This window comes from Helianthus annuus, chromosome 11, assembly GCF_002127325.2.
Source record: "Helianthus annuus cultivar XRQ/B chromosome 11, HanXRQr2.0-SUNRISE, whole genome shotgun sequence".
In the NCBI taxonomy this organism is placed as follows: domain Eukaryota; kingdom Viridiplantae; phylum Streptophyta; class Magnoliopsida; order Asterales; family Asteraceae; genus Helianthus; species Helianthus annuus.
Genome location: NC_035443.2, coordinates 148,826,565 through 148,970,743, shown reverse-complemented (window position 1 = coordinate 148,970,743; position 144,179 = coordinate 148,826,565). Strand labels below are relative to the sequence as shown.

At 38.4% G+C, this 144,179-nt stretch overlaps 4 protein-coding genes, 1 long non-coding RNA gene and 2 other non-coding genes across 9 annotated transcripts; 4 read left to right on the top strand and 3 right to left on the bottom strand.

Annotated features, from left to right (window-relative positions):
• The first annotated feature begins 43,634 nt into the window (after positions 1-43,634).
• LOC110890785 (SUN domain-containing protein 3) lies at positions 43,635-50,065 on the top strand. Its single transcript, XM_022138427.2, has 5 exons — positions 43,635-43,889; positions 44,530-44,759; positions 47,864-49,107; positions 49,542-49,627; positions 49,797-50,065. Exons 2-5 carry the CDS (start codon positions 44,600-44,602, stop codon positions 50,029-50,031), a joined length of 1,725 nt encoding a protein of 574 aa, XP_021994119.1. The 5' UTR covers positions 43,635-43,889; positions 44,530-44,599; the 3' UTR covers positions 50,032-50,065.
• Positions 50,066-52,643: 2,578 nt separating this feature from the next.
• LOC110890784 (PHD finger-like domain-containing protein 5A) lies at positions 52,644-57,717 on the top strand. Of its 2 annotated transcripts, XM_035979187.1 has the most exons (3): positions 52,644-52,797; positions 53,881-54,050; positions 57,186-57,717. In XM_035979187.1, exon 3 carries the CDS (start codon positions 57,204-57,206, stop codon positions 57,534-57,536), a length of 333 nt encoding a protein of 110 aa, XP_035835080.1. In that variant the 5' UTR covers positions 52,644-52,797; positions 53,881-54,050; positions 57,186-57,203; the 3' UTR covers positions 57,537-57,717. The 2 variants fall into 2 exon arrangements, with proteins under 2 accessions (XP_035835080.1, XP_021994118.1); XM_022138426.2 differs by lacking the exon at positions 53,881-54,050 and having other exon boundaries at positions 52,645-52,797.
• A 2,369-nt stretch (positions 57,718-60,086) lies between these two features.
• On the top strand, positions 60,087-71,163 carry LOC110890783 (translation factor GUF1 homolog, chloroplastic). Of its 2 annotated transcripts, none has more exons than XM_022138425.2 (22): positions 60,087-60,465; positions 61,999-62,175; positions 63,175-63,261; positions 63,679-63,735; positions 64,314-64,379; positions 64,542-64,604; positions 64,932-64,976; positions 65,182-65,282; positions 65,446-65,542; positions 66,180-66,251; positions 66,350-66,504; positions 66,608-66,665; positions 66,781-66,861; positions 66,947-67,033; positions 67,582-67,653; positions 67,737-67,871; positions 68,016-68,089; positions 68,321-68,408; positions 68,532-68,609; positions 70,550-70,625; positions 70,702-70,742; positions 70,859-71,163. In XM_022138425.2, exons 1-22 carry the CDS (start codon positions 60,091-60,093, stop codon positions 70,952-70,954), a joined length of 2,181 nt encoding a protein of 726 aa, XP_021994117.1. In that variant the 5' UTR covers positions 60,087-60,090; the 3' UTR covers positions 70,955-71,163. The 2 variants fall into 2 exon arrangements, 1 of the variants encoding a protein (XP_021994117.1); XR_002564773.2 differs by having other exon boundaries at positions 60,088-60,465; positions 68,485-68,609.
• Positions 71,164-72,950: 1,787 nt separating this feature from the next.
• TRNAV-CAC lies at positions 72,951-73,024 on the bottom strand. Its single transcript has one exon. It is a non-coding gene; the product is annotated as a tRNA-Val (tRNA).
• A 3,763-nt stretch (positions 73,025-76,787) lies between these two features.
• On the bottom strand, positions 76,788-79,150 carry LOC110887208. The gene is made up of 5 exons (XR_002563145.2): positions 78,835-79,150; positions 78,327-78,529; positions 77,888-77,945; positions 77,320-77,691; positions 76,788-77,148 (listed from the first exon to the last, which is right to left on the bottom strand). It is a non-coding gene; the product is annotated as an uncharacterized LOC110887208 (long non-coding RNA).
• Positions 79,151-80,250: 1,100 nt separating this feature from the next.
• On the top strand, positions 80,251-81,233 carry LOC118483695 (heterogeneous nuclear ribonucleoprotein D-like). Its single transcript, XM_035979186.1, has 2 exons — positions 80,251-80,784; positions 81,039-81,233. The coding sequence occupies exons 1-2, from the start codon at positions 80,262-80,264 to the stop codon at positions 81,074-81,076; spliced, it is 561 nt and encodes a 186-aa protein (XP_035835079.1). The 5' UTR covers positions 80,251-80,261; the 3' UTR covers positions 81,077-81,233.
• Positions 81,234-84,749: 3,516 nt separating this feature from the next.
• Positions 84,750-84,823, bottom strand: TRNAV-CAC. Its single transcript has one exon. It is a non-coding gene; the product is annotated as a tRNA-Val (tRNA).
• Between the last annotated feature and the right edge of the window lie 59,356 nt (positions 84,824-144,179).

The following is a 144,179-nucleotide window of genomic DNA, read 5'->3' as shown; positions in this document are numbered from 1 at the left end:
AACCCGTAATAATAATAATATATGTTTTATAAATAGGTTTACCCAATATCGTAGAACTCATGATTATTATTTTTAAAATCAAGTATGTTTACTATAAGATTTTATAATAGGGTATTTTAAATCATAAAAGTAAAATAATAAATGTTTATTCTAATATCAAGCATACTTAAATATTGGGTTGCGTAAATGATATTTGATATTTTAATATGTATATATTATAAAAGAATATTTCTATAAGTATTTAATAGTTGTGAAATATTAATTAAGATGATCATATGTTTTGTTCATGAATGCTTAGACAATTATTTAGATAATTTTGTTCGTCCCTTTAATTATTTTTATGAAAATATATTTTCTCTTTACAGTACGAAGTATATATATATTTCTATATAATATAAAAATATTTTTACATGTAATTGAAATTTACTAACTAAGTATGATGACTTAATTTATATATAGTAAATAGTTATTATCATGGTTGGATATTGGTTAGTGCTGCCTTGTTTAAGCATAGGTGATCAGTCCATGCCTAACTAAGGCTAGGCTATCCAATACCCGTCTTTGACAATAACCCTAGTATTTTTAAAATAATACTAACACTATCACTATTAATATTATTACTAATAATAAAATTAATATGAATTACCAATAATAAATAACTAAATAAAATTGAAATGAGAGTATACCTCAAACATAATTTTATATGTAAAATATAAATTCTGCACCTCAATGGTTTTAACAAGAATTTTAAATATAGTAATACTATATTATAAATTAGGTAATTACTTATGTAAGTTTCCAAAAATTTATATTTTTAAATTTATATAATGTTTTTCGATCAATGATGATAATAAATATCACGAAAGGCTCGATTGATGCTGTAAGAACTATTTAAGAGATACACGGAAATAGGACATGAAATGGGGTATCCTTATCTTAGCACATAATTGTGTTAAGATTGTTTGTATAGAATAAATCAACAAAGCGGATTCAAAATAAGTAAATAACTAAATAATTAATCCGAGATTAGCGCAAGCTTCAGATTTTGTGAAAACGTCACCACAAGGTGATCGTGATTTAAAGAAAATGATTCAATGAAGTTGAAGACCAACAAGCATGTTATAGTTCAAGAAAATTGAAGTGCTTGTTGGGATTATTTTGAATATGATGGTTGCAGTTCATCATATGGGACTTTGAATGGAATATGTATTGCGAGCAAGTTAACTGATTTTGAATAAACCGAGTTTGAATAAGAAAGTTCGACATGATCACAACAAAACCATGTATACTTTTCAAAAGAAACTCGAGGTTTTTTTTTTCGAGAGACTCATTGCTTCGATATTAGAGAGTTATTGCTTTGTAAAAACGCGGTTTACAATGCAAAGATCAAGTATAGTGAAATGATATTTGAACTTTTGATAAAACAACAAATTGGAATGTTGCCCTCCTATGGTTTTCATAACTCAAATGAACCATATGCGCAACAAACAGTGCATGTGTAACGTGTGGATTTACCAAGAAATGAAATGGATCAATATTTGCTGCTATGAAAGAAATCTTCATGGTATGATTACCATTAAAAGAAGTGGAAAACACGAAAGTCGACTCTTTATAGGCAGAAGTCAGAATTGCAACGAAAGAAATATAAGAACTTCTTATCTGGAATTTCGTGTGATAACTATTGTTAAATGACATTATCAGAGAATGCCGAATGAAGTGAAATGAAATAGGGAATTTGCAAAACTATATGACTTCTTTTGTAGTGCTAATAATTATGACTCAGGTTAGACTATGCACCAATGTTTGTGAAATATTGTATCTCAGCAAGATTTTGATTGTTTTGTAAGATCATGTGGCAAAATACCACTTTTTTTTATTAGTAGTACTTTTACCGATGGAATTAATATTGGTGTCATTGTGCCTAATTTATGTTTTTCAAAGGTCTTGCCTTGGAAGTTGTGTGTGATAAACTTTGACGTCTATGGTTGTATAATTTTAAGTTTCATGTATTTTCTTGTGCATTAGCACAACTTGACATGCTTCTTACTTGCGTTCACAATTTATGGCGTTAATAATTTATGGTAACGTTTTGGTAATTCTTATATTTTTGATGGTGTCCCAACTTAATGGGTTTCCATTTATTATTGTTGCTCGAGTTACGAGGTAGATGATCAAACAAAATAATGTTTGATATCGATATAGGTAAGAGATTTTTGATAAAGGAATTATTGACACATATACTTGTGCTTTTATCCTTAATTATCAATTGTTATGGCTTTTGAAATTTCTTATAGATATACATATCTATATAATCATATATTTCACATGCTGTAATATACATATCCTCTATAAAATCAAATGTATTTATCAAATTCATATTTCCAAGGACCAGTCAGAAATCTGGTTAAGATATTATTTAGGGAAATCTTGTCACTTGTTTGACATATCATATACCCCGTCTTACCCGGTACTCGCCGGAGAGGTAACTTCAGTATATCCGGACAAGCTGGAGAGTCTGCTACTCTATACCCAGTTTTGCCGGAGAAAATTTTCTATTTCCCATAAATAGTATCTTTTCAAGATTTTAAAAGTGCCTCTTTTATTAGGACTTTTATCCAGAATCAAAGAAATTTGTATTCTCATAATATCTCTTATTCTAGACCAAATAATATCAATAAGCAAGAATAAATAACAATTAAGTGCTATTGCCTGCTAACCGTCATTCTTATGACATACCAGTATCCATTACATTATACTTATATAAGTAATTTACCTTAAAGTTTATTTTAAGGCAAAATTCTTAAGTTCAAGTCTAAATATCATTCAGAATGTTATCAGATAATATTAAGTTTCTAATTTTCTGTTTAAGCTTAGGTATTATTATAACACCTATTTGCGTAAACAAGTGGCTTAGCTTATACTAAGGCATCTTTTCTTATGTGCAAGTCTAAATTCTATCAGATGTGCTACCAGTTAATAGCAATCTCCTAACTCTTTTATTTAAGTATTGTTATCACAACACTTATAGGCTTAAAGCAGTGGCTTAGCTCTGATACCACCTTCTGTCACGACCCCCGACCCCATCTTGGCCGGAATCGGTGCCGTGAGCAGTCCAGTGGTACCGGTGATTATTTTGAAAAACATTGCAGCGGAAATTTCATCAGGACCGTGAGTTAGGAAAAATATCAGAGTTTAGAAACACCGGATTTTATTTAAATGGATGGAATAAATTCCAAGTTTTACAAAGGTAGCTTTTAATAAAACAATATTTCTTAATTGGAAAATAAGCCACTTCTTGAAGTCCTTCAGTGTCGGATCCAATCCTTACTCCAATCTATTGTAATCACCTGAAACGTGTTTTAAAAAGGTTTTGTCAGCGGGAAATACTGAGTGAGTTCATTCATTTTACTGAAAATGACATATTTGTTATAATTCACAGTATTAAGAGTTTTTACATATGTTTATTATAAACCAACATTTCAAGAATAGGTATTTGTCACAGACCAGCTCTGTGACTGTGGTCATATCACCATTGGCTGGCCCAATGAGTGACGTATGTCACAATTAGGCTCGCCCACCTAATGTGAAGGAAACAATGATAACAATACTGTGCACAATACCCCACATACCGGCTGTAATTTGGTGATTACATAAACTTAATCACTGTAATTATAACTCTGAAAAATGATTTGGAGTATTGTAAAACAATTGATAAAAAGAGAATGACTCACAATTCAGCATGCAGGATTGAGTTAACAAACTTCTTGATTCTACTTCTTTCGATAATTAGGCATGTACTTTTATTATTCTGGATCTTCTGATGATTTAATAGTTTGTTTGATTGTAAGGGTGTAGTTGGGAGTGTTTTTGGTGGTTTAACAGAATAGAATATGTATTGGTGTAAAACCCAAATCAAACCTTAACGGTAGTCATGAGATTCGAACCTTAATGAATTTCACAAAAACCGGGTTAATGATCAATACAGCAGTTACGATAATTTCCCGAGATCAAATTCTCACAATGAATGACCAAGTGCAATACTTCAACTCATTTATCAAAATGACAAACGACAAAGTATAGTACTTCAACTCATTATCGAATTATCGACAACGACAAAGTACAATGCTTCAACTCATTTATCGGATTACCGACAAACGACAAAGCATAACCCAATGTGGGCGGCACTTAGGCATTCCTTGGATATATTGATCACTCGGAAAATGAATCGTAATAGCGATCGAGTAATTACCCCGATTGCGGCAGAATTTCGAGATTATGTGGGTTTTTGTGGTATTTCGACGATATCTGGGTGTAGGAATCGAATTTTACCGTCGAACCAACGCAGGAAATCAAGTGCCAAACTCCTCTATTTATACTGGAAAAACGGAGCGCTCGCGTGTCACGACAGGGAAACCTGGTCCTGGCGCGTGGCGCGAGAGGTCACTTTTAATATGAGGTAGCCACGTGTCCCAGTAGCTTGGGTGAGTCGACGGTTCGAGAAAATTCGATTTCTATCGAAAACTGTTTAGATAATACTAACTAGGAAATACCCCCCCTGAGTTTTAGGGGCCTTGATCCTGATTCCGATTGTTCTGAAAATTTTAGGGTTCATGCAGTATCACTTGGGGGTCTCAATTAGGGTTTCCTATTGGACAAAATATAATAAGAAATAATAGTTTTGGTGAGAGTTGTTACAAAGAGACTTAGGCAAACATGGCCTTGATTGTCAAGAACTCTTACTATCAATCTTGGATCCCGAGACGACTCACACACTCTATGATGGACAATGGATGATGGTGGTGGATGATGGTGTTATGGTGGTGGTGGGTGGTGGATGAAGTGTGAGAGAGGTGGTGTGCCAAGGGATGAGATGGAATGAAACCAAGCACCCCTATTTATAGGCTGAACAGAAGGCTGGGCACGGCCCCGTGTCCGCTGGACACGCCCCCGTGCCCGTCTGACACTCTCTCTTTTCATTAATTGTAATTCGCAATTACAATTAATGCGCCTGCTGTACTTTCACCACGCCCCCGTGCCCGCTGGACACGGCCCCGTGGTGGGCAATGGAAGCTTCTACAAGTTTGTCTTTTCTGCTGCTTCTTGGGCACGGCCCCGTGTCCGCTGGACACGGGGCGTGTTCAGTCTTCTGCTTTCTCCTCTTTGCTTTGGGGGGTGCCGTTGAGGGTCCGGGCAGTCTACTTTTATTCCTTTTCTTGTATTTATGCTAGAATTGGTTGTCTTTTTGCTTCTTTTGTGAATTTGAGCTCATTTCATCCCGAAAATACAAAAGAAAGACAAAAACACTCTTTTTCCAACATTAGTACTTAAAAAGAGTTAGTTTTATGCCTTAATTGATGTGATTTATATGTTGCATTTTACACACATCAAATACCCCCACACTTGAACTTTTGCTTGTCCTCAAGCAAAACTCTTTAAATGTGGCTTACACTCCCAAATGGAATAGGTAGAAGAGAAAGTTTTTGGCTTGTCCTAGAGTGTCGGGAATCCAAGATCTTTGTAAGTTTTATTTTTATTTATTTACAATCCTATTCGTTATGATTTATTTTGAACGTTTCATAAGATAAATTACTTATTCGGGCATAGCATGCCTTATTAAAATTCCATTTATATACAAGTTCACATACCTCGCGGGAGATCACTCAACACTCGGCCGAAGGTGTAATTTTTAGTGAATCACTCGAGAGCGGCATGGAACTTACGCCTTCCATAGGCTTGCCAAGCAATCAATCCTCCTCCTTTTTAACTTTTTACCTTTGTAAATATCAAGAGGACTTTTTGGGTGAAGGGTTAGGCTTGGGTTAAAGGTGGGTGGTTGGGTTAGTTAGTAAAAGGGCGAAAATCGTCAAAAGCGTCGGTTTTCGTGACATACCTTGTTTTTAGTGACTTTTTATTTTGAAGTATTTCTCCAAAAAAGCTTTTATCTAGCTTTTGTTTGTTTTTGACTTCATCATCATTTTTTTTTTAGAGTCACATAAAATGGCGAGCTTATGAAAAACCGAGCTTGTCACTAAAATAAAGGGTGAAAAATAAAAAAGGGTTTTTGGTGGGTAAAAAGGGTTTTGGGGTAATGAAATGAAAGGTTTAGGCTCAAAGGGGCTAACTAGGGGGATTTTGGGTAGGTGGCAAAAAAAATGAAAAATAATGGTTTAGAAAGAAAAATATGGTTAGTCCTAATGCCTCCATCACTTACTTACTTGGGTTTAAGTTGGTAAGGACCGGGGATGTATCGTCGTGGCAAGTTCTAGAGTTGTAAGAACCAAGCGGCTATTCACACAAGAAACGAAAAATGAGCATTTAGTCTAAAGATGTATATTTGTATGCTCAATAAAGGCTCAAAACTCACTTTTGTGGGAATGGGTTTTTAATGTGATCAAGTATATATAATCGAATTTTTAACTAGACTTGTTATGCCGTTTCGTAATTTTCTTATGTTGGTTCTTTGTTATCACGAAGCTATCGGTTGTAAATTTGTAAAAATATAACCTTTTTAGAACTTGTTATTCCCAAATTAAACTAAGACAAGTAAATAAAAAAAACGAAAAAGTTTTTGAAAAAATTTGGGGTGTTTAGCGGTTCCAATAGAGTTTTGTGTAAGGCTTGTATTTAGGATTTGCAAAATTCAAGGTTTTAGCATCCCCCCCACACTTAAATTACACATTGTCCTCAATGTGTCCAAAAATAAGATTTTCGGTTGATTAGAATGTGTAAAAGTGGGTAAAAAAAGCAAAGATTTATGTTACTGGCAGTCTGAACACGGCCCCGTGTCCACTAGACACGGCCCCGTGGTGAACTGCCAGTAATGAAAACTTACAGAAGATGAACACGGGGGCGTGTCGGTTGGACACGGCCTCGTGTCTGGCAAATAATTGCAGGTCAGTAACCAAACAGCAGGTCTGGGAGATGAACACGGGGGCGTGTCGGCTGGACACGTCCCCGTGTGGACAGTCTGTGAGCCTGAAAAACAGGTTTTGTCTCCCGGTTTCTCCATTTTGGGGCTGCAAGTGCTAATGTTTAGCACTCTAACCCTTGCATTGTACCTGTTTAATCACTCAATACCACACCAAACAAACATAAACCATCCTAATTTACCAACGTTAATTGTCTCCAAGCATAAAGTGAAAATAAAACGAAAATAAAAAACAGTTAAAGAAAGTAAATTGTTCAACAAGCGGCACGCAGGCCGTAAATTGTTTGATAGAGAAGGGTACTTAAACCTGTGGGCTCATCACCAACCTGCCCCTTGTTCCTTCAAACCTCCTACTCCATGTCTTCATCGCTACCATCACCTCCACCCCCATGCCCCGCCATGTACTCCCGGATGCTACCGATATCATCTTGTATATCGTTAATGTTGCGCTCGATAGCTCCAACCCGGTGGTATGTGTTGTTGGCGAGATTGTAGGTGTTCCTGGTGCACATGAGGTTTTCCTGCAAAAGATCATGTAAACTTTGAAAGTTAGGAAAACCGCCTCCTTGTGAGGAGGATTGACCCGGATCGCCATGGGGTTGGTACTGATAATGGGGAGGTGGTGCATGAAGAACTAGAGCCTCCTGTGGGTTCCATGCATAGCCTTGCATCCTTTGAAAGCTTACCGTCCCGTCTTCCGCCTCATAAAGCAAGTTCATGGCTCGGAAAATGTGGTAATCGACTCGTCCCGACCATGGACTTCTTTGAAAGGACCTTGGGATGTTCGTGAAGTGCTTGAAAATACGGTACACCCATCCCCCAAAGAAGATAGGTGTTGGAGCTCTAGCAAGGCGGTTGAGATGCATGTTTCGCAGTAGGAGATATGGAACATCGAGAGGCTTTTGGTTGTGGATGCAGTGAAGGACAACCAAATCTTTCAACCCTACAACGCCACTACTGTCGTGACGTTGGTTCAGCGAGTAAGTGAGGAGCCTGTGAATGTAGCGGTATAGCGGGTCCCTCAGTTTGGTGCTTTTGGTGCTGCTAGGGTTGTAGATTCCTTCACCTATTTGAGCCCATGCGGCTTGGCGTTCGGTTTCATCCAAGTCTCGTAGCCCCCCAGTATTCTCTTCATTCCCCGATTCCTCTTCACCATATAGCCCTATGATAGATCCAAACTGTGCCATGGAGATTGAGTACATTGTCCCTCCACATCGAAATGTGACCCCCTCATTGTCAAACGGGTCACACCTCGAGTTGAAAATGAAAGTACTGTAAAACTCCATTGTGCATTGATGCACCGACCGAAGCCGGGTGTTCAATGCAACTGCCAGCGGACCTCTCACGATATTGTTGAATCGGTCAAGTGGATTCACCATGGTCAACAAGTCGGTACATGCCCGCCTAGGGTACTCCTCCGGTCTTGTTTGTAGTATCTCATACCGTGCCCTAGCGTCAAGTTCGCTTGCGTTGAACCTCGTGAATTTTGACATCTGAAAGAATACATTAAAAGTTAGTAAGAAACAAAGATATTTGGAGTGAAACCGCAAACAGTGGGCTGGACACGGCCCCGTGTTCAGCGGACACGGCCCCGTGTCCAGGCGTCTGTAACCCAAAAACTTCATTTTTCGTCCCGGTTTCGAAAACCTAAAAATTTTTAGCCCAATAGTAGCAGTTTCCCCCGAAAATGAAACCCTAAGTGTCGTTTTTCCCAAAACAAACCGTTTACCCTTTCAATTTCGTGTTTTTCGGTTCAAGAACAAGGGTTTGGGGTTTTAGTTGGAAATCGAACGAATCTATCAACAATACATGTTTATTTACTTCCTACTACACTAATCTAAACTACTACTAACAGATTTCATCAAAAATTTTGAGTTCGATCCGGATGAACATGAAGAACCCTAGATTTTTCCCCAATTTTTGATGTTTTAACTACATGCAAGTAACTAATCTAACTACTAAAGATGATAGAATCATACCTTGATGTTGTTAAACTCGGTAGTGACGTCGGAAATCTGCGGAAAATCGCCTGGAACCAGAGCGTTTTCGGCTATACGGGGCGTGTGGAATGAGGTAACTGATAGGAAAAGAGGGTTTTATCCCGACAGTTGCCTCGACACGGCCCCGTGTCCATCGGACACGGCCCCGTGCCGAGCAAAGTTTTTGAAAATATTATTATTATTATTATTATTTTTTTTTGTGCTCGTGTGCATGCCCCTTATGTCCGAAAATGGCTAGAAGACTTACCGGTTTTTAAACGTACACTTACCTGTCCGCGACATGTCGGGTATGAATTTATTCGTCAACCGTTTGAAGTGAGATCTCCTCTTGCTCATCCTCAATGGATCCTCGGTAGAGTTTTAGCCGTTGGCCATTGACTTTAAATGGTATCCCATTTCGAGTTTTAATTTCTACTGCACCGTGTGGAAAAACATGGGTGACGGAAAAAGGTCCTGACCACCTAGATTTTAGCTTACCAGGAAATAATCGAAGTCGTGAATTAAACAATAGAACCTGATCTCCTACCCGAAATTCATTATATTTAATATATTTATCGTGTAAATTTTTCATTCTTTCTTTATAAATTTCGGAGTTAGAATATGCATAATTCCTTAGCTCGTCTAATTCATTTATTTGACAAAATCGATTTTTACCGGTGGTTTCTAAATCTAAGTTTACGTTTTTTATTGCCCAGTAGGCTTTGTGAGCTATTTCTACTGGCAAGTGACAACTTTTTCCATAGACAAGTTTATATGGGGTTGTGCCTATAGTGGTTTTATAAGCAGTTCGAAAAGCCCATAAAGCATCGTCTAATTTGTCGGCCCATTCTTTTTTATTTATTCCTACGGTTTTTTCAAGTATTCGTTTTAAACCTCGATTAGTCACTTCGGCTTGCCCATTTGTTTGAGGGTGATATGCTGTTGAGATCCGGTGATAGACCCCATACCTTGTTAATATTTTTTCGAGTTGATGATTGCAAAAATGGGTACCTCTATCACTTATTAAAGCCTTTGGTGTCCCGAAGCGAGAAAACAGTTTTTTCAAAAATTTTACCACTACTCTTCCATCATTTGTTGGAAGAGCTTCGGCCTCCGCCCATTTAGACAAGTAATCGACTGCCACAAGTATATATTTGTTTCCCTTTGAAGGTGGGAAAGGTCCCATGAAATCGAGCCCCCACACATCAAAGATTTCACAAACGAGAATGCCATTTTGAGGCATTTCGTGTTTGGAAGAAATATTACCTGATCTCTGGCAGGCATCACATGTCTTTACAAGGTCTTTTGCATCCTTGTAAATGGTTGGCCAGTAAAATCCTGATTCAAATACCTTTCTTGCGGTACTTGCGGCACCATGATGTCCTCCGTATGGACCTTCATGACAATGACGGAGAATTCTTCGTGCTTCATTACCATGGACACACCTTCGGATGAGCTGGTCGGCACACATTTTGAAAAGATAGGGATCTTCCCAAAAGTAATGCTTTACATCAGCAAAGAATTTCTTTCTTTGATGATGTGGCCATCCTTTGGTGACTATACCGCTAGCTAGGAAATTAGCGTAGTCGGCATACCATGGCTCTTGTCTACTCTCCATCATTTCCAAGGATTCTGTGGGAAATTTCTCGTTGATTTGCTCGTCTCTGGTTGTTTCCAAAGCTGGGTCTTCTAAGCGTGAGAGATGATCTGCAGCAGTGTTTTCTGCTCCTCTTTTGTCCTTGATTTCGATGTCGAATTCTTGGAGGAGTAGAATCCATCTGATTAAACGAGGTTTTGCGTCTTGTTTCTTGAAGAGGTACCTGATGGCTGCATGGTCTGTATAGACTATAGTTTTAGAAAGAACAAGATAAGAACGAAATTTATCAAAAGCAAATACCACTGCTAGTAATTCTTTTTCTGTAGTTGTATAATTTTCTTGTGCATCATTAAGAGTTTTACTAGCATAATAAATTGGGTGGAAATGCTTTTCTTTTCTTTGTCCCGAGACTGCTCCAACAGCAAAGTCACTTGCATCACACATGATTTCGAAAGGAAATTTCCAATCTGGCGCTATCATGATAGGTGCGTTGACTAGCATTTCTTTGAGGGTTAGAAATGCTTGATTGCATTCCTTGTCAAAGATGAAGGGTGCATCTTTTTCAAGTAATTTTGTTAGAGGCCTTGAAATTTTTGAAAAGTCCTTGATAAACCTTCTATAAAATCCGGCATGCCCTAGGAAACTTCTGATTGCTCTTACGGAGGATGGAGGAGGTAATCGAGAAATAGTTTCTATTTTTGCTCGATCAACTTCCATTCCTTCGCTTGAGATTTTGTGACCGAGTACTATTCCCTCTGTTACCATGAAATGGCATTTTTCCCAGTTAAGGGCGAGGTTAGTTTCCTCACATCGGGATAGCATTCGTTCAAGATTATCGAGGCATTGGTCATATGAGTCTCCAAAGATGGAAAAGTCGTCCATGAAGACTTCCATTGTCTTTTCTATCATATCATGGAAAATGGCCACCATACAACGTTGGAATGTTGCAGGGGCATTACATAGACCAAATGGCATGCGTCGATATGCGAAAGTTCCGTAGGGACATGTGAAAGTTGTTTTCTCTTGGTCTTCTGGTGCTATCGGTATTTGAAAGTAACCTGAAAAACCATCTAAGAAACAATAAAATTTATGACCGGATAATCGTTCTAACATTTGATCAATGAAGGGTAAAGGAAAGTGGTCTTTCCTTGTTGCTTCATTTAATCGCCTATAATCTATACAAACTCTCCATCCTGTGACGGTTCTTGTTGGTATTAATTCATTTTTCTCATTAGTTATTACCGTCATACCTCCTTTCTTTGGGACTACTTGAACGGGACTTACCCACGGACTATCGGAGATAGGGTAGATTAGTCCGGCGTCAAGCAGCTTGATGACTTCATTCTTAACCACTTCTTGAACATTGGGGTTCACTCTTCGTTGTGGTTGAATTTCCGTTTTGTAGTCATCATTCATTAAAATTTTGTGCGTGCACATGGAAGGGCTTATTCCTTTAATATCTACAAGCTTCCAAGCGATCGCGTTTTTGTGTTTTTTAAGTAGGTTAACTAATTTCTCTTTTTCTACGTTACTTAATTTAGATGAAATAATTACAGGTAAACTACCATCTTTGCCTAGAAAAGCATATTCCAAACCTTTAGGAAGTTCTTTGAGCTCAATGGTTGGGTCTTTAGAAGACACCTTATTTTGTGGCTCATCTAGATTAAGAACCTTAAAGGTTTGTTCTATGGCTATCTCTTCTTCGACAAAGTGGTCTTCTTCGCTAGTCGTATCGGGTGGTTCAGTTTCATCTTCAATTAGGGGGTCATTATTGCCAAAAGGATATTTCATTGAACGCTCAAGGTCTATGCTCCTTTTGAATGCCCCTAACTGAAGAGGTAGATTGTTGAATTTCTGGTTTTTCAAAGCTTTATGAGTTTGTACAAAAGGTTTTCCCAAGACTAGTGGGGCGTCATCAAGGATGACAAAGTCGGTTGGGATCACCAATTGATTTGTTTGAACCAAAACATCTTCAACTACACCGATTGATTTTATCATTTTTCGATCGGATAGAAAAATGGGAATTTGAAGTGGAGTAAAATCACTAATACTTAATTTTTCAAAAATGTAGTTAGGCATTATGTTAACACAAAGATCTTTATCAATGGTGATATTACTAATAAATGAATTTTGAAAAAAAAACATGGAACCGGTGTAATGTTAATTTCAAAAGGGTCTTCTTTTATTAGCGAGGTTTGATCATTTGTTAACTTAACACTTACCATTTCTTTGATTTTAGCACTAGTGTTTAACTCTTTTAAAAACTTAGCATGAGGGGTTACTAAACAATGATTTTCAAAATTAGGTGACAAGAGATTAATTTCTTCAAAATTAGACTCTTCATGAATTTTAACATTATCGGACTCACCTTTTTCATTGTTTAACTCATGTGTCGGTTTTTCACTTTCTTGTTCTTCCGTTTTTACATTTTCAACTATCTCTACGTTATTATTACCATTTAATTCTTCTCTTGCGCGGGATTCCTCTTCCCTTGCGCGAGATTCTTTCATGTAACGTTCGATAGTTTTAATGTGTTCTAATATCCTATTGGTCACTTCGGTGAGAGAAAAAGAATTTGGATCCTCAAAGCTTGAATCCGGTTGTTCGATCATTGGCTCCTCATAATACTCATATGAAGTAGATGGTTCACACCATTGTTCTTCATTGTAAGTATATGATGGATAAGGGTCGAAACTTTGTTCTTCATAGTACTCATATGAGGTGGGTTGTTCACACCATGGTTCCTCATAATAAGAGTATGAAGGTGGTGGCTCATATCTTGAGTCTTCAAAGTATGAGTATGAAGGCTCATACCTTGGTTCATCAAAATATGAGTATGAGGGAGGAGGTTCATACCTTTGGTCTTCATAGGATGTGTATGAAGTTGATGGCTCGTACCTGGGCTCCTCATAGTAGTTGTATGAATTGGATGGTTGATATGAGTTATTACATTGAACCGAGCATGCGTTACGACAACTAGTGCAATAATTACCCCTATAATCATCCTCATCATAGGTGTAGTTGTAACCTCTTGAGTATTGATCCATAAGGATCACTCAACAGACCACAACTGAGTCTCGGGACCAGAAAACAAAAATAAAGACGGAAACAGAAGCTGGACACGGCCCCGTGTTGAGTGAACACGGCCCCGTGTTCAGGGTCTGTATCTGGGCGTTTTAATTAAATTTACTGGTCACGTTGGACACGGGGGCGTGTTCAGTGAGCACGGCCCCGTGTTCAGACTCTGTATCTGGGTATCTAACTAAAAATATGCAGCACGGGGGCGTGTTCAGCGAGCACGGCCCCGTGTTCAGACTACTGTAAATGCAAACTAAACTAAAATGCAGAAAAATGTGCGCGCGTTTTGAAAAGGTTTTGAAAAACTGATTAGGCCGTCGATTTTAAGCTTTCTTAAAATCCTTGTGTCCCCGGCAACGGCGCCAAAAACTTGATGTGCGTGAAGTGTGTTATAATTTAGATGTATATTTAAGCCCTTTTTACACTTTTAGCCAAGTTTTAAATTTATAAAACACGATATTTACTAACACTAAACACATATGGGCAAGTGCACCCATCGTGGACGTAGTATAGTGTTGGTAAGATACCGAGGTCGTCCAAGGACACAAGAGCTTTTAATACCGGTTTATCCTCAACGTCTAATCAAATCAAAAAGTGAGAAAAATGTTTTAAACTAAGAAAAATAAAAACTAACTAAATGCTGAAAAATAAAATAAAATAAAAACAGATAGACAAGATGAATCACTTGGATCCGACACGTGTATTAGTATAACCTTTGATTATTTTCGCACTTTTGCACTTGTTTAAGAGATTATCTTAGTTATTGTAGTAGGCCCCTCTTTTGAAGGCGACGTTACCCTCAACCCAGTAGTTTGAGTCAGCAAGGATACAATCCTAAAGGGTCGGATTATTGAAAGATAATGAATTAAGTTAATAATGCAAATTGTGGTAGGCCCCGCTTTCGGCGGTGACGTTACCCTCGGCTAAGTAGTCTGAGTCAGCAGGGATACAGTCCTAAATAGCCGGGTTATAGTATTAATAGTAGTTAACTTATGAGGGGGTCAAAGAGTTTGGATCCCCGCCATCCAATACCTATGGGCATTGAAGGAGATCCTACTAAAATTGACCCAGGTCCCAAGCAGGACCTCTAAACGCTGAACAAGGGCAAGACCCTTACCAAACCGTTCCCTTAACCCCCGACCAGGTAGCCAACATACCTCCATATAGACCGTGGAGATATGAATGGTGAAAATCTTTTATTTTATATAGACAGTAAAATAACGCCAAGACACCACGGACAAACGATAAGGAAAGATCACCTTCAACATAAGTAACTAGTTATTAAAGTCATTAATACAAAACCAAATAAAAAGTGCAAAAGATTAAAAATAAAAAGTATTATACTAAACACTTGTCTTCACCAAGTGATGTAAGAGACTTAGGCAAACATGGCCTTGATTGTCAAGAACTCTTACTATCAATCTTGGATCCCGAGACGACTCACACACTCTATGATGGACAATGGATGATGGTGGTGGATGATGGTGTTATGGTGGTGGTGGGTGGTGGATGAAGTGTGAGAGAGGTGGTGTGCCAAGGGATGAGATGGAATGAAACCAAGCACCCCTATTTATAGGCTGAACAGAAGGCTGGGCACGGCCCCGTGTCCGCTGGACACGCCCCCGTGCCCGTCTGACACTCTCTCTCTTCATTAATTGTAATTCGCAATTACAATTAATGCGCCTGCTGTACTTTCATCACGCCCCCGTGCCCGCTGGACACGGCCCCGTGGTGGGCAATGGAAGCTTCTACAAGTTTGTCTTTTCTGCTGCTTCTTGGGCACGGCCCCGTGTCCGCTGGACACGGGGCGTGTTCAGTCTTCTGCTTTCTCCTCTTTGCTTTGGGGGTGCCGTTGAGGGTCCGGGCAGTCTACTTTTATTCCTTTTCTTGTATTTATGCTAGAATTGGTTGTCTTTTTGCTTCTTTTGTGAATTTGAGCTCATTTCATCCTGAAAATACAAAAGAAAGACAAAAACACTCTTTTTCCAACATTAGTACTTAAAAAGGGTTAGTTTTATGCCTTAATTGATGTGATTTATATGTTGCATTTTACACACATCAGGGTTCAATCCCAACAATCTCCCCCTGGAATAGATAATGCCAAAACTCTTCATTATTGTGGAACTTTATTGCCTCATCAACAGTTCCCTTATCTGACCTTTAAATTGTAGTTCAAAGTCAAGGGCATCTGTGTCTTCATCATCCCTGCTAAGTGGAAGATCAAGGAGATCCTGCAAATCTTCAAGACTTAGGCCAAGAGCTTGTTCCCTTGATATTTTCTCCACTTCTCCATCAGACCTGAGCAAGGTCAATACGCAGGTCTGTTTGTCAGTTTCCCACTTTTGTATTTTTGAGCCTGGTGGGTTTCTTGGGAGATGTTTATTTGCAGAGGTATTTGGTGAGGTTGGCCTATTCATTACTGACTGAGCAGTATTTGCAGTTTGACCCAAGCCAAGAGATTCTATGAACATTTTCTTTATGCCTTCTTTTACAAGGTCATCTCCTTTTATCATCTCTTGGATGGTTTCATCTCTCAACTGTTTGTGTATCCTTCTTTTATAGATGGCATTACCAGTTGGAGCAGTGGCACTCCTGATTTGCAGCTTTGATGGTCCTTTAGAAACCTCTGCTTCAGGATAGTCAGGTTTTTGAGGAACTTTTGGATCTTTCTTTCTTAATTCCTCCAACCTTTTGTAGGTTGTCCTGACCACATCTTCTTTCCATCTTGCAACTTGTCTTTTGTTACCATATTCAGTAGTAACCAGTTCTTCTCTCATTCTTTTCAGTTCTACCTGTTTGTCAGGTACATTCCTTTTATACTTTGCCCAGTCAGGAGGAGTGTGAGTGACTTTCCTTTTTATCATGTCTTGAATTCTTGCTGCTTCATCTTCAAGCTCAGGAACAGTCCACTCTTTGTACATGTATCTCTCTCCTTTGTACTTCTTGTGAGCCATGATGCTTTCAATGTAGTCTTTCTTCAAAGTTTCAGCTGCTCTTTCTGAAATTTGTTGACTGACATTTTTTGCAAATCGCTCAAGGGAGCTGACTTGTGTGAGCAGATATTGATAGTTTCTAGAAATTTCTTTGTCAGATTTCCCTTGAGTGTTTTTCTTTGAGATATCCTCTGCTTGCTTGGCCTTGATTTTCAAGTACTCATCAACATTTTTAGGCCAGGGATATCCTTTTATTGATGGCAAACTCCTTTTGGCAGGGTCATCCTCATAATAGAAAGATTTTATTTCTTCTCTAACAGCTTCAAGTTCAAGAGGAAATTGAACACCTGCAGGAGGTAAGGGCTTGTGCATTGGAACTGAAGAAAGAGGAACTGGTTTTGGTATTGTGACAAGAGCTAAAGGTTTTGAAGATGTTTGGGATGGTGAAGTGACATCATCTTTAAGAATTAGCCTTCTCCTCTTTATTTGAGGAGAGACTGATGATGTTTTGGACGGAACAATGGATGTAGTGGCAGTGGTTTGTGATAGACTAACAGTTGTTGAACCAACTAGTGTTCCAACCACTGTTGTCTTTACAGCAGATGTTGTAACAACTGTTGTCTTCTGCCTTTTGGCAGGAGGTGATTTTGTTTTTGGTGGTAATGGTGGTAAGGCAGTGGATGTAGTGTGTGTTGAGGTGGTGTGTGTTGAAGTGGGAACAGATGTTGAAACCACTGAAGCACCAACAGCAGTGGATACAACAGAAGTTACAACAGCTGTTTTAGGTGGTGGTTTTTGAACAGACTTTGAACGTCTGGTTGGAATGGATTTGGGTAGCCTTACTCTTCTTGTAGGCTTCTTCTTTTCATCAATAATATTTTCATCATCTTTTGACCCTGAAGTACCCTGATCCGGATAATCCACCCTGGCTTTTCTTTTGGCCTCTCTATCCCTTTTTACACTTGCAACTGCCTCTGCCAGTGCATTTGTGGTCACATCAATTTTCTTGCTTCCATCTGGCAGAGGGATCTGTTTGGTCATATTTGAGTTTTCTGGTGCAATGTAGAGACCATCCTCTATTCCCTTCCTTCTCCATTCATGAATTTTCTCCCCCTTTTTGGCATTATCTTCGGGAAGTTGATCAATGAAGAAGACTGGTGGAGGAGCAGTGCCAGTGGTGTGCAGGATCTGAGTTTTGAGAGCCTTTAGATCAGCTTGAGTGTTCTTGAACCTTGACTCCATTGCATTTCTCAGCTGTTTAGCATGTTTTTCATGTTGCTGATGTGCTAGTTGTGCTTGATGATGGAGAAAAGGTTGAAATAGATTCCAGAGCTCATTTGTAGCAGGTGCCTGTTGTAGAGCAGATGCTTGAGGTGGAACAGCAGTGGATTGTACCTTTTGAACTTGTAACAACTGTTGTAGCATATCTTTGAGTTCTGCAACAGAGTTATCAAGTTTTTCAACGCGTGCCGTCAATTTCTGGTACTTTAAACCATCACCCAATTTAATGGGATCATCTGATTTCCCACTAGCAGTGGTTTTATCAGTGGTAGAGGTAGGGAGTTTACTCCAAACATCAACCATTGATGCCCCTTTTTCTCGGTACTAGGGTCTTCTCCCTTCAACACTTGACAACCTTTTGATGTTTCCAGTAGAATAAATAAATCCATTGGTGGTTGACAGAGGTGCTATAAAAGGAATTGCCTCCAAGGAAGTCTTATTGATGTAACCACTGTCCAACTGAGAACCAGTGGGTTCAACAGTTGTAGTGGCTGCTTCACTTGGATTACCACCAAGAGTTACTTGTAACTCAAGGGGTTTAACCTCTTCAGGTTGTGTTGGTGGGTTAGCAAAGAATGATACATCAGGCTCAGTCATTTGTTGAGGCATATTCTCATTAACAGGTGATTGAGAAGGACTGGGTAATGCCTGGTTCAGATCAATTGCATCCAACAGAAGTTGTGTTTTTGGTGGAATTGTGGATGTGATGGTGGGTGCAGAAAGAGGAGTTGCCCCGGGCATTGAGCTGTGGATGATGGAAACGAGTGTATCCAGAGCATCATAATGTGGTGGCCCTTTGTGTACAACCTTTTCTTTTTGTGAAGAAGCAGGAGGAGTTATGGTTATTGGTTGAGATATTTGGACCAACTGCTGTGAGGAAGTAGCAGCAGTGGTTTCTTGTGACATTTGTGTTGTCACAGGCAGTAGCTCTGGTATCTCATCCTCTAGAGTTGCCGTTTTGGTTGGTTTGGGGGGTTTTTGATTTTTCTTTTTGTTTGGCTTTTTGGGATTTGTAGGTGTGGGTTTCAAAACAGTTGGTCTGCTGCTTTGATCACCTAGAGAAGTAGGCTCAGCAGCAGATACCTGAGGAGCAGTGGTGGCTGCTAAATTCTGCTCAGGCACCTCTGCTTGTGTTTTACAAGGTGCTAACATTCTTGAAAAAGTTTCAGTTGTTAAGCAGTTTATTTGAGTAGTCTCACCTTGGTTTATTATAGCTAAATCATCCTTACTGAATTTCTTTGCAAAATAATAACTTAAGAACCTTGGAAACAGTAAGAATGATTTTGTTTCAACATTATTAACCAAATCTTTAAAGATTTCCCGAGAATAGTTAAAATTTTCTTCTTGAAGAATTGCATATCCCAGATTTTGAATCTTTAAAGGGATTTCATTGAAAGAAGTGGTTTTGTTTGAAGCACATAGTAGGAGGGTATGAAATAAAAATCTGGTTGCTGACGGAAAATAACGTTTTTGTAAGGTAAGTTTCTTCATCATTGTGGCTTCATACCCTCTTTCAATGAAGTCAGTTTGTAACTCGTTTTTAGTGAAAGAAGTTTTACCTTCCTGGTCATCGAGTTAAAAGACCTCTGAAATGGATTGTGGTGTGATTTGGACTTCTTTCCCTTTTATAGAAGAGTGTATGGAGGTTGCAGTGTCTCCTTGTTTGTCAAGGGTTGCATTTTTCCAGAACTCCCTTTGCGTCTCCAAATAGATGAGTGCATCGGCGGTGAACAAAGTTTTGTACTTTGATTTTGCCATGATGTTGATGATGGAATCGAAAACATCGGTGGTTCCTGGTTTTGTTAGAAGACCTAGGAGATTGTGAGATGATTTGTATGGAATTTCAGTGGAAGTTGCCTTTTGAGAGGCTGTTTTCGATGATGATTTGGATGAGGGTTTTTGCAGATGGCTTCGATTTTGTCATTTTTGAGATGAATGATCGAAGAAATTTGTGAGAAGTGAGAAGAAAAAACTGCTTTGAGAAGAGAATTTTTAAGAATTCAATTCGACAGTAAAACCCTGTTTTGGTGGTGAGTGGAGGATTTTATAAGGGAAGAGAGTGAATGCTGACGTGGCAGCCGTTACAAAAGGTCTGACTACTATGTACTGCCCGCGTGACAAACCCTGGTGAAAGTGGAGGACAGTACTTTGATGAAAATGACTGATGAAGGCAGTGGTAATGAAGCAGTGGATGATTTTTACTATCAGTGGATAGCATATCAGTGGATAAGACACTGCTTTTGAACAACAGAGTTTATCAAAGGAATGAGAGAACAGGGGTTGACTTTCAGCAGTGGACAGACTTTTGAAGTAGAGCAGACTTTTGAACAATCAGTGGTTATGGCAGACTTTTAAGGACTATAATGAAAATTTCATTTTTAGCTATTTTTAAGGATGAGTTTTTGATTTTCTGAAAACATTTTGTTGCTTTTATTCAAAGAAAAACAAGATGTTGCTTGTTATTCCATGTTCAGCATCCCAATCCTAGAGACCAAGCTTTCAAAAGTGGTTGTATCAAGTGCTTTTGTGAGCACATCTGCCAGCTGGTCTTTAGTTGGGACATGATGCAGAGAAATCAAACCTTTTTCATAGCAATCCCTCACAAAGTGATGTCTGATGTCGATGTGTTTGGTGGTAGAGTGGGAAACTGGATTTTTGATGATATTTTCTGCTGCCTGGCTGTCCAACATGAGTGGTGTTTTTAAGGCAGTGATACCAAAATCCAGTAACTGATTCTGAAGCCACAGGAGTTGGGCTGTACAGCTTGCAGCAGCAATGTATTCAGCCTCAGCAGTGGATGTTGAAACTGCTGCTTGCTTTTTGCTTTGCCAAGAGACTAAGCAATCACCTAGAAACTGGCACCCTCCTGAAGTGGACTTCCTTGTGGTGTGACATCCAGCAAAGTCACTGTCTGAGAAACCTGAAAGCTTGATATTCCCATTAGCTGGATACCAGATACCAAGTGTGGGAGCACCTTTTATGTATCTGAGAATCCTTTTTACAGCAATGAGATTTGATTTTCTGGGAGCTGGTTGACTTCTTGCACAGACACATGTTGCAAACATGATGTCTGGTCTAGATGCAGTTAGGTACAATAAAGACCCAATCATGCTTCTATAAAGTGTTTGGTCAATCAGCTCATCCTTTTCATCAGACATGACCAGCTTATTTGTTGCCATGGGTGTGTTGCATGGTGTACAATCATTCATATCAAATTTGGTTAAAAGTTCTTTAGCATATTTGCTTTGATGAATGAAAGTTCCATTTTGCAATTGCTGTACTTGGAGACCAAGAAAGCATTGCAGCTCACCCATTGCACTCATTTCAAACTCAGCTGTCATGAGTTCTCTAAATTCTTCACACGTTTTGTTACATGTGCTTCCAAAAATAATGTCATCCACATAAATTTGGACAATCATTAAATCCTTCCCTCTCCATTTAAGAAACAGTGTTTTATCAATGGTACCTCTTTTGAAACCATTTGATAGTAGGAAGTTGGAGAGAGTTTCATACCAGGCCCTAGGTGCTTGCTTCAGGCCATACAGAGCTTTGTTTAGCCTGTAGACATGATCTGGATAGAATGGATCCTCAAAACCTGGAGGTTGACATACATACACCTCTTCTTGAAGTGTACCTTAGAGGAAAGCACTTTTGATATCCATTTGAAACACCTTCATGTTGTGGTTGACAGCAAAGGCCAGGAACAGTCTAATAGCTTCCAATCTTGCAACAGGGGCGAATGTTTCATCATAATCAATCCCCTCTTCCTGTCTGTAACCTTGAACCACAAGCCTGGCTTTGTTCTTGACAACAATGCCCCTTTCATCCGTTTTGTTCTTGAAGACCCACTTTGTGCCAATGGGACTAACCTCTGCTGGCAGTAGTACAAGCTCCCATACTTGTTGTCATTTAAACTGTTGGAGCTCCTCTTGCATGGCTTCTACCCAGCTGTTGTCTTTTAGTGCCTCTTGGTACTTGACTGGCTGATGGAGTGATAGAAAACCAGCAAAAAGACAAATGTTTTGGGTTTGGCTTCTTGTGAGCACCCCTTCATTGATGTTGCCAATGATTTGATCAGGTGGATGAGATCTCAAGAAGATTAAATCTCCTTGGTATGGTATGATGGAATTAGTTGGTGAAGGCTGCAAATGTGTGTCATCTGAGCTAACCACTGCTGGTGACTTTGATGACTCAGCAGTGGCTTCAAAAGGTGGTGGAATAGGAGGTAATGAAGTGGACAACTGCTGACTTTTATCCACTGTTTGAGGACTTTTGTCAGTAGCGTTTGAGGATGTGGAAGCAGTGGTGAATGGGCTACTTTGGTCAACAACTGTTGATGTAGCAGTGGTTGAGCTTTGACAGCTGTTTTGAACAACTGATGCCTTTCCCTTTGTGGCAGACCTTTGAGGGACGATGATTTCATACCCATAGTCTGGTGTTGTATCCTCTGTTGGACCTGCACTGTTAGTCTTGACAGCAGTATTTTCAAAAGTAAACTTTTCAAGATCAAACAGATCAGCAGGATTTGCTGGGATTTTCATTGAGGAAAGTTCATTGAACTTTACATTCAAAGTCTCCTCCACCGCCTTGGTCCGTGTATTGAACACTTTGTAGGCCTTGGCAGTGGCTGAGTATCCCAGATGATAACCACAATCAATTTTGGCTGCAAATTTTGAAATGGAATCTTTTAAGCTCAAAATAAAGCATGGGCAGACAAACACCTTGAAGTATGAGATCAGTGGTTTGATATTATACAGAATTTCATAAGCAGTCTTTTTGTGCCTGGGGTTTATTAAAACTCTGTTCTGGACATAGCAAGCAGTGTTTACTGCTTCTGCCCAGAAAGTCAATGGCAAACCTGAATCTGCAAGCATAGTTCTGGCAGCCTCAATCAGAGTTCTGTTTTTTCTTTCAACAACCCCATTTTGCTCTGGTGTTCTAGGGATGTTGTACTGCCTTACAATCCCTTTCTTCACACAGAAGGCATCTAACTCCTTATTTTTAAATTATGTGCCATTGTCACTCCTGAAGCTTTTCACTGGAAGGTCAAATTGCTTTTCAACCTGTGTCACAAAGTATTGCAAAATGCTTGCAGTCTCATCTTTAGAGTGTAAAAAGAAAGTCCATGTAAACCTAGAAAAGTCATCAACAATAACCAAACAATATCTTTTCTTCTTAAGGCTCATGACTTGAACTGGGCCAAACAAATCCATGTGCAGCATTTGCAAACATTGGGTTGTTTTGGACTCTTCAATGGACTTATAAGAACTTTTATGTTGTTTTCCTTTTAAACAGGAAATGCAATGTTCAGAACATGAAAACAATTTTTGTGGTAGGCCTCTTACCAAACCATTTTTTGAAATTTTTGTGATTGTCTTAAGATTTGTGTGCCCCAGCCTTCTGTGCCAAAGTTCTGTCTCTTTGTTAGAGGCAGCTGAGAACAGACAGGCATCAGCTCTGGGACACTCTTTTGACATGTCAACAACATAAACATTGCCACTTCTTTGAGCAACAAGTTTAGTTTGACCAGTTTTGATTATTGCTTCAATCTTTCTGACCATTTCTGGTCCAACAATCCTACAACAATCTTTTGTGAAGAATGACCCAAACCCTTTGTCACTCATTTGAGATACACTCAGAAGGTTGAATTTCAGATTGTCTATTAGATTGACATTTTCAAATTTTACATTTCCAGATTGCACTGTACCAGACCCCAGAACTTTCCCTTTACTATTATTCCCAAAGGATATATCACCCCCACCATGGATTTTAAAGTCTTTTAGGGGGGCTTTACATCCTGTCATGTGCCTGGAGCCTCCACTATCTACATACCAAAGACTATCAAAGCATGCAGAAGCTCCCTGCACATGAAGTAAAAGGATTAGTTCATTAAGGTCTCCAAAGCCAGCAGGGCTTTGGATGGGGTGTCAACAGTGACTGGTGTGGATGCAGAGTGAAGGACAGTAGTTAGATCAGGGGTTTGAACAGTTTTAGTACTGTTTCTTGCTAACCGCTGTTGGGGGTCTTGACCAGTCACCTGCTGATAACCAAAAGGATGCCTATTCACTCTGGGTTTAGAGGGCTTTTTGTAGACCTCATAAACGTGTGGAATCCATTGGTAAGACTGTTTTTCCTTGCCTTTTCTGAATTGGTTGGCAGGAGGTGCATCAGTAACCTGAACATCTCTTTTGACAGATGTTTGGTTCAGCTGTTTTGTGACAGCTGTTTGAACTGGCACTGAATTTGACAGATGGTGATGATGCTGATGAACTCAAGGATGTTTTAGCAATGTACTCATTCTTTTTCACATCAAAGTTTTTGAGGTACACACATGCTTGAGTTTTATGGTTTGTTTTACCACAAACACTGCAACTTTCAGCTGAAGCAATGACACTTGTTTTGTTTAAATCATAAGCTTTTAAGTGGAAGCAGTCTTTTATTAGATGATTCCTTTTCTCACAGAATTCACAAAACAAATTATCAATTTTTTCTTTCTTCTTTCTCTTTTCAGACTCCTTTGCAGCAGAGGTTTTAACCACTGCTGGGATGTCTTTGAGAGGTATGACTTTAGCTTTTGGAGCTTTAACACCATCAGTTGATGTAAAGTCCATTGGCTTGAAATTTTCAAGAATATCACACTCATCAGACCATTTTGGTTTAAACTGATGATTCTCAATCTCCTCAAAAACAGAGGGGCCCATTGGTCTGTCAAGTGTGATTTTGTTACCAAGTTTGTCAGTGATTTTCACTTCTTGGCCATTCTTGTTTGTGGGGATGAACTCGGCAGTTTCATCAGTGGTTGAAACAGATTTTCCAAAAGCAGTGTTTTCATCATCATGTTTTCTATAACCAACCCCAAATTTCACATTGCTTTTTATCTGTTTTTCAAGCATAACCTCATACCCTTTGCAGGATTCCACCCATCTCTCACATGTGATCTGGGTGGACTCTAACTCCTTTTTACAAACTTGGTATTTTTCTACCAAGGTTTGGAGTTGGGTTTTGGTTATGCTTTGCTCTTCTTTCATGCTGCTAATCTCTTTTTCTTTTTCAGTCAAATTGTTTTTAAGTTCTTTTAGAGATCTTTCAAATTTGACTTCATCAGATAAGATTTTATCACGAAGGTTTTCATTCACCTATTTGATGTTAGCAAAAGCAATAATGCAATTGTCAGAACACAGTTTTTCAAGAACTTGAGGTGATACCTTGGCAGCAGCCATCATTGCACAATCACATTGAGGATTTTCTTCATCTTCGGCTCTTTCTTCTTTCTCACCTGCCTTTTCTTCTTTGTTCTCTTCGGACCATGGATCTGTCAGTGGTTCAATCAGGGTGCCTGAACTTTCTCCCAACGGTACTTCATTAGCCACAGCAATAACCACTGCTTCAATCACCTCATCCACTGCTTCGGAACCCAGCTGTTCCTCTTCAGATTCAACACCCTCCTGTATTGATTCTAATGCCATCAAACAAAATTCATCATGAGAAGAAACATTGGAAGCATAGAGTGTAAAATTTTCATCACTAAGGTCTTCAGGCATACTGCTCCAATCAACAAACCCTTGAGTGAAAAAACTTTGTTGATCTGGTTGCACTGCTGCTGGAGCAGTGGTTTGAGGTGTAGGTTGCACCTGTGCCTGGGGGACAGGGGTTTGAACAAATTGAATCTGTGGAACAGTGGTTTGGACATAGTGCACTGGCACAGGGGTAGCAGCATAATAAGCAGTGTTCACTTGAGCTGCTGGGGCATATTGGGCATAGTGCACAGTGTTTTGATTTTGAGGTCTAGGATTTGAGCTAGGATGTGTGATTATGGGACCAGTAGTTTGACTCCTACACTCCCTAGCAAAGTGTCCCAGCCTATTACACTTGTAGCATTTTATTTTCGATTTATCCAACCCAACCCTTAGATTCCCATGCAACCCTGGGAATTTTCGCCATGTTCTTTTATAAAACTTGCTAGTTCTAATACTTAGCAAGGCCAGTTGATGCAGGATGTCCATTTCCTCTAAATCAGTGGGGTCAAAATGCTGTAGATCATTTAGTTCAAAGCTTAGATTGTCTGACATCTGGTTTTCGTTTGCAGTGAATGCATAACTTGTAGAGTGAGGATCAGAGTTATTAAAATTTGCACCAGCAGTTATGTCAATGAAGTGATCATAACCCTGATCCTTACCACTACTCCCAGATTCTTCTTGACCCAAAAGAGCAGTGTTACCGAATGTATAATCATCAACAGTTTTTCCTGACTCTTGTAACTTCCTTTTCTGGTTCAACTCCCTTTCGTAGGTCAGGAGTCGACCATGGAGTTGGGTCAAGGTCAGATCCTTGAACTCGGGTGAATTTCGGGTGACAAAAGCTATGGTGTCCCATTTTTCTGGCAGTAACCTGAGGAACCTGCTATTTTGAGTTGAGTTTGTAAAAGTGGTTTTAACAAGCCTCAGTTCACTGATGAGACAACTGAAACGCTCAAATTGTTGCGTCAGTGATTCACCTTTAACATGACAAAATGTTTCATACTGTTGGTTCAGGATTTCCCTATTGTTTTCTATGACTTCTTCGGTACCCCCAAACTGTTCCTTAAGCGTGTCCCACAATTCTTTGGCACTGTTACAGTGTAACAGTCCAGCATATATTTCATTGGGCAGCGCTGATGCTATGATGGTAAACGCTTTAGCATCTAGTTCAATCCTTTGAAAATCGGTTTCGGTATAATTTTCAATAGGTTTTGGAACGGATTGTTTAGCATCTTCAGCGCTTGGCACTGTAGGAACATGGGGACCAAAGACGACAGACCTCCAACAACCTGTGCTTTGTTGAGCGAGGATGTGACCCATCCTCCTCTGCCAGATGTTGTACTCATTTCTTTTTAGCATTGGTGGTTTAAAAAGCGAGCTGGTGTTGTTTTTATCATCCATAGATTGTGACGCCATTCTTGTTGTTTTACAGATACTGATAAATCAACTTTAATGGTGATTAATCAACACTCTGTTTTTCAACAAACGAACAAACGATCAGTATCAACTATTATGAGCTGAACTTTTTACGTCAAAATGATTGTTAAATCAAATTTGACTGTCCTAGCTCTGATACCAATTGTTGGATCTGAGTTTGATTTTGATTGTATTTTGTGTTTGTAATTAAGATGAAAGTGGATGAGTGTGCAGCGGAATTAAGATGAAAACAAACTTTGCATACAATCAAACGAGAGTAATACTTTGATCAAACATCTTTACACAATGAACCGAAAGATTGAATTTATTTCAACAACGATTACAATGATTGATGAATGAATGCAAACTCCCCCTCAGCCAGAGCTCAGTTGTTTGTTCGTGCAAAGAAGACGAATGATGCAAAAGAGCTAATAGAACAGTACAAAGTACTGAGCTATTTATAAGCACTTGCAAACAACTGAGCATCTTAACTGACGTCACCATGAAAGTGACATCTAACCTCCTAACAAACTCTAACCTCTGATCTATACAAATACTGTTGTGTTTAACTACTGCTATTTCATTACATTACAAAGCAAACTATTGATCAGCTGCTGCAACCTTCTACTGCTGTGAACCCAGCAGCACTTGTCCGGATCAGCAGTGCTTGACTCAAAGCAGTAGATTGAATCAGCAGGACTTTAGTCTTTCATCAGATCTTGTTTTGAGCAGCAGTTGTAGGTCAGCAGATAGCAAGATCAGCAGATAGGAGGTCATCAGTTGTTGTAATCACTTTCAAGGGGAGAGACTTGTATGTAAACATCTGCTTATTCTGGATCCACTGCCCTGATCCAGTTTTGGCTTTAATTATCTGTTCCTTTGATAGGGTTCAATCCCAACACCGGCCCAGACCCGGAACAACTTCACCATCAACCACAAACTGCACATCCTTGGAATCTCCCTGAAGCAACCTCCACAAAGTCAACTCTGCAAAAGAAAGGCACTAAAGATGACTACACAGATACAAAGAAACAAAATAAGCAAATGCAAATCCGAGACGAAAAAATACCTTTTTTACCAAAGAGAGCCTTGGGTCGAACAAGATAGGAGGGACTCAAACCCCCCATAGCCAAATGATACGCGCAAAATGCAACATATAAATTATATCAATTGTGGCATAAAACTAACCCTTTTTTAGTACTAATGTTGGAAAAAGTGTGTTTTTGTCTTCCTTTTGTATTTTCAGGATTAAATGAGCTCAAATTAACAAAAGAAGCAAAAAGACAGCAAAATCTAACATAAATACAAGAAAAGGGACAAAAGTGGATTGCCCGACCCCTCGACAGCATCCTCCCAAGCAAAACAGAGAAGGCAGAAGACTGAACACGCCTCGTGCTAAGCGAGCACGGGGCCGTGCCCAAGAAGCAGCAGAAAAGACAAACTAATAGAAGCTTCTATTGCCCACCACGGGGCCGTGCCCAGCGGACACGGGGGCGTGGTCAGAGTACTGCAGGCGCATTTATTGTAATTGCGAATTACAATTAATGAAAAAAGAGAGTGTCAGACGGCCACGGGGCCGTGCCCAGGCTTCTGTTCAGCCTATAAATTGGAGTGCTTGGAGCCATTTCAACTCATCCCTTGGCACACCACCTCTCTCACACTTCACCCACCACCTACCACCACCATAACACCATCATCCACCACCATCATCCATTGTCCATCATAGAGTGTGTGAGTCGTCTCGGGATCCAAGATTGATCGTAAGAGTTCTTGACAATCAAATGCCATGTTTGCCTAAGTCTCTTACATCACTTGGTGAAGACAAGTGTCTAGTGTAATACTTTTTATTTTTAATCTTTTGCACTTTTTATTTGGTTTTGTATTAATGACTTTAATAACTAGTTTCTTATGTTGAAGGTGATTCTTCCTTATCGTTTGTCCGTGGTGTCTTTACATTATTTTACTGTCTATATAAAATAAAAGATTTTCACCATTCATATCTCCACGGTCTATATGGAGGTATGTTGGCTACCTGGTCGGGGGTTAAGGGAACGGTTTGGTAAGAGTCTTGCCCTTGTTCAGCGTTTAGAGGTCCTGCAAGGGACCTGGGTCAAATTTAGTAGGATCTCCTTCAATACCCAAAGGTATTGGATGGCGGGGATCCAAACTCTTTGACCCCTTCATAAGTTAAACTACTATTAATACTATAACCCGGCTATTTAGGACTGTATCCCTGCTGACTCAGACTACTTAGTCGAGGGTAACGTCACCTTCAAAAGAGGGGCCTACCATAATTTGCATTAATAACTTAATTAATTATCTTTCAATAATCCGACCCTTTAGGATTGTATCCTTGCTGACTCAAACTACTGGGTTGAGGGTAACGTCACCTTCAAAAGAGGGGCCTACTACAATAACTAAGATAATCTCTTAAATAAGTACAAAAGTGCGAAAATAATCAAAGGTTACACTATACACGAGTCGGATCCAAGTGATTCATCTTGTCTATCTGTTTTATTTTTATTTTTCAGCATTTAGTTTTATTTTCTTAGTTTTTAAAAAATCTTTTCTAACATTTTGATTTGGTTAGACGTTGAGGATAAACCGGTACTAAAAGCTCTTGTGTCCTTGCACGACCTCGGTATCTTACCAACACTATACTACGTCCACGATGGGTGGACTTGCCCATATGTGTGTGTAGTGTTAGTAAATATCGTGTCTTATAGATTTAAAACTTGGCTAAAAAGTGTAAAAATGGGCTTAAAATATATACCTAAAACATATACACACTAGCACGCATCACCAAAATACCCTCGGAAAAAGTGAAAGCCCTGGTAGGATTCTCGTACATACGTTTCCACTGAACGGTTTCATTCACCGATAGGGTGGGAACAGTATCTTCAATGGGGGTATCAACATCTCTAGGCAAAGGGTGGGAACAGCATCTTAAGAAAGTTAGGAATCAACGGCCTAATCATTTTTTTATTTTCTTTTTATTTTTTTAGGATTTTTCTAGTTTTTCAGCTTCTGCAGAGCTCAGCACGGGTCGTGCCCGCTGAACACGCCTCGTGCCCAATCATTGGAACTGGCAATCTTGTTTTAAGTCTGACAGTAAGCTGAACACAGGGCCGTGCTCACTCAACACGCTCCCGTGCCCAAGATTCAGTTACTGAAAACAGAACAGTTAGATCCCGGCGGTTGGTAATTTCTGACACAAACATGAGTGATGGTAATTCTTTTTACTTTCGGCACTCTTATGGTACATGGTGTCGATTATGTGGCGGCAACCATAAAGAATTAGAATGTTATTTTCTAAATTATAAGCCCCACTATTTAGACCCATCATCTCCCTATAACCTTAAGAGGGGCGAAAGTAAAAATTATCACTATCTCTCCCTCGAATGCGCCCAACCAGATATTCTAGGAGAAATGCTCCTTGACGAGTTAATTCAATTAGAAAATCTAATTCTTAATTGGTTAAAAGAGCTTAGGAAGGATTTCATTGATTCATCCCAAGACGATAACCAAGAAGAAGTGTTGGGATTGCATGAAAACAACCTCGTTGTTTCCAATCTTACATTCATTTCTAGCAAAGACATGGACGATAGTCGTCCTGTGCCGATTGTGCCGTGAAGGACTCTCCATCGACTTCGTTCGGTGCATACATAGACCTGAGCGATTCGGCATACACCTTCTTTAACGAGAGCCCGGGAAAGGGTTGGACTTGTCCACCTAAAATAAACATAGGAATTACCCTCACCGACAACCTCTTGCGTTCTCGTCTTAGTCTAGAGAAATTAAGGTATCTTAGGCACTTTGGGGTTGTTCCAACTAGTAAGGAACCACCTGATATAAATAAGTTCCTTAGAAAATGGAGAAACTCCATAAGACAGCTTCAAGACACGGGGCCGTGTCCAGGTCAGCACGCCCCCGTGTCCACCTAAAAGATTCTCTTCTGATTTTGTCAGAATACGGACAAAATATGTCAGGATTTTAACTGCACACGGGGCCGTGTCCAACGCGCTGTCGTTTTCTTTAAATGCAGCCTGAATCCTGCTCATTTTTTACCACTTTAAAAGACAGAGATTCCTGGGATCTTCACTCATACTATCCTAGGTAAGTTTTAAAAGAAGGTTCCAAATAACCCTCTTGTCTTTTCCACTTTTATTCATTGCCTTCTCTTTCAATTTTTCAACCATTTCCTCCATTAAAGCTTGGAAACTCCATGATTCCAACCTTTAGTGTGAAGTTTGTAAGGTTATTATTCAAGGGATCTTACTCAAAGTAAGTTGTGTAACTTCGTTTTAAATTATCTGTGCTTAAAACTCGACTAAAAATCATGAAAATAATTTAAAACTCCAAGATTCCTTGATCTAAAAACTTGCAGACAACTGGACACGGGGCCGTGCTCAGCGAGCACGGGGCCGTGTCCGATGTACTGTTTCGTAAAAATTGAGCCCTTTTCGGTCTATTTCCCCAGAAATGGCGAGCAGGACAAGCGGAACGTCTTCATCAAGAAATAACCGACAGGGGAGGAGATCGTCAACGGCGGAAGACTCTCTTGTAAACTATGTTTACGCCCTAAGAGAGGCTATTGATGAAATGACGGGGGTGGAAGAAGCATTGGTCGACCGTATCAACCATCTAACGGTGGGACTGGAAGGGTGTCTCCGAGAAGTAAACCTCTTGCACCAGAGGTTAAACCTTCTCGCCTCTCCTCCTTTGGTACCTATAATAACCCAAAGGGCATGGAACGTGGTTCCCGAAGTCATCATACCCGCCGAATTGTACGCTATACACCCAGAGCCTCCGCAAGGGATAGTACAAGGAGTCCCGGTAGGTGTTCCCCCTCCTCCGCGAGATGTTGAGGAAAATGAAGCCGCCTTCTTCCTTCCAAGGGAGATAGAAGAATGGCTTTAACAACATCTAGGAAGAAAAACATCAGCCAAGAGTCCTACTACATCGGGAAACTATTCCCGAAATTTTCCCAACAAAGAAGTAGAACTCTTTATGATAACTTTGTGTACCTCCTGACCTATTTTAGTTAAGATTTTTCGTTTTTATTTCTTTTTACTTTTCTAGGAACATTGGGTAGCTCTCTCTATGGTTTTTAATGAAATGATGGTTTTAAGATGGTGTTATAAGGAATAAAACACACTCTGGATGGTGAAGGATAACAAGGGAAACAAGAAACATGGCTCATGCATGAAAACAGCGCCATCCGACAACAATTTTTTCATTACAGTAAGCTCAGCACGGGCCGTGTCCAGCCAACACGGCCCCGTGCTGAACATCCTGCAGAAAATCGCCCAGTTCAGGTAACTGGACACGGGCCGTGTTCACTGAACACGCCCCCGTGTCCAGGCTTCTGTTTCTTTTCTTTAATTTTTGTTACTAGCACCTGAACATGGGGCCGTGCCCGGTCACCACGAGGCCGTGTCCAGACTGCCAGTAACATAAAATTATGCTTTTAACACCATTTTACACATTCAATCAACCTAAAAACTTATTTTTGGGACACATTGAGGACAATGTGTAATTTAAGTGTGGGGGGATGCTAAAACCTTGAATTTTGCAAGTCCTAATAACAAGCCTTACACAAAACTCTATTTGGATCGCTAATCACCCCAAATTTTTTCCAAAAATTTACATTTTTTTACTTGTCTAAGTTTAAGTTGGGAATTCTAATTCTAACAAGGTTATATTTTTACAAATTTACAACCGATAGCGTCGTGATAAAAAGAACCAACATAAGAAAATTATGAAACGACATGACAAACTTAGTTAAAATTTGATTATATATACTTGATCACGTAAAAACCCATTCCCACAAAAGTGAGTTTTGAGCCTTTAAAGAGCATACAAATACATATCTTTACACTAAATGCTCATTTTTCGTTTCTTGTGTGAATAGCCGCTTGGTTCTTACGACTCTAGAACTTGCCACGAAAATTCATTCCCGGTCCTTACCAACTTAAACCCAAGTAAGTAAATGATGGAGGCATTAGGACTAACCCTTTTTCTTTCAACGCCATTATTTTCATTTTTCTTTTTACCTACCCAAAAAATTTCCCCTAGTTAACCCCTTTAAGCCTAAACCTTTTCATTTCTTAACCCAAAACTTTTTTTTACCCACCAAAATCCCTTTTTCATTTTTTTTTACCCCTTATTTTAGTAACAAAGCTTGGTTTTCATGTGACTCTTGAAAAAAAAAGAATGATGATGAAGTTGAAAATAAACAAACAAAGCTCCTCAAACAAAAGCTTGTTTGAATAAATACTTCATTGAAAATAAAAAGTCACAAAAACAAAATGTTTTACGAAAACCAACGCTTTTTACGCCTTTCGCCCTTTTCAACTAACCACTAACCCAACCACCCACCTTTAACCCAAGCCTAACCCTTCACCCAAAAAGTCCTCTTGATATTTACAAAGGTAAAAAAGTTAAAAATGAGGAGGATTGATTGTTTGGCAAGCTTATGGTAGAAATAAGTTCCACGCCGCTCTCGAGTGATTCACTAAAAATACACCTTCGGCCGAGTGTGAGTGATTTCCCCCGTGAGGTATGTGAACTTGTATATAAATGGAATTTTAAAAAAGGTGTGTTATGCCTTAATAAATAATTTATCTTATGAAATGTTTTTAATAAATCATGACGAATAGGATTGTAAATAAATAAAAATAAAACCTAAACGATCTTGGAAAATCCCGACACTCTATGACAAGCCCAGAAAACTTCTCTTCTACCCATTCCATTTGGGAATGAATAAAGCCACATTATAAAGAGTTTAGCTTGAGGACAAGCAAAGATTCAAGTGTGGGGGTATTTGATACGCGCAAAATGCAACATATAAATTATATCAATTGTGGCATAAAACTAACCCTTTTTAGTACTAATGTGGGAAAAAGTGTGTTTTTGTCTTCCTTTTGTATTTTCAGGATTAAATGAGCTCAAATTAACAAAAGAAGCAAAAAGACAGCAAAATCTAACATAAATACAAGAAAAGGGACAAAAGTGGATTGCCCGACCCCTCGACAGCATCCTCCCAAGCAAAACAGAGAAGGCAGAAGACTGAACACGCCCCGTGCTCAGCGAGCACGGGGCCGTGCCCAAGAAGCAGCAGAAAAGACAAACTAATAGAAGCTTCTATTGCCCACCATGGGGCCGTGCCCAGCGGACACGGGGGGCGTGGTCAGAGTACTGCAGGCGCATTTATTGTAATTGCGAATTACAATTAATGAAGAAAGAGAGTGTCAGACGGCCACGGGGCCGTGCCCAGGCTTCTGTTCAGCCTATAAATAGGAGTTCTTGGAGCCATTTCAACTCATTCCTTGGCACACCACCTCTCTCACACTTCACCCACCATCCACCACCACCATAACACCATCATCCACCACCATCATCCATTGTCCATCATAGAGTGTGTGAGTCGTCTCGGGATCCAAGATTGCTCGTAAGAGTTCTTGACAATCAAAGGCCATGTTTGCCTAAGTCTCTTACATCACTTGGTGAAGACAAGTGTCTAGTGTAATACTTTTTATTTTTAATCTTTTGCACTTTTTATTTGGTTTTGTATTAATGACTTTAATAACTAGTTTCTTATGTTGAAGGTGATTCTTCCTTATCGTTTGTCCGTGGTGTCTTGACATTATTTTACTGTCTATATAAAATAAAAGATTTTCAACATTCATATCTCCACGGTCTATATGGAGGTATGTTGGCTACCTGGTCGGGGGTTAAGGGAACGGTTTGGTAAGAGTCTTGCCCTTGTTCAGCGTTTAGAGGTCCTGCAAGGGACCTCGGTCAAATTTAGTAGGATCTCCTTCAATACCAAAGGTATTGGATGGCGGGGATCCAAACTCTTTGACCCCCTCATAAGTTAAACTACTATTAATACTATAACCCGGCTATTTAGGACTGTATCCCTGCTGACTCAGACTACTTAGTCGAGGGTAACGTCACCTTCAAAGAGGGGCCTACCATAATTTGCATTAATAACTTAATTAATTATCTTTCAATAATCCGACCCTTTAGGATTGTATCCTTGCTGACTCAAACTACTGGGTTGAGGGTAACGTCACCTTCAAAAGAGGGGCTTACTACAATAACTAAGATAATCTCTTAAATAAGTGCAAAAGTGCGAAAATAATCAAAGGTTACGCTATACACGAGTCGGATCCAAGTGATTCATCTTGTCTATCTGTTTTATTTTTATTTTTATTTTTCAGCATTTAGTTTTATTTTCTTAGTTTTAAAAAAATCTTTTCTAACATTTTGATTTGGTTAGACGTTGAGGATAAACCGGTACTAAAAGCTCTTGTGTCCTTGGACGACCTCGGTATCTTACCAACACTATACTACGTCCACGATGGGTGGACTTGCCCATATGTGTGTGTAGTGTTAGTAAATATCTTGTCTTATAAATTTAAAACTTGGCTAAAAAGTGTAAAAAGGGCTTAAATTATATACCTAAAACATATACACACTAGCACGCATCACCAAAATACCCTCGGAAAAAGTGAAAGCCCTGGTAGGATTCTCGTACATACGTTTCCACTGAACGGTTTCATTCGCCGATAGGGTGGGAACAGCATCTTCAATGGGGTATCAACATCTCTAGGCAAAGGGGATTCGGACATCATAACAGCAGAGACAAAGATGAACCTACTTTTCCAATCTTTCGGATAAGTAGAAGTCGGCATGAAGGAGTAACAGGGTTTTGATACATTGTTCTGTCTCTTGGCAAAGGTAAACCAATCTCCGTCAGAGATCAGCTTGTAAAACATACAGAATAGAGGAATGGAAGGTTCACCGGAAATAGCGACACATGACAGTTCGAAGTGCACCACTCTCATCCACCCAAGGGGATGCAACTGGGAAAAGTGAACCCCAAAATGACGAAGCAGATCGACCTTAAAAGACGAAAGAGGATATCGAACCCCGCAAGAGGAAAAAGCTAAGGTATAAAGAGGGATCACGTCCGGCGTGAACACCGCCGGTTCATTAGGACCCGGCAAAGACGGAGAAAACTGTTCAGGGATGTTAAATGTCTCGACAAAGGATTTCAAATCCTTTGTCGTCAGGACTGACCTTATCGTTGCACGGCCTGAACGGCTCATGACAAATGCAGAAGTAACAATCGGAGAGACGTTAAAAGAAATAAGGAAGGAAAGATGATGGTGGAAAACAGAGCGAGAAATCAAAGAGGCAAGGAGTGCATTTAAAGAGATGACTAGTGATCATAACCGTCACGTCAAAGTCCTTTCAAAATTCAAAAAAGAACACGTGCATCAAGGGGATTACACCCCGCCATTAATACTCGACAGGTTAGTAGACGGTTAATGATAACCACTAGGGGTCAGGGCCCACATTTTTTAGGGCAGAAAAACTACCTTCTGAAAATACAGGTATGGCTCAGCCCTAGATCATGAGTCTCGGGTCTCAGAAACAGGGACTAAAGATGACTTGACGACGGGCCAATGGGAAGCCCCATTTACCCACTTTGGGCTGTCATCATGCGGGCCCAACAAGAAAAGCCCAACAAGAGTTTGCCTTGCCCACTAAGGTTACCGTTATGAGCGGGAAAAAGGACCAGAGAAGACAGGCAACATTTAATGCTTGATTAAAAGAGGATCTCTTGCTAGAAACGTACCTCATCGCCGGAAACATTAAATAAGACTATGATCTTACCGTTGGGGGTCAGACACGTGTCTGAGCCCCCCGAAGACCATCAGGATCCGTTGGATTATCTCATCAAAATATCTCACGTGAAGGTTAAGGCTTGGTGGATATATAAGAGTGAGAAACGATGATCACAGGAGAGGCATGAGGTATCTCGTTTACTACACTCACATTTACTACTCTCACATTAACTTCCGACCAATATTCCCACATATTTATCACACATACCACATTTATTAGATTCACACCTTAGAGGAAGCATCCCGGTGATCATACTCATCGGGATAAACTCCTCAACTCTTCCGGCAAGTTTACTTATTCTCACGCCGGAGCTTGGTCACGGATCCCCCCTCCGGGGCCCTCCGTGGCGAGGCTAACGGTTTGTTCTTTTGCAGTGACGAAGGTAAAGACTCTTGACGTCAGCGAAGATCCATCTAACGTCATCCGGGATTTGGGTATTCGACAAATGTGAATGTAATAAAACGCTAATAACAAAATCTTTTTTTTTTCATCATTTATGAGATATAACAATCACGCTTTAGAAGGATTTTTTTTTTCATTGAGGCATTCCTGTACATGATAGGAATTATAAATTTTCGGTCTATTCTAACACTATGTATTGTGGGTTAACTAAACACATTGCTACATCATCGCCACGTCACTATCACATAAGAACTTGACCGTTAACTAAATACTCGTTAACAATGTGTTGTGGATTAACAAAACACCCAATACCAATAACCAAGAAAAAAAAAGATGGCATGTTATTGGTTAGAACATCCATGAGCCCCACCACCAAACCATTCTTCCTCCGTTAACACATTAACTAGCCCCATTAACCTCCCGTGCGGTGTTCCCTTTGTTAACAGCTTACATAGCACTGTTAACGGTGCCTTAGTTTTTTTTTAACAGATAACGATGCCTTAGTTAACCTACAACACCCCGCGTAACTTAGCGTGTTAATAATTATATATGTTAAAGATATAGACTATATATACACATATTGGTCTATATAAAAGGGAATTTGATTATTATTTTAAGGCAATTTAATTATTATTTTAACTATTAATCATATATGTAAATATGTAGTATTAGGGGACCGCTAAAATGAAAACCACCTCCAGTTGTAATAACCGCGAGAACCAGTTCCTACCCACTAGATCTTCAAGATCAATGGATGAGACTAAAAGTAGTTAATACTAATATTAAATAGTTTTTGTCTTATTATGTCTTTAATATTTTAATCTAAAAGGTTAATTTAGTAAAATTACTTTTTTTGTCTTTTAGTCTTTATTATTTTTTTATTACTTTTTTGTTTTATTTTATTATATTACTTTTTATTTTTTAAACAGAATTTTTTTATTAAAAACCATTTTTAAATTCAAATTTTTTAACAAAACAATTTATTTTGCGCTCCGGTTTTTGCATGCCTTTTTACGCCCGGCTTTTTTACGCGTCGTTTTTAGCGTGTAGTTTTTTCACGCCGTTTTTTACGCTCGGCTTTTTCAAGCGGCGTTTTTTTAAAAAGCGCCGTTTTTTACATCCCGTTTTAACGCATCGTTAAAATTTTACGTTTTGCGCTAAACTTTTTACGTTTTACGTTTTACGTTTTTACGTTAAAAAAGTTTACGTTTTTACGTTTTACGTTAAACTTTTTATATTTTACGTTTAACGTTAAAAAGTTTACGTTTTACGTTAAAAAGTTTACGGTTTGACTTTTTTTTTACAAAAACTTTTTTACGCAACACGAACGCACCCAGAAAATGCAAACTCGGTAGGTGTCTCAGATAGATTGTTATCGTCATCGACTAGGGAAAAAAATATAAGAAACCAACAACATCAAAACAAAGTGTATCTGGAAAAAAAACGGGGTTTGGCTCAAATTTTCCGATAATCAAAAAGGCTGCAAAGTGGGGTTGCAGGTTCAAAAACCTACCCTCCACCATCGTTGCCGCGACATCGTCATCAAAATGTAGTTTTTTTTTTTTTTTGCATCATCGCCACCCAAATCCAACAGATCAAAACCCACATTGTTCAGTGATCAAAAATCACCAGCAAAATCAAAAAACATGCCAAAAAATCAGCAGAAAATCAAAAAATCACTAGAAAAGCAAAGAACATAGTTCACTGATCAATAAATCAAACAGATCAAACCCACAAAGTTCATCAGATTCTTGTCCGTGACCCACAGATCAAACCTACAGATCAAAAATCATCAGATCAAACCCACATATCAAAAATCAACAGATCAAATCCACTGAATATGCAACTTACTCGAACAAAGAATCTGATGAACTAGTCTTGAACCAACAAAACCCATAACCTCCAAAGTCGACCCGAGCAACAACTCTGAGCTGAACATCATCATCTTCTACATTCACAACTCGTCGGGAGACTAGGACCATCGCTGCTCACGGCGGCGCTACCGTCAGCCCGTCGCCGACGGTGCAGTCTTTCTCTCTCTCTCTTCGTGTTCCACTGCCACTGAAGAACTGAACCACCGGCATCACGCACCGCCACCATAGTTGGTGGTTGCCCGATTACTGTATAGACGGGGGGAGGTGTTTGGCTGGTGATTGTCATCAGACAGAGGGGAACCGACGGGTATGGGTGGGTTGTAGGTAAGTATCGCCGGAGAGCCAACCGCCTAGGGGTCCGCCACCGCCACCAACCCCACCCCTAACGCCACCACCACCAAACACCAGTCGCAAGGGGGCGGCAGAGATGAAAGGGAGGATGAAAATGCCGCCGTCAGCCCCTCTCCACCAGCCACCATTCACCGTCGCTCCTCTCCACCAGCCACCAACACCGTCACCTCCTCTCCACCAGCCACCATTCACCGTCGCTCCTCACCATCGTTCAACAGCCTCCCCACCACCACAACTGCCTTTCACCGCCGGAGGTCTGTGAATCAAGATGAGGGAAGATGGGTGTTGAACAACTTTGAGAGAGAGAGAGAAATTAGTGGGATTTAAAATTTTTTGGGTGTGTGATAGTTTGAGAGAGAAGGTCTGTGAATCAGACTTAAAAGAAGACAGACATGATTTGATAGATTTAGAAAATGACTATATTACCCTTCAGCTTTTAAATTAATAGTGCATATGTGTCATTATTTGATTGGTGGAGACTGGTTCTCACGGTTCTTACAACTGGGGGTGGTTTTCATTTTAGCGGCTCCCTGTAGTATTAAGTTCAAAATATGACATTTTAATAATAGGAACAGTTTATATCTAAAGATAAGAGATTATGTACATGCTCAGCCATTGATCTCTTAAGATCAATGGCTCAAAGCTAGAAGGGGACATTTTTGTAAATATCATATTCAAACAATTGAAGAAATAAATAGAGAAAGGGTATTCTGGTCCTTTCTCACTTTAACTCTCCTACCTTGATTTTCAAACGACTATAACCTTTTCATACGTTAATATTTTTCAAAAAAAAAAATACAACGTATTAACGAGCATTTATTTCTCTTTAATTCGAGCAACCTATTACTATAGTTTTCTTAAAAAAATTACATGATTTTGAATAACCATTACGTGATTTTAAATACCCAGCACATGACTACGTGATTTCAAATACCCTTACATGATTACGTGATTTCATTATAGTATGTGAAACGCAGTAAGTGATTACGTAATTACGTAACAATAGTTGACTATGTATTTATTACCTGACTGCATGAATTTGAATACTCATTTCGTGATTACATGATTTCATTAAAGTATATTTTATGTGAAACCACATTGAGTGATTACGTTATAAGCATAATTGTAATAACATTAGTTATAACAAATCATATTAAATATGTAACCATGTAATGGATTTATATTGAATGTGTAATTACATAATGGTTTATGTTGAATATGTAATCACATAATGAGTATTCATAATCACGTAGTCATATGCTGGATATTCAAAATCACGTAATGAACTAATGTGTATTCAAAATCATGTAAAAATTTCTAAGAAAACTATAGCAATAGGCAGCTCGAATTAAAGAGAATGAAATGCTCGTTAATACGGTGTAATTTAAAAAAAAATAAAGTACGAAAAAGTTATTAGCGTTTAAAAATCAAGCGAGGAAGTTGTTTAAATGAATAAGGACTAAATTACCCTCAAGCTAAGAATACTTGTCCTTCTCTAATTCTCATGTACACTTCATATGAAATTATTGTGTTATACTTAGACCACCCGTAGTAGTGTGTTGATTGGGTGTTTTCCTGATTTGCACCCCCCCCCCAACGCCCATTAAACCGCCCTCGGGTCGTTTTTCAAAAAAAAAAATCAAAAGCGTTGTTTAAAAAACGCTATCCCCATTTTGTGTTGGCCAATGACTGTGTATTCTTTTTTGTTTGGCCAATAACAATTTTTGATGGTTTTTTTATTTAAATTCTATTACACTCCTTTTAACATAATGCTCACATCCCTACTACACCCATTTTAGAAAAATGTCCCATAATGCCCCATTGCTGACTCGACTGACACATGACGCAAAACGCCCAAGAGTGGGGTGTCTTTCATTACACATGGTCTTAGGGTGGAGGGAGTGGTCAATCACTATTAGGGTGTTTGAGTTATTTTCTAGCCAATAATATCATGCCATGTCAAGTCCCCACTCCACTCCCCATTTTGCACTCAATCACTGGCAATGGTCAAACACATGGAGAGTGGTAAACAATTTTAAAAAAAAACGAAGATAAATTTGTGATTGGTTGAAAGGGGTTGAGATCCACCATTAATTCCCTCACCCTCCCACCTCTCTCCTCTTCAAACCTTCGGTGAATACTCACCGATAGAGTCCCTCACCATTCATGGAAGAGATGTCACCGAAGGGGTGGCAATCGTTCCCCGTGCGGCAACCAGGGCCCGGCAAACCCATGCCGACGCCTGAGGCCCAAAATTTCAAAGGGCTCGAAAAGTCTTTATATGCTTGTATATATTTATTAAAGTATATATTTAGTATATTCATCCGTTTAGTATGCAAAAAAATATTGGTGGTGTAGTGGCAAAAACCATCTCAAAATAATGTAAAGGTCTCAAGTTCGAGTCTTTGCTCCATCACTAAGTTTTTATTTTTTAATTCATTTACCCTTAACCATAATTTTGGACCCAATTTTTTTCGTCGCCCGAGGCCTAATTTTTTTTAAAAGTTTTTCGGGACGGCTCTGGCGGCAACCCAAGTCCCCGATTCCCCTTCCCGCTATGACTCCCCCCCCCCCATATCTAATACCAGCCACTAACACTTGAAAAACACAACTGTGTTATTTTTATAGAACAATAATATTTTATTTGGGGATGGTTTAAATTAAAATCACTTTTATTGTGAAAACTCGAAAACTAACTAAAAAAGCCTAAAAAACACACCAATTTTTTTTTCATTTTTTTATAAAAAATCGCAGGTTTTTATATATAAAAAAAACTTTTTTATAAAAAAAAAATTGTAGTACACATGTGTAGTATTACATATGTGCACTATAAATTTTTTTTTATATATATAAAAAACCTGTAAAAATTGGTATGCAAAAAAAAATGGTATGTTTTTTGGCTTTTTTAATTAATTTTCAAGTTTTCAGAATAACTAATGGTTTTCATTTGAACCTTTCCCTATTTTATTAATGTTTGAAAAAAACAATTGTGTTATTTTTATAGAACAATAATGTTTTATTAATTTAACATTTGAAAATTTGAAACACAGAAGTCCCCCATATTTTCCAGCTCAGTGCCGACAGATTGGGGATTTGAGTCCTGCCACACGTTGTATTTTTATTGGGAGGTATGTGCTGGCACCAATAAAAACACGTTGTATACGCTCTTCTATTTTTAACTTCTCTTTTCATATTTGGTAAAGATATTATATTTTTTAAATAACTAAATAAATAATTAATGTATTTCAGTTTTAGTAAACGTTTTTTGTTTTGTCATTAATGAACAACCTGAACCGCCAAGTAATATATTCATCAAGATTTATTAAATAAATTTATTTTAAAAATAATATTTATTTTTTTTCTTAAAGCTCTATCATCAATTTTGTTAAATAAATTTCTTTTCAAAATAATATTTATCTTTTTTCTTAAAGCTCTATCATCATTTTTGTTAAATAAATTTCTTTTCAAAATAATCTTTTTTTTTTCTTAAAGCTCTATCATCAATTTTAAACAAAATATATATAAGGCTATAGGGTGTGGTTATGATTCTTATGATCTCCATGACCCTCCACATTAGTGCCATGTCACTTACTTTTAATCCATCATTCAAAACCACCACCCTAAGGGTGTGGTCATGACCCAAACCAATAATCTCTTATTTTAATTTATTTGTAAAAAAGGAAAAAGGGATATTAAAAAAGGAAAGAAGGGTCATGGTTGTCATGGTTTAATCCATGCCAACCATGGTGGATGAAGTAAGAGGATGGTGTAGCAATTTATTAATGATCCTATATGACAATTAATGACCCAACCATGTCCCCTACACCCTTTAGCCTAAAAGCTATCCAATCAGGAATACGCGTTATACAATTAGGAATACACCATTCTCATTGATATAATAAAGGATAGTTAATTATATTCTAATTACCGATTCATGTATTGCAATTAAAATAAGTGCATCCGTGATGGACAATTTTAGATTTTTCCGACCAATATCCCACAAAACCAAAAATCCGTATAGTAGGGATGAGATCGTATCGTACCAAAAGCCTATGATTATCTCTTATCCATGATTTGAATTTGCATAATATTCAAATCCTTAAATAGTTACATTACAACTTAGAGATAAACCTAAACAAAAAATAACTAAAACAAGAGATAAACAAGCAATTAAAAAAAAAGAATTAACAGATAAACAATATTCAAATTCAAATCATGGATAAAAAGATAATATACCGAAAACGTACCAACTCCAAAAACGAGTAAAAATATAAACTGATACCGTACCAATTCAAAAAACAAGTAAAATATAAACCGATATCGTATCGGTTATGACAGTACGATACCAATAGCGTAAAAATACCAAAAACCACCGAAACCAACTAGCATTAAAACCGAAACCATAAAAAATTAGAAAAAAATAAATAAACACCAATACCGATTTCGTTACGCGATATCGGTTAAATATAGTAATTCCATAAGCCATCACTTATGACATAATAAAGCCTTGTTTTTTACTCATAAATTTATAATTATAATTTAATCAACCGTCTTAACTTTAAATTCTAGTAATACCCAATTTGAGATAGAATTGAGTAGAAAAATCGAAAACCCAAATTATTTCTTGAAATCATACGAGTGGGGGGATAACGGCAACACAGACAGATCATCGATCAACCAATAAAAACCCCCAATTTTCTTATTCAAATCACCCACCACACTGCAAATTCAACAACTTTTTCAAATCTTCTCGATTGATTCACAGTATGAGCAATTCAAGACTCTAAAGATCACCACTTTAACAACAATCTCAAGAAACAGAGATATTCAGGTGCTGTCAATTTGAATTTTTTATAGTTTAATTACTTTAAGATCTTATTAGTGGCTGCCGGCTGCCCCATATGCTTTTTTCTTCTTTTTATGTAATTATTATTATTATTGTTCTAGATCCCTGTCGATTTATTTGATTAATTCTTCATATGGGTGTTTGATGTTTAATGGGTTTTGTAATTTGTGAAAGTTATGATTGAAAAAGAAGGAAGATCAACGTGTTTACTGAGGCAGTTGTGTCTTGCACGTCAAGTGTTTGTTGTTATGTGTCAATGGGATTCTTTACGCCTGTCTTCATCAATTGGGTATTGGTTATAATGGAGAATTACTTGTAACCAAAGTGTAAAAAAGTATATGTTTCTAGCTGTTTGTTTTGATCTGTTGTTGGGTATTTTACCTTCTTGGAACTCTGTGTTCATTGACCGTTATTGTTCGATCTAGGTGATGATTGTTTACGCCCGTTGTACATTGTGTTTCGTTTGATGCAGGGATAATTTTTATCATTTATTTGAATTTTAATTTTAATTTCCTAGTTTATCTTTTTGTTTTCTAATTGAATTATGTTTTAGTTTGATTATTATTAATTGTGAACTGTTATGTTGAATGAATTATAACCAAATTTTGTTATTATTTGGTTGCAGGATTTCTTGTTCTAAATCTTGTTTTTTGAGTTCGTCTGCGGTGGTTAATAGTGAACGAAATTGATGTACAATGCAGAGATCACGTAAAGCTCTTCTTTCCAGAAGAGCTTTGGGAAAGCCTACCCTTTGGATAAATCACTTTTATAAGGTTTCGTTGTCTCTCGTCGTCTTTATTTGGGGGCTTCTGTTTTTGTTGAATTTATGGATCGGCCATGGCGATGGTTATAGAGGTCAGTTACAGTTACAGTTATACTTTTGTTAACCGTTTTTCGTACACCCAATTTGGACTTGTGTAGAATAAACTACAGAGCTAATTCATATGCAGATATTACATTCATTCTATATGTGTTTAGTACTTGAAGTTTGTTACGATTACATGTTGCAATTTCGGGCCGTTTACTTTGGGTGGGTCAGTGTCGGTTGTCTTTGATCTCAAATGGGTCAAATAAATTAGCCAAAAATGGATCGGGTTAAACGTGTTGAAAGCGTAGTTATCGGTTGCAAATAGCGGACGATAGCGACAGGTTACCTATACGCTAAGTAGCGACAGCGATGAATTAGCGGGCGCTATTTCATGTTTAGTGATACACTAGAAGAAAATTATAGAAATGTCTTATATGTATATTTTATCAAAATACGCTGTTTTTTTTCATCTAAATACGCAATTTATATTAAATAGTTATATTAATACAAAAAAGAAGCCTAAAATCCTGCTATTTATGTTAAAATATAAAAAACCTATAATCCCGCTATGGAGTCGCTAACAATCAGATTGCGAGATAGGGTCGCTCCTCTATGAAGCACGCTATAGCGAACACTACCTCCTAGATCTTTTAATGTAACATGTAGATTATTATTGTAAGATTACTAGGTTAGAACCCCGTGTATTACACGGGTTGAATAAATATAATTTTATATACTAAGCAATAAAATAGTTACATCTTTTAAAAGCTCGTGTATTGCACGATTTGAGTAAACACATGTCTTACACGTTAATGTAATCTGTTAAAACATTTAGTCATCAAGATGTGTTTTCTAACAAAAGAAACTTTGAGATACTATTTACTTATTGTAACAACTCACTTTATTTTTTATTAGGTTAGAGAGTTGTGTATTACATGGTTTATAACATTTTACTTTGTTTTTTTATTTATTATTAGGTTAGAAACTTACGTATTACCTGATGTTGGATAATCAACAGAAAAAAAGAAAAGAAATATTTTAGTAAAAAATATTAAATATACAAGAGATAAGCTGGATATTATGATTTAATATTATTATTTCATTGGAGTGTAAAACGGGATAATGAGATCCTTTATTAGAAATATGATTCTAAATATACCATGTATAAAAAAAATATATATGTTTTACATGTATTGAATAAATCCTTTTAATGAAACAGTTGATTAAAATAAATATTTTTATTTTAATATGTGATTATCAGTTATTCTTATCCTTATCATCAAAATATAAAAATAATTACAACTACCAATTAGATAAAATCTTTATCTTTATAAATATTTAAAACGCAAATATATTTTTTTAGATTTTAATAATTAATTATAATAATTAATATATTATTATCAGTTATCTTTGTCTTTATTATTAAAATCTCTTCTACAAATTTTAAATTTAATATTATCAATAATTGATTTTCCATAATAAATATTTAGAAAATATAATTAAGACTGACTCATAAAACGCCACGTGTCCCTAACATGGTTTCTTTTATTATATGTATAGATGCGTTGTAGTCCATGTTTATGTTTTCTTTTTTTTCTTTTTTTTAATAAATTGATTTTTGACTCTAACAAGAAAAAAACATCTTATCTTTTGCAATTTAACCTTTTTGATATTTTACCTTTAACCCAAAATTTTTCATTCTTTGTAATTTAACCACAACATTTCTTTACTTTCAACTTTGGTTCTCCATACTTTTCATCTTTCGCAAGTTTTTCCGTTTTATGTTTTATTCTAAATTTTGTATGTTAACACACCACAACATACGTGTGGAGTTTAACGTTCCGCAACGCGGGGGCTTAATACTAGTTTCGTATACAAAATCATATTTATTCAACCCGTGTAATACACGAGAGTTTTTAAAGATATAATTTTTTATTATTATTTGGTTAACAATATTACATTTATTCAATTCTTGTAATACACATGGTTTTAATGATATAACTTTTTTATTATTTGGTATATAAAATTACATTTATTCAACCCATACAATACATATGGTTCTTATAGATATAACTTTTTATTATTTAATATATAAAATTACATTTATTTAACGCGTAAATGAGGTTTTTAAAGATATATTGTTTTATTATTTAGTATATAAAATTTATTTATTCAACCCTGTAACATATGGAATTATAACTTAGTATATGTATATATAAAATTATTTCGTGCATTTACTCTATGTTTGCACATATTAGAATGCACAAACCTAGCCGTCTTTTTTGTTAATTCATGCATCAATATTTAGGTACTAGTTTAAGTTCCCGTGTGTTACACGGGTTACTCAAAGTAATCTATATTATTTAAGAGTGTTTGTTGGTCTTAATAATATCATTTACAAAATGTCTTCCTTTGATCTGATCAGAGGCTTATCACTTTAGCTTCACTCCATGTATGCGTTGCCTATTAATTATGATACACCGTAAAGGTTAGAATAATCATGCATATAAACATGTCTTAATAAAAAATTAAACATCTATTGGAAATCCTTAGTCGGCGTTCGTAAGAATTTGCGTACAGCTAACCGACCCTCGTCGGTCTCATGTAACCTACTAACAAATATTTATTCTACTAACAAATATTTATTCTTAGCTAACTTTTTGTTTAAAATTATTTATAGAAAAATAAATATTTTTATTCTTATCTAATATTTTGTTTAAAATTATTACTATTTAATATGAGAGATAAATAGAAAAATAATTCTTATCTAATATTTTGTTTAAAATTATTATTATTTAATAGAGAGATAAATAAGAAAATAAGATGAGAAAACACCAGAAAATGACACGTGTCCAAAAAAGATTTTCATTTATTAGTATAGGAAGATTATTTTGTAATTATAGGACAGAAAAGTGTTTGCGAGTCAACTCAACCCCACCAGACCCGTACAAAAAGCCAGTTGCCACCTCTAGTTATCGATTGTTATGGTCATTTTATTTGATTATAACCAAAGTTTATGTTCAATGTTCCACAGAAGAACAAGAAGATTTTAATATTAAATCAAATGTATGAGATTATTGTTACTTACAAACTTTGGAAATTACTATGCATGTAGATCTTCTGATACGAAGTTGTTTATTGTGTTTCATAGATGGCCCGGAATATCATCCAAAAGGATTAAGAACATGGGACGATCTAAAACTTGAGCCCGACAGAGGATCATATTGCTCGTTATCTCCATACGAATGTCCCGTAGAGCTAGACTTCGGAAACCTTCTCAAAAGTCGTTTAATTTATTATCGTGAAAACAAGGAGGAGATCGTCAGTCAACAACTCGAAGTTGACCGAAAAGAACCATACCCTCTTTCTGCCGCTAAACCAGAACCAAAGGGATCGTTCAAAACCGAACGATCAAGATCCGTGCCTCTGGGTCTTGATGAATTCAAGAACAAAGCTTTTAACGCAAAAACCCGACTTTCAAACGGTAACGTGGGAAGTATAATTCACAGACTTGAACCCGGTGGTGAAGATTACAATTATGCTTCTGCCGCAAAAGGCGCAAAGGTTTTGGCGTGTAATAAAGAAGCAAAAGGTGCATCGAACATCTTGACGGTAGATAAAGATAAGTATCTACGAAACCCGTGTTCGGCTGAAGAAAAGTTTGTGGTTGTAAAGCTTTCGGAAGAAACGTTAGTTGACACCATAACGATTGCGAATTTCGAACACCACTCGTCAAATCTTAAAGATTTCGAACTTATCGGGAGTTTGGTTTATCCTACGGAAACTTGGGTGAAACTCGGAAACTTTACCGCTGGAAACGTAAAACACGAACAAAGATTCGTTCTACAGGAGCCAAAATGGGTGAGGTATATAAAACTGAATCTTTTAAGTCATTACGGAACCGGGTTTTATTGTACGTTAAGTTTCGTGCAAGTTTACGGGGTTGATGCTGTTGAAATGATGCTAGAGGATTTGGTCTCCGTGCAAGAAACGAAGTTTGCATCGAAAGAAGCTGAAACGGATCCAAAACGAGAGGAGTTTAAAGCAAAACGTGATTTATATGATCAAAGTGCTGTTGATGATGTGGAACACGAGCAAAGTTTTGATGAATTTGAGGGTATCCGTGCGGCTATATCGATCGATGTGCCGGACCCACTTGCGGAAGCACGACAACAAGCAGGAAGGTCGCCTGGTGACAGTGTTATCAAGATTTTGATGCAAAAAGTTAGGCTTTTAGATGTTAATTTATCGTTGTTGGAGAGATATCTCGATGAGTTAAACTCGAAATACGGGTACATTTTCCAAGAAATCGATTCGGAAATTGGAGAACGAGATGTCATCATGGAGGAAGTCAAACGAGACTTGAGAAGTTTTCTTGAGAGTAGTGAGGCCTTGGTACGTCTTATTATTATTATTAACTAGTAAAATTACCCGCGTGTTGCGTTGGGAGTTTGGTCGACATCTGTTCGGCTCATTACGGTATCGATACGATACAGACACCCGGTATGACAACCGAAAGAGAAAAGCATAAAACAAAGTCGAAAGAAGAGTTTATTGACGTTTAGGGGTTGTTTGATACCCGATATAACAACCGAAAGAGAAAAACATAAAAATAAAATCGAAATAAAAGTTTATTGAAGTTTAGAGGTTGTTTGATAACTTTATTATAGTTTAGGGGCTAACAAGTAAACTGAGTAAACTACATGGGGTGTAAGTGTTGAAGGTGTTGATATTATTCATCAATCCACACCTTTAATATATGCTTAATTAAATTTATTTGTAAATTCTTCTAGATTGATGTAATATCTTGCATTTAACTGTTATTGCAGACTAAACGGGTTGATGATCTAGAGTCGTGGAAAACATCCGTGTCTAGTCAGCTTGACGATATCACAAAGAGCAATGCTTTCCTCAGGTTAAAACCCTTAATCTATCATTGTTTTTCAAGGGTATTTTAGACAATTAACCACCTTTACGACGTTCTTAAAAAGGAAAGTTTATAAAGAAACAATGTTGTTTTATGGTTCGGTTCTTTTACAAATGTTCTGTTTTTTGCGTCTGAATATGTGCGAATGTGGATGCAGATCGGAGGTGGCAAAAGTGAGGGAGAATCAAGTACATATGGAGAATAAAGGGATTGTTATATTTCTTGTTTCGTTAACTTTTGGATTGCTAGCCGTTGCCAGATTATTTCTGGATAAAGTTTTGTTCGTTTTATATAGTAAACATAGATCAGAAAAGACAAGTAAGACGGGGGATCATTCTTGGATTTTCCTGCTTTTAAGTTGTACGATTGTCATCGTCATCCTTTCGTTATAAATCATGTTTTTATGTGTCTCTTTTTCGGGTTAAATGCAAAGAGGAATATCGCGTATATGACCTTTTTTCGATAGTCATGAGTTTGTCTTGAGGTTTTGAAATGTTGTCGCAATTTTGAAGCTAAAGTATGCATTTTTAAATGATGAAAGTGTTTGAAATGATTGAAGAGAGACTTTAGTGAGGCCTTTTGGTTGCATAATTATTGATGTAATCAATGAACTTGATAGGGAATTTGTTTGATTTTGATGATGAGGCTTGGTAAAAACATTTTGATTTTGAATTTGTTTTAAAATTATCATTTTACTCGACATGGCATTAAAAACAATAAATATGATATAAAATCCTATAACATATGATATGAGAAACAAGCATGAGCTAATTTGCTTGTGTATTAATCATCTCCAAACTTATAATATAATTATTTTGTCACGAGAAAACAAATATTAATTCTTAATAAACTTTGTTTGTCCTAGAATTATAACCTTGTAACTAGCACATGTAGCTCATTTGTTTCATATAATTGATACAAACCTTGATATATGTCTTACTCATTTTCCTTCAAACTCATGATATTTTTTTTACTAGATAATCCTAAAACATGATAAGTTAAGTGTGTATAAAGATTAAATTATTAAGTCGAAACAATGTTATTATATAGGTTAGTCACATCCTGTCCATGGCTTTATAGCCTAGTGGCATCTTGGGGGTGGGATAAGACTTTGGGACCAATAGGTCCTAGGTTCGATTCCCACAAGGGGGTTTTCTCATGTTTATTGGGTTTCCTCGTGAATTGGTGTATAGGCATTATGGCTAGTGGAGATGGATATGATCGGGTGGTTCCGCTGGTGGCACGATGATACTCCAATGGTCCGTCAGTGATCCAAATTTGCCGTTAAAAAAAATATATATATAACTATAAAATCAACTCATGTTTTAAATGTGAGTTAATACCATAATAAACAAACATATTTTATCATTTTTCATAAAAATATTTTATCTCAACACAATTTTGGCGTACTTAAGTTCTAAACATGTGAAAACACATACGAAAAAAAGTCTCCTAAGTGATTTTACCATATCAAAGTCACCACATCTGTCAATAATAAGTATTTAAAATAATAACCCGTTACATTATAAACTAGTGTGTAACCCCCGTGTTGCGGGTGTGTGGTTCGTCAAACCGCGTCAAGTATTAAGCAGACAACAATCAAACCGGGAAATCATAAAACAAAAACGCAAATACAAACTTATACCGCAACCTGACGTAAACGTAAAATAACTTGAATTTATACCCAAAAAGTTTAACTTTAACCATAAAATAGGCAAAACTTGAATGATGAAAAGTTAAACATATAAACCCAAGAATACTTAACTACAAAAAAAAAAAAAAAAAAAAAAAAAAAAAAAAAAAAAACCACTTTCCCTAACATTTATATATACTATTTATATATATTATTAGTTTGGAACATTTGTATGTTTTTTTGGTTGAAATTTGTGCTAAAATAGTTGTACCTTATTTATACTATTAATTTGAAGAATTTAATTTGGAATATTTGTATGCTTTTTTGGTTGTAATTTGTGCTAAAGTGGTTGTACCTTACTTATACTATTAATTTGGAAAATTTGTATGCATGTTTGGTTGTAATTTGTGCTTAAGTGGTTATACCTTAATCAAATAATGGTTTCATTACCTTACCAAATTCAATATGTTTTGTATGCATGTATGGTTGTAAATTATGCTTAAGTGATTGTACCCTAATTAAATAATGGTTTTATTATCTTACCATATTCAATCAGTTTGATCCATTGAAAGTTGAGTTGTTTTATTTGTAAATTATTATTATTTATAATAATATAATTAATTTAGCCAAAATCTTGTATAAATATAATTTGCAACATATTGACGCAATGGTTGTAATGTATGGATTATGGTTTGTATAGTGGTAATGATATATATATTATATATAGATTACGATGGCCCTGTCAAACGGGAAAAAATAGACGTGGGTTCATCGTAACGCACGAGTCCTAAATCAACTTAGTTATTTTATTGTATGTTTTACGTTTCGGTTTAATTTATTTGCATTAACACGCCGCAACTTCAGTGTCATGGTCGCTGGCAGTAGTGTGACATTAGTGCTCGGCCCGCTGCAACACGTGGGTGCTCAATACTAGTTCTATCTAAATTGTATATATACACCAATTTGTCAAAATTTGTGTAAGTGACAAACAACGCTGGTTAGCCCAAGCCCAAAAACCGAGTACGTATTTTCCCTTTTTTTAACGACCAACGAATACAAGCCTAGCTACTCGGGTAACCCAATGACAAAAGACGACCTCATACGTCCCGTAGTTGCAAACAACGCTGGTTAGCCCAAGCCCAAAAACCGAGTACATATTTTTCCCTTTTTTTTAACGACCAACAAATACAAGCCTAGCTACTCGGGTTACCCAATGACAAAAAATGACCCCATACGTCCTGTAATTGCAAACAACGCTGGTTAGCCCAAGCCCAAAAAAACGAGTGACGGAACAAACAAACGGGTTACTTGGATCAATCTACCGCGAGCCATTTATAAAACGGGTTAACCATACCCAACACGTAACCCTAATCAATTTATATTCGATTTGAACTTTGAAATAGCATTTGAGCCAAATTGTGATTCCCACTTTCTCCACAACCTCCCAGAAGCCTCCAGGATTCGCTCTATAACTCACTGCGTCATCTCCAAAAACCCCAAAATTCGCGCTCTCGCGCTTTATCAGGTTAGATTTTCGTAAAATCCACTTGTTCTTCTTGATATCTGTTAATTTATACGGTATATCTGCTTCATTCATGTGTTGTTGTATAGTTTTGTTTGGATTTTGTGTAAGTTAGAGTTTATAGACGGTCGAATGTTGTGTTATTTGTTAAAAGTTGGCGAGGACTGTCGTAATTAGCGATGAAACCCTAGAAACTTGTTAATTTTTTTTGATGAGTGTGTATTGGTGAGATTTGAAATTTAGTGTTTGTTGCCTCGGTGACTAGCAATTAATATTGATTAATCAGATTGGAATTTTTTATATGTGATTTTCCAAACTTTTATATATCATACAGAATTATATATATAGATTTGCAAACTTATTAATTGGATTGGACTAATAAGTATCAAACACTTTACCGGTTTTGACCAATTTTGAATGCCTTTGACTGATTGCTGATTTTAGGTCTGACTAGGTGAAATGTAATCAGCAAACTAACGATTGATCGCTTTTTTTACAACAGTGTTAGGACACATAGGCATTCATTATTCATTTTGGAAGAGCTATCGAATACTGATAAGCTCTTTGCTATATGACTTATGAAAGCTAGATAGTTGTTAGGTTTTTGTTATAGGGGGAAATGTGCTTTTAAGAAGGTCTTTTTTTACAGGGAGAAATGTGCTTTTAAGAATCATGAATTAAGTTGTTTGTTAGGATTGATAGTCTGAAATTACTCTTGAAAGATACAACCTAGTTGTCATGAGTCGCACGGTCACGATGCCTCTTGCCTCTGGCTGTGAACGACTTCTTGGTGGAAGAACAGGGGCGGATTTACACTTCGTTAGGGGGTTCCCAGGAACCCGTTTGGCTCGTAATTTATAGCGTTAAGTTATGTACAAAATTCTGAAGGAACCCCTCTTTAATATTTTGTAGAGGAACCTCAAAAACAAAATTGTAGGTTGTTGTAGTGGTAATTATGCGCTTATTAATATGAGGTCACGTGTTCGAGTCCCCTTATCCCCGATTATTTTTAGCGTTTTTTTTAATTCAAAATCAATTAGATCTAGGGTTTTAACTTTAGCTCACCACCCATGCCCATTTCTTCAGAAAACACACGACAGAAACAGAAACACGCTCCACAGCCACAGCCACAGTCTTCAGCCTTGTCTCCACTCTCCAGCCACTGTCGCCACGGTGGCACAGCCCTCACCGGACGCCGGAGTCACTTCAGCCTCCTCAGTCTCACTCAATCACTCTCTAGTCTCTTAATAATTCAGGTTCGTTTGGTAATATAAACTCTATTAATGTCGAATTAGATCTAGTTTGTATTGGAAATTTTTAAACCCTATTAATGTCGAACTAGATCTCGTTTGTACTTAAAATTTGATGTGTTTGGAGCAATGCATTGTTTGTACTTGAAAATTGATGGGATTGCTAGTTTCTAACATTAATTTTTCGCTGAAATTATGGATTTTTCTAGATTTATAGAGTACATCTCAAAAACACTAAAAGTGCATAGCAGTTATAATGTATTACTCTTCTTTAATAGTTTTCATATTTGATCTTGGCCTTTATATGGTGTTTGGGAGCATGAAGTTTAGTTGTTCACTTGTTTGCAAATTGACCTGGTTGTTGTTGGGATCATAGTCACCTAATTCGCGGTTCGCTCCGGTTCGGGTACGCGGTTCGGGTTCGCGATTCGCTAGTGGGGACGAATTCGGTTCGGAGGGGGGTAGGTTCATTTCGGTACGATTTGGTTCGGTATACACAAATTAAAACAAAAATTACTAAATTCACAAATCAAAGAAGCACATTTGTTAATGAAATAAGAAAAAATTTTAAACAATTAAAAAATGTTTTAGGTTAAAGTTGAAAAAGGTAAAAATATTGAGGTCGAAGGATGAAATATGTAACCTAATAAAAAAGCTTTAGGTTAAAATTTATAATAACACAAACATAAAGGATGAAATATGTAAATAAAAGAGGTTTTAGGTTAAAACACATGGAAAGAAACGCAGCGTACAGCCTCCATCTCCATCTTCTCCTCCATTTTCACTAGGGCTCATCATCATCACACAGGTAAGGTTTAATTTTTCATCTTCATCACTTTTCGCTGAATTGATGAACATGATGCGCTGAATTGAAGAACAAGATACGCGAATTGGCACCGTATTATACGCATACGAATTCCGTATGGTACGAAACGTACCAAAACGAAATTCGCATCTTTTTGAGCGAATTAGTTGACTATGGTTGGGATATTGGATATTGTTTTAATATTAAAACTCTATTAATTTGATGTAGTTTGCAAGTCATTCTTGCAATTGTTGATTTTAACATTTAATTTGATGTAAATTTGTAATCTTTTGAAACTTTTTGAACTGGCCAGAATCGTCGATCCGAGTATCCGACCCCTTTTTATGTCCGGACATATGATATTGGAACATTTAAAAAAGGTAACCTTTGGAAAAATTCCTAGATCCGCCACCGTGTAGTGGATGTGACCATAGTTATCAATAGCGCCATTGTACTGAAGAATAAATCTTAACTTACTGAAGTTAATAACCTGGGTTTGAGATAGCGTTCGCTATCACACGCTTTGTAGCGAAGTGCCAATGTCTCACAATCTGTTAAGTAGCGACTGAATAGCGTGAATATTGCGGATTTCCACGACGAATTCTGGCTAGAAACCTGCAATTTCTGCCGAAAACTTGCTGGAAAATAGGAGAAAGAAGAGCGGCTGCGTTTTCTTGCATTTTAGTCTTTTTAGGGTCAAATAACTTTATGGATTTTAACATTTAACCCCTCTAGCTTTCATTAGTTTAGATTTAGTCCATAAAACTTCTAAAAAATTACATAAAAGTGTATAATTAGTTTGTGTATTTTTAACATTCAACCCCCCTATTTTCACCAGCTTACATTTGGTCCTGAAACTTTTAAATTTATATACAAAAAGGTATAAAATTAACATTATATGTGTGTATAAAATTTACAGATAGTTATTTTTATTTCTTAAATTTTTAACTACCTTATCGCTAAACACGAAATAGCGGCACTATTTCATTGCTATCGCTACGTAGCATATAGGTACCTTGTCGCTATTTGTCGCCATTCGCTATCGATAACTATGGATGCGACTGTTGTGGGTGGTAGAGATGTGGCTGGCTGGAGAAGGCAATAGCCAAAGATGTAGTTTGCGACAATGGTGGGTGGAGAAAACACTTTCCGTACGCGGGGCACAAGGTGCTTGTGTTAGTAGTTTTATATCTCGTAGGTTTTTAACATCCCCGACCAAAAATTTAGCTATATATAAACTTTATATATGATTTAATATATAAGCTACCTACATGTACTACCTAAAAAGACTGCTGTTCAACATCCTGATACACAAAAACTTCCAATGTACAAGAGGCGCACGCCTAACCTGTGCCTCAAGCTTTATTTCAGCGCCTTAGGCAGTCAAAAGTGAAGCAGCTTTTAAAACCAAAGGCTTACAAAGATTATCGGTTTAGTTTATTGAAAGGTGGGATCCGCTTGTACAACCTCATACAGTGAATAACAAAATTGATGTTGATAAGACAATCAGGGAAAACTCAGAAAGCGTATTACAAGCTGGTCAAGGAAGTGTTATCGAGTTCTCACAGCTGCTAGTGCTACTGCTACTATAAACTCTTAAATTGGATGAGCTTTTTATAGTATGGAGCGTCTATATCTTAAAAATAATTATAGATGATCAATGCATTAATTATGATCAGTGTTGTAGGGATCGCTAGGCGCTAGTAGGTCGGTGGGGTACCGACTAGCGATTAATCGGGATTAATTGGATTGGGATTCTTATATGTAATTGTTAGTTATATATACACACACTCACACATTTTTATATGTAGTTTATTATAGGTAACATATTTTAACCCCTCATTGACCCATTTTTTAAGCAATTGGCGGGAGTTTTTAAGGTTTGGTCGAAATTTGGCGGGAATTTGGCCAAAATCTGGCCAGAATAGGACCACCATTGACGCCTAGCGATTAATCGGTGAACCACCGATTAGTGATTGATCGGTGACTAATCAAAGACTAGTCGGGATTTTTACAACCATGATTATGATTACATAAACGGCATATTAGTTTATCATGATAAGTCTATTTAGAAGGTTGTAAGCGTTAGACTGTACAACTTCTAACTCATTGACCCGTCCCTTTTTAATTACAACTTTTTCATTGACTAATATGACCAGTTTTGACTTTTGAGATAAATCACGACCCAATTTGAAACCGTCACCTTGAGTATAAATGCACAGAGACCTTGAGCATGCTTGCAGGGGTTCATTCTTAGTGACCACTTTTACTTTCAGTTATTAACTGCCTCTTAGTTCAAGATCATTCTGATAAAACTGTATTACTGTTGATCGCAGGGTAGTTGAGGAAAAATCATGGCGAAACATCATCCCGATTTGATCATGTGCAGGAAGCAGCCAGGAATTGCAATTGGACGGCTTTGTGAAAAATGTGATGGCAAATGCGTAATTTGTGACTCTTATGTGCGTCCATGCACACTCGTGCGGGTCTGTGACGAGTGCAACTATGGCTCTTTCCAAGGTCGTTGTGTCATATGTGGAGGTGTTGGTATTTCTGATGCGTATTACTGCAAAGAGTGCACACAGCAGGAGAAAGATAGGGACGGGTGTCCGAAGATCGTTAATCTGGGAAGTGCTAAAACGGACCTGTTTTACGAACGGAAAAAATACGGTTTCAAGAAACGTTGATGAACAACTTTGTTTAATGATTGTAACCAAGCATGAGATGAAGTATCCTCTCATTTATCCAATATAATATGCTTGTATTAGAGTGCTTTTGGTTGTATTTTGGATTCATGAGACAAATTGCAGGTCATACAACACTGTTGAGTTAGAATTTGTGGATTTGATGATGTTTTTTTGTTCTTTACATATCTTTTCTGATTGGTAATATTTAGGGGTGTTCGTAAACCGTTGAAACCCATCTAGCCTTCTGAACTAAAGCAAGCTGGCCGGGAGATACGGTTTGGTTTTGCGTTTCCTGAAACCGTAGTTAGTGTTTTGTGTAGATTCTTTTTAGAACTGGCTGAAGCAATTTGTGAACACCCCTAGTCGTTAGTTGTACTATATTTTTCGGTTGGCACAAGTACTTATTTTGTACTATTAGTTCGATCCCATAATTTGTGGGTCGGATCTTTGATGACCTAGCAATCATGAAAAATGGACCGGGTCCATAGAATAGATTGAAAGATGAACGAAACATATCAAGAGATGTATCTATATGTGGTGAGTTTTCGGTTTGAACTGATACTTTCTTATCTGTATGTTTAAATTGTGGACGAGGGATTCCTACACTATATGTGGCGAGTTTTTGGTTGGTATTGGTATGATTCGTTACAATATTGACACCAGAAGAGAAAACCCAAAAGATTAAGTTGTGATACACTCGAAAGGGTACCTAAACGTGTGTTTAATCAGTTAGCGATCAGAAAAATGAATACCAAGACCATTGTTCGGTCGGAATCGGTTCGGTTCGTCATGATTTCGATAAGGTACCATAAGTACGTTTAGATCACGATATCGAATAACACTATATTGAATGCAAATTTATACCAAAATGTTTAGAGCAAGAATTAAACAAAGCTCCATTAATTTTTTTTTATTCAACAAACTCGGTCTTGATTAAAGTTTATATTGAGTTGTAAACAAATATAAGTATGTCGAAACAACACACTTAGAATTTTTATATCGAATAATGAAATGATCACGGCGGTTACTTCATACAAAAAAAGAGTAAATGGCGTCACTTTATATAAAAAAGCTAATCCTTGAGGCTAGGGGTGTACATAAGCCAGAGGCTCGAGAGCTACTCGTTATCGGCTTGGTTAAAAGCTCGAACGAGCCGAGATTTAACGAGCCCGAGCTCGAGATAGAGCTCGTCTAGTTATCGAGCCCGAGCTCGAGCCTCGAATGCAAAGCTCACTTAGGCTCGCGAGCCTAAACGAGCCCAAACAAAATTTTATTTTTTATATAAAATATAGTAATAATAATGATAACATTGGCAAACCGAGCTCGGGTTGAACTTTGGCTTGTTTAAGCAATACTGAAGCGAGCTCGAGCCGAGCTTTTAGCTTGTTTTAGGTTGTACTCTCGAACCGAGCTCGAGCTTTGGGCTTTACTCGCCAGCCGAGCTTGTACTCAAATAAGTAGGCTCGAACCGAGCCGAGCTCGAGCTTCATATAAACATGACTGGTCGAGCTCGGGCTTGGCCCGACTCGTCTACACCCCTACTTCAGGCAACTTTCATAAGATGTACCTTTATACTTTGATCATTTGTACATTATTTTTTTTTATCACTATTCGTAACCAGGGTGATCACTAAAGAAAATACAGGTATGTAATAGTGGTTATTATGAGTTTGGAAAACTCATCTCATCGCCAATGGGAGGGGCAATTACCCCACTTTCATGTGAACTAGCATGCATTTTTCCAAACTCATTGCCATTTGGATCAACAATCACCATGACTCATCGCCAATACAATAGCAATGGCTATGAGTCCTTTCATGCATTTATACAAACTTGGCCTCCACACCTATATCTTGTTAATGACCGCCATTCAGATTGCCGATAAACCCATTGTGAATGGTGACAAAAAAACAATCCCTTGTGATGATTGTTTCATTTTAGCCTCCCAAATGAAAAAAAAAGAAAAAATCTTGTCCCTTCGACGAACAAATATTTTTAGTGCCCAACTTCTAAACAAATCGAAATGGAATCATTCTTCGGCAGACTTAAATTAATGAAAAATACAAGTTCATTCTTCAATGTTTTTACATTTCAATTATATAATATCTATATGATTTGTTAAGACTCTTGAATAATGCCAGCCTTGGTTGATTGGTTAGAGGGAACGGTGAGTAATTAACAAGTCCTGCTTCACATCCATATCACGTTTTGCTTCACATCCATGCTAGTTGTTTTTATAAATCCACAGACCCACAATCTCACTCAAATTAAGTGGAATGAATGATTTCAGTTTTGTTTCAAAATTTAAATCCGTTTCGACAAATTATATAAATACTATATAACAACTAAAAACCACTCTAACGCTATAAATATTTTACCTTTTTCTATGTATTTTTTAAAATTTCAGTCGCACCCTTATACTTTAAAATTTAAATACTTTGTGTTTGTTAATTATACCGGTACACGATATTGTACAGATAACAAAACATACCAGACCGGTACCGACCGAACAAAGGTATCCATATTTGTTTCTATTATTCAATTCGGGTAATCGGATGCAAAAAGATAACGGGCAATGTCCTGATGTCCAAAACCTGTGGTTTACAAACAGCAAACTATCGCAACCAACCACCACCGCCATGACAATGGCGACGACGAGCCTCAAACTCTTATCCTCACAACCACCACCGCACGGCAACCACCACCACCACCGCACCACAACCACCACTATCCTCAGCCACAACCGCCTTCCAATTCCGCTTTCTAACCGAACATTTTACAGTCTACAACCTCTTCACTCTTCCAACAATAATTACAGTAGAACTCACCGGAGGAGGTATCGCGTGTGCTGTAAGGCCGTAGATGTTAAACCTAAAGACGCTTCTGACTTCGAAGCAACTGCTATTGCCGGCCGAGATCGTCTGTTGAAGGTATGATTAATGCGAATATACCGTTGAGCTTACGAGTTACGTTAGTTAATTCCGTGATTATCTCGTTTTGGTGAATAGATTAACGGCTGGTGTATGTTTAGAGGATTGAATTATTGAATTGTGTGGAGATTGTACTCGATTGGATAATTATGTAGGTTTGTGAAGGAGGTTGAGTTTGAATTAGGTGAGTTTAAGTTTTTAACATCAAATTGGATATGATAAGTTGATAACTAACAGTTTTCTATCGAAAGTAATGTCGATTAAGTTTGCACTCGTTTGTTTTAGCAGTAGGCTCTGTAGCTTGACGGTTAGGTTACAGTTCCGTTAAATCCGCGAGTTTCTCGTTTTGATGAATGAATTTATGGCTAGGTTAGGGTTGAATTATTGAATTGTGTTGCTATTGTACTCGATTGGCTATTTATGCTAGTTTGTGAAGGAGGTTGAGTTTGAATTAGGTGATTTTAACATCGAATTTTATATGAAAATATGATAACTAACAATTGTGTAACGAAACTAGTGTCGATTAAGTTTAGACTCGTTTGTTTCAGTTGTATGCTCTGTAGTTTGACTGTTAGATTGTGAGTTCTGTTAAATCCATGATTTTCTCCTTTTGATGTACAAATTCACGGCTTGTAGAGGTTTAGAGGATTGAATTGTATTACGACTGTACTCGATTGGCTATTGACGATTTGATGCTAGTTTGTGAAGGAGGTTGAGTTTGAATTAGGTGATTTAAGTTTTAACGTCAAATTTGATATGGTAAGTTGATAACTAACAGTTTTGTAATGAAACTAATGTGAATTAAGTTTACGCTCGTTTGTTTTAGTCAAATGCTCTGTAATTTGACCTTTAGATGTGTCATTACTTGTATGAACTTCAAAACTGATATTGATTTTGGAATATAGATGGTAGCTACTTGTAACTATGTAGTGGATGCTATGAATCTAAAAACTTCTTGCTTAAGTTCTTGACAAAATTTTATATAGCCTTTTTGAGATTGAAAGGAATTAGGTTTGACCTGAAAAGTTAATATGTATAGTTTTAAGAATAGAGTGTTGCATTGTTGATCAGTTAGAGAGTGTCATGACGTGTTTCTACGTTAAAAGGATAACGCAAACGAGACAAAATAGAAAACTAGGGTGTTAAATTTGTAGAATCTCTACTTAATATTTGAAATTTGAGGGGCATTCGACTTGATAATGAAGGTAGAAATATATGATTGTCTCCCGCTCTTTCTGGAACTGATGGGTTGCTACCTAAACAGAAACACCTATTTGGCAGTAGTATGCTGCATAGTGAAACATACATTTTCTGAACAAGTTAACCAACATAGTGAAGACTTTGTATCGTAGTTAATTAAATTTTTCAGGTCCCAACTTTAATGCTTAGTGTTCTCAGTCATGCCAGAGAACAATTTATATGTTTATGTAGTTATTTTGTGTGGGTCACATTCTTGCAGGTATTCTTTCTTTGATACAGGTAAGGTTCTAATTATATGTGCTTTTTGAACATGTGATTTTTAATGAATTGCAGGTTCCCACAGAAAAAATTAGGAATTTCTCTATCATTGCACATATTGATCATGGGAAATCGACATTAGCAGATAAGTTGCTGCAAGTGACGGGTACAGTGCAAACACGTGAAATGAAGGAGCAGTTTTTGGATAACATGGATCTTGAGAGGGAAAGGGGAATCACTATCAAATTACAGGTGCATATTCTTAAGTCATACCCTTGTAGATGTTGTGCATTTCTACATGAAAAGGATGTTAAAAGGAATAACATTTTAAAAAGGTTTCATCTTAGTATTCTGCTATAGGACATACCACTTGGCTTATTACTGTTGTGAGCAGGTTGATACTCTTTATATTATTGAAACGAGTTATGGTTTCTTCGTGGCCGACGTACCTACATGTTATGTCATTTGAGATGACCATCTTTCCCTATTCAGTTGTAGATTATGTAAGTTCAGCTTTAGATGATTCAGACAAACTACTTAACAAAACCTTTACATAAACGATCCCCGAAAGTCAATAATTCCACAGATGTATCTGTTAAAAAAGATGTATAGCTAATAGCGGTACGTTAAATATTGGGGGCAGCGGGCTGTTTGGAGTTTTATAGACTTACAGTGTGAAGCCGGGGTTTTCTTTTGGTATATATTGCTATACTGCAGAATCAGGCTCGTCATTTATTTTGTATATAATCAAGATATATTAATTTGGCAAATTAATTGCGGTTTGGAGTTTTGGGTTGAGCCATTACGCCATGTTATACCTAATAGTCATTAGTCAATATGGTTAAACATGGTAATAAATAATTGATGAGAGGTGTAAAAGCAGAAGCAACATGATACTACTTTTATGTGGTTCCCTTCTTTGCTAGTTTAACCATCACAAGTGGCCTAGTGGTGGAGTGACTTGGGTTCTCCAATGGAGACCCAAGTTCAATTCCCATTAGTGTCACTTTGGTGGCCACCGACACCCGCTTTAAAGCCGGACCGAGGACACTCGAGGTCTCGGGTTCGAAACATGTTTCTTACCCCTCTTTGATGGCTATGGGTATTTGCCGCCAGGGATCCTTGTCGGGTGGTGAACTGGGAAGGGAGATCCCTTCCGCGGTCAGGGGTACCGTGCAACTACCCTTTTCTTTGCTAGTTTGCCATTCATGTATATCCTGCTAAATGATTTTTTGCTATTTTTTCTTCCAGGCTGCTAGAATGCGTTTTGTGCAAGACGGTGAACCTTATTGCCTTAATCTTATTGATACTCCAGGGCATGTTGATTTTTCTTATGAGGTATGACTTACACACTTGACACTTACACTGTCGTATTAAACAGATTGCATGTTAGTATTAGGTTCAATTAGCATGTGCAACTTGCAAGAAGCTGAGGGCACGAGTGCCTCAGCAGGTATATTTAGGCATGTTTCTTCACTTACCCAAACCCAAACACACATACATGTATCTTGTTCAAATGTAAAACCCTAAGTAGTCAAAGTGGAATCCAGTGATACATACTCATTAGTGCATCCTTGCGATTTCGTAGCAATAACTACCCAGATTTGGGAGCAAATACATGTGGCACACACTGTTGTTGAGTGGAGTTTTATTTGGCGAATTTCTGCTTGTTTATGAAATACCTAGCAGTTGTCATATTTTTATGTTTGTTTAGTATAATGATGAGTCTTTCATTGCCTGTCTTCTCAATTGCAGGTTTCGCGATCCCTTGCTGCATGTGAGGGGGCTCTTCTTGTTGTTGACGCCTCACAGGTATGTCTTTGACTTTCACATTTTTATACAGCTGGATTTTTTTAGCTGAATTACCTGTGTGATCATGATCTGTATTAAAAGTGCTCTCCTTGTTGGTTATCGTTGATAATTGAGGTCTATTTCTCTTAGTCAAATAACCTACTAGCAGACAAGTAGTTAAGTAGATGACGAGAACATATGAGAAACCTACCACAAGGACATTGTGTAATTAATCTTTTCATTTAACCAATATATAAAGGCTTCCTTCTTCCCAAATCCTTACTGACCTGGGAAAAAACACGTTAGCTAGAAATAAAACCAAGAATCATTGTGGAATTCATGATGAACAAATTTCTATCTATGATATTAGTATTTGCTACAATTACAACATATATGACCTTAAGTCTTGACAAGATCCCATTGCACACACCCATAGCCAAAGAATGCTGGTCTACCTATTTCAAGCTCTACTAGAAGACTTGCCACATCATCCATGATAATCATCACTCTCAAAACAAATTTGAGTTTTTGTTACATATCTTGTACTTCTACCACTGGTGACAAATTGAATTTATTGTGAGTTCAACCTTGTATTGTAGGGAGTGGAAGCTCAAACGTTAGCTAATGTTTATTTAGCCTTGGAAAATAACCTTGAAGTGATTCCTGTAAGTTGATCATAACATATTTCCTGTTTTTTGTCATCATCATAATTCATAAAGTTTCATTAAAACGTCCTGCAAGTTTTATTCTTTTGTATGTAGCGAATTGTTAACAATGCATTATGCCATGATCTTTAACTTTATCTGACATTTCACTTACCACCACAGGTGTTGAATAAGATAGATCTTCCAGGTGCCGAACCAAGTCGTGTTGTTCAAGAGATTGAAGAGGTTAGTTTGCAGAGGCAATTATTATTCTTTTTATAGTTGATTCATTTTGCTCTAGGCCTCTAGGATAGATTATTTATTAATCTCTCCTAATAAATATTCGATGTGAACTTCTTTATATAATTAACATGTCTGAAAACCTTTGGGTTGAATAAAGTTCCAATATTTCGCTAGTTCCTTAATTCCCCGTGTATGGTGTGAAAACCTTTGGGTTGAATAACATGTGTGAAAACCTTTGGGTTGAATAACATGTGTGAAAACCTTTGGGTTATTGGTTCATTGGAGCTACTTCTGCTACTTACTTTCTAATTCATTGTATTACTTTAATAGGTCATCGGTTTGGATTGCAGCAATGCTATTTACTGCTCAGCAAAGGTACGTTGGTATATATATCCTGTGTATTCTTTGACATCCTTTAGTTTTGTAGAATGCATATGATCAATAGTAAAATAAGTTAAGCATGTTCTACAATGTGCTCCTTTTTTACTCGGTCAAGAAAACAAAGTTACTTAACTTCTTTTTCTCAACATGACAACCCTACAGTTCATGTACTTAAAGTCATATTGTCTGTTTGTTACAGGAGGGAATTGGTATAAATGAAATACTGACTGCAATTGTTCAAAGGATTCCTCCACCGCCTGATTCAGCTGGAAGACCTTTGAGAGCTCTTATATTTGATAGGTATTGAATCATATAGCACATTCTTACAGGAGTCTAGATATTATTGTTGTTGTTGTTGTTTTTCTTCTTAAGATATGATATTTTTCTACTATCGTAGTTTAATGGGCTTCGTATTAACAGGAATAATTGTGCTAGTAACTGTTAATATCTATGAATTTTGCAGTTACTATGATGCGTACAGGGGTGTTATTGTATATTTTCGTGTTATTGATGGAACTGTAAAGAAAGGTGACAGAATTCTTTTTATGGCTAGTGGGAAGGTAAAACAACATTCTTCAACTTCGCAATTTCGTAAATTTGTTATGTTGTTTTATGTTTAATGCAATATGTGCATTAAGGCTGTTTAATCTAATTTGGTGAAACCTGCAATGTTCACATTGCTTAATTTTTAAAAGAGTAAAATAAAATGCCATTTTCGTCCCTGAGGTTTGGCCAGTTTTGTGACTTTCGTCCAGAGGTTTGTTTTTCCGCGTTTGGATCCAAAAGGTTTGAAATCTTGCCATTTTCATCCTGACTCGTTAACTCCATCCATTTTTCTCGTTAAGGCAGGGGTATTTCCGTCTTTATTTGTTAACTTAAAGGGCAATTCAGTCATTTTCAGGGGTATTTGTTTTTTTACATAAAGTGGAAAAGACCGAATTGCCCTTTAAGTTAACAAACAAGACAGAAATACCCCTGACTTAACAGAGAAAAATGGATGAAGTTATCGAGCTGGATGAAAATGGCAAGATTTCAAACCTCTTGGATCCAGATGCGGAAAAACAAACCTTTGGACGAAAGTCCCAAAACTGGCCAAACCTCTGGGACGAAAAGGGCATTTTACTCTTCTTAAAAAGACGTATTTAGCTGACAATAGGTTTATTTTTTCTTTCATCTTTAACAATTGGCATGATGCAGGATTATTATGCCGATGAAATCGGAGTTCTATCTCCTAATCAGCAGCAGGTTGATGAACTATATGCTGGTGAGGTAAGCATACGTTTCAATGATACACTCCTCGTATTCTGTATACTTGTAAGTTAATGACACAATTACTAAAAGCTTATGTCATAACTTTATTGTTTCAGGTGGGCTACATGTCAGCATCAATAAGGTCAGTAGCAGATGCTCGGGTGGGTGACACAATAACCCACTATGGTAGAAAAGCAGAGGAATCTCTTCCTGGATATAAAGAGGCCACTCCAATGGTGTTTTGTGGCTTGTTTCCTGTAGATGCTGACCAGTACGCCTCTTCTCTTTCTTACATTCCCATCATCCCATGTCATATTCTTTTTAATTCTTCTTTACACCACATGTGGTACTGATTCACGTCATTGGCTGTTCAGATTTCCTGATTTACGTGATGCCCTGGAGAAACTACAGCTTAATGATGCTGCATTGAAGGTTTTGTGTTGATCACCTCATCTCTGTATAATATAATTCGTTGACACACATCTGTGCTGGATGTATTTGTTACTCACCTAGGAAATTGTTTGTTTCTTTGTAAACAATGTTTCAGTTTGAGCCAGAGACATCAAGTGCTATGGGCTTTGGTTTTAGATGTGGGTTTTTGGGTCTTCTTCATATGGAAATTGTTCAGGTATGTGATGTCATTCATCCATGGTTATGATTATTACATTATGATAGTTTTTGTCTTCATGGATATGATAGTTTTTATTGCACAGGAAAGACTTGAACGCGAATACAATCTAACTTTGATAACTACTGCACCAAGTGTTGTATACAGAGTGCACTGTGTTGGTGGTGAAATTGTAAGTTCTAAAAATATATCTTCTTTTTTATCCATATTATGTATTGAATTTTTTTCTAGGGTTTAGGGTTTATGATTTAATTTTTAGAGGTTAGGGTTTAGCTTTAGCATTTAGACGTTAGCCTTTAGGTTTTAGGGTTTAAGGTTTAGCTTTTTGGGGATTAGGGTTTAGAATTTAGGGTTTAGTAACGGTTAGATAGAGTTTCCTTGAGTTTTCTCACAAAGAGGAGTTTTCTCATGATCCCTTACCTACATATATAGTGAAAGTTTTAAATACAAAAGGGTCTTAATGTGCGACGGTGCAGGAGTGAACAATAACATGCGTAATTATGTATTATAACGTGCGTATTTTAAAAATGAACATGCTTAATTCACTTCGCACCATCGCACGTTAAGGGACTATTGTACATTAACCTCCGTGTGTGTGTGTATATATATATATATAAGGATACTGCGGTTATCTAGGAAGGGGATAATACTGTTCTTATGGCAAATTGGCAATATGTTTTAACAAAATTCAATGAACTCTCTTTGTCTTCACTTATTTAGGTTGAATGTTCAAATCCATCAGCACTTCCTGAACAAGGTAAGAGGAAGTCGATTGAAGAGCCAATGGTGAAGGTTTGTTTCCCTCTTATGATATTGTAATATCTTGCACAACTTATGGTCCATTTAAATCTTGATGGTTTATATCCTTTCTGCAGATTGAAATGCTAACCCCAAAAGACTACATTGGTTCACTTATGGAACTTTCTCAAGATAGACGCGGAGATTTTAAAGGAATGAAATTTATCACAGAGACCAGAGCTTCACTCACCTATGAGATGCCACTAGCTGAGGTTATTCCACGACTTATATTTAAGAACCTCTTGTTCGAAAGATGAGATATTTCATACTATTTATTTAAAGCGGTCATACCATTTATTATTGTGTCTTTCCTTATATATTCTCTAAAAAAACAAGTGTGACGTATCCTTTTACAGATGGTAGGGGATTTCTTCGATCAGCTAAAATCAAGGAGTAAGGGCTATGCTAGCATGGAGTATTCTTTTATTGGGTAAACCTTTCATGTAATCAATCTACTTTCTAACGAATGCAGCTTTAAGAAACTTGATATGCATCTATCATGTAACAAGGAAGTACATTTAAAAAATCATTTAAAGAATGAAAATTTGCTTTTGAGTTTTTAGAGCCTCATACAAGAAAAAATCATTTAAAAATGACGGGAGTCCTATATAATATGCACCCATCTAGTGTCTTTCAGTGTGTGATCTATTTGTGACTGCAGGTACAAGGAAAGTGATTTGATAAAGCTAGATGTGTTGATAAACGGTGATGGTGTGGAGCCTTTGTCTACAATCGTACACAAAGATAAGGTATTTAGTAATGTCTCCTTCAAATTGGACCTCATAATATAAAAAAGGATTTAAAAACTTTTGTTTCTCATGACAGGTTATTGACAGGTTATAATGTTATCAACTTACTTTCTCTCTGTATAGGCATATTCTGTGGGAAGGGCTTTGACTCAGAAGCTAAAGGAACTTATACCTAGGCAAATGTTTAAAGTGCCCATCCAAGTAAGCCTATTATTTTGCAACAGATATATAATTAAACGAACTTTGCGTTTAGCTACTTCCATTTATCAACTTTTAGCGCCTTCAAAAGTTAATTCACTAGTTTTATTGCATCTACAGTTTCATTATTATTAAACGCTAATATATTTTTAACCATATTGGGTACCTAGGCCTGTAAATGAACCGATTGAACGCGAACGAACACATGCATGTTTATGTTCGTTCATTTAACTTTAACCGAACACGAACATATAATCGAACACATTTTTTTTGTTCATGCTCGTTTATTCAGAAAATGAGCATGTTCGTGTTTGTTTATGTTCGTTCATTTAGAACCTAAACGAACCGTTCACGAACGTAAACGGACATAAACAAACAAACTTAAACGAAAATTAAACAAACAATAAACAACACAATTGATTGAACAAATATAAATGAACAAAAATGAACTTAATTAATTGAACATAAAGTAATTTTTTTATATATATTAGTGATTAATTACGATTAATTTCATTGGAAAACCCATTTTTATTACTAGAAAGCCAATAAGTAGTTGAAAATTCCTTTTATGTTTAATATTTATACAAATATAACTACTTATGTATTTAAACTACAAATATAAATGAGCGAACATAAACGGACTTTCTTGAACATAAATGAACGAACAAAACGTGTGTTCATGTTTGTTCGTTTAGTTAAATGAACAAAGAATTGTGTTCATGTTCGTTCATTTATTTAATTTCATCCCTCTGAACAAGTTCATTTACAGGCCTATGGGTACCCGACAACTATGGAACGTGGTTTTACAATCGGGTATGGGACTGGGATTACCAAAACCCGGCCCATTTCCATCCCTAGTAGAATTGCATCTAGAGTTTCATTATTATTAAAAACATAGTTGTCAATAGCGATCGCTACGCTCGCTATAGTGAATAGCGTAGCGTATAGGTCTAGTCTCGCTATAGCCTATGTACCGATAGATAGCTATGGTAGTGACCTTTAGTTTTTCCTTTTCTGTTTATTTTTAATATAAATAGCACTGAAATATAGCTATGAAATAGCTGGAATTTAGGTTTTTGTTAAATATACATGTAAAATAGGGTATATATCAGGGTAGGGTAAGGATAGTGTAAAAAGGGCCTAAAGTGTGAGAAGTGTATTATAACACTATATATAATACTATATAACACCATATAAACACCGTATAACAATATGTAACACCATATAATACCATATAACACTATGTAACACTATATAACATTATATAACAAATATAACACTATACATCTATCATAGACATGCTATCAGACAAACTATAGTGTTATATTTGTTATATAATGATATATAGTGTTACATAGTGTTATATGGTATTATATGGTGTTACATATTGTTATATGGTGTTTATATGGTGTTATATAGTATTATATATAGTGTTATAATACACTTCTCACACTTTGAGCACTTTTTACAGGATCCTCTACCTATCAGGGTATTTGATATAATATACATATAAATTTAAAAAAAAAAAATCTAGTATATCGCAACCAATTAAATAGCGCCCGCCATTTATCGCTATTTGCTATGTAGCATATAGGTACCTTATCGCTATTTGTCGCTATTCACCATTAACAACTAATGATTAGAAGTTAATATATTTTTTTCCACGATCAAATACCTCTGAAAATTGGGATTAACTATGTCTATGTTGATCATCAAAAGAGTGGGCATTATTAAACCATTACTCGGAGAGTTGCCTATTTCTCGAGTACATGGTGACATCTTGTTTGTCATATCGTTTATTGTTATTTCTCGATTACATGGTGGCATCAGTGTTTTTTAGTTTGTTGGCCATGGCCCACATATGTAAACTGTAATGAAATATCTCTTTATGAACATAAGTAAAGCTTTTTATGAATCGTGTACTTGTTAACCTGTTAAACCAGGCATGCATAGGCACAAAGGTGATTGCGAGTGAAAGTTTATCTGCAATTAGGAAAGACGTCCTTGCCAAATGCTACGGTCAGTACGCATTTAAATTATTCCTTTACGGATTGATTTTTCTCTCTCTACATAACATTACTTAATATCTCTGTAGGTGGTGACATCTCGAGAAAGAAAAAGTTGCTAAAGAAACAGGTAATTTGTTATTATTAATATGTTTTTTATTTGCTTTCTCAGAAGGCCATGTTTGAGTGTATGATATCTCCGGGTTACGAATATTAAATCTTGTACTATACGGTTATCATTTATAGGCTGCTGGAAAGAAAAGAATGAAAGCGATCGGAAAAGTAGATGTGCCTCAAGAAGCATTCATGGCGGTTTTGAAACTCGAAAAAGAGGTGCTATAATCAGTCACACAATGCCTATGTGACAGCATGCTGCAACACATGCACATTGTATCTATATCACATGTACAGTGTATCTACCAAGGTAGAAAGCAAAATTTTTTAAATGGGCAATCAACTTCCTTGATGTCATCGGGATTTAGTGATTAGAGACTACACATACCATTGTGGGTTTTTAATACAGCTGCTTCTGAAAGGAAAAGAATGCTGAATTCCTCGTCGTTTCTTCGCGCTTATGAGACAGTTTTGTGGCATGCATCGGCTTCAAGCTAACGCGTCCAAAGCAGATAAGTGTTAAAAGTAGCTTTTGTTGCCATATGTGTATCTGTCATAATAGATATTTTGATGTACGAACAAGAGTTTATTCATGGAAGATAGGCAGTACTCGAGAGTATATTTGTGCCCATTTCATCTTGAAATTTTATTAAGAGCCGAGAGGTGATTTTTGGACATGCATCTCGAAATCATCTTGTAATCACCTCATAATTCTGAATAAAATTTCAAGATGAAACGGGTACTAAAAATACTCTCATGAGTACCGCTTATCACCCTCAACTTTCGTCTGCCAACACCTCCATGAATAAAATCTCGTTCGTTCATCAAAATATCTATTACAATCGATGCAGCAAGATGACAGATAATGGCATGATCTTCATCTATAGATTTGGTATTCCCGAAAGCAATAACAAAGTTACCGTATATCATCAAAATAATAGCATAGGGACTGAATTGTAGTGCATCAAACTATCAAAGTAAGGAGAGTAGAGTGTTCTATGATAGGTTGCAACCAACTTAACTCTGTGTAGTGGATTTAAGGAGGACAACCTAGCCATCAAATTTGAAAACAACAAATTCTGAATGATAGAGAAGTAGAGAACACAGTCGAGCCATGGGAAGATGCCGAACCAAAAATCGAAACAATACACAAATGGCAACAAAAGCTACTTTGAACACTTATGTTACACCCTTACAACTAAATTTATAGCATTTGAGAGAGGAGCACAATTTCAACATCTTGATACCATTGGGCTAAATGCTCTTTGGACTTCATTTTTTTAGAACGCCCAACATAATCAATTCCGAGCACTCTCGGGTCAACTCCCAATTGATACTCAAACGAACATAAAGTTATGGCTAACCCCACAATATTATTAGATCAAGAAAACCACACAAAAACTTGATTACAAATCCCTTCCCAATACGCGGTATATATGGCTAACCTAACGTGTTAGACTATAACTAGGATTGTTCACATAATTATCTTAAATACATCTAAACCTAACTCGTTTGGGATACTAGATAATTATCTAATCAATTAACTAGGACATGATAATTACGACTAATTATTAAATCATAATTACATTTAATAATCTATTATTATTCACTCCTTAAAACCCTCCTTGAGCCTTGCATGCCAAGTCGGTTATGTAACTCAAAATTCCCAACATCGGGGCACCCACCGGACCGAACGGAGTACTCCGAGAGTAACCCGAGTCCACCACCAATTCCGGGGAAAACCCGGTAACCCACCCGCCTGTAGGCCCAACGGTGAAATTACATGTAAAACCTGTTTTGGCTCAAGGATCGAACCCAAGTTTCTCTGGGTCTCCTATCATTGCCTTAATCTACACCAAGTGGGAGTTGAACCAACATCTCCCAAAAGAAATGCAAGCATTCCACCACTTGATGTAGAGATCATTGGCAAGTTTGGTGATTATTACAATGAAATTAAAATGACACCACTCTTTCCATTCCAACATGTTGCATTTGGCCCGATTCTTCAACCATACATAGGCATTCATTCGCTTTGATCCTCTCAATAATTCGTGTGGGGTAATCTGTTGTTGAAGATAAAATGGTTTTCAAAGATTAAAAAAAAGGACAAAATATGAATAAAGGTAATAATGTTTTCGTTGAACAGATGATGTGTATTTTAGTTAATAGAAAATTTTTGTTAATCATTTAAAATAAAAGGGGTTTGAACCGGCGGGTTTAAAAATGTCTGAGCCCGGGTTCGAACCGGGGACCTCTAGTGTGTGAGACTAGCGTGATAACCAACTACACCACCCAGACAATTGTGAGTTATTTTGTTTAATGAACTTAATATCCAAACGTTTGTTTCACTTTACAATATAAATCAAATATAATTATAATTCCCATGAGAAATTTACAATCACAATGGTTCATGCATGCAGAATAGACGTATAAATACAAAATAAAGTAGATTATAAATACAAAAATAAAAATAAAGTAGATTATAAATACAAAAATAAAAATAAAGTAGATTATAAATACAAAAATAAAAATAAAAGAAATTGGTTGGAGTATAAGTTTTCTGAGTGTTTCATTAACCATTTAGCGTTTTTTTTTCTTTTTATAATGTATATACGTGTGGGCCCTTCAGGGCAAAAGTGAAAGTGCACTATTTTTAACGTTATTTTACTAATTTCGTGAAAATAACGTTAAAAATGGGGGACGGCTAATCATGCATCATGTGGTAGCGTTGATAGCCGAAAGACAAGGGGGCACGTACATTAATCGGACTTTGTCCCAATTGTTGAGTGTTATGTATCTTATGTCCAAGGCTTGATGCAATACAATCGAGTAGGCGGTGTCACTGGAAGCAGCCTCTCTATTCCTACAAGATAGGGGTAAGGTTGTCTACATCTTACCCTCCTCAGACCTTTATTGGTAGGATTTACTGGGTATGCTGATGATAGTTTTTATAAACAAAACCACTCAACTTTCATCGAGTGTTCTATGACCGTACGCAAGGTGTTGTGCATTGTCTACATGTTATACCAAGCATGGGTAGGCACGAACAGTAGTAGGGTTAATTTACAAAGTCACATGACTGGGTTAATTTACAATGTGACATGATAGGGTTAATTTACAATGTCACTAGTGTCATGACTAAAGCATATAACTAATATGTGGTTTTACGAGAATAAAATACTTGATTTCATATTATAATTTTGAGTAAATTACTTTTTGAGTCTCTGTGTTTTAGTGGTTTTAACCACTTGAGTCCAAAATCAAAAAGTTTAACGCCCTGAGTCCCTAGCCATTTATTTTATAACGTTTTGAGTCCAATTTTGTTTATTTTATAACGATTTGAGTCCAAAAAATTGGACTCAAAAGATTAAAATTTGGACTTAAAAGGACTCAAATGGTTAATGAAAATGCTTATAGAGACTCGGATCGTTAAACTTTTTGCTTTTGGACTCAACTAGTTAAAACCAATAAAACACAGGGACTCAAAAAGTAATTTACCCTATAATTTTATTTTATTACTATAAATAAGCAACAAATTTAGGCTAAAGAGTTGTACACCAAGCATTGGATGTATTTCAAAAAAAATTGATTTTCCATTTTAAATTTAAAGGTTTTCATCTTTTACATTAAAACCCTTTTGATTTTTTCACTTTTAACCTAAAAGTTTTTATCTTTTTCAATTTAACCTTTACATTTTCTATTTTCAACTTTGTTCCTCCATACTTTTCACCTTTTGCAACTTTTTCGTTCTATGTTTTGCGAGTTAACACCTCGGAACGTGTGTGTGGGGTTCAACGTTTTTTCGTTTATTTTTCACGTTTGACAAACCTATCGCAACGCGTCTATTTTTCCATGTATGACAAGTTCGTCGCAACGTGGCGGTCCTAGATCAAAAACGCCAAGCCCCCACCCCCTTCGGCGTGATTCGGCGTTGTTTTCCAAAAAAAAACCCCGAAGCGTGTTTTGAATCACGCCAAAATGGCAAATTGTTGGTCAATCACATGAATCTTTTTTTTTCTTGGCCAATCCCCTTTTTTGGTTAGTTTTTTTATTTAATTCTTTACACCCTTTTTAACATAATACCCACATCCCCACTACACCCAATTTAGAAAAACATCCAATAATGCCCCTTGCTGACTAGACTATCACATGGCGAAAAACGCCCAAGGGTGGGAGCATTATTCACCCTTACCACTACGCATGGTCTTACATTAAGAATCTTGAAAGTCTCAAAAACTCTACGTATAGGATATACCACTCCTACCGTAATCAAAATTGCTAACAAACTTAGGTGGTCAAATTTTCGATTAAATATCACCATCTCCCAAAAATATGAATTAGGAAATTGATATCAAGTTTCATATTCCTACTTTTCAATTTTCCTGACTAGTTATAATTTAAAAGGTAATAACAGTGAAGTATACAAAAGGTGTCACCCATAGTGAAACCATACAAGAAATCGATAAATGTCGCTTTTCCTTGTCTGCTATTTTTCCTGGTTAATTATAAGTTTTACAAACTAGGAAAACTTATGAGAAATCATAGGTTCGAACAAGTGATCAAGTTTAATTTACTCGTTGACAGGTTTAAGAGTGGCCTTAGTAAAAGATAGCGACTCGGCATAGTGTAATACTGTGCACTAGATATGACTCGAGACACGACATGAAAATAACAAGGTTTTTGGGTTGTCATATCTGACATGTTTAATAAGTGTGTCATGTTCGGGTTTATATGTTAAAACCGTTTAACTAAATAGGTCAACCAGCTAACCTGTTTAGCCCACTTTTTTCACAACCCACCAACCCGATTAATATGTTTACAATTTGATTACTACTCACCAACCCGTTTGACAAGCTTAGATAAGTGGGGTTGATGGATTGTGTTCATGTTACATGATTTTAAACGTGTACTGCTTACAATTGATGTTTTTGACGCGAATAAAAATATGAGTTGCGTCTAGGATAAATAACTCTGCGCTAACCCGACATGATTAATTAACACCCTATTAGGATAAATAACTCTGCGCTAACCCGACATGATTAATTAACACCCTATCAAATACATTTAACCCACTTTTTTTATAACTCACTCACCCGATTAACACATTTACAACTTGATTATCACTTGCCAACTCGTTTGATATGTTTAGATAAATTGGTTAGACACTACATGATTTTAAGTGTGTGCTAATTATAATTGATTTTTTTTAACACGAATGAAAATGTGAGTCGTGTTTTGGTCGAACAATTCAATACTCCAACCCGATATAATTAACACCCTATTAAATACATTTAACCTACTTTTTTTACATGCCATAACCCGATTAACATGTTTACAACATGATTACTACTCGTTAACCGGTTGACACATTTAAATAAATAGATTAAATAAATCATGTTCAGGTTAGCTGATTTTAAGTAATTTAAGTGTGTGGTGATTACAATTGTTTTTAATACGAGTCGTGTTCGGGTAACACAAATCAACACTCCAACCCAACATGATTAACAACACAGTCATTGTGAAAGAACACCACAAACCCCATTGCTATCTACCTTATAAAACTATGCATAAATGTATTATACTGATAAACCCGCGCGTTGCGGCGGAGTCGATAATAAGGGGCTAGAATATAATTCAAACCTTAAAACGACAAAAACCATAAGGAAAGCCTGACCAATGGGAGCTTCTTACCATTCAAAATAGATAAATAATGATTAAGGTTGCTACGATGGAGGTACCGCCACCTGATAGTGACGCAGGTGACACTATTTTTAAAGGAAAGATCAAAATATCATAAGCAGATAGTGACCTCGCTCAACCTGACCCAACCCATTACCCGATCTGCTGGCATGACCAGTTTTCCACCTCGACTAATGCATTATATGAACAAATCAAACATTTATTGTTGAAACAAACCTTTGACTGAATTGTTGCGGAATACTTCCAAAATTTTCATAACATATTTCTAAGACCACGAGATATGGGTTCAATATAGCTAAAGCTATACATTCGAATCAAGCAGACAATAAAAATAAAATTATGTACGAAATTGTATGTTTGAATTTTGATACTCAACAAATAAATAAACCAGACATAATTAAAAAAAGGTATGTTTGGCAGTAATATGATAATATATGCATCCTTATACATTGAAAGTAGACTATTTTATACAACTGAAACTGATGTTTATAAATTTGTGGGGATCGCGAATATCAGCTCAATAGAGCTCTAATCAATGCCCAGACATTAACGACAGGTTCCTTCAGGCCCCGATTTAAGTCGTGTAAGAACTTCATTCATATTCTGCCTCATGCCAGGCTGAATACCTACGCCAAAGGGGCATGAACCACTTTAGGAAAATAGGGAAAAAGTGGAAGAAGCATTACTTGCAGTAGGCGCTGCTAACGTCTGAGTTGCAGAACCTACAAGATGGGCATACACTTAGAACACGTTATAGAACAAAATGCATAAATTGTTAGTTGATACATAAATCATCAAATATTGACCTTAAATCCAGAATCATTTTGTATATTTAAGCAAAAAGTAATAAAAAAATCTGCAGAAATTTTAAAAATAATCAAATACTGACTGACCTCTTTAAAGTCGTAATCAGAGTACATATTTAGACATGACCTCTTTCGTCATTTTGAAATTTGAAATAAATAAAAAGAAATCAGTCACCTTCATTTATTTAATATGTAAACAATAAGACCTACAACATTACATCTGCACCAATTCCAACTCGAAATGTCAAATTTTCTAGATGGAAGTGGATGTTGATCCCACCACTCCCATTGTGCGTGCCAACTGTCACCTCTTGATTCCCACCGCATGTACTCACATAAGACCATTATCCTCCGTTCTTACTATAATTGTACATTTACATTTATATCACCTTAAAAAGAGCTCCTTGTAGAATTCGAATTTGGTGGTCAATACACCTGGTGCACCATAGTAGAATACACCTGCTCCACAAAACACCATATATTACTTCTTTTCAAGCCAAAGTGAAATAGAAACGTGTACATGTATTTTTAGAGTAACAATGATTCAGATGACCACCCCCGAATGTGTTTTGACCCTAAAGTAACAAGACCCAATAGTGAAATTGGACTTTTTTAATTAAAACAAAATATAAAAGAAATTTCAAAATCCACAAACCTTAATATAGCTGGTCGTTGAGCATGCTGATTAGATGACAACTCTCTCCACTTGGAAGCTAAAGCAACAGAATATTATTATATGTATTATATAAGCTAAATAAACTCAATTAAAGAACAAAATCTAATTTAATTTAAATAAAAACAAAAAGCCACATCATGTTGTGAAAGTTGATGATTTATGTATTTGGTGACAAAAGTTTAAACTTTTGCTATTTTTTTTCTTCTTTTGCTTTAGACAACTCAGATAGATAGTAGCCTAAGGATTACTAAAAAAAATTACCTTCATGAATTCCACCAGTGGTACTAAAACTAATTAACCCTTTGTTGTAAATGTAAAAAAGCGACCTTATGACACAACCGGTTTAACAGATCAGGCACATTAGCATTACTCCCTGACCGGTGCTAAAAGATGTCACAATAATAATGCAGGTACCTACCTGACTTCTTCCTGTGAGTTTATCAAACTGACCATGAAGCTCATGTACAATGTATTTTCGTCCGCACAACCTCTTCGACTGCCATAAGAATTTGCGGTGTTCAAGGCTCTTGTTAAAACCTCCTCGCCTGTTTTATAATCACACGGCGCATACCGTTTTTATCATTTGGGGCTACCCAAGTATCTACTTGAACAAGATCTCCCCTGCAATAGATTTTAGAATGTAAAAAAACATGTGACAGTGTCAAACTCATAATTAAGCAAAGTGGGTTCTTAATTACTTGAAGAAGACCAACAGAAAGACCTAAAAAGTGATGAACACAACCCATCCACTCAGCATCACATTGAGCAAAATAATCATTAACTGTATATCAAAAATTATGTTGATCATATAATAAAATATATATTGGCATATGCAACATGCTTGCACTGTAACTTTGCTTCTAGCTTCCAGATAAACAATTAGAGTAAATTCAAAGTAGAAGAACAACCAAAAAGTATACACATACCATGAACACCCTCGCCAGTCAAGGTGTTACGATATGCAGCCAATGTTGAGACCAGTGTTTTTCCCTATCTCGTTTTCATCTCAGCAATAGACCTGTCATTAAACTGCACCACCAATAATCTAGACCACACTCTAATCAGGTTTATCAACCAAATTAAATATTCCATCGCATAAAATAGAGTAACAAACTCATTGAACTTTATAAGAATACAATTAAGTTAACATTCTCCAATTAAAACAACCATATGTAATGGTGCATGCCAAGCTTCCTCCTGGCAGCTTGCCGAACAATAGCAAACGCCTATGTAGTATAATAATGTAAAGTAAATACCACCTGTATTTAATCAATAATCATAAAGAAACACACTTCGATCCAAACCCCTAAATTTCATATAGAAAACCAAAGTTCCATCACAATTTAGAAAGTTAGCAAAATCACCTGTATTCATGAAGAAGTTATCTTCTATCCATATCAAATGTAGTAAAAAATCTCAGGAAGAATTCGTGAATAGTGTATCAATCTGAATCGTGTACTCTGAACCCTACCTGCCATCAAACGGAGTAGATGTTCAATCGGGGTTCTCGTGAGTAGAAGAGAATTAATAGCCGATATATAATAGGAAACCATATTTGTTTATTTGTATGTAAATATTCTCCTCTCAATAGGAGATTTCCTGTAATCTTTATATTCGATGATTGTGAATGAGAAAGATCAAGGAATTACACAACCTTTCATGGTATCATACCTATAATCGGTCCTTCTCTTCTCCCTTCCGTCTGCGCAACCTTCTTTCTCTCACAATCATGTCTTCCTCATCCCCACACCCCGCTGTCACAGTCACTTCCATTAAAAATCTCATACCTATCACTCTTGACATCGAAACCGGTCACTACACCGCGTGGGCTGAGATGTTCAAGATTCAATGCAAGGCTCACCTTGTGTTCGATCATCTTCAACCCAAAACAGCCGCTGACACCTCTTCATCATCGACCAACGACAAAGCACCGGAGAAACCCACATCGACGCCTACCGAATCGTGGGAACGACTGGACTCCATTGTCTTACAATGGATTTACAGTACCATCTCTACCGACCTCATGCATACTGTCCTCAAACCTGACACTACAGCCTACGACGCCTGGACCACCATCGCCAATATTTTCCAAGACAATAAAGCTACCCGCACTATTGACCTGAACAATAAATTCGCCAACACTCGCCTCGATCAGTTCCCGAATATGTCTGCATATTGTCAGGCGTTAAAAGTCATCTTTGATCAACTGACCAACCTCGGCTCCCCGGTCACCGATGAACAACTGGTCTTACAACTTCTTACGGGTCTGAATGAACAGTACGAAAATACCGCCTCTGTCATCCAACAAATGAAGCCTCTTCCTGATTTCTATGATACCCGCTCGAGGTTATGTATGGCCGAATCCCGCAAAATAAATCAGGTTCGTCAATCGGCCCAATCGGCGGGCACCGCTCTTCACACCGCGGCTGAGCCGCCACATCATGACAAGTCCGATTCTCGGGAGCAGCGTAGTGAATATTCAGACAGGGGCCGCGGTCGCGGACGAGGCCGCGGTCGTGGAAGAGGGCGACACAACAGTAGCGGCGGTCGAGGTAGGGGAGGTTCAGGTTACTCCGGTCAACCATCTGGTGGCGGCGGTTATCCGCATACCCTTGGGAATCATAACAGTAGCGGCTTCTTTCCTTGGCCCTACTACACCCCTTGGGCCGGCCCAAATGCTCCTCAGTCACCACACAATTTTCCTTGGGCTTCTATCCCACCTTGTCCCTACCCAACTAAACCAACTAATTCGGCTGCGGGCATTCTAGGACCTCGTCCAAATCAGGCTTTTGCTGCCATGCCCACTGATATCAACCAGGCTATGTACGCGATGTCGCTAAACGACCCCTCTTGGGCCATGGATACAGGTGCCACAGGTCACATGACTTCTAACTCTAAACTTTCGTCTTTATTTAATAAAAGCATGATTCGCAATATCATTGTGGGCAATGGTCAAACCATTCCCGTGCACGGACAAGGCGACCTTACCTTACCCCCTCCCCTTCCACCTTTTAAACTTAACCAAGTCCTTTATTCACCCTTTCTAATTAAATATTTACTATCTGTTCGTCGTTTTACTACTGATAATCAGTTATCTATTGAATTTGACCCGTATGGTTTTTTGGTGAAGGATCTCAAGACTCGGAACCCTATCCTACGATGCAATAGTTCTGGAGATCTATACACCTTTGATCCATCCCAAGTCATCAAGTTCACTCCTCCTACCGCCCTCACTGCTATTTCTCAAGACACATGGCATCAACGACTCGGTCACCCCGGATCGTCGTTACTGCATTCTCTTAAACATTCTGATTTTATTTCTTGTGGACCTTTAAAGAATAATGTTTGTCAATCTTGTGTTTTTGGTAAACATATTAAACTTCCTTTTGTGGATTCTACTAATGTTACGAAAATGCCGTTTGATATCATCCATAGTGACCTTTGGACTTCCCCAATTCTTAGTGCGGGGGGTCACCGTTATTACATTATTTTTCTTGATGATTTCTCCAACTTTCTATGGACTTACCCTCTCACACAAAAATCTCAAGTCTTTACCATCTTTACTACTTTTTCCAACATGATTTCCACCCAGTTTGAACGAAAAATCAAACAGTTCCAATGTGATAACGGTAAAGAATACAATAATCATATGTTTAAACAATATTGTAACCTACACGGCATGCTTTTTCGTTTCTCTTGTCCCTATACCTCATCCCAGAATGGCAAAGCCGAAAGAAAACTACGGTCCACTAATAACATTATTCGCACCTTATTGGCCCAGTCTTCCCTACCCAATACATATTGGCCCCACGTTTTGGAGGTTGCCACCTACCTACAAAACATTTTGCCAAGCAAACTCCTTCACAACATTTCTCCCACTCAAAAACTATACCACCGCATCCCCTCGTATTCACATTTAAGAGTTTTTGGTTGCTTATGCTACCCCCTCATTCCTCATACCAATATTCACAAATTGCAATATCGTTCCATGCCTTGTGTTTTTCTTGGCTATCCTTCAAATCACCGGGGTTACAAATGCCTTGACCTAAACACACGCCAAATCCTAATTAATCGCCATGTCATCTTTGATGAATCTATATTCCCTTTTGCCAATAATCCCCAACCATCTTTACACTCCTACGATTTCCTCTCCTCCAACATTCAATCATCACCACCCCACCCAATACCACCCACTGCCCCACCCTCTAATTGCCAACCTACTGTCCAACCCGATACCACTACTCACCATCACCCTATTTACCCACTAACGGCCCAATCCAGCCCATCATCCACATTACCTAACCCCGGCCCATCTTCACCCCTCTCGGCTACCTCTAACCCACTTTCTTCGTCACCCACCTTAAGCCCTGGCCCAACTTCTCCTGTTTCCGGCCCAACCCCCAATACATCTATGTCTTTCGGCCCACATATATCACCCATCAGCCCCATTACCTCCACACCCACCCACTCGACTTCTACTTCTCCTTCTCACAGTAACCGCTCTCCCTCACCCTCCCCCCCTCCCCCACCCCCTACTCGCACTATACGCACCCGTTCGATGGACGGAATAGTCAAACCGAAAAACATTTTCAACCTTCACTCTTCGTCCATCACCCCACTTCCTAAAAATCCCAAGGACGCCTTGTCTAACACGGAGTGGCATAATGCCATGACCACCGAATTTAATGCTCTTATTAAAAATAAGACGTGGGTTTTAGTTCCACGGCAACCTCATATGCATGTATTACGTAGCATGTGGCTTTTTCGCCACAAATTTCGCTCAGATGGTACTCTAGAACGCTACAAGGCTCGACTTGTTTGTGATGGAAGTAATCAACAAATTGGGGTGGACTGCGGTGAAACATTTAGTCCTGTTGTGAAGCCCACTACCATCCGTACTGTTTTATCGCTTGCACTGTCACAATCGTGGCCAATTCATCAACTAGATGTTACCAACGCATTTCTTCATGGTAATCTTAATGAGACAGTGTACATGTACCAACCTATGGGTTTTCGACATCGACAATTTCCCGATCATGTGTGTCTCCTAAAGAAGTCTTTATATGGGCTAAAACAGGCACCCCGTGCGTGGTATCAACGTTTTACGGACTTTGTCATCTCCTTGGGTTTCCAACAAAGCAAATGTGACAACTCTCTCTTTACTTACCGTCACAATGCCACTACGGCTTACTTGCTTATCTATGTTGATGACATTATCCTCACGACCTCAACAGACTCTCTTCGTGTGAATCTTATGTCCCGACTTTCTGATGAATTTGCTATGAAAGATCTCGGGCCTCTTAGTCATTTCTTGGGCGTCCACGTTCAACGGCACGGCAATAAAATGTTTCTTTCTCAACAAGTTTACACCAAGGAAATTATTGATCGGGCCGGCATGACTTCATGCAAACCTGTCGCAACCCCTGTTGATACTAAACCTAAGCTTGGCTCCAACTCGGGTGATGATTTCGATGATCCAACGTTATATCGTAGTCTTGCAGGAGCACTTCAATATTTGACGTTCACACGTCCCGATATATGTTATGCTGTTCAACAAGTTTGCATGTATATGCACGCTCCGAAGATGGACCACTGGAACGCTCTTAAGCGTATTATCCGATATCTTCAAGGAACCTCCTCTCATGGCCTTACCATCGGTTCCTCTACAGACTTTTCTTTACGTGCCTACACCGATGCCGATTGGGCGGGATGCCCGGATACGCGACGTTCCACTTCGGGATACTGTGTTTACTTGGGTCCGAACATCATTTCATGGTCGTCTAAACGACAGTCTGTCATATCTCGGTCCAGTGCTGAAGCCGAGTACAGGGGGGTTGCTAATGTTGTTGCTGAACTTTGTTGGCTACGTAATCTTCTATTGGAATTACATCGACCCCTCACCACAGCAAGTCTTGTGTATTGTGATAATATAAGTGCGATTTACTTGTCCGGGAATCCAGTTCAACATCAGCGTACTAAACACATCGAGCTGGATATCCATTTTGTTCGTGATCTGGTCCAACGTGGTACGGTTCGTGTTCTTCACATTCCAACGCGCTTTCAAGTGGCTGATATATTTACAAAGGGACTGCCAAAGGTTTTATTTGACGATTTTCGCTCCAGTCTCAGCATTCGCCCTCCTCTAGCTTCGACTGCGGGGGTGTAATAGCCGATATATAATAGGAAACCATATTTGTTTATTTGTATGTAAATATTCTCCTCTCAATAGGAGATTTCCTGTAATCTTTATATTCGATGATTGTGAATGAGAAAGATCAAGGAATTACACAACCTTTCAAGAATCACCAAACTTACAAAAGCGAATTGTTGTCAGCCCTAGCTCGCTGCACAGCCGTTGCGAGACCCATCGCCCTTCCATCGTTTTTGTGGAACCGCATATAAAGCATCTTTTTCCGTTACTTCTTATCAAGGGGTCGGATGGAAATGATCGGACGCATTGAAGAATGAAGAGGAGGTTTAGGGAATTGATTGCTCATCAGAGAGAAGGATAAATTGTCTAAATTGCCCCACTTGGCGTCTTAAAATGGCTGTTGAGTTCCTATTGTATAGCTTAAACTCTGTTGTACATCCTGTTTAACAACTTGTATAAATGGTTAAATTACATCTTTATCCATCACTTCTCCTTTTTATAATAACAACTTGTATAAATGGTTAAATTACATCTTTATCCATCACTTCTCCTTTTTATAATAGTATAGATATAGATATAGATTAAATACGAAACTATCACTTTTTTATATATTTTATTTCTAAATCCGGCCAAACTTATAAGGTGTGAAGTTATTTGAACTAAAATACAAAATGTAAAAATATCAAAAAATGTCTGAGCCCGGGTTCGAACCGGGGACCTCTAGTGTGTGAGACTAGCGTGATAACCGACTACACCACCCAGACACTTATTAAGCTCTACGGTTTCTTTAAGAAACTATCCTTTCGTTTTTAAACATGTAGATTAAGCATAATCTCTTAAAATGAAATATCTATAAACATATTTGTTAAATCATTTAAAATATCATTTAGTGTCTTAACTTAAAGAATTTCAGCTTGTTTAGAGGTAATTGATGACAACATACACGTATAAGAAGAATGTATGGTCATTTAACGAAGCTTATACACAAACGAGCTTCAATATATCAATATACTACTTTCAGAAACACTATTCCCCCAAACAAAAAACCAAACAATTATCGATGATCACAATCTTGAACTAGAAATTTGATTCGAAACACCCAAAACAAAAAGCCAAACAATTATCGATGATCATAATCTTGAACTAGAAATTTGATTCGAAACAAATCTATACTATATAATAAAAGAAACCATGTTTGAGACACTTGTCATCATATTAGGCCATGTACTCTATGGATAATTATCGTTTAGTTTAATATCTTCTAATTAATTATAGATAATCTTCTACGAAATATTATTTAGTTTAATCTCAATAGATTAATTTTTAAATACTACGTACTTTTTTTCTGTACTTTTCAATCAAATTGTTTATTATTTATTTTCTCAATAACTTATTATTCTTTTTATTCTATTCTTTTTCATAATTATGAATTAGTTTATTATATATATATATATATATATATTTTTATTAATTTTGTGTATTTGTGTGTTTTTTTACACCAACATGCACCATGTAGGAATAAACTTGCATATGCCAAAAATGCCAAAAGTAGTGAATTACAAGTATACCCCGCTTACTAGAGTATCTTAAGATGGGCCTTCACAACCACCTTTCTTCCATTGCATTTTGTCGTTATATTTTTATGAATTAATTTTTTTTTTTTTGAAAAATGAACTTCATAACCACCAAAAAAAACAAAAGCCGCTAGATCCCGAAGGTGAGGACCTAGACGACCAAATTACAACATATCACAGTTACACCATTCATCCCAAGTACATTTTACATTTGTATTCCTATTATTATACCAAAGAAACCCATAAGCCTAGACCAAATTAATTTTGGTTTAGGCAAATTAAATTACAAGGGAAAAAGAAATAAATAACTATAGTTTTAGGCAAATCTATACTATATAATAAAAGAAACTATGTTTGGGACACTTATCATCATATTAGGCCATGTATTCTATGGATAATTATCATTTAGTTTAATATCTTCTAATTAATTATAGATAATCTCCTACGAAATATTATTTAGTTAATCTCTTCTACCTAATTATAGATAATTATGATTTATATTTATACAAATAATAATTAAAATAAAAAATAATAAAAGAAACCATGTTTGGGACACTTGTTATCGTATTAGGCCATCTACTCTGTGGATAATTATCATTTAGTTTAATATCTTCTAATTAATTATAGATATTCTCCTACGGAATATTATTTAGTTTAATCTCTTCTACCTAATTCTAGATAATTAATGTTTATATCTATACAAATAATAATTAAAATAAAAATGTATTAATGGTAGCAATTATAATTAGAACATAATAATACAAGTAACACTGCTAATGATGATATTAATAAAAAAAAATATTTTTTTTGTCATATGTATATTATTAGTTATAATTAAAAAAATATATAATATTTACTCATAACAACATTTAAATATAAATACAAATTAAAGAAACACTAAAAAAATATAATCGATTACAAATATAAATATACTTTAGTCTCAAAATATTTCTCATGAACCATTAAACTTTACGAGCATATAAGTGATGACAACGTACCTGTCATTTACATGTGCTCAATTTTTTTAGAAATTTTAAAAGCTAAACATTAATTACTGTATGTGTTTTATTATATATTTACTTTTAGTCATTTAGATTTTAAAATCTTGATATCAGATTATCAAAGAATTTCATAACTAATACAATTAAACTTCCTAAAAGAATGATGATAAACGTAGATTAGGTTATTCCATTTATATCTTAAATCAAACAGATTATATGTTTATTTAAAAATAAAATTCGGATAAAGAGGAGTTTGATAAATCAAATTGGGATAGATAGAAAAATACATGGTTTTAAAGATATAATATTTTTATTATTTAGTATATAAAATTACATTTATTCAACTCGTACAATACATATAGTTTATATATGTATAACTTTTTAATATATAAAATTACATTTATTCAACCCGTGTAATACACGGGGTTATAACCTAGTACACAATATAGAAAGATGAGTGTGGGATATTAGAGATACTGAAACCACAAAGAAAGAAAAAAGAGTTGACGTCAAAACATTATATGAGTATGATCTAACGTGACAAGTGGAGTACCAATCTTTGGATAGCGGATTTTAATATCTGAATCCAAAATTTTAGATTCGGATATTGAAATAGGTATTCGAATTGTAAAAAAGTGTGTTTATTTAATAATTTTCAAATATAGTATTTATCATTATATCGAATATTATTTTAGATATCCAATATATTCATTTTTTTTACTAATAATTTATTAATTAATAACTTTTAGAAAAATATTTCCAATAATTCAAATATCTATACTTTATCAATCTTATAACAATTGAAAAGTTGCAAGGTATACAAAAGCTAGAGCAAACTTCTGTTTTGCTTCCTTTGATTTGGTCGTTTTAATGGTTATGTCTCAATCCTTTAAAAATAGTCATTTTACTACCTGATCTATGAAGTTTATCTCTATTTCACTCCCCACCTCTAATGCCATCCAATTCAACGGTTAAATCATGGTTCAGATCTGGGATGGGAAAAGATATAAATGCCCCTCATGTGAGGGGCATGTGACCAGGATTTAACAGTTAAATTGGATGACGCTAGGGGGGAAGGGTGAAATAGAGATAAACTTCATAGATCAGGGAGTAAAAGGACTATTTTTAAATGATTAGGGCAAAACCATTAAAACGACCAAACCATAGGGAGTAAAACGGAAGTTTACTCCAAAAGTTATTTGCCCTCAAACTTTCAAATTATATTCTAAAAGTACCTTTATACATATGTCCTTTGGACCAATGTTGTAGAAGATATTAGGCGCTAGTCGGGTGGTAGGGTACCGCCTAAGGATTAATAGGGATTAATCGGATTGGGTTGTTTATGTATAATTTTATAAATTTATATATAAAAAACATTAATTTTATAGTTTTTATCTATAAAATTGAAAGTTTAGGGATCAAGTGTAAACTAGTGAAAATAGAGAGGTGTTAAATGTTAAAACACCCAAACATTATTAACCCTAATCCCACCATCGTTCTTCCGTGTCCCCTGTCCTTCGTTCATCAGACCCCCAAAATTCTCCTTCGTTAATCACAACGACATCAGGAATCTCTTGGCTGATGTTGATTTCGCACAATGGAGACTCCTTCTAGTCTAGAATGAACGAAAATATTATCTGTTAGAATGTTAATGGGTAATTTATAAGTGTTTGACTTTGACCGGTTAACTTAATGGATACGCTCATTTCGCTAGATTAAGCATTGACCAGATAGAATGTGGTTTATAGCATTCCGAGTGCAAGGACTCGTGTATTATAGGTTTAATAACCAAACATTATGACTAGAAATGAATTTGAAAGGTTTTGACCCGATTCGACTAGTTTATATATTTTATTTTATTTATACTAGTCGTACACGTACATACGGTATCGGGTGGTCGAATATGTCATTGACGAGTCCATTATGTAAAAACATATTTCATAATGTTATAAATCAGTTTCAAAGTCAGATTATATGTCTTGTTGGTTTTAAAAACATCTTTATGCCACAAGGGCATTTTCCGCATTTTAAAGTATACAATGTTGACTCATCCATAAACCCATCAAACAACATGACCGGAAAGTATAACCTCAAGGGGTTATTCCCCATAATATTATGGTCATATAAAAAGTCTTAATCGGGTTCTAAACTTTACCAAACGAGTTATAATCGAAAGTCAAAGAAGAAATCAAACTATTTGACTTTCGACTACGAAATGAGCTCTAAACAGGACATGACGAGTTGGACATGATAAAACATGCCCTAATATGTTATATAAACTTTTATGGTGTCAAAATTTAGAGTTTTGATACTTGAAGTTCACTTATCGTAATCTGCAAAAATCTGTTTTTTGACTTTTTATTTTATATATGTTGACTTGTCATTTTGCCTACCTAACATGATTTACATAGGGTATAATCACAAGGTATTAACACCTTCATTATTGCGATCATGTTGCAAAGTTCAAGTTGAACTTTGATTTGACCAAAATGGTCAGAACCAAAAGTTAAATCAAAAGTCAATTTGCTTGACTCTCTTGCTTGACTTTCGGCTAATAACTAGCCTAATAATGGAAAAGAACTGAGGGAGAACACATACAAGTGTTCAACAGGAAGATTAAACTTCAGAGAAGGAGGCCTTTATGAAGAGAAACAACTCCAATGATAGAGAGAAAGAAATACCGAATGGTGCTATGAAAAAGGATGAAGAACATCCTCTATTTATAGTGTTGGAGGTTGAAGGAGGTTGTGCCAAGTGTCCCTGAAGTTCTCAGGTGTTGATTAGTGGCAGGGAAGGTGGAGGAAGGAGGTTAGATATGGCACAAGTCAGAGCTAGGTGGTAAGAGGCAGCAGCTGCAGCTGCAGTCTTCTATCGGCAGACCCCCGAAGGACCATAAAGGTCATATCTTACGGTCTGTAAGGACCTGGTGTGCCTACTGTTTCAAATTGCCTTACAGACCGTAAGGGACCTCCAGAAGCCAAATTTTGGCATTTTTCCAGTATTGACCCATCAACTTTGTTTCATATCCCATTTTGATATAATTGTCCTTATCCTCCAACAAATCTGGAATATTGGAGAGTTTCCGGACACGTGTTGCCTTATTATTCGTCATAAATTTCTGAGGTGTTACTATCTTCCACATGATCGCCACATTATTTTTTTCATTACATCCTTAAACCATGAAAATGGTCATCTTTCACTGTAACACCCCGTGTTTTCGAATGTCAAAGTCAAAGTCAAAGTTTGACTTCATTGAGTGTAATAGTCTATTTTTTTATGTTTTGTATTATGTGGAGTAAGTGTTGTCTAATCAAAGATTGAATGTTTATCAATGCGAAACGTTAGGCAACCTTGAATAGCAGGAAGTAACAATGTGATAAAGTTAATCAATCAATAATCCAGCTAATCAAATCGAACTCGAAACTCGAATTATACGACTTTAAAGTTACTATACGTGTGTGTGTGCCTTACATGTTACTTGTGCGTGTTTACTTTACATTATGATCAACTGAATCGAATCGAAACCGAAACTCAATCGAACTCAATCGAAATCAGAGTGTGAAGTATAGATGCTTATATGTAGATATAGTGGTTGGGACTGAAAGTAATTTGAATAGGAAACTCTATCGTATCCGTATCATCCCCAATCGAAATCGAAATATCAGAAATCATCGCCCAAACGCTCAAAACAGGCTGCGGATCGATCAGGCTTCAGCCGATCGAACCCCAGCCGATCAGACAGACCGTCCGATCGAACAGGCTGTCCGATCGGGATGCCTGGCCGATCGGCCAGCCCTTTCCTCTTTGGGAAGCCCATAAATAGCCCTGTCAACATCATTCTTTCCACTTTTGGAAACCCTCTGACCGACCAGCTCGTGTTCTTCACTATTTCTCAGATTTCTCTCAATCCCGGTAAGATTTCATCCTAAATCTTGTACGTTCTTGATCTATGCACACTCCTACACATTTCTATCTTTCAAATCTTGATTTCTAACTGTGAAATCATCAAGATCTAAGTGTTCTAGGATGATGTCATCATGGTGTTCTTGAAGAACTTCATGTTTTGGCTTCAATCCACCAAGATTCACTTAGATCTAGCCGATTTCCACATAAACAAACAAAGATCTGATAAAGATCTAAACATTTCACGGTGTAACGGATTGAAAGAAGGATTTCCCAACTTTTCTTTCAACTCTTTTACACTAAATGCCTTCGAACCAATAGAAACGGAGCTTGAGCCAACTCACTAATCAATCTAACAGTTGTGTGGTTAAAGATTCGGATTCTATCTACGAGGTTCACCGATTCCGGGTTAAACTCTAATCTCCGTTCCGAACCGTTCACCGGCCGGATTTGGGTGATTCCTATTCGAGCAGGAGGAACAAGTAAGAACGAGGGTTCTATAGTTCAAAAAGGTGTCAAAATACCTTGATATAACGACAATCAAACGGAACAGCCAAGTGTTAGACGAACAGGCCGACCAGGTCAGAAAGCTGACCGATCGGACAGGCTGTCCGAACGGACAGACCAGCCGATCGGACATGCCAACCGATCGACCAGGCCAGCCGATCGGCTAGCACATGGCCCCACACTTTAACAAATTGATGACCAGTTTATCCACGAGAAGAACTACACAACCCATGATCTCGAGCTAGGCGCAGTTGTTTTTGCATTGAAGATTTGGCGACACTACCTGTATGGTACAAGTGTACGATCTTTACCGATCACAAGAGTTTACAACACATCTTTAATCAGAAGGAACTTAATATGCGTCAACGCCGATGGGTGGAACTTCTTAGCGATTACGACTGTGAGATTCGTTATCACCCAGGCAAAGCAAATGTTGTTGCCGACGCGCTCAGTAGACGGAGTTATATGCTCAGTATTCGCAATACCCAAGCCCAGCATGACCTCGAAACCATCATCCGCGAAGCCCAACATGCTTGCTTTAACGAGCGCACTTTGAAAAAAGAGAGGATTTATCACGAAGGAGCCCAGCTAGTAAGCAAATCGAATGTGATCTTCTACTATCTAGACCGAATTTGGATCCCTAAGCGGACCGATCTGCGAAAGATTCTAATGGATGAAGCCCACAAATCCCGATATTCTATTCATCCCGGTGCCAATAAAATGTATTAGGATCTTCGATACAAGTACTGGTGGCCGGGCATGAAAAGGGATATCGCCCTCTATGTTGGAGGTTGTTTGACTTGTGCAAGAGTTAACGTTGAACACCAAAGACCTTCTGGCTTACTCTGTAACACCCCGTGTTTTCGAATGTCAAAGTCAAAGGTTGACTTCTTGACTGTAATTAGTCTATTTTTGTTTTTGTATTATGTGGAGTAAGTGTTGTCTAATCAAATATCGAATGTTTAATCAATGCAACCGTTTAACGATCTTGAATAGCAGGAAGTAACAATGCGATAAAGTTAATCAATCAACAATCAAGCTAATCAAATCAAACTCGAAACTCGAATTATGCGACCCCGGTATTATTATACGTGTGTGTGTGCCTTATATGTTACTTGTGCGTGTTTACTTTCATGCAATGTGTGTGGTGATCAATCGAATCGAATCGAAACCCGAAACTCAATCGAACACAATCGAAATCGTAAAGTGAAGAATAGATGCTTATATGTTGATATAGTGGTTGGGACTAAAAGTAATTTGAATAGGGAACTCTATCATATTCGTATCATCCTCAATCGAAATCGAAATATCAGAAATCGTCGCCCAAACTATAACAACCCTAATGCAAACCGACACCCTCATAAATTTTTCAACACCCTAATATATCTTAAAATGTCTCAATATGTCTTTATATGCACCCTGTATGTGAAAACCGAGCCCAAAGTAGATTATAATATATAAAATAAATTAAAAACAATAAATATTAAGCTGAGGCGGGCCGCATAGACCCACCCCAACCTTTTACACGGGCCGCATTAAGGTGTAACCGGACTCCGCTGAAATCATTAGTTCATGCGGGCCGCGTATGATATTGTTTAAGTTGATGCGGGCCGCGAAAGACCTGGAATGTGGCAAAGCCCGGTGCGGCCACGTGGCCCTACACCCGGACAAGCTAGTCGATGACCCAGCCAAGCTACGCGTTGACCCAGCGTTGACGCGGGCCGCGTAAGCTTGGCCTGATCTTTACGCGGGCCGCGTGGAGACGCGATTACAGCCCTATATAAGCAGGCAACGAGCCTTCAGTCTGTTTCGTTCAAATTTCTTTCTTTCTCTCTTAATTTCTGAGTAGTAAAAGTAATACCCGGGCATTATACCCCCTAAATAGCGAGGTTCTGCTCCGTTGTAAGTATTATAACCCCTGGATACGTATTAGATACTCTGCCCGATTGATCTAGGGTTCCGTAACGGCTGTCGTGGTTCTGCCCGACGTAGTCGTTGGAATGCCGTCTCAGAGAGGGTATTACTAATGTTAAAATGGGTTATTATACTAACACACGTGCATTTGTGTAATTTATAGATTATTCCCAGGAAATCACTACTGAAAACCCTAAGATAGCAATGTGAGTAATCTCCTTTTTATAAACCGTTTTTACAAAACCTTAAATATTTTACAATGCAATTTAGCAGTGATTGAGTCTTTGTAATTCTTCAATTACTGCCGGTATTATGGGGTTTTGTATACATTACTTGATAATCTTCACAATTGGACGAAGAGTTAGCAATTGTGTGATATGACCATAGCCACAGATACGGTCGAGTGGCAAGTACTGAATGAGTAAGTGTAGATATAAACATTGTAATCACCCTCAATACTGTTTAAATTAAATTAATAATTCTTAATTAAACTGAGATTCACTCACCAGTATTTTCCACTGACAAAACCTTTTTAAAACGCGTTTCAGGTAACACAATGTGAAAGCCAATTAGAAGCCAGCTGGACAACACTGAAGGCTTGGAAAAGTGGCTATAAAAGTTACCTAAATAAAAGAAAGCGTTTATTTCAATAAAGTGGGATTTGTCCCTGTAAATCAGTTTGTAATGAAAACTTGGGTTTTACCCATGTGTTTAATATTATAAAATATGGTGGTTTACTCTGATTTAATATTTCCTAACTACGGTCCTGATGAAAATTTCCGCTGCCAAATAAGTAATTAACGTGATACCATCGAAACTGGCTCGCGACCGCCGTTCCCGGGATTTAGGGATCGGGGGTTGTGACAGAAGGTGGTATCAGAGCTATGCCACTTATTCAGCCACAGAAGTGTTCTGCTGACATCAAAATTCAAATTGTTAGGAAATTACGGAAATACGTGCATAATTGTATTTTCTTGTTATGTGTTATCTGACTATTTGTTAGTTTACAGTATGAGCGACCAAGGACCATCTGACGCGTATCGTCAATTGTCTGGTTTACCTAGGAGCGAAGGCACCTCCTCTTCTCAGCCTGCCCTCTCAGGGTACTCTGCTGATACGGAAGAAGGAATCTTTGTGTTTAAGGCTCAGTCTGAAGAGCCATTTCCTCAGAAAAAGAGGGGATGGTTCAGTAGGGGAGCACACGAGCGTAGGAAACGTATGAAAAAGTTGCAGGAACAGAGAGTGTTAGCCGCAGCTAAAAGAGAAACTGATGCCTATGCCCAGGATATGCTCAATAGGGGTATAGCTAATATCCACATTTTAGCAACCACTGCAGCTGATCCAAACCTGGAACAAATGCTAGCACCCCAACCACAACTACCTAATCCTGACCAGCCTATGGAAGTAGAAAACCCTGAAAATCAAACAGAAATGCATGATTTCAATCCAGAGGAGATACCTAGGGTACCTGCACCAAATCCCCTAGACCCAAACAATTACGACCCCTGGTGGAACGATGTTAGGGATTATGTGCAACAAAACCCGATACAGGAAAATGTGCCAATGCCCAACTTAGGAGCCTACCCAGGGTTAGATCCTCAAGATCCCTATTACATTAACGATGCGTACATTAGGGAGATCTTAGAGAATCCTTACTGTCACGGCCCCCACGCCCGGTTTGACCCGGTCCAGGAGCCGCGGGGCAGGAAATCTGCGGTATTCATGTTTACAGCGGAAGTCTTAACAGGATCGTTTTAAATTTTGAAAATGCCCGAGTATTATTTATTTACATTTCAGGATAAACCTCGTAAATTTCATAATTTCATTATTTTACAAGCATGTTTATTTATTTATTTGAGCCACTACTTCAAGCTTGATGGTGCTCCGTAGCACGTGTACTGAATTCACAGTATGTTACCTGAAACATGTTGTAAAAAGGTTTTGTCAGCGGGGAAATACTGAGTGAATCATTCATTTTACTTAAAACGACACCTTTGTTATAAATTACAGCATAAGAGCGATTATAATGGCAGTATTGTAAGTCCCGAAACCGAGATCACAATGATATCGCACAACTCGTAAGGTGGCGGAATCACACAAACAAGTTGTAAAAGAGATGAAAAGAAGGATGATTAATATTATAAAGTATCAATCTTGCATACAAAATTATTTGTCAAATACAAGATTTCTCAAAATCACCAAACCTACACCTATCACATCACCTTCTATTTATAGTAAGTACTTAGGGAGGGTGCTCCCCTAACCCTAGGCCCATCATTACATCATTAAGCCCAAACCACACATGTAACCCGCTAAACCATCTAAACCCTTGATTATCTTATCCATAAACCTATATAGGGACTAACAATCTCCCCCTAGGTTTACTGGATAAGATCATGCATCAGACACATGGATCACGAGGACCAGGAGGAGGATCAGCAAAGAGATAGTGCTTCAAGATGTTGGCAGCAGCACTGGTCCATGATTTTGCACATTCTTCATATTTCTCGGGGGTTTGAATATGATGGTTTGACAGAATCAGAATGTCTTCCTCATGAAAACTCATTAGATCATAGGAGTTCGGGATCTGGATAGACTGCTCTTCAGTGACAATTACAGCTTCCGCCAGAGTTGGATCATAAGCCCAGAATCTGAAATTCCTCAAAATTCCCTTTTCAAATTTCTTGGTGAGTGGAATGACCTTCTCTTTGTTAGTAGGAGGCCAGATGATTGACTTTACAGTTCTTCTGGTGTAGGAATCTCGAACACCTGGATTTCTTCTAACAATGGGCTCTGCAGTCTTCATTGTTGCGAAGTTAGTTCGAACTTCCTTCTCAAGACGTGAGTGGAACGCCCATCCTGGGCCTCTCTTATTCAGAACTGGATCATAATAAGGAGCTCGTAAGAGAGATTTTAGATCTGATTTGGTCCAGGACTCAAATTGGCTTTCTTTGCCATAATACTCCCTGTGTCCACTCTTTCTGGTAATCAACCACATCTCTTTGTCAGGCTCATATCTCCAACATGCCACATCTGATTTGTTTCCTACTTCATCGTAGTAGGAAGATCCCAACTCCATCACTAGCCTGTCTGGGATTTTTGACGGGTCCTTCAATTGGAAGCTTTCATCTAAAGGATTCATGTTCTGATTCTTCATTACCAACAGTTGTGTCTTTCTTTGCTTTTCTTGCTCTTTCTCCTTACGTCTCTCTTCTCGTTTCTTCTTCAATTTGCTACTTAGCTTCTTTGGTTTCGCAGCTAGATAGGCTTCTAAAGCTGCTGCTCTTTCAGCTTCTAAAGCAGCATGAGCTACGGCCCTCTGCTCTGGAGTTTCTTCAGATCTTCCGACATGGAATTGCTCATCTTCTTTATCAATAAATTCACCTCCAAACTTCTTTTCAAGCTTCGCCTTTAAACTATAAACAGTTGTCATCAACATCCCTACATCTCCTTACAGTTGATCTATTGTAGAATCCCTATTAGTGAGCTGAGATTGCAAGGAAGAGATCTGGACTTCTTTTAGAGCAGCATCTTGTTGAAGCGAGACGATTTGAGCGCTTTTCAGTTCATTGTCTTGTTCGAGAACCACCACACGTCTCTTCAGCCTTTTTACATATTCTTCTTCATCACTGTCACTATCAGAAACCTGTCTTTTCTCATTTGCATAACGAAAAGCAGCTTCATCATGCTCTGTTAGATGCACCCCACTGGAGCTTCCTGATTCAAACTGGACTCCACCACTTGAACTTCCTGGCTGAGAAAGAGTGGCTTCAAAGTCGAAATTGAGATCATACAAATCTGTGTCTTCCAGGTTGATTTTCTTTGATGCATCAGTGGTTTGAGGATCAGATGGAGGGTTAGCTGTGTGTGAGGGCTTAGTGGAGAATGAGGGCCCAGAGAGATTGCTATCAGGTACATTGTCGGTTCTTTGTTTCTTTTGAGCTGATTCTTCATTCACAGCAGCTGTTTCTTGGACAACAGGAGCAGAAATGGATGGAGGGTCTCCATTACCACCCTTTATGCTTTGAATCAATGCTGCAAGGTTTTCAGCTGACATTGGCACAGGCTTTCGAACAGTATCCTCTACTTTCTCAGATATCACTATCTCTTCTTCGCTTTCGAAATCAGACTCTACACTAGAGAGTGTGTCGGATTCAGAATCAATCGTCAGAAATTCTTCTTCATCATCACCAATCTGTTGAGCTTGTTGTAATAATTCTGGATCATGCTCTTCCGCTATCTGTGCATTTACTGGAGGCGGAACTGGAGCAATGGGAATGACATGAGGAGCTGGTGCAACAGGTGCAACAGGTGTAGCAGGTGCAACAGGTGCTGCTTGAGCATTATCAGCAAATCTACCATGTTTCTCAAGAGGAAATAGTCCTTCAAAATTATGATGCTTGGCACGTTTGTTTCTACATGCATTCTCGAAACATCCTGGCCCCATTGGCTTTAGATTGATGCAGTTTGACCCCTTGACTAATGATGGATATCTTTCGTCAAGAATCATTTGTATGAATCTTGGATACAGCATGAATATCTTCTTCTTTGGATCTTCCAGCATCTTCTTCATGTTATCAAATATGAAAGCTGAAAAGTTGTAATCCCATTCATTCACAAGAGCAACCACTGCTGAAGTCTGTGTCTTGTTCATTTGATCCCATCCACCCTTGTTTTCAGCAATGCACTGGAGAAAGAAATGAACCAACAACCTCCAGTATGGTGGAACAGCTTCTTCAGAACAGTTGGATAACCCCCTTCATATCCCATTCTTCTTAACGCTGTTTGAACCCGTGCTTGATCATATAATGTAGGATGATCTGGTTGATCTCCAAATCTTAACACTTCTCGAATGACCTCTTCCGATATGATAATCTTTGTCTTTTGAATAGTTGATTCGATGTAGCTTGCACCCTGTCTCATGATCTTTGCGTTATTCCAAAAGGAGTTGATGCAATTACTGCATATCACAGGGTTTGTCCTCAAGGCATGAGTAAGAGGACAGTTGTTTAGGCCCCTGATCAAAGATCCAAACAGCTCTGCTTGATCCGCTGGGGGGTTTGAAAGATAGCCTGCTTGATTATGAAACTCGTTCACTTCCAGTTGACGTTGGTTTCCATCTTTTAACATTGCGCCTGCCATTTTCTGCACTTTACAAGTAGACGTTAGACGATATAGAAGGCATTACTTATATTTTGAGTTTACGACAAAACGACGAAGTCAAATTGTCGAAAAAACTCAAGTATAAGCAGCCTTTTCATATGTGAACAGTCCAAAAGTTCAAAACAACAGGTCAAACAGTCAAAAAGGTCATAAACAGAGGTTCATTTCGAATGGACCCTTTCATCCGGAATGAAATTCCGTCCCAGGCCATTATCCGGAATGAACCTCCTCAGTCCGGAATCAATCCGGAATGATTCGGAATCATTCTGAATCATTCGTAATCATCCGTGATGATTGATTCCAGGTCCAGAATGGTTCGTAATGATCCGTAATACCCAATCTTTATCCGGAATGATATACCTTCTGTCCGTAATGAGCCCGTAATGAGTTTTGGGAGAGAGAATCTTCAAAGTCCGAAATCAACCAGTAATGGTTCGAAATGAGAATACGGACTCTTGTCCTTCAGTTATTAAATACTCCGAAATGATGCTGGGCCAGGCCCATTTCGGATTTGGCCGAAATGGAGTTGGGCCAAGCCCATTCCGGACTGTTCGAAATCACATGCCCATTTCGAATCAGTGGGCCATCCATATTATATTATTTTAATGAGCCTTTTACAAACAGCAAAAAATACCTCCTTTAAAAATCAACGCAACACCCAACTGAAAAGAAAATATTTATAATAAAACAAAATAAAATAAAATAATAAGAAAAATTTATAAAGATATTCACAGATTATCAACGTACGGATTTTATTTGGAAGATCATCATGGGATCAAATCGTTCTCGAACTCGATTAATGGGCACTTGTCAGTTCTTAGTCTACTCAGGCTGATCCACACAATTGTTGATATGTTTGTCCTCTTAAATCCACCGCTCAAACTTCAACACTTTGCTTTGTGATACGCTTTTAGGTAGTTTTATACTGTGACATCTGTGTGTCCCATTCCAAGGCATACCCCTGCGATCAAGGTAAGCACAACGGTTCATCGTAGCAGGTGAGTATACTGAGATCATCCTTTTATTCTATTTTTTTTATTTTTCAATGCCAGATTTCCTGGTGAACAGGTCAGTACTTCCGTACAGCAGAGAGACCAAGGAAGATCCGACAAGAGCCCTTTTATTCTATTTTTTTTATTATTTATTTTTTTATATATTTTTATTTTACAACGCCAGACTTCCTGGTGAACAGGTCAGTACTTCCGTACAGCAGAGAGACCAAGGAAGATCTGACGAGGGCTCTTTTAACAAGATATCTTGACTGTACCCAGGTCTGCATATAATCTGGATGCAACAGAGGGACAGCCTGGATGATTTCTCAGTATAAAGACCCGAAACTTCAGAAGTTGGCTATCTATCAACGCAGGATTTAAGACCATGAAATCATACACCGTTGGTCTGTTACCCATGAGATGTCCAGTCCATTATGTTTGTATCACTTTGCTTCCTTTGATTTTCGAGCGGCAGACCTATCAACACATCGCAGTGGAGCCTAACCTATTTAACATTGAAACCTTACGTGTGTTAATCGAGTTCTTTAACACGAAAGTTCATTTCATTTCCCAGCACTGATTCTCCCCCTAAATTTGTGCAAAAGTAGGATACTTTATGCTCAAATTTACCAAATGAAAACATATAAAAAACCCCTAATATATATATATATATATATATATATTTAGTCGGTGAAGCGAATCATTTTCAGGAGATCTACAAGCACATTGAATCTAGAGATGCTGACAGGTTTAGTAAACAGATCTGCTGTGTTAGCATCAGTATGGATCTGTTCAAGTTTAATAAGACCTCTGTCAAAGCAATCCCTAATGAAGTGAATTTTGATGTCAATGTGCTTGGTTTTGGAGTGAAAAACAGGGTTTTTAGTTATCTGGATGGCAGCATCATTGTCACAATAAATAGTAGTATCAAGATAAGTCAAACCGTAATCTTCTAGTTGATGCTGCATCCACAGAACCTGGGAGCAGCATGCAGATGCTGCAACGTACTCGGCTTTCGCTGTGGAGAGAGAGACTGTCTGCTGCTTCTTGCATTGCCAAGAGATGAGTCGTTCTCCCAGGAACTGACATCCAGCTGATGTGGACTTTCTATCCCTGTCAGGTCCTCCAAAATTGCTATCTGAAAAGGCAAACAAATCAAAGTTCGAATCTCTGGGATACCAGAGTCCAAGTTTAGGTGCTCCTTTCAAATATCGAAAAATTCTTTTGACAACAGTTAAGTGAGCGAGTTTGGGATTAGCCTGATAGCGAGCACACTGACACACTGCGTATAGAATATCTGGTCGACTGGCAGTCAAGTACATGAGCGACCCGATCATGGAGCGGTACAGTGTCTGATTCACAGGACTACCTTCTGGTTCCTCAGTTAGCAGTGGCCTTTCTTCAATTGGGGATTCACTCGGCTTTGAGTCTGTCATGTTGAACTTGGCAAGGACGTCAGTTACGTATTTACTCTGATGAATTAGTATGCCTTGACTGTTTTGACGGACTTGCAGACCCAGAAACATCGTCATCTCTCCCAAGGAACTCATTTCAAATTTCTTCTTCATTACTCCTTCAAATTCCTTACAAAGATCATCATTAGTCGACCCGAATATGATGTCATCAACGTATATTTGTACAAGAATGATGTCCTTGTCAACACGCTTGATGAATAACGTCTGATCGATCTTTCCTCTGGAGTATCCATGAGCCAGCAAATGTTCTGTTAGAGTTGCGTACCAGGCACGAGGTGCTTGATGTAAACCATACAAGGCCTTGTCTAATTTGTAGGCATACCCTTCCTTTTCTTTATCGACAAAACCTGGAGGTTGAGCGACATAGATTTCTTCCTTGACCTTTCCATAAAGAAACGCCGTCTTAACGTCCATTTGATAGACAGTAAATCCCATAAAGGATGCATATGCCAAGAATATACGAATTGCTTCCAGACGAGCAACTGGAGCGAACACTTCATCATAATCCAAGCCTTCGATTTGACTGAAACCTTGCACAACCAGTCTAGCCTTGTTTCTCACAATCACACCTGAATCATCTTGCTTGTTACGAAAAACCCATCTTGTGCCAAGTGCCTTTTTACCTTGGGGCAGCTTTTCCAGTTTCCATACACCAAGTCTTTCAAATTGATTGAGCTCTTCATGCATTGCATCAACCCATCCAGGTTCCTGCAAGGCAACATTAATAGATTTAGGCTCAATCTGTGATATGAAGCATGAAAACAAGCATCTGTTGATATCTCCAGATTTGTTGCGGGTTTGAACACCAGCTGATACTGATCCTATGACATTAGTAATTGGGTGACTTCTTTGAACACGATGTGGAATTGCTGTTGCAGGAGCTTGCAGGTTGGTTTGTAAATTGGAAAAACTTCCAGAAGCTATTCCAGATGGCTCCCCCTCAATTGATGCCGTGGGGCGTATCTCGTGTGGTTCCACTATGCAGTCGGACGGAATGGAGTCTTGAGATATAGGAGCTTCCTGAATGGTTGATGGACTGGCAGATCTCCCTAAGTTGATTTCTCCATCTAATTTTTCCGTTGAGGGTGCAGGATGTGAAGCCTGAGTTGATGATGAACTACTAGCAGTTTCCTTGTCGCGTCCTGATGAATTTATATCAAGATTTTTGATTAGATTGTGCAGTGGCACATTCTCATCTTCATCCTCAATGTGAGTAGGCATTTTTTCTGCGAGACTGTCTGCAACAACAAATTCGTTAGACAAAATAGGAAACGATTTAAACAAGGAGGAATAGTCGTATAGCCAGTCAGGGCCAATGCGAGCATCTTTTGGATTTTCTTCAAGCCAATCCACATGATATGCTTCTACGACTTGCTTTTTGATCTTGTTGTACACACGATAGGAAGTGTTCTTAGCATATCCAATGAAGTATCACGGGTCTCCTCGAGCTTCAAACTTTCCTTTGGAGTCCATGAGAAGGAGAACACATGGGCACCCAAAAGTGCGAAAATGTTGCACTGAGGGTTTTTGGCCTTCAACTATTTCATATGGAGTTTTCATGTGACGCTTGTTTATCAAGGCATGATTTTGAACATAGCATGCCGTATTTACTGCCTCAGCCCAGAATATAAGTGGAAGTCCAGAGTCTATCAGCATTGTTCGAGCGGCTTCGATGAGAGTACGATTGCGTCTTTCTGCAACCCCGTTTTGTTGAGGCGATCTAGCGGTGCTGAATTGTCTGTCGATTCCCTTGAGGGCACAAAACTCGTTTAGTTCAGCATTCTTGAATTCTGTACCGTTATCACAGCGAATAATCTTCACACGTTCATTTGATTGATTCTCCATGAGTATTACAAATTTCTTTATTAACCCAGTTGCCTCACTTTTCTGCTCCAAGAAGAATACCCAAGTGAAACGAGAAAAATCATCTGTGATGACTAGACAGTAAGCCTTTCCTCCAATGCTAAGCACGTTGACTGGACCAAATAGATCCATATGCAGAAGTTCCAACACTTTTGAAGTCGTGTGAACCGGTTTGGACTTGTGAGGCCTGCGATGCTGCTTCCCTCTAGCACATGCTTCACATTTCTCTATTTGCATAAAATCCTTGATTGGCAAGTTCCTGACGAGACCTCCTTTTGCTAATCGATTCAGATTTTTTGTGTTTAGGTGACCCAATCGACGATGCCACAGCATAGCATCATGTTCAGCAATTTCTGAGAACAAACAGGTAACTTGGTCAGTAGGAGCTTTGTTCATATCAATAACATAAGCATTTCCTCGACGTTCAGCTTCAATCAAAAACCAGTCTTCGGGAATAAGGATTCCTGGTTTCAAAATGACACACCCACTCTTAGTGAACAGAACCTCCATTCCTTTGTCACACATCTGCGATACACTCAACAGACTATGCTTAAGCTCAGGGACATAGTTAACATCTGAAAAGGTGAGGACGCCATTCTTGACAGTGCCTTTCATTGTGATTCTTCCTGATTCACCTCCTGCGAAATTGACACATCCACCATCAAAAATTTTGATATCATTCAACTGGGATATGTCTCCCGTCATGTGTCTAGAACAACCACTATCGATAAACCAAAGTCTAAAGATAGCCCTCCATAGTCGTTCCTGCACACAAAACGGAATCAGTTAGAGGCTGGAACCCAGGCCATGGAGGACCTGAGTTTACCATCGCTATCTGTGTAGGTAACTTCGCGAAAGATTAGACAGCTCTTATTGTTGTTGGAGACAATTGATGCAGTAGAAGTTGACGGTTGCGAACACGGAGACTGGGATCTAACAGGAGTTTTAGGTTTCCAATTCCTAGTGTCTGAAACATTTTCATTTGTTGGAAAAACTTTCGTTTTCCTTGTAAACCTGTTAATGTATGAAAAATTTTTGTTCTCCTGTTTGGCAAGATTCCAGTCTCTGTCAAAAGGCCTTCTCGCGTGAGATTGATGTTTGCCAAAACTGGCGTGCATGGCCTTCTGGTTGAACGTGTTCCTAGAGTAGTATGGACGATGAACACAGTTTCTTGCGATGTGTCCCGGAATTCCACAGTTAAAACATGTCTGCCTTTTTGAGAAAAACACATCTAGTTCGACTTGCGTTATTCTCGAGAACTGATCACGCCTTTTCAGTTCATTTGTCACTGAGTGCCTTGGAGTGTGTCTTTTCTTGGAGGAGCCCGCTTTGCAGCTGTCAGCACAAGAGTTAGTATCATTAACTATACCCTTGAGCTTGGGCTCAGTTTGCTTGAGATTTGTGTTTTCCCTTTTTACATTCTTTCCTTTTTGCCTTCTGTTTCTATGTGACCTTTTTCTTTTGAAAGAATCGGGTTCAATTGGTGCCTTTTTGGTATGGTGTCACACCCCTAATTTCCACGTGTCACCGGTGGGCCCGGTGGGGAGTATAGTGACGTAGTTGGCATCATCATAGACAAACAACACAATATATAAATGCACAGCGGAAGCAAAGATAGATTCATTTCAACTTTAATAGAATGTAATATTAAATATCACTAGTCGTTGAAACGGATCCACGGGCGGATCAAAATAAAATAAGATATTGTTCAACAGATTAATTGTCATCCAAGCTTGCGAGACTTATTGTGGACGCTCTAGAAGACAGCCAGCCTATTACGTGTAGTACCTGCACTTAACCTTTTGGGAAAATACGTCAGTTTACACTGGTAAATACAATTTAACTGACTCATTTTGAAAATGATTGAAAATTGATTTAAATGCACATGGCATAAAATATTTTTATAACTTGGGATAATTATGCGATATAATCTTGTAAGGGATTTACATGTTACTTATGCGTTCAGTAGCCCGATCCGTAGACCAGGTTAAAGATTAATAGACACACCACAATATAGAGTTATACACTGACGGGTGTACGCCTACACCCCGTGCTCAGGTCGTGGCCATCTCGTAAGATGATGCCAAGGATATCCGGGACATGGTCATTAACCCCCCAAAGGCTTTAAGCAACAAAACACATTCAAAACAAGGCATCTCAATAAATTTAACCTCTATTCGATTAAAGAATTCAATGCCGGACCAAGCGGTATATTATATACCGTACCCCAAGCCCGTATAGGGAAAATAAGTTAAAAGTATTTACCTTGGTAAGTATAAATCACAACTAGCAAGTGAAGGTAGCTTTTACTGGTTCTTCTATTCTGGAACAAAGGTTTATAATAACCTATTAGATTCCTAACGGGTCTTTATTTAAGCCTAAGCTTAGACCGGTTAGTTTTAAGGACGATACGGTTCAAGCGCACGATTAAGCGAAGACCGGATAGAACGTGATTTAGACCCGACAAGTTTGGATACTTGTATAATATGGGTATGCTAAATACATTCTGGATTTTGAGACAAAAATGATAATGTTTGACCCGTTTTGGTCAATTTATGCAAACTAGTTACATAAACCGAACCAAACGCGAAAAGAGCGTTACGGTAGCCACAAGAGTCATATGAAAGTTTCCTGAGATAATATGCTTCAAATATGTTATAATATCAGTAAGATAGCTTCTATTTTGCCCCATACGGAATTAAACTCAATTTACGCCTCATAAGGGCATTTTGGTCATTTAAAAGATTATAAAAGAATTAAATTTGTAATCTGAGTTACATGTCTGATTTATACAGTAAATACAATTAATTTGAAATGTTATAACAGTAGGGTATGACCCATATACAAAACTTATCATTTAAAACCAAACTATGCACCTTAGGGGTATTTCGGTAATTTCACAAGGGCTTAAACGGTCAAAACTGGAAACCTGCGTTCAAAAACTTATACTTACTGTTATTTTATAAAAATATGTTAAAAACATCAGTAGGTATAACCCTTATACGCTTAATATGGTTATAGTACATACTATGCGTTAAAAACGCTTAAAAAGGCGATTTAGAGCCGTTTCCGGGTTTTCAAAGGAAAGCTGATATTTTTATATTTCCAGAATGCCCAAAATAATTTAACAAATAAAATCAGTAGAAAAAGGTTTGGGGTCAAAAAGATTTATAAAACTCATTTTATGGCTTAAAAGGGTAAATTCGGTATCTACTGAATTAAACTTAGAGACCTATGATACGATCAGCCAAAAATTAAATAAAAATCTTCAAAAATCCCAAAATATTATATAACATCAGTGGGTAAAAAGTTTTATATCAAAAAGTGGGCTTAAATAGGTTATACGCTAATTACGCCGTTTACTTAACATAAAGCTTTCAAATTACGATATCGAGCATAACTCTAAATCTGGACCTCCAACTGATGTCGAATTTTCGGTGCAAGTTTATAAATCAGTAACAAGGGTTTCTACTCTTTCATTTTTCCAAAAATCACGTTTTATAGCAAAAAGGGCAAAATAGTCATATTTAAGCATAAACCGGTAACATGCATATGAATCGGACAAGTGTTGAACCAAGTCTTAAAATCTCAGAGAGTTGCACATATATAAAAATGGTCCAAAATAAGCTCTAAGGCAGATCTCAAACATGCATGCACGGATCCGAATCGAGAGTCAAAGAAAAAGTCATTTTATAAGACTTTCGGTTCCAATCCGGGTTTATACTAAAAATTGTCGAGTTGATCATGATGAAACAAGTTCTTATATTAATTACAAAGTTATTTTGATGATCAAACAGGTTGCATGTGACCTACATTGCTATTTATGCTAGATTTTGCAAAAACATGTTCTGTTGACTTTTTAAGTACAACTTTGACTCGACAATAATCATGCTTAGAGTGGGAATCAGAAAATACCTTTTGAGGGTTTGTTTCCCACATAAATACCAACTTGTAGGTACCTTCAATTTGAGAAATGACTGAGCCATTTTCGTTTAATCAAAAAGTCAAACTAGAGTTACGACGGATTGACTTTCGACTAATAATCTAAGCTAGAACGAATTAGAGAAGGGTATGAATACTTACAAGAGTCCTAATGAAGCTTAGAGATCTCTATGAAGGTGCCTTGATGTCCAGAAAAGCTCCAGGAGTTGCCTTGTGAATTTTTGAAGATGTAAGTGTTCTTGGTTACTACTCTTTGTGCCTTTTATGCAAGTTTTGATCTGATTTTAAGGTGTTATAGGAGTTGTAAGAAGGTCACAAGTGTCCTTGCATGCATGAAAGTCGATTGGTGGGCTTGGGAGGTGATAACAGCTGGAAACAACTCGCAAAACGGACCCAACTGGCTGCTGTCCGCGAATTCTGGAGCTGGGCGTGGGTCGCGGCCCGCTTAAAGGTGCCCAGGCGGGCCGCCTGGGGGCTGCAGACCCACAAAACTTGTTTAAAATTTGCGATTTGGTCCCTGATCTTTGGTTACGAGGTTTTGGCCATTTATCTTGACCCTTAGACCCTCAAACTTGATTTTTAGGGACCTTGGGACATTTACAAACATGGTAAAGTCCTCGGTTTTCTTTGCGCTCACCCGAAAAGTCACGAAATTCGACGTTGACGCTTTTAACCCTTCATGTACGGTTTTGGGCATAACTTTCTCATACGATAACGAAACTTCATGAAATTTTTACCACATAATCTAGTGAGTATATTTTTGCATTACAAAGCTTCGGGTTTGCCAAAAGGTCACTCAGAGGTATAAATTCAACATGTTGACACTTTTAGTCCCTGTAGTTTGTAATTCCTCACTTTCTTATATTTTTCGCTTCGTATGATCCATGATTCATCCGTTTAGGGTTATAAACACCATGTAGGGTTATTGTAGAGTCTATTTATCCATTGTTGACACTTTGGGCCCTTGTATCCACATAGTTTCATTGTTTGTCAACTTTAGTCCCTCTAAAGTATGTTTTCACATATCTAAAGCTTATGCCACGTGTCAATGCATTATTGGACGTAAATTTTCGAGGTGTTACATCCTCACCCCCTTAAAAGAAATCTCGACCTCGAGATTTACTGGAACAAATGAGGGTATTTTTCTTTCATCGTGGATTCTACTTCCCATGTGTATTCGGGACCTCTACGGGCATCCCACTTGACCTTAACTATAGGCACATGCTTCCTTCGAAGCTTCTTCACCTGTCGATCCTCAATCGACAATGGTTTTTCCACAAACTTCAAGCTCTCATCAATGTGTATATCTGTATGCGGTATGACCAGTGATTCGTCAGCGAAACACTTCTTCAGATTACAGATGTGGAACACATTATGAATAGCGCTAAGTTCTTCAGGCAAGTTTAACTTATAAGCAACTGACCCGACACGTTCGACAATCTCGAAAGGTCCTATGTATCTCGGGCTTAGCTTGCCTTTCTTACCAAATCGCATCACCCCCTTCCAGGGCGATACCTTAAGTAACACTTTATCACCTACTTCGAAGTGAAAATCTTTGCGCTTTGGATCCGCATAACTTTTCTGCCTATCCCTGGCAGCTTTCAAACGATCGCGAATCTGAACGATCTTGTCCGTCGTCTCAAAAACAATTTCTGGTCCTGTTAGTTGGACATCTCCAACTTCTGCCCAACAAATAGGCGATCTACACTTTCTACCGTATAAGGCCTCAAAAGGCGCAACTTTTATGCTGGTGTGGTAGCTATTGTTGTAAGAGAATTCAATTAGTGGTAGGTTCTTATCCCAACTACCACCCAAATTGATCGCACATGCACGAAGCATGTCTTCCAAAGTTTGAATAGTACGCTCACTCTGACCATCAGTCTGAGGATGGTAAGCCGTACTAAAATTCAAACGAGTGCCCAAAGATTGTTGGAAACTCTTCCAAAAATGTGACGTATATCTAGTATCTCTATCAGAGATAATAGATACAGGTATACCATGCAACGCTACAATCTTATCAACGTATAATTGAGCTAACATATCGGAGCTATAAGTCTCCTTGATGGGTAGAAAATGAGCTGACTTCGTCAGTCTATCTACGATGACCCATATAGTATCATTTCCTTTCCTTATCTTGGGCAATTTGGTGATGAAATCCATTGTCACCATTTCCCATTTCCATGTGGGAATTTCAGGTTGTTGAAGCAAACTTGACGGCTTCTGATGCTCAGCTTTGACTTGCGCACAAGTCAAACATTTAGCTACATACTCAGCTACAGACTTTTTTCAAACCAATCCACCAGTAGTTTGCCTTTAGATCCTGGTACATCTTATCAGCTCCAGGATGAACGGAATATTTGGAGCTGTGGGCTTCCTGGAGGATAACATCTCGTAGTCCTCCATAAACTGGAACCCATATTCGCCCATTTAGTCTTAGCATTCCATTCTTGTCATAGGATAACTGCTCCTCAGTTACTCCTAGCTTTTCTTCAGGATAGTTAGCTTCCAACACAGCTTCTTTCTGTGCAGCTAACACCCTTTCGTTCAAATTATTCCTTAATTCTATGCGCTTGGCATTGATCCTTATCGGCTTTACTCTTTCTTTTCTGCTCAAGGCGTCAGCAACTACATTTGCCTTGCCTGGATGGTATCTTATCTCACAGCCGTAATCATTTAAAGTTTCCATCCATCGTCTTTGTCGCATGTTCAATTCCTTCTGATTGAACAAATGTTGAAGGCTCTTGTGATCCGAATAGATTACACACTTGGTTCCATACAAGTAGTGTCTCCAAAGTTTTAATGCAAATACAACGGCACCCAGTTCCAAGTCGTGGGTGGTGTAGTTCTTCTCGTGCACCTTTAGCTGTCGTGAAGCGTAGGCAATGACCTTGCCTCTCTGCATGAGTACACAGCCCATACCAGTGTGTGACGCATCGCAATACACCACGAATTCTTCCATACCATCGGGCAATGTTAACATTGGAGCATTGCTCAACTTCTTCTTCAGAATGTCGAAGGATTCCTGCTGCTTAGGGCCCCAATCAAACTTAATCTTCTTACGAGTCAACGAAGTTAGGGGCGCAGCAATCCTTGAAAAAATTTCGATGAATCGCCTATAGTATCCTGCTAATCCTAGGAAACTGCGAATCTCGGTAGGAGTCTTTGGCTCCTGCCAATTCATAACTGCTTCTACCTTAGCGGGATCTACTTGGATTCCACTCTCACTTACCACATGTCCAAGGAATTGGACTTCTCGAAGCCAAAATTCGCACTTTGAAAATTTGGCATAGAGTTTCTCATGATGTAGAAGTTTGAGAATACAACGGAGGTGTTTCTCGTGGTCAGCTTGGTTCTTTGAGCAGATAAGGATGTCGTCAATAAAGACGATGACGAATTTATCTAGATAAGGCTTGCAGACGCGATTCATGAGATCCATGAATGCGGCTGGTGCGTTAGTGAGCCCAAAAGGCATCACTAGGAACTCGTAATCTCCATAACGAGTCCTAAACGCTGTCTTGTGCACATCTTCATCCTTGACCTTCAACTGATGGAAGCCTGACCTCAAGTCGATCTTTGAAAAGTAGCTTGCCCCTTGCAATTGATCGAACAGGTCGTCGATCCTGGGCAATGGATATCTATTCTTGATAGTGACTTTATTAAGCTCACGGTAATCGATGCACAGACACATCGATCCATCCTTCTTTTTGACAAACAAGATTGGCGCTCCCAAAGGAGACGAGCTAGGTCTAATAAAACCCTTAGCTAACAGATCATCTAACTGCGTCCTTAACTCCTTCATCTCCGTTGGTGCCAACCTATATGGTGCTCTTGCCACCGGCGCTGCACCCGGAATGATGTCAATTCGAAATTCCACTTGCCTATCCGGTGGTAAACCAGGTAGTTCTTCAGGGAACACTTCAGGGTAATCCGAAATGACAGGGATGTCTTCAATCCTTGGCTTTGGCTCATCAATAGTAACTTGTGCCATATAAATGACACAACCCTTCTGCAGGCATCTGGATGCCTTGAGCATGGACACTTGCTCAGGCAATCCATGCTGGGTATCTCCTTGGATAGTGAGTGACTCACCAGACGGAGTTTTAACTACCACTTGCTTTCTGTTGCACACAATCTGGGCTTGGTTACGCGATAACCAATCCATACCTATCTGTAACACCTCGAATTTTTGTGTCCAATGATGTGTTAACACGTGTCATTTGTTTACACGTGGCATCTATAATAAATAAAGGACTAATTTTGACAAACCCTGAAAGTATATAAATTCGAGGGTTATAAATGTCAACAAGGGTAAATATACTGTATAGTATCCCTAAATAATGCTTAAACCTTCAAACGAATAAATTATAGATCGTACAAAAACAAAACGCGGAAGAAAGTGAGAGATTACAAACTACAGGGGTTAACTGTGTCAACATGTTTAATAATACCTCTGAGTGACCCTTTAACGTTCCAAAGACTTTGTAACGGTATTATACCCTCACTAAAATAATATATATGAATTTCGCGAAGTTTCGATATGAAACGAGAAAGTTACGATCAAATTCGTAGAAGAAGGGTTAAAAGCGTCAACAGTGAAAGCTAAGGCATTCCAATATAATTAATAAATAAACCGGGGACTTTATAATGCGGGTAAATAACACGAGGCCCCTATCGGTAAATAACCGAGGGCCAAACCGCAAAGTTACCCCTTCAAAACCGAAAGGTCAGGCGAATCATTACGAAAGATTTCGTTATTAATGGCCAGATTCTGTAATAATTACAAAAAGATTTAAAAATCCTGAAATCTTAACCTTAGGCGACCCGCGTGAAGTTTAAGCATTAGTTGAGGCGGGCCGCGAGCCTCCTCTATTTCGCGTCTGTTATTTAAACTTTAGGCGACCCGCGTAAAGATTGCATGAAATGTCCATGCGGGCCGCGTAAAGTGCCCAGATGCAGAATATTGATGTTTTCTTGACTTTTGGAGCTTGTGAACGATCATGCACATAATTATGGGGCATGGGCACCCTATGCTCGACCCATAACACTTAGGGGACACCTACCATCACCTCTGGTCTGATTGTAAGAGTTGGAATGATCAAAGATGCTTGGCATTGGCTATAAATAGCCACCTTAAGCTCATATCATTCACACAACTCAAACAACTTCCATCTGATCATTCTAAGTGCTCCCAAGTGTTCTTCTCTGCTCCATATTCAAGTGTTAACTTCTGTAAGTTGCCTTGATCATTCATACTTCAGTTCATGCTTAGTATTTAGCTAAAAACCAAACCGTCGTAAGTACGGTTTGACTTTAAAATAACTCAGTGATGGTTCAGTCTTATGACGAACCAAAAGTAGTTTTGAGTTGGTATTTATGTGGGTAGTAAACCTCTAAAAGGGTTCCCCCTGATCACCACTCTAACTATGTCAATTATCGAGTCAAACGTGCGGTTAAAAAGTCAACAGAAAGCCATTTTAGCGATTTAAGCATAATCTGTAATGTATATGTTATGGAACCTGTTTTGACAATCATAAAACTTGATGATAAGTATATAAACCTGTTTGCGCTCGTTTGAATCGATCATTTACTGTATAGAACCGGTTCGGAGCCGAATGTCGCAAAAGTTTGACTTTTGCTTTGACTTCAGTTCTGACCCGTTTTAGTGAGGTATGAATATACCTTAGGACTCTCTTAGGACCAGGTCACATGTTGGTATAAGCCTCTGTGGTCGGTTCATGAGTTACCCGAGTCTTTTACGTATTTCCGTCATTCGCCTAAAAGTTGACCGTAACGGCCTTTTAAAATTAAAACGAGTATTTCGGACACGTGAACGGACCAAAACGTTGCTTGTTAAATTATAAGCATGTCCCTAAAGTTTCACGTCAATCCGAGGTCTAGAATGAGAGTTATGCTAAAAGGCGCACTTTTAAGAAAGTTTTGTATTTAACGGCGCAATTAGCATAACGCCCATCTAACCCAAGTTTTCGTCACCAGAACTTTTACCCACTGTGGTAAAATAATATTTTGGGAATTTTAAAGATTTTTAATAATTTTTACCTTGCTCATAACCCGCGGTTATGGCTACGGTTCGGTTAATACCGAATATGCCCTTTTTGGCCAAAACAGGAGTTCTACAAGGTCTTTTGACCCGATTCCAGTTGCTACTGGTTTTAAATAATAAATAAAGTATTTTAAGCTTTATAAGCTGTTCGGGAAACTCAGATTTCCTGTAGAACTCGAAAATTCCTTTTAAAGTCTTTAAAATGACCGAAAAGCCCCTATGGGGCATAATATAAACTTAAACTCGTTACGGGCATTACGGAAGGTATCCTACTGATACCAAAATACTTTTAAGGCATATTGACTTAGGAAATAAGCGTAGGACACTTATGGTTAACCGTTTCGCCTATTTGCGCACACGGTACGGCCCACGGAACTAGTTTTCGTGCAATAGCCGATATGGGTCAAATTATACTATTTGAACCCCTAAATCCAGAGTATGAACTATAAACCCATATAAAACAAGTCACAGAACTTGTTGGGTCCAAATCATACTCCATTCACGGTTTTCGCCTTTCCGTGCGAATTAACCATATCTATATATATCGGAATCAACCGGTTTAAGCTACGGCTAATATAAGGACCGTTAGGATTCTAAGAGGTTAATTAAAACCTTCGTTCCAGATTAGGAGCCCCAGTAAAAGCTATCGGTGACTTGATCTAAATTAAGGATTAATACTTGCAAAGGTAAATACTTTTGACTTATTTCCCCTATATGGGCTTGGGTTACGGTATACTAATACCGCTTGATTGAGCATTATATACTTCCATCGCTTAGGTGGTTAATTGATTAAATATGATTGGCTCATTTAAACAGTTTTGTTGCTTATAAGCCTTTGGGGGGTTTAATGACCGTTGTCCCGGATATCCTCGGCATCATTTTACGAAATGGCCACGACCATCGACATCCCGGTGTAGGCGTACACCCGGTATAAAGTGTCGACATTAGAACTAAAAGACGTAGCCGTTGGTTTCTGTACTACGGTTTTACGCAAACGTGGTGTGTCTATAAATCTTTAACCCGGCACGACCCGGGCTACTGAACGCATAAAAGAACATGTAAAACGTTCACAAGATCATTATGAATTTTCCCAAGTTAAGAAGAGTTTGTGCCTTGTGCATTCAAATCAATTTTAATAAACATTTTCAAATGTGTCAGTTGAATGTATTTACCAGTGTAAACTGACGTATTTTCCCCAAAAAGATTAAGTGCAGGTACCTAAACGTAATTGGCTGGTATTAGCTCCCTAGCGTCGGGATAAGCCTCGCAAGCTTGATTGCAGTATCTGATGGAACAATACTTTTTCTGTATTTACGATCCACTGTGGATATTCAACTTCTGTAATACATTTTGATATTGCAATCAGAGGTTGAAATTTATATATTTATCTTATGCTTCCGCTGTGCATTATATAATTGTGTGGTTTGACTATATTGTTGCCAACATCGTCACGGTAATCCCCCACCGGGCCCACCGGTGAGACACGTGGAAATCGGGGTGTGACAGGTTGGTATCAGAGCCAACATTGAGTGAATTAAACACTATCCTAATGTGTTTAATCTCAGTGACACAATTGCACATACTTGAGTCTAGACAAGAACTTAGGACAAATTCGGATTAATACTCCTTTTTGTCTTTATTTTCGATTTGATTTTTTAATAAGTTTTGGAGCAGGAAAATGCCACCTGTTATATTCCGAGGAAGAGGAAGGGGACGTAGAGGCCGAGGAGAAATCGTGACTCATCACGATCAAGAAGCTGGACCATCTGGTACAAGACATCCTTCGATGACAAGGAGCGAAGAGCCACAACGACGAAGAGATCTTTACGAACCCGCGAGGCATTCCACTTCGCACAGCTCGACGCCATCCTACCGGCACTCCTTTGGACCAGATTCAGAAAATAATCCCAACAACCCACAACCTTCCTTCATACCTCTACAACGTTCGGTTTCGCACCGGAATTATGACGACCCTACTCCATACTACGTAGCTCAGTTTAATCCGGCTGACTACATACAGGAACCTTCAGGTTTTGTTCCACAAGGGCCACAAGACCATTTTTCTGAAGATCCCATGGAGGAAGATGAGGATCCAACTGAACCAGCTCGTGGTACGCCCACGCATCCGATAGAAGTATCTGATGGATCTTCATATCATGGTCCACAGTATCAAGGCCCAGACAGCTTTATGGCCTTGTTTGACCGACATGAGTGGTACAACACACCATCTCATCAGACATCGCAACCGAGACATCCACAGGATCCCTCTGAGGATTCACGCTTTGAGGCAGTTACGCCACCACCTCCGCCACCGGCACAACCAGTAATACCTGATCCGCCGAGGCGTAGGAGGACCAATGCTCGTATGTCTACACGAGGAGGAGGGGGTAACCACTTCAGCACTCCTCGACATTCTAGTAGCAGCCACTATCCGCCGCTACAAGAAGAAGGACCTTCAAGTCCTATACAAGAAGCGAACTCCGCACCTACTGCACGAAATTCGCCACCATTTGGGTATGACCAACCCATACCAGCTTACACAGGTCCAACGGCTTACAACCCGTTCGAACCGTCACAAGCACAATACAACTACGGCTATGAGCGCGACCCCTATGTGGTGTCGGCTAGATATAATGCGCGCTACCCTGACGGAGCACATGGAAACATGGGACCCCCGGACTACTCAGCTCATGGGTATCCAATACCTCCCAGACCTCCAGTTCCACATCAAGCGCCACAACCACGATTTTCTCCTCCTGAACAGGAAGAAATACTCCATCGACTAGATCGTGTGGAGAGAGAGTTCGAGGAAGAGAAGAAAAGCCACCGAGGATTTCTCAAGGGCTTGGCGAACCTACTAAAGGGCAAAAAGAAGAAACGTGACCATTAGCCCTTAATAGTTGTACTAATGTAATTTCTACTTTGAAATAAGTCCCTGCGTGGACAACTTATCGTATTTCAGTCCTTACATGGACTTATCTTTAGTCCTTGCATGGACACCTATCTTATATTAGTCCCTGCGTGGACTTGTCACTTATTTTAAAACCTCTCTGGGGGTGTGTACTATTTGAAAGACCCGTTTAGGGCAATATGTAACTGTATTTGAGATTTTGGAATGTATGTTATGAGTTTTGTTTTAGTATATATAAAAAAAAAATAAATCAAAACCATTCCTTTTATATTGATCTGCCTAAATAAGGAATCTTAAAAGGTGAAACCTAGCTTGGGGTCTGTTAAGATCTAGTCAAGATGGTACGACCTAGCTGAAAAGATTCTGATTCCCTGTTAACCTCTGTACTCATGTTAACATTCATGGCAGATGTGATTCGTTATAATCACGCACATCATTCTTATACAACAATCCTTTGAGGATTTCAAAACCCAACTAAATGATATATAGATCGTGGGTTAAATCACCAATGAAGGTGATCAATATTATAAAGACATCCATTTAGTGATGCAATGCCTACGGGCCAGTACTATAAAGACATCCATTTAGTGATGCAATGCCTACGGGCCAGTACTATAAAGACATCCATTTAGTGATGCAATGCCTACGGGCCAGTATTATAAAGACATCCATTTAGTGATGCAATGCCTACGGGCCAGTATTATAAAGACATCCATTAGTGATGCAGTGCCTACGGGCCAATATTATAAAAACATCCATTAGTGATGCAGTGCCTACGGGCCAGTATTATTAAAACATCCATTAGAGATGTAGTGCCTACGGGCCAACCATATTAAGACATCCATTAGAGGTGTAGTGCCTATGGGCCATAATAATTGTCTTATAAGACAAAAGGCAGTAGTAGTCTATGACTCTCTGTCAGAAAGAGATAAAAGAACTACGGTTCAACTCTCTATGCCTTTGATTCTCTGGAATCTCGGCTAATGTTATAAAACATCATCGTGATTAGACTTTATGCCGCCCATACTATTTATATAGTTAAAATAGGATATATTCAAATCCTAATATTTAATGAAATAAAAAGTTAACCAAATATGGTCTCTGTACCATGGTTGACAAATTGTCATAAAAGACAATCATATAATAATCTCCTAAATTAAAATTTTGTTATCTTCTGTAACAGATTCAAGTTACAATGGCGGATCCCAATGGAGAGAACAGCCACACGAATGAAGATGACTATGACAATGCGTCAGTACATTTGACAGGCGCACAACTGAAGGCTCTGATCAACAATGCTGTCCAGGCAGCGATTGATCGTCAAAATACTGAGTCTCAAGGCAGAACTGTGTCAAAACCACCCTCTAAACCAAAGACACACTCCAAACCACCCTCTGAACCCAAGAAAGATGACGACAAGCACTCGTCTACTGAGCACAGCGTTCACCGCGATAGAGAATATACTGATGCGTCCAGTGCTAAGGGTTGCACCTATAAATACTTTGTATCATGCAAGCCCCGTGAATTTACAGGGGAGAAAGGTGCGGTTGATTGTATCACCTGGCTGGACGAGATGGACACGATTGTGGACATCAGCGGGTGCGCTGAGAGGGACGTGGTTAAGTTTGTGTCCCAGTCATTCAAGGGCGAGGCCCTGGCGTGGTGGAGAGCTCTGGTGCAGGCTTCAGGTAAGTCTGCCTTGTACAAGATGTCATGGGGGGAGTTTATTACCCTCATAAAAGAAAACTACTGCCCTCAGCACGAGGTTGAGAAGATTGAGGCTGATTTTGTCTCACTAGTGATGACAAACCTGGATTGTCAAGCATATCTGACAAGTTTTAACACTATGTCACGCCTGGTGCCATATCTTGTGACACCAGAACCTAGAAGGATTGCCCGTTTCATTGGGGGCTTAGAGCCGGCGATCAAGGCCAGCGTAAAGGCCTCTAGGCCAACGACCTTCAGGTCAGTTACTGACCTCTCCTTGTCTCTTACACTTGATGCTGTCCGCCTGAGGGCACAAAGGAGCAAGGAGGCTGAAAAGCGAAAGCGTGAGGATGATACCTCACGAAAGTCCGGTAAAAAGCACCGTGGAAACGGTGAGGGCAAGAAAGGGTCGGAGGCAAGGAAGGAGGGGCAATCTGATGGAAGACCCCACTGCAAGGTCTGCAAGAAACCTCACTCCGGGAAGTGTAGGTTTGCGTCTGGTTCACAGTCGCAACAAAAGACTCTACCCTGTGGGCTATGCAAGTCCAAGGATCATAAGACAGTGGAGTGCAAAAAGATAAAGGATGCAACCTGCTTTAATTGTAATGAAAAGGGGCATATAAAGAGTAATTGCCCGAAGTATGCCAAGAAGGCGGAAGAAACGAAGAAATCAAATGCGAGAATTTTTCGCTTGGATGCAAAGGAAGCGGTCAAGGACGACAATGTGCTTACAGGTACCTTTCTCGTAAATAATATATTTGCAAGAGTACTGTTCGATTCTGGCGCTGACAAGTCCTTTGTAGACCAGAAATTTTGCCAACTACTAAATATGCCAATCAAAACCCTTGACGTGAAATACGAAGTAGAGTTAGCGGACGGCACGATAGAAACCGTCTCTACTGTTCTAGAAGGATGTGAAATGTCCATTAGGAACCATTCTTTTCCTTTATCTCTACTTCCTTTCAAACTTGCGGGTTTTGACATCGTGCTAGGCATGGACTGGTTATCCCATAACCAGGCCCAAATCATTTGTGGCAAGAGACAAATAGTCTTAAAGACTCCGAGTGGTGAATCTCTTACCATTCGAGGGGATACGCATTACGGATTGCCCGAAGACGTATCTATGCTGAAAGCTTCAAGGTGTTTGAACAGAGGCTGTGTAATTTACATGGCTCAAGTGATAATTGAAGAACCAAAGCCGAAGATCGAGGATCTTCCTGTCATTTCTGAATACCCCGAGGTTTTTCCTGAAGAACTACCTGGTTTGCCACCAGATAGACAAGTGGAGTTCAGAATTGACATCATCCCTGGAGCGGCTCCGATAGCCAGAGCACCTTACAGATTAGCGCCAACGGAAATGAAAGAACTAAGGACCCAGTTGGATGAACTGCTGGCGAAAGGTTTTATCAGACCTAGTTCATCTCCCTGGGGAGCTCCTGTCCTATTTGTAAAGAAGAAGGACGGATCGATGCGGTTGTGCATCGACTATAGAGAGCTGAATAAAGTTACCATAAAGAATAGATATCCTTTACCAAGGATCGATGATCTATTCGATCAGCTGCAAGGAGCAAGCTACTTCTCCAAGATCGACTTAAGGTCGGGTTATCATCAACTAAGGGTCAGAGATGAAGATATACACAAGACTGCATTTAGGACTCGCTATGGTCATTACGAGTTCCTAGTGATGCCTTTTGGGCTCACAAATGCACCGGCTGCGTTCATGGATCTCATGAATCGCGTTTGCAAGCCGTATTTAGATAAATTCGTCATAGTCTTCATCGACGATATTCTGATCTATTCTAAAAGCCAAGATGACCACGAGAAGCACCTTCGTTGCATTCTCGAATTACTACAGCGTGAGAAACTCTACGCCAAATTCTCGAAATGTGAATTCTGGCTAAGAGAGGTTCAATTTTTAGGACACGTTGTGAGTGAGCGTGGTATCCAAGTGGATCCCTCTAAGGTAGAGGCAGTCATGAACTGGCAAGAGCCAAAGACGCCTACCGAAATCCGTAGTTTCCTGGGGTTAGCAGGATACTACCGAAGATTTATTGAAAATTTTTCGAGGATTGCTGCGCCCTTGACTTCCTTGACCAAGAAGAAAGAAAAGTACATTTGGGGCCCGAAGCAGCAAGAGTCCTTCGAAATACTGAAGCAAAAGCTAAGTAACGCACCTGTGTTGACCTTACCTGAGGGTACAGATGAATTCGTAGTTTACTGCGATGCATCACACACAGGCATGGGGTGTGTGCTTATGCAGAAGGGCAAGGTGATTGCCTATGCTTCAAGGCAATTAAAGGTGCATGAAAAGAATTACACCACCCATGATTTGGAGTTGGGTGCCGTTGTATTTGCACTGAAGTTGTGGAGGCACTACCTTTATGGTATTAAATTTGTGATTTATTCAGATCACAAAAGCCTTCAGCACCTGTTCAACCAGAAAGAGTTGAACATGAGACAACGTCGTTGGATGGAAACCCTGAATGATTATGACTGTGAAATCAGGTACCATCCCGGCAAGGCGAATGTGGTCGCCGATGCATTGAGCAGGAAAGAAAGGGTAAAACCCATTCGAATCAATGCCAAGAGCATTGAGGTTAAAAATAATTTGATGGAAAGGATATTAGCTGCGCAGCGTGAGGCTGTGTTGGAAGCTAATTATCCAAATGAAAAGCTAGGAGTAACTGAGGAGCAGTTGACTCTTAGCAAGGATGGAATTCTTAGGCTGAACGGACGTATATGGGTTCCGATATATGGAGGACTACGAGATGTTGTTCTCCAGGAAGCCCATAGTTCCAAATACTCAGTCCATCCTGGTGCTGATAAAATGTACCAAGACTTAAAGGCAAATTATTGGTGGATAGGCTTGAAAAAGTCCGTAGCCGCCCATGTAGCAAAGTGCTTGACTTGTGCTCAGGTCAAAGCCGAGCACCAAAAGCCGTCTGGTTTGCTACAACAGCCTGAACTTCCCGAGTGGAAGTGGGAATGCGTAACTATGGACTTCATAAACAAGTTACCCAAGACCAGGAAAGGAAACGATACAATATGGGTCATAGTCGATAGGCTGACTAAATCAGCTCATTTTCTACCCATCAAGGAGACGTATAGCTCCGATATGTTAGCCCAACTTTATGTTGATAAGATTGTAGCCTTACACGGCATACCTGTGTCTATTATCTCCGACAGGGATACTAGATACACGTCACACTTCTGGAAGAGTTTCCAGCAATCTTTGGGCACGCGTTTGAACTTTAGTACGGCTTACCATCCACAGACGGACGGTCAAAGTGAGCGTACTATCCAAACGCTAGAAGACATGCTTCGTGCATGTGCGATCGATCTAGGTGGTAACTGGGATAAAAACCTACCCCTGATCGAATTCTCCTACAATAATAGCTACCACACCAGCATAAAGGCTGCGCCTTTTGAGGCATTATATGGTAGGAAATGTAGATCGCCTGTTTGTTGGGCGGAAGTAGGAGAGGTCCAGTTATCGGGACCAGAGATTGTTTTCCAGACGACGGACAAGATTGTCCAGATCCGGGAACGTCTCAAGGCTGCCCGCGATAGGCAGAAGAGCTACGCTGATCCAAAGCGTAAGGATTTTCACTTCGAAGTGGGTGAAAAGGTATTACTTAAGGTGTCACCCTGGAAGGGGGTGATGCGCTTCGGCAAGAAGGGCAAGCTGAGTCCGAGATACATAGGACCTTTTGAGGTCATTGAACGAGTCGGATCAGTTGCCTATAAACTGAACTTGCCTGAAGAGCTCAATGGAATTCACAATGTGTTCCACATCTGCAATCTCAAAAAGTGCTTCGCCGACGAATCGCTGGTGATACCACACACAGATGTGCTTATAGATGAGAGCTTAAAATTCATAGAAAAACCTTTGTCGATTGAAGATCGACAGGTGAAGAAGCTTCGCAGAAAGCACGTACCGATTGTAAAAGTCAAATGGGATGCTCGTAGAGGTCCTGAATATACGTGGGAAGTCGAAGCTACAATGAAAGAAAAATACCCCTATTTATTTGAGTAAATCTCGGGTCGAGATTTATTTTAAGGGGGTGAGGATGTAACACCTCGAATTTTTGTGTCCAATGATGTGTTAACACGTGTCATTTGTTTACACGTGGCATCTATAATAAATAAAGGACTAATTTTGACAAACCCTGAAAGTATATAAATTCGAGGGTTATAAATGTCAACAAGGGTAAATATACTGTATAGTATCCCTAAATAATGCTTAAACCTTCAAACGAATAAATTATAGATCGTACAAAAACAAAACGCGGAAGAAAGTGAGAGATTACAAACTACAGGGGTTAACTGTGTCAACATGTTTAATAATACCTCTGAGTGACCCTTTAACGTTCCAAAGACTTTGTAACGGTATTATACCCTCACTAAAATAATATATATGAATTTCGCGAAGTTTCGATATGAAACGAGAAAGTTACGATCAAATTCGTAGAAGAAGGGTTAAAAGCGTCAACAGTGAAAGCTAAGGCATTCCAATATAATTAATAAATAAACCGGGGACTTTATAATGCGGGTAAATAACACGAGGCCCCTATCGGTAAATAACCGAGGGCCAAACCGCAAAGTTACCCCTTCAAAACCGAAAGGTCAGGCGAATCATTACGAAAGATTTCGTTATTAATGGCCAGATTCTGTAATAATTACAAAAAGATTTAAAAATCCTGAAATCTTAACCTTAGGCGACCCGCGTGAAGTTTAAGCATTAGTTGAGGCGGGCCGCGAGCCTCCTCTATTTCGCGTCTGTTATTTAAACTTTAGGCGACCCGCGTAAAGATTGCATGAAATGTCCATGCGGGCCGCGTAAAGTGCCCAGATGCAGAATATTGATGTTTTCTTGACTTTTGGAGCTTGTGAACGATCATGCACATAATTATGGGGCATGGGCACCCTATGCTCGACCCATAACACTTAGGGGACACCTACCATCACCTCTGGTCTGATTGTAAGAGTTGGAATGATCAAAGATGCTTGGCATTGGCTATAAATAGCCACCTTAAGCTCATATCATTCACACAACTCAAACAACTTCCATCTGATCATTCTAAGTGCTCCCAAGTGTTCTTCTCTGCTCCATATTCAAGTCTTAACTTCTGTAAGTTGCCTTGATCATTCATACTTCAGTTCATGCTTAGTATTTAGCTAAAAACCAAACCGTCGTAAGTACGGTTTGACTTTAAAATAACTCAGTGATGGTTCAGTCTTATGACAAACCAAAAGTAGTTTTGAGTTGGTATTTATGTGGGTAGTAAACCTCTAAAAGGGTTCCCCCTGATCACCACTCTAACTATGTCAATTATCGAGTCAAACGTGCGGTTAAAAAGTCAACAGAAAGCCATTTTAGCGATTTAAGCATAATCTGTAATGTATATGTTATGGAACCTGTTTTGACAATCATAAAACTTGATGATAAGTATATAAACCTGTTTGCGCTCGTTTGAATCGATCATTTACTGTATAGAACCGGTTCGGAGCCGAATGTCGCAAAAGTTTGACTTTTGCTTTGACTTCAGTTCTGACCCGTTTTAGTGAGGTATGAATATACCTTAGGACTCTCTTAGGACCAGGTCACATGTTGGTATAAGCCTCTGTGGTCGGTTCATGAGTTACCCGAGTCTTTTACGTATTTCCGTCATTCGCCTAAAAGTTGACCGTAACGGCCTTTTAAAATTAAAACGAGTATTTCGGACACGTGAACGGACCAAAACGTTGCTTGTTAAATTATAAGCATGTCCCTAAAGTTTCACGTCAATCCGAGGTCTAGAATGAGAGTTATGCTAAAAGGCGCACTTTTAAGAAAGTTTTGTATTTAACGGCGCAATTAGCATAACGCCCATCTAACCCAAGTTTTCGTCACCAGAACTTTTACCCACTGTGGTAAAATAATATTTTGGGAATTTTAAAGATTTTTAATAATTTTTACCTTGCTCATAACCTGCGGTTATGGCTACGGTTCGGTTAATACCGAATATGCCCTTTTTGGCCAAAACAGGAGTTCTACAAGGTCTTTTGACCCGATTCCAGTTGCTACTGGTTTTAAATAATAAATAAAGTATTTTAAGCTTTATAAGCTGTTCGGGAAACTCAGATTTCCTGTAGAACTCGAAAATTCCTTTTAAAGTCTTTAAAATGACCGAAAAGCCCCTATGGGGCATAATATAAACTTAAACTCGTTACGGGCATTACGGAAGGTATCCTACTGATACCAAAATACTTTTAAGGCATATTGACTTAGGAAATAAGCGTAGGACACTTATGGTTAACCGTTTCGCCTATTTGCGCACACGGTACGGCCCACGGAACTAGTTTTCGTGCAATAGCCGATATGGGTCAAATTATACTATTTGAACCCCTAAATCCAGAGTATGAACTATAAACCCATATAAAACAAGTCACAGAACTTGTTGGGTCCAAATCATACTCCATTCACGGTTTTCGCCTTTCCGTGCGAATTAACCATATCTATATATATCGGAATCAACCGGTTTAAGCTACGGCTAATATAAGGACCGTTAGGATTCTAAGAGGTTAATTAAAACCTTCGTTCCAGATTAGGAGCCCCAGTAAAAGCTATCGGTGACTTGATCTAAATTAAGGATTAATACTTGCAAAGGTAAATACTTTTGACTTATTTCCCCTATATGGGCTTGGGTTACGGTATACTAATACCGCTTGATTGAGCATTATATACTTCCATCGCTTAGGTGGTTAATTGATTAAATATGATTGGCTCATTTAAACAGTTTTGTTGCTTATAAGCCTTTGGGGGGTTTAATGACCGTTGTCCCGGATATCCTCGGCATCATTTTACGAAATGGCCACGACCATCGACATCCCGGTGTAGGCGTACACCCGGTATAAAGTGTCGACATTAGAACTAAAAGACGTAGCCGTTGGTTTCTGTACTACGGTTTTACGCAAACGTGGTGTGTCTATAAATCTTTAACCCGGCACGACCCGGGCTACTGAACGCATAAAAGAACATGTAAAACGTTCACAAGATCATTATGAATTTTCCCAAGTTAAGAAGAGTTTGTGCCTTGTGCATTCAAATCAATTTTAATAAACATTTTCAAATGTGTCAGTTGAATGTATTTACCAGTGTAAACTGACGTATTTTCCCCAAAAAGATTAAGTGCAGGTACCTAAACGTAATTGGCTGGTATTAGCTCCCTAGCGTCGGGATAAGCCTCGCAAGCTTGATTGCAGTATCTGATGGAACAATACTTTTTCTGTATTTACGATCCACTGCGGATATTCAACTTCTGTAATACATTTTGATATTGCAATCAGAGGTTGAAATTTATATATTTATCTTATGCTTCCGCTGTGCATTATATAATTGTGTGGTTTGACTATATTGTTGCCAACATCGTCACGGTAATCCCCCACCGGGCCCACCGGTGAGACACGTGGAAATCGGGGTGTGACACTATCACTATATCAAAACCGGCTAGCTTAAAGGGAAGCAAGGATAATGGGAAAGAATGATTCCTAATGGATATAACACATCCATCTAAAACAGTTGAGGCGGTTTCTATGGTTCCATCAGCTAATTCCACCTCATACTTCACACTTAAGGCTTTTACAGGCAATTTTAACAATTCACAGAACTTATTATCTACAAAAGACTTATCTGCTCCAGAGTCAAACAATACTCTGGCAAAAACATCATTTACGAGAAAAGTACCTGTAATCACGTTGTCATCTTGAACTGCTTCCTTAGCGTCCATCTTGAAGACTCTTGCATTGGTCTTCTTTCCATCATCGGCTTTCTTAGCGTTCTTTGGGCAATTAGACTTAATGTGCCCTTTCTCGTTGCAACCGTAACATGTTGCATCCTTCAGACCCTTACACTTCAAAGTCGTATGATCCGTAGATTTGCAGATTCCACAGGGTCTCGTGTGGGACTGCGATTTCGACTCTAAGCGACACTTCCCAAAATGGTTTTTCTTACAGGTTTTGCATTTGGGCTTATCCCCTGATTGTTGCCAATCTCTCTTAAATCCTGACCCTTTCCTGTGGTCGTTATTCCCTCGGTGTCTCTTCTCCGATCTCCGTGAGGTATCGTCCTCACGCTTCCTCTTATTCTCTTCCGAGTTCTTAAGTGCTCTCAACCTGACTACGTCCTGGGTGAGAGAGAGAGATAGATCAGTTACTGATCTGAACGTTGTAGGCCTCGATGCCTTAACACTTGCCTTAATCTCAGGTGCCAAACCCCCAATGAAACGGGCAATCCTTTTCGGCTCTGGGGTTACCAAGTATGGAACCAATCGAGATAGAGTATTAAAAGTGGTGAGGTATGCCTGGCAGTCTAGATTCTTCATCACCAAGGATACGAAGTTTGATTCGATCCTTTCAACTTCATGTTGTGGGCAAAAATTTTCTTTAATAAGGGCTACGAACTGATCCCATGACATACTGTAAAGTGTGGCCTTTCCGGCAGCTTGTAAGAGAGATTTCCACCACGCCAGTGCGTCCCCTTTGAATGATTGGGATACGTACTTCACTACATCCCGATCAACACACCCGCTGATATCTACAACTGTATCCATTTCGTCTAACCAGGTCATGCAGTCGACCGCTCCCTTCTCCCCAGTAAAGTCCCGGGGTTTGCATGAAACGAAATATTTGTACGTACATGACTTACTATGCGATTCATGTTTCTGCTTGATCTCCTTTATCGGGATACTGTTGTGGTTAGAGGAGTGATTATCCTCATCATTCTTCTTTAGCTCATCTTTCTTAGATACATCTTTCTTAGAGGGCGGTTTGCTATGAGCCTCTGAATGATCTTTGGATTTGGAATGTGGCGCGGTTCGGGTCCTACTTCGGGTCCCGCTTGATTCCCTGAATTGCCTTTCAATGGCCTTGGCAACAGCATTTTCCACTAATGCTTGTAGCTCCACACCAGTTACATGTATCTTAGTGTTATCTGGGGTTTTCTCTGAGTGACTGTTTATTTCTTCAGACTTAGCCATGTAGCTTTAGGAGCTACATAAAAGTAAGGACAAGGTCTATTTAGAAACCTAACAGTATTATCGTTCTTGACGATTTATTAACCATGGTAAATATGAGTCATATTAGTTAATTTAATTAATTTCATTCAGGACTTTTTATTAGCAACTTTACCATAGAATGAAATATATATACTGGCACAATAGGCCTAGTCACTTGGGCAAATTCCTAAATTTTGAATTTAGATTTTAAAGGATTAAAATTGTATAATTAAAACAAATAAATCCTTTGCTTGGCAGGGAGTCTATAAACCACGGCTGCCTTTTTGTTTTATATGACATTAGTTATAACCCGTAGGCATCAAGTCACAATCAGATATGTATAGAATACAAATATAATTTTTAGATAATTTATTAAAAAGGGTGGCATGTGTGATTTTGCGAATCACGCTAGCCAAGAATGTTAACATGTTTACAGATGTTAACAGAGATTTGAATCTTTTTAAACAGGTTCTACCATATTGGCCAGGTCTTTTAATATGACATTCAAGCTAGGTTTTACCTTTTTAAGATTCATATTAAAATGGTAAATTAAAATAATAATTGATATTTTTCATTTATTTGTATATTATATTCATGCATATAGATAAAATGAAAAACTTAAATTAACCATTTCAAATAAAATTGACTAGTACAAGTTTGCCCTAAACGGGACTTTTACACAAATCACATGCCCACGCAGGAGCTAAACTAACAAACAAACCCACGCAGGGGTCAAACAGAAACAAACATACCCACGCAGGGGTAGAACACAAAAATATGCCCTCGCAGGGGCAGAGTACAGAAAGGAAAAATATGCCCACGCAGGGGCAGAGTACTGAAATAAATGTCCTCGCAGGGACATGATTAAATAAGCTAACAAACAAAGGATTTAATAATCCTTCTTGCTTTTTCCCTTGATCAAATCCACCATCTTCTTAAACATCCCACGGTTATGCCGGCGTTCTTCCCGCAATTCATGCCGCATCTCTCGTCGCACATTATCTATCCCTTGAAGGATTTCTTGAACTTGAGGTGGCGACATCATCGGTGCCTGCGGCGGTGGTGGATATTGCGGTGGTTGAGGAGGCTGCGGCTGCTGATATCCATGTGATGGGTATCCAAAAGTCGATTGTCCCGTAGCCCAGGGACCTCCAAAAGGACCTTTCGGATTGAGAGAGTTGTAGTTTGAAGCTATCCAGTAGGGATCCCCTGTATAGTCATAACCTGGTGGGTATATCTGCTCGAAGGGATTGAACGCTGCCGCGCTAGTGAAAGCAGGGATTGGGTCTCCAAAATCTGTGGTGGTGGTGGCGCGATTGGCGCAGAAGTCACTTCTGAGACGGGATGTGAAGATTCTCCCATCTCTGGTTCTTCGTGAAGTGTCGAGTATCGGCTGCTACCAGAATGTGGAGGGGTGCCGATGCGTATTCCCCCTCGTGTAGACATCCGTGCGTTCCTTCCTCTTCGCCTTGGAGGCGGGGGAGGCAGAACCGGAGGTGGTGGCGGCGGTGGAGTGACCACGTTACGCCAGGAATCCTCAGAGGGATTCTGCTGCTGCTGAAGCTGCCGCTGGGAGTGCAAGGGAGAGCTGTGATGCGAATGGTGCAGGGGAGAGTTATGGTAACTAGGGGTAAACACCCAGTCATGCTGCTTGAATCTCTCCTCATAACTGTCGGGACCATTGTAAGGTGATCCCACAAACGGTGACCCATCTGAAATCTCGATGGGGTGGTTCGGTGTTCCGGACGGTGGCATGGAAGGATCGGTATCCTCATCGATATCCATCTCGTTGCCACCCGAAAAGTGGTCTTTAGGTCCAAGTGGGTTATAACCCATTGGTTCTCCCAAGAAATCATCAGGGTTGTACAGGCCCTGAAAGATAGGTGCTGGGTAATCAAAAGGTGATTGGTGGTTTTGGAGAGGAATGTAGGATTGATGGGAGTTGTGGAGCTCATTTTCTGAATGAGGCCCAAAGGAGTGTGGGATGGAAGGTGAGGTACTCAGTGAAGCTGAGTGCCTGGCAGGTTCAGCGAAAGATCTCCAAAGGTTTCGGGCATCTGCGTTATGGGATCCTGAAGGGGTTCGCCTATGCGAAGGCCCGGCCTCATGGTCGTGTGAGGTTGCGTATGCTCCTTGTCCCCTTCCTCTTCCTCTTACACGTGGCGGCATTTTGTAAACCTGTCAAAAATTAAACAAGTGGCACAACAAAATATATAAGACAAGGTTAGAAAATAAAAATAAATTTTTGAATATTTCCTAAGTTCTTTGTCTAGACTCGCGAATCGAGGAATGTGCAATTGTGTAACTGAGATTAAACACAGAAGGCTAGTGTTTAATTCACTCAGCGTTGGCTCTGATACCAACCTGTCACACCCCTAATTTCCACGTGTCACCGGTGGGCCCGGTGGGGAGTATAGTGACGTAGTTGGCATCATCATAGACAAACAACACAATATATAAATGCACAGCGGAAGCAAAGATAGATTCATTTCAACTTTAATAGAATGTAATATTAAATATCACTAGTCGTTGAAACGGATCCACAGGCGGATCAAAATAAAATAAGATATTGTTCAACAGATTTATTGTCATCCAAGCTTGCGAGATTTATTGTGGACGCTCTAGAAGACAGCCAGCCTATTACGTGTAGTACCTGCACTTAACCTTTTTGGAAAATACGTCAGTTTACACTGGTAAATACAATTTAACTGACTCATTTTGAAAATGATTGAAAATTGATTTAAATGCACATGGCATAAAATATTTTTTATAACTTGGGATAATTATGCGATATAATCTTGTAAGGGATTTACATGTTACTTATGCGTTCAGTAGCCCGATCCGTAGACCGGGTTAAAGATTAATAGACACACCACAATATAGAGTTATACACTGACGGGTGTACGCCTACACCCCGTGCTCAGGTGGTGGCCATCTCGTAAGATGATGCCAAGGATATCCGGGACATGGTCATTAACCCCCCAAAGGCTTTAAGCAACAAAACACATTCAAAACAAGGCATCTCAATAAATTTAACCTCTATTCGATTAAAGAATTCAATGCCGGACCAAGCGGTATATTATATACCGTACCCCAAGCCCGTATAGGGAAAATAAGTTAAAAGTATTTACCTTGGTAAGTATAAATCACAACTAGCAAGTGAAGGTAGCTTTTACTGGTTCTTCTATTCTGGAACAAAGGTTTATAATAACCTATTAGATTCCTAACGGGTCTTTATTTAAGCCTAAGCTTAGACCGGTTAGTTTTAAGGACGATACGGTTCAAGCGCACGATTAAGCGAAGACCGGATAGAACGTGATTCAGACCCGACAAGTTTGGATACTTGTATAATATGGGTATGCTAAATACATTCTGGATTTTGAGACAAAAATGATAATGTTTAACCCGTTTTGGTCAATTTATGCAAACTAGTTACATAAACCGAACCAAACGCGAAAAGAGCGTTACGGTAGCCACAAGAGTCATATGCAAGTTTCCTGAGATAATATGCTTCAAATATGTTATAATATCAGTAAGATAGCTTCTATTTTGCCCCATACGGAATTAAACTCAATTTACGCCTCATAAGGGCATTTTGTTCATTTAAAAGATTATAAAAGAATTAAATTTGTAATCTGAGTTACATGTCTGATTTATACAGTAAATACAATTAATTTGAAATGTTATAACAGTAGGGTATGACCCATATACAAAACTTATCATTTAAAACCAAACTATGCACCTTAGGGGTATTTCGGTAATTTCACAAGGGCTTAAACGGTCAAAACTGGAAACCTGCGTTCAAAAACTTATACTTACTGTTATTTTATAAAAATATGTTAAAAACATCAGTAGGTATAACCCTTATACGCTTAATATGGTTATAGTACATACTATGCGTTAAAAACGCTTAAAAAGGCGATTTAGAGCCGTTTCCGGGTTTTCAAAGGAAAGCTGATATTTTTATATTTCCAGAATGCCCAAAATAATTTATTCAACAAATAAAATCAGTAGAAAAAGGTTTGGGGTCAAAAAGATTTATAAAACTCATTTTATGGCTTAAAAGGGTAAATTCGGTATCTACCGAATTAAACTTAGAGACCTATGATACGATCAGCCAAAAATTAAATAAAAATCTTCAAAAATTCCAAAATATTATATAACATCTGTGGGTAAAAAGTTTTATATCAAAAAGTGGGCTTAAATAGGTTATACGCTAATTACGCCGTTTACTTAACATAAAGCTTTCAAATTACGATATCGAGCATAACTCTAAATCTGGACCTCCAACTGATGTCGAATTTTCGGTGCAAGTTTATAAATCAGTAACAAGGGTTTCTACTCTTTCATTTTTCCAAAAATCACGTTTTATAGCAAAAAGGGCAAAATAGTCATATTTAAGCATAAACCGGTAACATGCATATGAATCGGACAAGTGTTGAACCAAGTCTTAAAATCTCAGAGAGTTGCACATATATAAAAATGGTCCAAAATAAGCTCTAAGGCAGATCTCAAACATGCATGCACGGATCCAAATCGAGAGTCAAAGAAAAAGTCATTTTATAAGACTTTCGGTTGCAATCCGGGTTTATACTAAAAATTGTCGAGTTGATCATGATGAAACAAGTTCTTATATTAATTACAAAGTTATTTTGATGATCAAACAGGTTGCATGTGACCTACATTGCTATTTATGCTAGATTTTGCCAAAACATGTTCTGTTGACTTTTTAAGTACAACTTTGACTCGACAATAATCATGCTTAGAGTGGGAATCAGAAAATACCCTTTTGAGGGTTTGTTTCCCACATAAATACCAACTTGTAGGTACCTTCAATTTGAGAAATGACTGAGCCATTTTCGTTTAATCAAAAAGTCAAACTAGAGTTACGACGGATTGACTTTCGGCTAATAATCTAAGCTAGAACGAATTAGAGAAGGGTATGAATACTTACAAGAGTCCTAATGAAGCTTAGAGATCTCTATGAAGGTGCCTTGATGTCCAGAAAAGCTCCAGGAGTTGCTTGTGAATTTTTAAAGATGTAAGTGTTCGTGGTTACTACTCTTTGTGCCTTTTATGCAGGTTTTGATCTGATTTTAAGGTGTTACAGGAGTTGTAAGAAGGTCACAAGTGTCCTTGCATGCATGAAAGTCGATTGGTGGGCTTGGGAGGTGATAACAGCTGGAAACAACTCGCAAAACGGACCCAACTGGCTGCTGTTCGCGAATTCTGGAGCTGGGCGTGGGTCGCGGCCCGCTTAAAGGTGCCCAGGCGGGCCGCCTGGGGGCTGCAGACCCACAAAACTTGTTTAAAATTTGTGATTTGGTCCCTGATCTTTGGTTACGAGGTTTTGGCCATTTATCTTGACCCTTAGACCCTCAAACTTGATTTTTAGGGACCTTGGGACATTTACAAACATGGTAAAGTCCTCGGTTTTCTTTGCGCTCACCCGAAAAGTCACGAAATTCGACGTTGACGCTTTTAACCCTTCATGTACGGTTTTGGGCATAACTTTCTCATACGATAACGAAACTTCATGAAATTTTTACCACATAATCTAGTGAGTATATTTTTGCATTACAAAGCTTCGGGTTTGCCAAAAGGTCACTCAGAGGTATAAATTCAACATGTTGACACTTTTAGTCCCTGTAGTTTGTAATTCCTCACTTTCTTATATTTTTCGCTTCGTATGATCCATGATTCATCCGTTTAGGGTTATAAACACCATGTAGGGTTATTGTAGAGTCTATTTATCCATTGTTGACACTTTGGGCCCTTGTATCCACATAGTTTCATTGTTTGTCAACTTTAGTCCCTCTAAAGTATGTTTTCACATATCTAAAGCTTATGCCACGTGTCAATGCATTATTGGACGTAAATGTTGGACTCTATGGAAGTCTCTTCTCTAGTTTGAACAGCTTCTGAGTTCTCGACATTGGATGATTTCGATAATTCTGATGATGAGTAGTCTGTGTCGAAGACAACTGGACTTTCTTCTCTAGCACTGCTGCAACAATCTGATTGACTGTCACAATCAGAAGAATTTTTATCATTATCTGAAATCCCTGAATCCTCTGATTGATTGTCAAGATCATCCGATGATCCCTGTTCAGCAACAAGAATTTCATTATCACAATTTGTGACTTCAAAATGATTATTGTTGCATGGAATGTCTGATGTGTCATTTACTGTACTTGATGCACAGGTGCGGCATTCTGAAGTTTCAGAATGTTTTTCTGAGTCAATTGAAACAGATGCTTCAAATTCCTCAGGCGACACATCAGACGTTCCAGTCTCATCATTCTCTACATTCATAACATTATCATCACAAGCATAATCTAAAATAATAGCACCAAATTCATCAGTCTTAGTGGGAACACCCCAAGTCTCAGCAAACCAAGAAAAAACAGTGTTCCAAGCATAAATGCCATTTTTATCAGAAACAACATTATTAGCAGCACTTTGAAGTGATTCATCATCCTCCTTAGACTCTTCTTCAGTTCCTACTGACTCTGCACATAAACTCGAAAAATTAGGTTTGTTAACAGAATCAGAATTTGATGAATTTTCCTTTATCTCTTCTGCAAGGCTGTTACTCGATTCCGATTTTGTTTCAGTTTTAATTTCAGTTTTGGTTTCTGCATTTGTTAATGTATCATTCTTTTGATCAGACTTATCATCTGTTGGTTTGTTTTGCACATTTTCATCTTTTACAAAACTCATTGGTTTCTTGAAGTCAGCATATTGACTTCTTTTTGATTTGGACGGATCATAGTCAACATAATCACTAGGTTTTTCGTACATCATAGTATCATAATTTTCCATTTCTTGCTCAGTTACTGGCAATCTGGAATAATTATGATTGTATGGTGGCGGAACCTTTTTATACCCTAGACCCTTTCCCTTGTTCTCTTGATAGGCAAGTTGAACATTGCATAGATTCTGCACTGTGGTACTGGAAGTATCAAACTTTTTGATATTCAATTCATTCTGCTTGTACTTTCCAGTGAGGAGCTCTAGCTCACCTTTCACAGAGTCACATTCAAGAGTTTTGACTGTGAGCCTGTGTTTATAGTCATGAACCCAACATTGCTGTTGGTTCACGTCTCTGTGAAGTTGAGCTATATCCTTCTTAAGAGCATCAATCTTTTCATAGAGAATTTTGTTGTTCTCTCGAAGACTGATGTATTTTCCCATCACAGTGTTATACTCGGTGATTAAAGCCGAATTTTGAGATCTTAGCAATGCAACTTTCTTCCTACAGTGTTCAGTGCATAAAAGGGAGTTTACCGTTTCAGCGAGTGACTTTGGTTCCTCGGTCATGGCCATCAAGCATTGATGAACTTTCTCCACAGCTACAGATTCAGACAGCTTCATAGATTCCACTTGAGCAACAACATCGGCCCAGTTGAAACCATTTTGTTCTTGAGCAATCAAAGCCTTTCCAGCTCCAGAATTGCTTTGTCCGCTTGATGCACCTGTTTCTGCAGGAGTAACGGGAACCATAGACATCTCTTTGTTCCTTGCTGCAGCCGCCTGAGTAGCTTCATACCCTGTTATAGCTTTCTTGCAATCTCTAGCAAAATGCCCTGGTTCATAACATCTGTAGCACCTCAGCTTGTTTTTCAGAAAATTTGGACTGGCATGCATAGGACGGCGTCCGTATCTTTTTGTAAACTTATCAGCTTTAAATGCTGACATTGCCATGTTCCATGCTACATCCAGCTCATCTAAGTCCTCTTCCACAACTTGATTTACTTCTGGTGTGAGTTCAGTAGAGGGGATAAGTTCTCCTGCCAGGAAAGCGTTGAAACTGTTAATCATGGATGCTGCAAGAGCAAGTTTTTCTTCATTCTGTTTGGTCAAGAACGCCATGTGATTAGCTGACTGAGTATGCTGAGGGGCTGACTGAGTGTTTTGACTGAAAGCAGCATTTGCATGTTGTGGTTGTGGCTGGGATTGAGATTGCGGGGCAGTGATGTTTGCAGCATTGACAGTAGGTGTCTGAGTGGGAGGAACAGTCATTCCGTACACGTAGTTTGGCTTTGGGGCTGTAATGGGGCTAAAAACAATGTTCGGGTTGTGGTTCACTATTCCATGAACAGGACTGAAGACCAGATTTGGATGAGCCTGACTCAATAGTGCAGCATTGTTTGGACTAGCTACTCCAGCAGCCATCAGAGAGTTCTTGTGATTAATTTCTCTTTGTTGATTATCGATCTCACAGGACTTAATAGTTGCAATCAACTCAGTCAATGTCAGCTCATTCAGATCTTTAGTACGCTTGATCATTGAAACTTCAGCATCCCATCCTTTTGGCAACGAGTTAAGCAGTTGACGATTCATTGCGATGTTTGAGACATCGATTCCAGCGCTCACCATTTGAGATACGAGCTTAACGAACCTTCTGATTTGATTTTCAATAGTTTCTCCGTAAATGTGGTTGAAGGAGCTGAATTGCTGGTTCATCATGTTGACACGACTTGCTTTCATATCAGCATTTCCTTCAAACAGATGTACCAGGGTGTCCCAGATTTCTTTGGCGCTTTTGCAGTTTCTGACTCCAATCGAGATATCTGGGCCGAGAGCCATTGACAGAGTAGCAGAAGCAGCTTCATCTTCAGCAACAATCTTTTTGTCCTCATCAGTAAAGACGTTTTCGGGCTTTGGTATTTGAGTTTGAGGATCATCCTCAGTTGCATACATTATCACATGTGGCCCATTTTTGATACTTCTCCAGACGTGAGGCTCTTTTGCCTTGCAGTACTGTTCAAAGCGAAATTTCCATTCGTAGTAGTCATCTCCATACAAGAAACGTGGAACTTTGGTGGAAGTGCCGATAACTTGGTCAAGTTCTTGATGAAATGCCAAAGACTGAGTCTGGATTGCAGCCAGTGTTGCGTTAGTGAGATCGGCTGCAGTAACAACACCGTTCATGACACCGGTTGGGTTCAACATGATTTGAGACAAAGTTGGAAATGGAATTCGGAATTTGAATGGAATCTGAGAAAAATCCGAAATGATTCGAAATGAGGACAATTTGATTCGTAATGGATATGAGTCCGGAATGAGCTAGAACTGGGGTCCGAAATGATAAGCCAAACAGAAATGAATCCGAAATCAGATGACTTGAGTCCGGAATCTGATGATCACAATCCAGAATCTGCTAAGAACAATCCGTAATCTGATGATGTTGATCTGAAATCTGATAATACAGTCCGTAATCTGATGAGCACAACCCGTAATCTGATGAAATGATCCGTAATCTGATGATGTTAATCCGAAATCTGATGAGTTCAATCCGTGATCTGTTGAAATGATCCGTAATCTGATAATATTAATCCGAAATCTGATGAATTCAATCCGTGATCTGATGAAATGATCCGTAATCTGATAATCTTCTAATCCGTAATGATCAGTAATCGTCCGTGATGATCAGTAACACATGAAGATGATCCGAAATCAACAGAAACCAACAAACATAGCAGAAACAAAACCGGAACAGTAAACAGCAGTCGCGATATCAGATCCGAGCCTGGAAATCAGGTTCAACAGGCTCTGATACCAATTGTAAGTCCCAAAACCGAGATCACAATGATATCGCACAACTCGTAAGGTGGCGGAATCACACAAACAAGTTGTAAAAGAGATGAAAAGAAGGATGATTAATATTATAAAGTATCAATCTTGCATACAAAATGATTTGTCAAATACAAGATTTCTCAAAATCACGAAACCTACACCTATCACATCACCTTCTATTTATAGTAAGTACTTAGGGAGGGTGCTCCCCTAACCCTAGGCCCATCATTACATCATTAAGCCCAAACCACACATGTAACCCACTAAACCATCTAAACCCTTGATTATCTTATCCATAAACCTATATAGGGACTAACAAGTATCTTATTTTATATCTGGCCTTGCCACCCGTGTGACGATGGTCATACCACTATTGGGTCCAGTCACCCAATTAGTGACGTTTTGTCACTGTTAGGTCTTAATAGCCTAACCCATGTTAGGGCTTATTGCCTAACTGTGAGAAATTAGTAATGTGCAAAATACCCCACTAGCCAATAATTCAAGATATCAACGACTTAGTCCCTGTAATTATAACTCTTGAAAATAATTTGGAGTATTGTAAAACAGTTGATAAAAAGAGAATGACTCACTTTGCAGATTTATTGAGCAAGGTATAAGCCTACTGATTAGCCTTGATTAAACCTAATTTGATAATAATGCACACACAATAGGTTAGTAACTTAATACAGCAGTTACCTCAATTCACGAGATCAAACCCTCACAATGATTTAACAAGTGCAACACTTAATAATTCAATCGGATTCACAACGAATAACAGAGCATAGTCCGAATTCGAACAGCACTCAGATATTCAAGTCGAAATCACAACGAATAATCAAAGTAGAAGCTCAATTTGAGCAGCACTCGGACAATCATTGGATAGTTATAATCGATCGGACGTTGAATCGTAATAGCGATCGAGTTATTACCCTGATTGCGGCAGCACTTCGTGATCGTGTGTGTGTGTGTGTGTTGTAAACTGTTTGGAGTGTAATTCGACGTACACAAAGCGTATAAACGTCATTTCAATTTCTCAGATCAAGTCCCAATGTCCTCTATTTATACCCGAATTTTGGTCTTGCTTACGGACCGTAAGCCTTATCCCTTACGATCCGTAAGGGATAAGAACCGACTATAGGGTAGCCCCCTACGCATGTAGCTTTGCTGAGTTGACAGAATGGACCAATCAAATTTAGGCAACGAGTTATTTTAGATAACTATCAACTAGGGTTTACCCCCTTTGAGTTTTAGGGGCCCTGATCCTGATTCCGATTGTTCTGGATTTTTTTAGGGTTTATGCAAAATCACTTGGGTGTTTTAATTAGGTTTTCTTTTTGGTTAATTTCCATCCTAATTGTTGATTTTAGTGAGAGTTGTTACACTTACCCATACCAGGCCCCGTACCAGGAACCCGCACCCCAGATTCCAAACCCAGTCCTAGAACCTGCACCCCCAATGAGTGCAGAAAACGTACAAGAACTTAGGACTTTCGGTGAGGAAATTTTAGAAAGCAGTGAGAGAATGAGACAGGTGGGAGAGCGTCTCGTATGGAAATACGACGAGCGCAATATGGATTTCTGGATGAATCCATATCCCTGAATATGATGGTGGGAACGGTAGTAATAATAATAATATAATAATATATGTGTGTATGTGTTAGAAAAAAATATAAAGCGGATGCATACTATTAGTATTGTAGCTTTACATTTCAGTCGGTATTGTAATTTTAATTTCAGTACTGGTGTGTAATAATGCATACTATATGAATAGAGTAAAAGTCGCAATGCTCGACGCTTTTGACCAAAAAGTGCGTGTCATGTGATTTGCTATATATATATTGTGATATTAATATCTGGTAAATGTTTAAAATTCAGATGGCCGACGAGGGAAATCAAGATAATCTGAATAACGATAACCAGAGTAACAATAACGTGGTTAACGAGAATCCGAACAACAATAACAATGGAAACCAAATGGATAATAGTGTTGTTCAACACATAGTGGCACAAGGAATTATAGATGCAATGCCATTTATTATTTAAACAGTTCAAGAAGCGAATAATCAAAGTAAGCATAGCAGTAAGCGACCAATTGAACCAGAACACAGCGTGAACAATGGACTCGTACTTCAAGCACCCATTCCCAAAAGAAGAAGAACCATGCCATATGGTTGTTCTTATAAAGAATTCTGGTCCTGCAAACCAATAGAATTCTCGGGTAACGAAGGACCCATTGCAGCCCTACGCTGGATAGAGAAAACTGAGGCTGTTCTGAAAATAAGCAAGTGTGCTGAAGAAGATAAGATAATGTTTGCTTCAAATCTGTTTAAAAATGCAGCTCTAGAATGGTGGAACACTATCCTCCAGTCAAGGGGAAGTGATAGGGTTTATAACATGGAACGGGAGGAATTTAAAAACATGGTGGAAAGGAAATTCTACCCTCCCAATGAAAAAGAACAGATAGCAAATAAGTTTCTGAATCTTAGAATGACCGGGGTGGACAGTAAGGGTTACACTACCACATTCTTTGAATATGCTAGAATAGTACCAACCCTTGCATCACCTGAACCAGTATTAATCTCCCGTTATATCTGTGATGAAAACTGCAAGTTATATAAGAAAAGGATCTATACTATATTTGATTTCTATAATCACTAACACTAAAGGAAAAGAACTAAAAGACATTCCAGTAGTGTCCCAGTTTTCAGATGTCTTTCCAGAGGAATTGCCAGGATTACCGCCAGACAGGGAAGTTGAATTCAGGATCCACCTGCTACCAGGGACAACACCGATTGCCAAAGCACCTTATCGGTTGGCACCCGCCGAAATGCAGGAACTGAAGAAACAATTAGACGAATTGTTGGAAAAAGGATTCATACAGCCAAGCTCATCGCCATGGGGAGCACCGATATTGTTTGTCAAAAAGAAGGACGGATCAATGCGTATGTGCATTAACTACCGTGAATTGAACAAAGTCACGATTAAGAATCGGTATCCATTACCAAGGATTGATGATTTGTTTGATCAACTTCAAGGAGCTCGATTTTTCTCTAAAATCGATTTAAGATCAAGATATCATCAATTAAAGGTACAGGAAGAGGATATCCCTAAAACCGCATTCAGAACAAGGTATGGTCATTATGAATTTACTGTCATGCCATTTGGATTAACCAATGCCCTAGCCGCATTCATGGACATGATGAACCGAATATGTAAGCCATATTTGGATAAATTCATAATTGTCTTCATAGATGATATTTTAATTTACTCGAAAAGTAAAGAGTAGCATGCAAAGCACTTGCACTTACTTTTAAGTTTATTAAGAAAGGAAAAGCTTTATGCTCAGTTTTTAAAGTGCGAGTTTTGGTTAGAGCAAGTACAATTTCTTGGACATTTAGTAAATCATGAAGGAATTCATGTAGATCCAACAAAAATCGAGGCAATTACCAAATGGAAAACCCCTGAATCGCCAACCGAGGTTAGAAGTTTCTTAGGATTGGCCGGTTATTATAGAAGATTTATTCGAGATTTTTCTAGAATAGCCATTCCTTTAACTAAGTTAACCTATAAATCTGTTAAGTTTGAGTGGGGACCGAAACAAGAAGAAGCTTTTAGAATCCTTAAGCAAAGATTAACCCGTGCACCTAAATTAGCATTACCAAAAGGAACTGAAAACTTTGTAGTCTATTGTGATGCTTCTAAATTAGGTTATAGATGTGTGTTGATGCAACACCAAAAGGTTATAGCTTACGGCTCTAGACAGCTTAAGAGTCATGAAGAGAATTATTCAACCCATGATTTGGAATTAGGAGCTATAATTTTTGCCCTCAAGATTTGGAGACATTATCTTTATGGTAGTAAGTTTACCATATTCACAGATCATAAAAGTTTAAGATATGTTTTCGGGCAAAAAGAGTTGAATATGAGACAAAGACGCTGGATGGAATTACTTAGTGATTATGACTGTGATATCCAGTATCATGCAGGAAAAGCCAATGTGGTGGCTGATGCATTAAGTCGAAAATATCATCAAAAGCCAAAAAAGGTACGTTCTCTTAAATTAAATCTGCAAGTAGATTTAAATGAACAGATTAGAAAAGTTCAAGAATCAGTAATCAAGGAAGATACTGAAAAATTAAAAGGAATGATTAAGGAATTAGAACAAGGAACTGATGGAATTTGGAGGTTCCATAAAAAGAGAATTTGGATACCTAAATTCGGAAACCTACGTCCCCGTATATTAGAAGAAGCTCATAAATCTAAATATACGATGCATCCAGGAAGTGATAAAATGTACCAGGATTTAAGAAAAAATTTCTGGTGGATAGGAATGAAAAAGGATATAGCAGCTTATGTTTCTAAATGTTTAACTTGTTCACAAGTTAAAGCTGAACACCAGAAACCCTCAGGTTTATTACAGCAATTAGAAATGCCAGTCTGGAAATGGGAATTGATAACAATGGATTTTGTTACCAAATTACCTAAAACAAGAAAAGGAAATGATACAATCTGGGTGATTGTAGATAGGCTAACCAAGTCAGCTCATTTCTTACCAATGAAAGAAACCTTTAGTATGGAAAAATTAGCTAAATTGTATGTAAATGAAATCGTTTCATTACATGGAATACCTTTATCAATTGTTTCTGATAGGGATAGCCGTTTTACCTCTCATTTTTGGTCAAGTTTCCAAAAAGCAATGGGAACCAAGCTGAGTCTAAGCACCGCTTATCGTCCTCAAACGGACGGGCAAAGTGAAAGGACAATTCAAACAATGGAAGACATGCTTAGAGCTTGTGTAATTGATTTCGGAGGTAATTGGGATGAACCTTACCTTTGATAGAATTTTCTTATAATAACAGTTATCACACAAGTATCAATGCTGCACCATTTGAAGCACTTTATGGACGAAAGTGCAGAACCCCCGTCTGTTGGGCAGAAATTGGGGAAAAGCAACTATCTGGACCTGAGATAGTACAAGAAACTACTGACAAAATTATTCAAGTCAAGGAACGACTGAAAGCAACACGTGATCGACAGAAGAGCTACGCTGACAGCAGACGTAAACCGTTAGAATTTCAGGTAGGGGACAAAGTATTGTTAAAAGTTTCACCTTGGAAAGGAGTGGTAAGATTCATCAAAAGAGGAAAGCTAAGTCCCAGGTATATTGGACCCTTTGAAATTATTAAAAGAATAGGACCTGTAGCCTATCAGCTACAACTGCCAGAGGAAATGGCAGGAATACATGATGTATTTCATGTATCTAATCTCAAAAAGTGTCTAGCTGACGAATCACTCGTAGTACCTCTTAAGGATATAGAGGTAAATGAACAACTCAAGTTTGTAGAGAAGCCTCTACAGATTGAAGATAGGAAAATCAAGAATCTCAAGCCCAAGAGACTAGTTTTGGTCAAAGTGAAGTGGGACTCCAGAAGAGGACCCGAGTACACATGGGAGCTTGAGTCAGAAATGCAAAAGAAATATCCGCACTTGTTCCAGTAGATCTCGAGGACGAGCTCTAAAACAAGGTGGGGAGGATATAACAACCCTAATGCAAACCGACACCCTCATAAATTTTTCAACACCCTAATATATCTTAAAATGTCTCAATATGTCTTTATATGCACCCCATATGTGAAAACTGAGCCCAAAGTAGATTATAATATATAAAATAAATTAAAAACAATATTAAGCTGAGGCGGGCCGCATAGACCCACCCCAACCTTTTACACGGGCCGCATTAAGGTGTAACCGGACTCCGCTGAAATCTTTAGTTCATGCGGGCCGCGTATGATATCGTTTAAGTTGATGCGGGCCGCGAGAGACCTGGAATGTGGCAAAGCCCGGTGCGGCCACGTGGCCCAACACCCGGACAAGCTAGTCGATGACCCGGCCAAGCTACGCGTTGACCCAGCGTTGACGCGGGCCGCGTAAGCTTGGCCTGATCTTTACGCGGGTCGCGTTGAGACGCGATTACAGCCCTATATAAGCAGGCAACGGGCCTTCAGTCTGTTTCGTTCAAATTTCTTTCTTTCTCTCTTAATTTCTGAGTAGTAAAAGTAATACCCGGGCATTATACCCCCTAAATAGCGAGGTTCTGCTCCGTTTTAAGTATTATAACCCCTGGATACGTATTAGATACTCTGCCCGATTGATCTAGGGTTCCGTAACGGCTGTCGTGGTTCTGCCCGACGTAGTCGTTGGAATGCCGTCTCGGGGAGGGTATTACTAATGTTAAAATGGGTTATTATACTAACACACGTGCATTTGTGTAATTTATAGATTATTCCTAGGAAATCACTACTGAAAACCCTAAGATAGCAATGTGAGTAATCTCCTTTTTATAAACAGTTTTTACAAAACCTTAAATATTTTACAATGCAATTTAGCAGTGATTGAGTCTTTGTAATTCTTCAATTACAGCCGGTATTATGGGGTTTTGTATACATTACTTGATAATCTTCACAATTGGACGAAGAGTTAGCCAATGTGTGATATGACCATAGCCACAGATACGGTCGAGTGGCAAGTACTGAATGAGTAATTGTGTAGATATAAAAATTGTAATCGCCCTCAATACTGTTTAAATTAAATTAATAATTCTTGATTAAACTGAGATTCACTCACCAGTATTTTCCACTGACAAAACATTTTTAAGACGCGTTTCAGGTAACACAATGTGAAAGCCAATTAGAAGCCAGCTGGACAGCACTGAAGGCTTGGAAAAACGGCTATAAAAGTTACCTAAATAAAAGAAAGCGTTTATTTCAATAAAGTGGGATTTGTCCCTGTAAATCAGTTTGTAATGAAAACTTGGGTTTTACCCATGTGTTTAATGTTATAAAATATGGTGGTTTACTCTGATTTAATATTTCCTAACTACGGTCCTGATGAAAATTTCCGTTGCCAAATAAGTAAATAACGTGATACCACCGAAACTGGCTCGCGACCGCCGTTCCCGGGATTTAGGGATCGGGGGTTGTGACACAAACGCTCAAAACAGGCTGCGGATCGAACATGCTTCAGCCGACTGAACAAGCCCAGCCGATCGGACAGACCGTCCGATCGAACAGGCTGTCCGATCGGGATGCCTGGCCGATCGGCCAGCCCTTTCCTCTTTTGGCAGCCTTTAAATAGCCCTGTCATTGTCATTCTTTCCACTTTTGGAAAGCTCTGACCGACCAGCTCGTCCTCCTCTTTTTTTCTCAGATTTCTTCCGATTCCGGTAAGTTTTCATCCTAAATCTTGTACGTTTTTGTTCTATGCACTTTCCTACACACTTCTATCTTTCAAATCTTGAATTCTAACCGTGAAATCATCAAGATCTAAGTGTTATAGGATGATGTCATCATGGTGTTCTCCAAGAACTTCATGTTTTGGCCTCATTCCACCAAAAATCACTTAGATCTAGCCGATTTCCACATTAACAAACAAAGATCTATTTAGATCTAAACATTTCACGGTGTGAAGGATTGAAAGACGGATTTTCCAACTTTCTTTCAACTCTTTTACACTCAATGCCATCAAGCCGGTAGAAACGGAGCTTGAGTCAACTCACCAAACATTCTAATGGATGAGTGATTCAAGGTTCGGATTCTATCTACAAGGTTCACCGACTCCGGGTTAAACATCAAACTACCGTTCCGAACCAGCTCACCGGCCGGACTTGGGTGTTTCCTGTCCGAGCAGGGGAAACAAGTAAGAACGAAGGTTCCATGGTTCAACTCGTTGTCAAACTATCTCGATATAACGCCAAATAATCAAAACAGCTTTAGTAGTCTAGACGTGTGAGGAGAGATTCGATTTGTTGTGTCTGAGACCTACGACGTTGTCTATTGCAGACCATGTCGTCATCTGGAAACCGAACCCCTCTTACTCGCCAAGAAAAGAGAGACAAGCGTGTCGCTGCTATCATCGCCAAGCAAGTGGCTAAGGCTGTAAGCGAGGTGTATGAAAACGTCAGCAAATCGTCTGAAGAATCGAGAACAGACGATCCTAAGGATGCAAACAAGACTGCTTTCAGCTTCAAGCAGTTTAAGGCATGCAGACCTAAAGAGTTTACTGGAGAAGATGGCCCTACCGCCATGTTTCACTGGTTTGATTCGGTTGAATTCACTCTGCGCCAAAGCGGCTGTCCCGAAAATCTTCGTACCCTCAATGCGACCGGCGTCTTCCAGTCCCGAGCTCTAGACTGGTGGACGGCCGAACAAAACAAACGTGGAAATGATGCAGCTTATGAGCTGACTTGGGAAGAGCTAAAAGCCATTATGATGGACGAATTCTGCCCTCCCCATGAACGCCAAAAGCTGGAGGACGAGTTTTGGAATATCAAGCAGAAGGATGGAGACAACGCTGCTTTAACTACTGCTTCAAGCAACTTAGCATCATTTGTCCTGATCAAGTCAAGACGCCAGATATGGCCATCAAGAAGTATATTCGAGCTCTACCTGATTGTGTTGTCGATTTTGTTCACGCCGCCAAGAACTCATCGATC

What these genes read in the sequence shown, in the direction of transcription:
- LOC110890785 (XM_022138427.2), top strand. Translation starts at nt 44,600, where the DNA reads ATGCAGAGATCACGTAAAGCTCTTCTTTCCAGAAGAGCTTTGGGAAAG. An exon ending in TTGAGAGTAGTGAGGCCTTG is followed by an intron (nt 49,108 to 49,541) that starts GTACGTCTTATT and finishes CTGTTATTGCAG; the next exon opens with ACTAAACGGGTTGATGATCT. An exon ending in AAGAGCAATGCTTTCCTCAG is followed by an intron (nt 49,628 to 49,796) that starts GTTAAAACCCTT and finishes ATGTGGATGCAG; the next exon opens with ATCGGAGGTGGCAAAAGTGA.
- LOC110890784 (XM_035979187.1), top strand. Translation starts at nt 57,204, where the DNA reads ATGGCGAAACATCATCCCGATTTGATCATGTGCAGGAAGCAGCCAGGA.
- LOC110890783 (XM_022138425.2), top strand. Translation starts at nt 60,091, where the DNA reads ATGCAAAAAGATAACGGGCAATGTCCTGATGTCCAAAACCTGTGGTTT. An exon ending in CGTCCTTGCCAAATGCTACG is followed by an intron (nt 70,626 to 70,701) that starts GTCAGTACGCAT and finishes ATATCTCTGTAG; the next exon opens with GTGGTGACATCTCGAGAAAG. An exon ending in AAAAGTTGCTAAAGAAACAG is followed by an intron (nt 70,743 to 70,858) that starts GTAATTTGTTAT and finishes TATCATTTATAG; the next exon opens with GCTGCTGGAAAGAAAAGAAT.
- LOC118483695 (XM_035979186.1), top strand. Translation starts at nt 80,262, where the DNA reads ATGGCCGAATCCCGCAAAATAAATCAGGTTCGTCAATCGGCCCAATCG. An exon ending in CATGGATACAGGTGCCACAG is followed by an intron (nt 80,785 to 81,038) that starts GTCACATGACTT and finishes TTTTTGGTGAAG; the next exon opens with GATCTCAAGACTCGGAACCC.